Source organism: Poecile atricapillus, chromosome 6, assembly GCF_030490865.1.
Source record: "Poecile atricapillus isolate bPoeAtr1 chromosome 6, bPoeAtr1.hap1, whole genome shotgun sequence".
NCBI lineage: Eukaryota > Metazoa > Chordata > Aves > Passeriformes > Paridae > Poecile > Poecile atricapillus.
In genome coordinates this window covers 32,226,578-32,370,756 of record NC_081254.1, presented here as the reverse complement: position 1 = coordinate 32,370,756, position 144,179 = coordinate 32,226,578, and the positions used below count along the sequence as shown (strand labels likewise).

Below are 144,179 nucleotides of genomic sequence, written 5' to 3'. Positions count from 1 at the left end.
AACACTAGAAAGTATTTATTCAGTACTTTTGCTGAGGTAAAATTTGTCCAGTGGCCCCCTGGAAAATGCTGCTCTATCACAGAATAGCAGAAGAGCATTTAATGGCAATGTACAGATCACCAGTTCAGGCTAAAACGTAACCAGAGGTTTGCTCCTAAAAAAATGTTGCCTTATTCAGGTAACAGTTATTTACCATGGTCCCTGCACCTGTCTCTGCTTTTGTCCTGCTGTTCCTTCCACTTCTAGAATTTGCACTTGATCCAAAGCCTCATCCAGCCACACAAGAAAGCAGGGGTGGATTCTGAGTGGGAAGCAATGCTTTCAGTCTCCTAGGTTAGTTCTGGAGTCTAGCTGAGAAGTTTTGCTTTGGACCAAGGCAGCATTAATTTAATTTGCCTGGCTCACTTCTCAAGGAACAGAAGTCGATTTCCCTGCTTACCCAGCTGTAACTCAGGGACCTGCTCTTTGCCCAGACATCTCTTATGATGCAGTGAGGACCTTTTCACTCACCATGTAAAATACCTTTTGATTAGAAATGCCCAGAGAAACATTTCCAGGCCCCTGAAGCAATAATTTTTTTAATGGTTTTGCTCATGGAAAATTTCAGCATTTGCAAACACTGTCCTATTTTAGGATTACAGCAAATGAGGGAATATTAACCTTGCCCACCAGCTTGAAATTACTTAAAAAATTTTATCGAAGCTCAAATTTGTTCTGCCCTGAGAAGTGGGAAGAGAGACCTCTTTTGGGCAAACTCTTAGCAACATCTGATTTAAAAGAAGTTCAGATTGTGGGTCCAACTCTTTTCCCAGACATGCACATGCAAGCATTCAGTAATTCCCTCTGTATTAGTGGTTTTTCCTGTCTGTGGAACCAGTACAGACTAGTGGAGAACCAAGGACACAAAGTAGTGACAATACAACTAAACAGACTTGTCAATCAGAATCGATGGAACAAATGAAACTCTCTATGCACTTGTTTAATTTATTCATTTTGGAGTTGATCCTTCTTCTGTAGGAAGTACATGTAAGGAGCTCCTGCTTTTCCTTGCAGAAGGGCTGACCTGCTGCTCATTGCAAAAGGATTTCATCCTTTCCATGTCTGCATCTCCCCTTCCATAAATTATTAACTTTTGTTCTCTCAGGTTTTTTCACCCTTCCCCACAGAAATGCCTGGTTTCATTTGCTAGAAAGTTAACCAGTTCTCATCGAAGTTACAAAGACTGGGATAAAAAAGTCTGTCCCTCTCTAAACTCTTGCTCTGAAGGTTTGCTTTAACACCTACTCACCCAGTCACAGCAGCTTGTCACAGCACAACTCAAAGCCAAGAGTTTTCTTCCAGAGGGAGCTTCAGCTGGGAGTGGTGTGACTTTGTGGCCAAGCAGCCACTCCAGCATGGATCTGACTCCATAATTTCTGTAGGAGCTGGGGCTCTTTTTGACACAAAAGGGAACTTCTCCTAATCAGGGCTGCACCCTATTTGCACTTACACCAAGTTAACCACTGCTGAAAGTGGTGTAAATGTTTTAATGTTGATTGTAAACCTAAAGCCACCTTGGCAGAAGTGAGAGTGGGATTTGTAAATATACCAGCAGAGCAGCTTGTCTGTGGCTCCCCTGCAGCCAGGTATGAGAGATGCTCAGGGAAAAGCATGAGACACTTAAACTCTGACAATGCATTAGCACAAGAAAATCCCAATATCAAAATCCAAACACACACTGCTTTACCAGCACTGCAACCCAGTGAATCCAATTTGGTTGGTTTTCAGCGGTCTTTGGTAGAGTTTTTATCTTGCTGATATAAGTCACAGTGTTACTTAAAACCCCTTAGCAGTCAACTAAATGTCAAAAGATGAAAAAAAAAAAATTCCATCACCCTCTGCTTTATATAAAAATATATCAATTTAATAACTTGGTTTAAAGAAAAACAGAATGATCATGTTAAAATACTGCCAAATTTATAAACTTTGACAGTCCCACATACTGAGATGAACAGGAAAATTTATTTAATGAGAAATAAAATACATTTTCTCCCTGCATTCACTGAAATAATAAGACAGACACATCTGTCCCAAATTTCTTTCAAGGAACAGAATGGCTGCTACTAACTAGAAAATAGTGTCTTTCTGCTGGCTTACCTCAAAATAAATTTACAGCTTCACTGTAACAGTATCAGAATTCAAAATGTAATAAGTTCAAGTAGAATGAGATCAAACATTTCTGTCCACATTAACTCTTTGATGTCACAATTCAATATCTCACAATGAAAGATGGGGATGTAAAATGCAGGAAAGTTTATGCAGCTTCTTGCTGTTCTCAAAGTCGAAATATCTGCAGGGTCTGTTCCATGGGGTTTGTACATTCCCGTAGGAATGTGAGCATGGTAGAAGGCTCCACTACCACAGGAGTCACAGATTTATGTGATTTTTGGGACATGCAGATCTTATTGTTGGCACAGACCTCAGAGCCTCATAGTCCAGTGGCTGTTTAGAGACACAAACCAACATCTCAGAGATAAAAAATGTCCCAGGCACACTTCAGTGTGCACACTTCTGTGTGCAGTCAGAGGGCTAACACATTTCCAAAGGATTTCAGAGAAAAGGATGGCTCTTTTGCCATCTTACCTCAGAGGAGGGATGGACCACTGTCACTCCCAAACAGTGCAGAAAATGGAAAACAATAATTGCAGCTGCACAGGAAAAAATGGTACATTTGTCAAGACAGAGAAGAGTCATCTTTGTCTATGACAACAGGCAGAGTTATTACACCATGTGTCCCTAAATCTCCACAACAAGGGATTTATGTAATATCCCATATCAAATGGAAAACTCTCCTTTACTAATTTCTGCTGTTCTCCCAGACCAGATATTTCTTCTAGATCTAAAGCCCTGGGTCCTCTCTGTTTCCTTTATGCTTCTCATATGGCACCAAGAGGATACCAAGAAAAAACCAGCACAGAACTTCTTTATCTATGAACTTAGAATCAGATCACACAAGCCAAACAGGCACTTTAGCAATTGTTTAGTTTCATGTGGCATTCCCATACACCAGTCCAATATTCTGGGAAACTGAACTTTGAGAAAAGTGTTCCCGGCAGAACGCAGGCAAGGTGTGCCAAAAACCAGCTACGATGGTCAGGCTTCCTAATGAGAACCAAGAAAGGCTTTAGTGGGGGTAAATGAGAGTCAGCTAAAGAGGCTGTAGCTCCCCACCAATGCTGCCTGATGAAGTCCTTGTTTGTGGGTTGATATGACACCGCTGCAGCTGTGCCCTGGCACACATTCAGCTTGTGCTGGCCAGAGGGTGCTTTTCTGGTCTAGCCTGGAACAGTTCTGCAAACAAGGCAAGCTGTATGAGCAAAAATCACTTGATGCCAGTATAAGCTGGGTTTCCCTGAAAGCTTTTGCCAGTGTGAAGTGTTCTTAAAAACTGTAAAAATAAAAAACAAAAAATGTCACACCCTTGGCTGGCATTGGCTTGTGTGCAGACGTTTTAAAGATATATTTGGCTCAGGTTTGCTTTTGCTGGATAAGACTGCACCAATGTAATTGAAGAATGTTATGATAATAATAAATGTCACATTTATTAACATATTTAACTGCATTAATAAATGGGAAGCTGTCAAGCTGGTGTTACCCTGAGCAAAGACCATAACAACACTAAGTGGTAACTCTTGGGGACTCTGTGAAAACGAGAATCTTCTGATGGAGTTGTAAAGTCTGTAACTGAAAACTAAAGCAATATCTCTCTTACCTTTGTGAAGAGCAACTTTTAGATAGAGAAGATTACTTAGCAGGGTCCAGAACACACAATGAAAACAGGAAAGGAAAAAGAAATAAGCTTGTACTATGACAGGTCGAGATCTCTGGATTCCCAAAGGCTATTCCTTCGCCAACAAAAGTGTTTTGCTGTCTGAGAAACAGACTGTGAACATCCTTGTCTATAAGTATCTAAGTAGAAAGTGATTTAGCCTGCCACAGTGAAATGAAACCTTCCATGAGAGAGTCCCAGAGGAAAAATTAGTTGCTCTGAATATACCTGCCTGGGACAAAGCATGTGTCCTCCAAGGGACAGACAAGTCAGACCCTGCATCTGCCCAAGAAGTGTGAAAAAAAATCCTCGAAAACTAAAATTAAAAAGCAATTACCTGAATAAGGGTCACAGAATTCATTACTTTGTAGATAGGGCTTGTTAGAACTAGAGAATATCAGGCAGACATGACTAGTATGACCTGCCACAAACCAACTAAACCACAACTGTGTGTAAGAATTCATTTCATCTGCCTGGTTTTCATTGTTAGTGCTGGAGAATAGCTCTGCTCAATGGCAGACAAGTGATGGCCTCACCTTCAGCATAGCTGCACATAATGGGGACTGTAAACTGGGGAGACTAAACAGCTGAGAGCCACAATGGACCATTTGCCCCATTGCACTTGCCAGCTGAGGTTTGGACAGGGGAGGTTTTAAATATATTTTTGCACATTTTTTCCCATTCAATCAGAACTTTTTCCATAAATGCTCTCAGGTTAGAAGGACTTTTGGACCCTGACCAGACAAAGCTCTTGACTATTTGCAAGTAAAGAGTTTGGAAGTCAGTAGGATTACTCACCTATTTGAGAGCCCAAAGGAGCAAGGGAGGCAAGGTTTGTAGGGAGAAGTAATGTATTTTATGAGGAAAACTAATATCACTGGAAAAAATGGACAAGCTGACATGGACACAATTTTCAAGTGCAAGCCCTGTCAAAGGTTTTAGTTTCTGGTGGAGATGAATTATTTGGTTTACCCCTTCTGTTGCTTTTGAAACACCTCAGGGCCAGTTTCCTCCCATTTCCAGTCACTTGGCTTTGGTGCCTTTTCCCACAGCCTTGTCCATGAGATCTGAGCTGCTTTCTAGGTGTACCTTTCTTTTTTCACAGGGCACCTGAGGCACCTCCTGAATTATGTGCCTATAATTCAAGGGGATTTAGGACACCTGACGTGTCATGTAATGCTCCACAATTACATCCAAGATCCTGGCTTTCAACATCTAAAATCCAGCAAACCTAGATGAGGTGATTTCAGGCTGAGCTTCTTTGTGGTTCCATTATGGATTTATTTTTTTTTTTTTTTCTTTTTGGACAAAGATTAACTGTAGCATAAAGCAAATCTAAAAAAAAAAAAAAAACCAAGAAAAAAAAGGAAAAAAAAAGTGGCTCTGGATTCTTTATATACTCAATCCTCTAATCCACCCTCACATAATCTGTTCTATCTCACAGCCCTTGGTGTAGGTGTGTAGATGGGATCTGATGACTGAACTCCATTGTGTGAACACCCACACAGCACAAGCAGACGGAGCTGTTGCTGCAGCTCTTCCTCCAGCACAGCAGTCGAGCTCGAGCATCCTTCCTCCCCACCCACCCTCTCACCCCCTCTGTGCTCTCTCCTTTACCACACTCCAGTGCCAGGGAACTGCTTTCTGCAGGCCAGACCACGGGCAGAGCTTCACTCCCTGTTCTGAATCTGCTTCAGAGATGGAAAAAGGTCCTCACTGGTCCCTGGTGTCACCAGAGCAGCAGGATCCCAGCTCTGCAGGTGAGAGTGGAAAATGGGATGTGATGTGCTTTGTATTGCACAAACCCATGAGCTGACAGTTCTGAAGAGGAGCAAAAGAAGAGGGTGGGGATAAAGATTTCAACCTCATGTTCCCCAAATATTCAACTGCATTTGACCCACAAGGACTTCATTTAGTTCAGCTCATGCTGGGATATTGAAACCCTACTGGAATATGTATTATTTCTACCAGTGCTGCAACTTTGGAATCAATTAACCTCCTATACTCATTTATTATTTCTCAGCCTTCACAATATGTACCAAATGCAGAACCTCTGAAAAACAGAGGACTGGTGAACAAGTGCTGCTGCCTGTAAATAAAATAAATTGTGCTACAGAAACATAACAGAAACAACAAAACAATTTCCACTCACCCAAATACTAATTGAATAAATTGGCCAAAAGCCTCATATTCTTACAAAAACCTACTTTGTCATTAAGAAAAAATGTAGAAAGAAAGATTCAGTCCCTGGCAGGATGCAGCTTAAGAAATGGAGAGGTAGCAAAAGGGAGATTAGAAAAAGCAACGAGGCACAGGTCAATGGCAATATATCCCTCATATTTGTCTAAAGGAAACCTAATTGGAAATCTAACTAAAAATTGCTGCCAAATATCCCATTAGCTGATTCCAAAACCTGTGTCAACAGCTCAACCCTTTTTCATATCACTGGGACTGCACAGGTGCCTACAAAGGTATAATTTGAATTTGTTCCTTATAAAACAGCTCATAAGGAGAAAATACCCTGGTTTAGCCATTATCAGGCATATTTTTCTAGGTGCCCATAATGGCAAAACCAGAATAAGCCATTCACATCGTTAAAGCTTTGGGAGCTGACCAGGCTTAGCACACGGGCTCTGGGAGACCATAAAGAAAATGTCTGCAAGCAAATTCCTATCAAGAATGAATCAGAACTCTGTGCAAAAGGTAATTCCAGCATCTCTGGCCTAGAAAAGTAATGCCAATTTAGGTATATAAGATAGACATATGTACCTATATAAGACATAAGGCCAATGTCTTTCTACTTAGACAGCATTTCCAAGCAGAAAAAAAAAAAAAAAAAATTTGTAGGAAACCTAGGTGGGTATTAGCCCTTTCTGTGCTTGTTTTTTTAACAAAAACTAATAACACCACCTCATTCTAAAATTCACAGTCGCATCATTTAATGGTTGCAACTTGTGCCAGCTCTCTGGATTAGTAAATCAAAATAATGAAATTGTGAAATATCTTCCTACCATCATAAAAGAAAAAAAAAAATAGTTTTAGGGTTTTCCCAAGCATTTGCAGTGATGATCTTGCCAATCAATTCTTGTTGTGTAGTGAGCAGAAAAGAACTAATTATATGACTTATTTTTTCTTTTTTTTTTAAATTTCAGAACAAAGAACATATAATAATTATTGGTCCTGGAAACTTAAATATAGAATATGCTGTAATCCTGAGTTCATTATGACTTGAGGGACTGGTAATAATAATAAGGCATTACACAGCCCTAAGGAGCTTCATATCTAGAAGGTAAATACTTAAAAGCCCTGGTACATCAGCAAATTCAGAGGCAGAAGTAGAGATTATTATGGTTTTAGGTGAGGGTACATTAAAATTCTTGTTTTTAAATCAGCTTTAAATCTGATTGCAGAAGAGCTGGATTTCGAAAAAGAGCTTTGGTGTGCAAGAACATGGGAAGGGCCTGTATTTTCCTTTCTGTTCCTTGTTTGTTGGTACTCTGGGATAGAAAAAGTGCCTGAAAATTATTGAGAATTGAACAAACTGAAGTTAAAAGCTTTGATCATGGAGTGGAAACAGGAAGCAGATAAGTGCATTGTGTTTTCCTTCATTGTTTTGCCCTTAGACCACAACATTTGATATTTAAAGTCATTGTTTGCAGATTTTTTTTGTTTGTTTACACTTTCTGTGTATAATGTTTTGATCAGCTCCGTTCACTTTGTCATACAGAAGGACTCTCACTGCAAAATAGCAACTACAAAGCTGCCTTTGTTTTTGACAAGCTAAAATACCTGTGTGATTAAAGCTATCAAATGACTTCCCTATCCTTAAAGCACTGATTAGTACCTAAGCCATAACACATGATCTGTACAATACACCTGCAGTTATTGTCTGTTATATTATTATCTCCCTCTAGTTTCTCTGTAACCCCAGTAAATAGAATATTGGTCATTAATGAAGGGTTGCACTGGGGTGTTCTGTCTCCTGAAGGGCCAGGCTGCCTGTGCTTTGCTTTGCCCATGAGTAACACAAACCTCGTGGAGGGAAAGGAGAGGAGAAATCAACTTTGGGGCACTCCTTGAAAGTGGCAGTGGTTTCACAGCCCTGCTCCGAATAAAAGACAGAATTTTGGTCATGGGCTGGTTACATGTGCCAGTCACTGGACTGCAGGACAGGGGGACTGGGGGAAGAGTTGCTGTCTGAAGCAGAAACTTTGGTTGGAAATGGGTCTGAGAGAACTGATGCTCCTTTGAGCTGTGTTTCCTTTAGCGAGCTCGGCTGCTGTGACTCCTCTCACTAGGATGCCACCCCTCCACAAATACCTGGAGTAGCACAGGTCACAGAACCCACCAGTCTGCATAAATATTCTGTTTCCATAATTCCTGGCAATGTGATTTTGGATTTAGCACTGAGAAGTGACCAGGGCTGATGTGACATCTTATGGAAATGAGCCAGCTCCTGCAGCAAGGGGCTCTCAGAGAAACACTCTGTAAAGTGAAGGGTGGAAAAGTCAAGAGGATGAGAAAAGCATCCCAAAGAAGGCCATGAATTGAGGGAAAGGTAACAGCTGGATTAATGTTCAACTGCTTCATTTTGGGGTTTGCCATGAATAATTAAGTGTAATTAATAAATAGTGCCCTGAAGATAGGATCAAACAGACTTTGGGTGTGGTGCTTAATCCTTCCTGAGTTGGAGAGCAAGGCCAGCAGCCTATAATGGATTTAACTAATTCTCTTAATTGCAGCTTCATTTGCCTGATCTTTCTAAATGGTATTAATCTAGTGATTTGCAGAATAAGCACTTGGAAAAGATTTACCAAAATCACGGTAGGATCTCAAAGATACATTTCTCTTCTTAGATTTTCTTCAGTGGGAGAAGAGATTTCATTGTCAATGCAAATTCTATTAATTTGGCTAAGCGTTCACAGTCTTTGTTGGCATAAAATAAGAATTTAAAATGTCATTAACAAATTCAACCCTTAGAATCAACATTGGAAATGACAAATTCTGCAAGACTGCTAATTAGTTATTTACAGATTAAATACTTCTAAAAGGCAAAACTGCAGCATTTGACTCTCATTTCTGCGCTGGGTGCTGAATCACTGCACAGATTTCTGTGTCTCACAGAAGGAAATGCATCCCACGTGTTGACAACCACACTGGGAGACAAGATAATCACATTTCTTCATCACCCTTTGCCTGGACAACAACAAATCTGCACGGGAGGCCTTTAGCTCTTAGTGAATTCCAGCTAAAAGAAGTTATAGATCATATCCTCAGATCTTCCAGATCTGATCTGCCCTCTACTCCCACCACTCAGGTGTTTAGTTCCATTCTCTACAGAGCTCACTAAGTTGAGCCCATCAGAGCTAAAGCAATTAACAAAACCTAGAGATGCAGAGGTTAAATCCACTGCCAACAGTTTCTCTCCTTGGGCACAACAGCAAATTTCTTCTCTGACAGCATTTTGTTGGAGAAAAAGGAATAAACTGCTGCCTGTGTGGAAAAAAACAAAGCTGAGTGAATGGCTTTGACTTGCCAGAGGTGACCAGCTGTGCCAGTTTTGATTCTTGGCCCATTTTGAGTTTGATTTCCTACCTAAATCCTGCTGTCTTGCTTGCTCAAAACTCAACAGCATCATAGGTGTTATCACCCATGGAAATAAATGGCAAAATTCCCACTGCCTCAGTGGTGCAGCATCTGCCAGCCGAGTCCAGTTCTGCTCATGGCAAGGATTCTTCTATCTTTTAATTACAGACTGTAAATAAGGTGTATATAAAACTAAATCAGACAAGAGCAGCATGGGCTGTCCCACCACACACAACACTGCGCTGGTTTGATGTAGGTTCACACCACTCATATTTTTCCTCCCTATGGTTTGCTGCCTCTATTGTTGTGTTTTGCTGTAGATTATTAGGAAAAACGTGTTTGTTTTTTTTCCCCTCTGTTTGTGCAACACTGAACACTGAGAATCCAAGTTACCCCACTGTACTATTAATTATTAAGACTGGTAATTACTTTATTCTCATTATCAAACCAAAGAAATAACACTGCTTCAAAGCTACACATGTTGCAAGTAGCAAAGTGCATGTGATACCCATGGCCCTTTTGCTGCTCTTAGCTAGCCACTAACTCACTTAATTTTGTGTAGTTTAGCACATTACAAGATTGTTCAGGAGTGCCATAAATGATGTCAGGCACCATCAGAAACCACTTCAGAAAATCATTGCCTGTAGCCAGATCAAAAGGTGAACACCTGGAAACTTGCAGTTCTGGGAAAGCAGAATAAATCTTTTTTTCTTTCCCCCCTCTTTTTCTCTTTTTTTTTTTTTTTTTTTCCTTTCTCTTCCTCTTGGAGATTTGTTTCTTTTTGCCTTAAAGAATTTGAAAGGTTTATTTACAACTTTTCAAATGACCCCTAATCTATTTAGAAAAACATAGCATGGCAAATTCATCTCGGGTGTAACTCCATTTGTTGACTTAAGCTTGTGCCAGAAGGCCCATGAGTTTCTCCACAGAGAAAAACAAAGCATTTGAATACAACACTTAATTGGCTCCTTGAGTCCCATCACAGGCTATGCTGGAATATATTTATTAAAGGTAATTCTTTTATTGTGGTAAGATTGTATCAGTAACTGAAACTCATGGTATTAGTTTTAAACCTTGTCTTGCTCCCTAGGCTTCGCTGCTTGAGGCTGATAATTTTCACAGCACCTGACAACGTTTAAAGGGACATTGTATTATGTAGTTGAGTGAAATTGAAGACCATAAATAACTGGGAAAGTTGCTTATTTTGTCAGATATCAGCAATATAATTAATTACAATCCATCAGGGTCAGCTTTCAGGAAGTAATATAAAAAGTTGTTTACTGTGGAAGTGCGGAATTTAGAGATGTGCTGGGAGCCTGTTGCAAAGACATACAAAGTCCATAAGTAATATTAAAATGATGCCTGCTCTATAATCAAAAGCTAATTGATTTGTTTGAGCCTACAAATTCCTAGCATACTTCTCTTGAGCAGGTTTTTATATTGATTCACTATTTTTACATGAATTTGCTATTTTTCTCAGCAAGTCCCAATAAATGAATACATTTATGAGCACATAAACCCCAGAAAAAGAATCTAGGGCATAAAAAGTCTATCAAAAACAGTAGCTGCTGATTTTCTTGCACTGAGGATAGAGCAGGAATCTCCCTAACAGCTCTCTCCATATGTTGTATATGGAGCAGGGGCACAGGGGAGAGTGGAAGGACACTAAAGGGAAAGGATTGGCAAAAAGGATAAGGAAAAGAGACTAAGGAGAGAGAAGGGAGAAAATTTGGGAGGGGGAAATATAGAAATATTCTGAAAGCAGAAATCAGGAAGTGTGATTGGGAGGTTGAGACAGGGCCAAAACAGCAACAGGCAATGGATCCTCTTCCCTACTTGGTGTATGGGATGTATATATTATATGTATATATATGTATATATGTATATATTATACTACATATAATGGTCATGCATCATTAATCCTTCCTGTCCTGTCCTAAGAAACAATCCTTAAAAGATTCAGAGATGAAGCCAGCAGAAAACTGGTGAACAACTAGTGTACATTTTGGATGAATCAGTTGCTTTGCTTTCATTTGGGTTCTAATGATGTTGTGATTGCTTCAGAATAAGCTGGGTTTGGGTTTTCTCAAGTACACAAAAAATCTGCACAGTTTTAATTAGTTTGCTATGAACAAGCTCACTTTAAAGAGTAGCATTTAGTAGATTGCAGAAGATTTCCATCCCGTTTTTCTGACTTTAATATACCAATTAGGAGTTGTGCTTGCACTATTTTGGCCTTACACTGTGATTTTGGTCTTATAGTTTAACAATTTATAAGAAAATCCTGAGGCCACAGAGCATTTGCAAACACACACCAAGCTGAACTGATGGGGAGAGCCCTAAGAGGGGAATTTGTTTCAAAAATAAAAATGACCTTCCATGTGCAAACAAACTCATTTGCAGGAAAAGGACTAAGAAAACAGAGCCTTTTAATGAGCCACCCAAACAATATTTTTACAAACCAACTCCTTGCTAAAGAATCTGCCTGGGTGAATGCACGTGCATTGCTGCTAAAACCAATTACTTTACTACATATGCTAATAATACATATGTATGATTAGCAAATACATATGCTAATAATTCAGCCAGGGCAAAAATGTTAAAGAAAAAAAACCAAAAAAGAGTAGTATTTTTTAGAATGCTGGTTTCCTTTTCCAAGCAACTTGAATTTATACACCACGAGGAAGAAAATGTTTTCTTTTTTCACATATGAAACAGCAGCAGCTAATTTAAAAGCAACAAATATAAACAGTTCAAATCCCAAGCAATTATTTGAGATAAGAATAAATTAAATGCCCAAATTATTTCTATATATATTTATATAGATATGATTAATATGATCCAGCATCACTGGCATGTTAAAAATGGCTTCATGAGAGCAAGGTCAAGTTCTGTAGCAACAAAGATAATATAAACATTATTTAGATATAGAATTACCAAATCAGATAACTTTTGGTTTTGCTCTCCTCTCTGAAACACACTTACAATCCTTTCTGCAGTTCCAGGTTACAAATGGCAAACTTAATCTGAAGAGAAACTTTTATATATTTGATGTTAACTGCAATAACACCTCAATTCAGTTAGAGGTCATAAACCTTTTAGTAAAACAGATACTTGACACAAAGTTTTTATTTTATTTTTATAATAGATATATCCCCCAAAAGCTTGAAGTAATAAATCTGACTGTAGAGTAATATTTCTCAGTATTTGCCACATAGTTTGTACCTATTAGTGTTGCATAACAAATAGATGTTTAAAATATTTGTTCATAGAGGTCTTTCCTTGAACTTAAGTGTAAGTTATCTAAACAGTTGAAAAAAGATTTATAGTTATGAAGAGGCCTATATGTCAAGCAAAGTTTTATGATATGTTCCATAATAAATTAGCAATAAATGGATACAGGTGACTGTGGAATTTATGGCCTTTAATGTTTTAATGCTTCTCTAAAGAAAAACCTATTATTAAGGTCCTAAAGGGTAATACAGGAATACCATCTACAAATTGTCAAATTAAATAGTTGTTGCCAGGTATTTGAACAGTGGAACATTTCTGCTTGGCCAGCAGCAGGGGTGGATTGCAAAGAAAGCAGGAGAAGACCAGATAATTTCTGAAGTGCAGCTGAAGATTCCACCCTGCATACCTTACTCACTGGAAATGATGGGTCTGATCCTAAACCATCTCACATTGGAAAAACCTGTAATTATCCAGGTAATGTAAGTCTGCTTGAAGGGCTCCAAATCACACTTACAGGTAAAGGTAAAGATTTACTTACAGGTAAATCCCAGTTTAATGGAAGGCTAAAAGCCAGTGAGTGAAGCTTTGCTTGGCAGAGAACTTTTCAAACGTTCCTGTCCACGTGAAAACCATTGCTTGAATTCAAGAAATAATACACTGTGGAAAAGAAATGGATTTCACTGTCCTAACACTGACCTCAGATAATACTGGAAAGTTCCCTAAAATAGGAACACCAATTTGTTGCTGCAGAATCTTGTGAACTTCTCTTAAGTGATTAGACCCCCATCAAAAGATAAAAATATGGATAAAACTGATGAGAACCCAACTGGAAAATAAACCAAACCTTTGAGTCAAAACAGGGGTGGTACTTGGTGAGGCAAAGGGAGAGAGATTTATCTTTGGAGGGAAATCAGACCTGGCAGTAAGGAGTTAAGACCCCAGAACGCCTTGGCAGTGCTGCCCACTCTCGGGAAAGAGCCCCCCCCCAGAGATGTAGCAGAGAAGCAACCCCGTCCTCAAAATTGCTTTTTAAGATTAAGCATATCCAAGCCATTAGCAGGATGTCTGCACGTTAACACATCAGCACAAAGATAGGGCCAGGGGGAGGGGGAAAGAGTTATGCAAAAGTGCTCTGAGACTGTTATTGGGGCAGTTCATCCCTAAAAGGAAACACATGTTATACAATCCTCTGCCTAATAGGGTTGGACAGTAATTAAAAAATATCTTTTATTTGGAGAGCTGGGTCTTGAAACTACCAACTGGCACCATTAATCTTTTTGATGTACTGCAAAGAGCTGCAGCAAAGGTCAGCGAGCAGGAGCTCTGCCATTTGTAGGGGGACAGTGAAGGGCAGAGCAGACAAAGCCATTATAGCCAGCTATCAGTTAACTGTGCTTCACAGAGGGACCGTGGGGTGACCATGACCCCATCACATCCCCATCTGCACTCATAGCACTGCACCATTGGAAAATCACCTTGAAAACTACCAGCAGCCCCTCGAAAATGACATTCAAGTGAGGCAACTGCACAAGGAAACTATTTAAATTGAATAGAAAGCAGGGAGAGGGCTCATTGCTCTCAGGATGCCTTGATCTGCCCCTCAGAGATGGCAGAGCCAAACTTTCTGTAAAATGAGGTGTCTAAGACTCAGGTTATACCACACTGACTGTGCCATAATAATTAAAGCAGCAAACCCAAAGCTGCACTCTATCCTCTCAGCATTACCACTGCTCTGCCCCACCAAATATTTTCAGCAGTCCCATTTGCTCCAGCTGGGGAATCTTCGGCTCTAAAGCACCTTGATGTCCTCTACCAGTAAAATTAAATCCCCAGAGTGGCTTCTGCCAGTATAAGCAAGCAGAGTTTGTGATCAGGGGGAAATCTATCCAGAAGAGGCACCAAATCACTGTTCCATGGCAGAGCCTGGAGGGCAGAGTTTTAGCCAGCCTCTGTCACTGTCCTGGAGGATCTGCCAGAATAAGCCCCGTTGTCATTCAAATAATCTCCAGTGTGGCTCAGTAAAGAGAGAAGCTTTCCACTGCAGATAGGGCTAATCGTTAATTAACCCATTAGTCCTGCTCACTTCACAGCTCCTTCCCCTTGTGCTCTACTGCCCTGACACCACGAGGTGTTTTTCCTTATTCTGACAGGGTTAAGAACCTTGCTTTGGGGCTTTCTTTAGATTTTGGGGTGTTTTAAAAAAGAATGAGATGAACACATGTGATTTCATCTGGAAGTTGTTTTTATCCCCATGCTGTGAAGAGCTAACTTCCAGATCACCCTCCCGTCCATATGCCTGTCAGATGTGTTCATCTTCTGCTGGGCTGGGCAGGGTGGCTGGGCTGTTTTCCACTATGAGCTACGAGTTTATCTGACCCTTAGCAATGACTGCTGCAGGTGAGTTGTAAAGCTATCTGCTGTTCAGATAAAACTAGATACTATCTACAGGTATGGCCTCTGTTTCCAGAACCTTCTGCTGTGCTCTGTCCAGAGGGCCGACAGCCAGGGAAGGCTCCTTCATCCTCAGGGTGAAGCATCTGCAGAGTCCAGTATTATGTAAACTCTCAATTGTTGCAGTTTCCTTGTGGTTTTTTTGCCATTCATCACTTGCCCTAAAAATTCTGTATTAATGTCAAAGGCAGATTATCGAATAAAGATCCTGTGATTATTTTTTTGAATGCTGTCTCCATCAGGACAGAACAAACTGAGATGATTGTGTGAGCAAAGGATTAATTTAGATTGATAAGTGTCCCCAGATCTGGCTTTAGGGTGTAATATCACACCCTAAATATCTCTATTGTCTCTGTATCCATTTCTGCTTAGGAAATATGGGAGAAGGCCATCCTCTGATACTTTTTTTTTTCCTCCTTGGACAGCAGAAGTTAGCACACTTAAATCATTCAATTCCTTTTAGGTTAACAATGTATTTTATGCCTGATTTCAGCAGCTGTGATGAGCCCACATACAGAAATATCCTGGACAGATCAGTTCACAAGAACACTCAGCTTCTGGGGACAAGACAAGAAAACAACTCTTGTGCAAAGACAGTTGTATCTTCTAAATAAGAAGGTAACAAAAAAAAAAAATAGGACAGATTTCTGATGCAAAACAATATTTATTTAATTTACATATTTGGCTGGCATATTTGTGCAAATGAGAGAAAAAACGGCATGACTTCACCACAGATAAGGTTCTTCATTATAACTACATGCTTCTAAATAATGATTTTCAGGTTTTTCTGCCTCTCTCCACTACTGCAACATGACAAATCTTTAAATGTATTACACAGATATGTTTTTTGAGGTTTCCAATGTATGGGTATTTTAATGGTATCTACAGTAGTGCTCAAATGAGGATAAAGAAATAAAATTTATGGATTTCAGATGCTTCTTCATTTAAAGCAGACGGAAAAAACAAGGAAGTGGGGAAGTAATAGGTGTAATGCACTGCAATTGCTTTGCATCTGGGATTTTCAAACATGTTTAAACCATTGGAGTCTCTTCATGCATTCAGACACATTTCAGAGAGCTTTGAATATTCCTCCTTCATACAAATGTTGTGCACTGGGAATGGGTGTGAACCAAAGCCCTAGTCTGGATATTCCTCTGTCAGTCTGTGGCTCTGCATCCCCACCTGAATTTTGCAGCTGAGATCACTCCCTGTTATGTCCAGGATTGAATATTCTTGTAACCCTCCTAAGGCACCATTTCAAGTAGTAAAATTATATCAGTGACCTCTGAGAGCTGCAGGGGGGGAAGAAGGGGTGCCAACCTTCAGCTGCAGCTTTCAGGCTGTTCTTGGAGACTGGGCTGCAGGGGCAGATGATGCTTCCAGCAACTCCCAGTGGAAACTGCAGCACTGCTTGTCATGTACCACAAAATGGGATTGCTCTTGGCTTGAGAAGTCTGTACTGAGCCAAAACCCAGAAAAAAACCGGAGTAAAAATGCAGGAGGTGTGTGGCTTTCATGCCCAGGTTGCTGCAGCAACTGGGACCAGAGGGAAAGGGTAGCACTGTCTGTTGTAAACACAAAGGTAAAAAGAGCTGGATGTGAAAGCAGCAGGTCTTCTGTTGGAAGGAACAGAGAAAGTGGTGGAAGGAGCACCAGACAGAGCAATGTCCAAGCAGAGGTGATGAAATTCAGATGGGGATTTTTCTTCTTGGGAGAAGACAGGACTATGCAAAATCAGGAATAGTGAGAAGAGGTTAAGCCTACCAGAGGTACAGAGCTGCTGTTGACAGTATGAGATCAGTGTTTGAAAGAGTTGTTACAAAAGATGGCACAGATACCATACTGTTGAAAAAATAAAACAAAATAAAAAAGGGTGTGTCAGTTAATATGAGTTTAGACACCTCAGGTGGAACAAAACAAATAAAAGAAGGAGACAATTTTTAAACAAAGGAAACAGAAACCAAGACAGAAAAGTGAATGAATCAACCTCAATCTGTGAAGTTGCTGATCCTTTCCACACACTCAGAAGGGGCTTCCTTCCTTTCACTCAGCAGAGTGTTTTCTGATGTTGAAAGAGAAATACAAAAGAAAAGCACCAGTAGCTATGATTGGATATACCTGTGTGATTTCATGGGCTAATTTATTTATAGTCTATTGTTTCACATTAAATATTTCCATAATAATAATAATAATGGAGTGTGACATTTGGGGTTTTTTCTTCCCAAAGGTACGCAGAAAACTGAGTTTTTATCCATATAGATATGTCTCATTTGATATTGGCTTAATGGCTTCTTTCCCAAACATTACAATGCCTGGCTCAACAGTATTTCTACTGTGATTTATGTAATAGCCAAGTTCAGGAACATTTCTTTCTTTTTCTTTTTTTTCCTTTCTCTGACAGTATCTTCTTTTTTTTCTTCCTAATTTCAACTCAAGAGGGTCTCAGAGAAAAAAAAAAGGAAAGAAAGTTATGCTAATGAAAGTCTATTTCCCTTTTAAAGATACAAGCATAATCTTTAGCTAACATGCTTATTGCAAATTCAGGCGTGCAGGATAAAAATTCAAAATTATTCTTACTTTAAAAAATAAAATCAATATGTAAAAATCTCTAAACCACATCAGAGAGCACCACACCTTGAAATCAATAGCCTATAAATATAAATAAGTACATAAAGCTGAAATTCCACTGCTAAAGGTTCTGTATGGTGAATCTAGCCCTAGCTTTGTCTGTAAATTCATTTTACCAAACATCCTCACCTGGGGAGTGGGAGATTGAAGCGATAGCAGAAAGTCACCTCTCCAGGAACCAACCTGACTGCAACTTGTCTGGTGTTGAGTGTCTGGTTCTGGTTTCACTCCTGTAAGACTGAAGTTAAACTATATATTCTTGCCCTCTGTCATCTGACAGAGGAATGTACTCAGCCCCCTAACATTTGCACTGCTTGTCTTGCTGCCATCATTAAGAGAACCTCCTGCCTTGTAAAAATGTAACTACACGTGTTTCATAAAAATCGATATAAAAATAACAACACCGGGGTGCTTACATCTTTCTGGAACAATTGAATTCTGAAACAAGCATCTCTGGTTCTTCCTCCTGCAAACGGATCAAATTACATTTCACTAGGTAATAAAGTGTGGTACAATAGCCTGCCCAATCTGTTTTCATCTTGTCTGGTACAGAGTTTCAGATATACTCACTCATTATTCAACCTAATGGGCTGGCTTTGGCATATATTGAATGTTAGCGCTCTCCTGGAAGCTGCAGAGGTTAACTGCTCCTAACAGTCTCTTTCCTTCCTTTCTGGGCATGTTTTCCCCATGAATATTTGAAACAACAGAACTAAATGTCATAATATCCCAGAATGAAGGCGCTGGTACAGACCACAGTGATGAAATAATGGTAGCAATTTTTTTGTTCTAATCCTTGGTTACCCCAGTGGAACCTGGTCCATACCTGGAAATATTTTGAAATGTATCAGAGAAGCAATCTGCTCTTGCCAAAATGCTTGCAGAATTGAAGGTCCACATTATTAAGCATAATTATCATTCTTTATTCACTTTATTGGTAGTGTTCACATGATTGTGGCTCTCCATAAAAAAACAGAGGCTGAACTGGAGATGTTACACCCTTCATTCAATTATCATTTCAGAGGAGGAAAAAAAAATCTTTCTAAATACAAATTACTTAATTTAACGTTAACTATGAGCTAAATAATAGTCATTGGAATCCTGTAAGCGGTCTTGCTGCAGGAAGTTAAAAACAGTTACTTTTAAAAGCAGAAGCTTGAAAAAGCTATGTATATAGTTTCTAGGCTCCACAGCAAGGAATTACACAAATTGCTAATCAGGCACCAAAATGAATATACTGTTGATACAGTTGAAATGTTTTCTTTGCTCTCCTTTCGTGCTATAATATTTTTTCTAGTCCCTGCACTCAAAGTAGATACATCACATTTTGATGTAGTTAGGCTCTTTTCAAGGTGTGAAATTGGTAAATACCAACACCAAAGGAAAAAAATTCTTTTAATACTGCGCTGTGCCACTCGAAGCTGTATTACCCTTTGGCTTTGAGCCAGCAAACTCCAGTGAGAAGTATTTTATAGCACATGACTATAATAAAAGATATTTAAACATGGCCTAACAATGGATTAAACTAGTAAGACATAGTTTGTGTTAGATCCCAAGGATGAATATCAAAAATAGAGGCAATAGTTTTGAAACAACAGCCAGCAGTGAAAAGTTGACTTCTAATATAAACCAGACAGTCCCCAAAATAATTTGTGGTTTATTTAATTCTTACCGTTCATCTTGTGTTCTTTTGAGTAAGCTAAAGTAAGACACCCGCGTAAAAGCACCAGCTGGTTTAGATTCTGATTCTGGATCTCTAGTGAGCTGAAAAACTCTAATCTGCATCTGCAAGGGTGGGGAGTAGTTTTTGTAAACAAGGGAAAAAAAAAAAAAGAAAGATTTGCTGTGGGGTGGGGGGGAAGGGCAGCTTAGAAGAAGGTGTATTTTGGGAGAAGAGAGAAAAAACAACCTCGTTAATATATTATAATAAATTACTGTTTTGTCATTATCTGGTTTTATTTGCACAAACATCAATTGCATGTGAGCCCTGAAAAAAGAATGTTTCATTGCCTTTAATACGCACTGCAGTGTACACCCATACAAAATCATTACTGTAACAAAACCAGCTGCATGTAATAGAAAGCAAATGATTTACAATGTTACTATAAGAAACTACTTTATTTCATATTATCATAAAAAGAACAGCACTGAAAATTTGCATGACAAACACAAGAATCCAGGAAATTCCAAATCTAATTCATTTTTAGGTTTTAATAGGTATTAACTTAGGGAGGTGAATTGTTAAGAACATTTCTTGCAGAATATTTCCAGAGAGTTTAGCTGCAATATTGGAACTTATATTTAGTGAAATGTGAACTAGCCCAATAGATGAAGAAAATGTATAAGCTTTATATTCACTGCTGGACCTAAAAAAAGCACATTTATTTTTATCACCCTGCTGTGGCTGAAGGTTTGGGTCTATCAAGGATCTCTCAAGTCAATGGGTCTTCAGTCCTCTGAACAAAGACTGCTGGATTAGATGCTGTTCTAAAATTTCAGTTCTGTTACCAACCTGCATAGTGACTGTTTTAAACTGTTGTGAAATTTTAACAAATAAACATGAGCAGTTTCAAACCCACATTCTGCCTGGTTGTATGGAGGGGTTGGGATACTCTGCTGATTTAGCAGATTATGAAGGATCAAATCCCAACTCTGTCTCACATAGGTCATGAAACAAGTTCCTGTTGTGTCCTGGAAGGGAAGCCTATTGTATTCAGCTAGGGAAGGAGATAACAGCTGTTACCAAAAAGGTGGCAGGCATGTAAAACAAAAACTGAAGTCTTGAACAAATGAAGCTTTATAAGACCCAGGCAGAACTCAAACAAATGTTCAATGAAAGTCACTTTTATGGCTGTACTTTGGTTTATCGCAAGGCAGTAATAAATGTGTCTCATTAAAAGCCAGTAAAAGAACACCACCTACACCACCAATTGCTGTAACTGCAGATATAGCAGATCTGGAATAGTTACCTAAAGACCCTCATTTCCTAGCATTTAATGCTTCCCTGTCCATATAAACTAGCTTTCTATGGATTTAAAGACTGTTGGATGCTAAAAGCAGCAGCTGTTGCTGGGAAAACGACACATTCAAAGCCCTGTTTCTTTCTCAAGGTGAAGTTAGAGGAAGGTTGAATGAGCATGGAACGCTCCTTGGTGAAAAAAAAAATTGCCAGAGGAGAACATGCCAACAGAAAAACAAGCAATTCCCCCATCCTGGCTGGAGTGTAAGTGTTTTGCCTCAGCTTTATTGCTCAGCGGGTCAAATTCATTCCTGGTGAAATGGCAGTTCCCATGGTGAAGCCACAGGAAAATTCTGAAACATTCTGGCACCTGTCAAGAAATGGGGATGTGAAAGTGGGGGGAGGAACTGGCATGTAGAAGCTGGGATTAAGGGTGGGAGCCACCACATAAAAGGTTATTCTTGTTCTAGTTGTTAGAACTTTTTTATTGCGAAGAATTTACATACATGCTTATTAAGTGGTTTAAAAAAGAAGCCTGACAGATATTAAACAGCATGCCACACTCTTTATGCTGCTGCCATACAGATGTGTCCAAAGCATAAACAGACTTACAGTCAGCACTTGATTGCTCTATGGGAGAGTATCTCTGCAGTAAACTTCTCCAAACTTTTCAGGACAATTAACTTGAGAATTGGATTTTTTTTTTCTCCCCCCACAGATTTGATCCATTGCTTGATCTCTCACTGCTTTCCAATTATGCAGGGAAAATATATAGCAAGTGTTTTAATACCCTAGATTGAATTTCCTAAACCTAAGCTAGAAGCAGAATTACTGGGCCAGGGATTCTGGCACAAGAAGTACAGCTGTGTCTGAGCTGGTGGGAAAACTACTGGAATATCATGACTAGTCTTGGTGTTCACACTTCAAAGAAGCCATGGAAAATTGAAAATAGATCAGAAAAGAATGATTTCAAGATCTGGAATATCTGCCTTGTAGGGACAGATATTTGCAGCCTGATCTGTTTACTTTATCAGAAGAAAGGTTAAAAGACTTGATCAATATATTAATACGTATATGTGGAGAAAATCTGTAATGGCTCCATAACTTAAAATATAAAAATGAGTCAAGACCAAGAAGCTGGAAATGGTCAAATTCTGATTATAGATAAAACATATAGGATTATTAACACTGAGGTTAGCTAGTTATCAGGTAAACTTTTACTTTACAAAGGATTGTGGGTTTTTCACCCCAGAAGTTTTCAGTCAAGACTGGATGGCTCTTTGACTAAGGAGAGCTGGGATGTGGGCTGGGTGCAGGTTTCCCAGGTGAGGATTCTGGCCAGGGCAAATGGGTTAACCTGGCTGGTCCCCATGACCAAGGATGTGCTGGGGCAGGTCAGTCTTCAGCTGAACTGCCTGGCAAAGCCAACATCAGAGTATGAACCAAGGTAAAACCTCCCTGCAGAGTTCCCTCTTCACAGCAACGCCGATGCTCTGGGAAGCCGTGTCACCTGTGCTTGGCTTGGTGAACTGCCCCCTCTTTCTGTCCTGATTTCCTCCCTGTCTGTGCTTTCCTCTAGAAAACATAACAATGGACCCAGGTAATCTGCTTTGTGCAATTCCCCTGGTGCCATGCACAAACAAACTGCTCTAATCTTTCTTTTACCTCTTTGCCTCTTCTTTTTCTCACACTTAAAATTTCAGGCTTGCCACTGGATATAAATGTCTTCTTTGGGAACATATGCTGGATACTTAAACACTGAAGTGAATCTCTGTTTCTGCAATCTAAGTAATTCCAGGGATGACCCTGAGAAGTCGTTATCTTGGCTGGGATGATATTTAAGTTAGTATTTACAACTGCCTGGGAGTTTTGCTGAGTAAAGGTTATTTGCACAGTAATATTAGTCTTGTGCCTCTTTACTCAGCACTGTCCAGCCATTACCATGCTGCTCAAACCCAGCAGTGGTGCAATTATCAGCTCCTATGACCTCTTGATACTGTCACTAGCAATGGAAGGACCAAGGCAGTGGCAGGACATTGCACAAAAGAGCCTTCAAAAAATAAACACCAAGAATATCTGATTGCCATAGCAAAGCATTTAATCACATTGGCTTTTCTATCACTGGAAATGAAGGCAGACATGCTGTTATAGTAATATGGGGAGAGAAAAAATGAGATTGAGCAGCAGCAGCAAAGAAACAAAGGAGAAGCTGAAGGAAAACAAAATATGGAGATGATTTAAAATCACTTATGAGACCTGTGCCTGCTAATGCATTTTTTCAAATGATTATGACTTACAGAAAATACATTCAGACATCTTCTTCTCATTAGAAACACTGAGTTGAAAAAGATATAACCAGTATCCCAGTGTGTTCCCCTAACATGAGCTTTTGAACCACAGCTACGAAGTTGCATCCAACATTGGTATGCCTTAATATCATATGTTGCTGGATGATGAGACATCTGTGTTCTTATATGGACAATCCCATTACCCCAGATTCAGCAGGAGTGTTTCTGGGGAACAATTGTGGATGTGTTAGCATTGTTTCTATCTTTCTATTGAGACTAGTATGCTCCATCTTTGACTTCATCATTTTCAAGATAATGGGAATTTCAAAAGAGCTGCTGTAGAGAGCTTTTACTGTCACTCATTGCTTTTTCACATTTAGATAGGTAATGCTCTCAAACATCAACAGAAAATAAGGATGCATCATTGGTTTAAACTGTGAAAGTACAGTGAAAACTCTGAGGTAATGACAAATCACTTTTGCTGAAGCACCTTTTAAAGTGGAGGTGAAGAGGCTCAGAGGGTGATGTCTATATCCTAAAATAGTTAGTGGTGACTTTTTTAGTGAGGTTTAACCAGAAAGAGCTCTGGTTGCAAACTTTCGGAAGCAAAGACAAAGACAAAACATGAAGATCAAAACAGCAAGATATTTTAACACCAGGAAACCCTTCTCATTTTTATTTACTCAGACTCCAAAAACAACTAACTCTGCCTGTGTCACTGTGTTTTCAAGTGCAGGTACACTTTCTGAGCATAATTCTAAAGTGAGAGTGGACAAAGTGACAGAAGAGCCTCAGTAGATTCCTAGTGTAGCAGAAAGCCTTCAGAGCTGCAAATAATAACCAGACACTAAATTCTGCTCTCTGTCACACTGGAGAAAATTCAAAGTAATTACCCCATTGACTTCAGTGTAGTGATCCTAGATTTATATTACTGTAAATGACAGCAAAAATTGGACCCAATATAGAAATAATTTATCTAAGGCCCTAAGTATAGTTAGTTGCACAACTCAATCTGTAAATAATGCCTCTAATGCACATATGGCTAATTTACATCCAGACTATGAGAACATATCCAGTGCTGATTTCCAGGATGCTTAAAGCATTAGGCAGTGCCAAAATAAATCTGCAGTATTCCCAGAGCCCTTACAATCCTTCCAACTTCTGGGGTTGGGAAGAAGATGCACTACACACATTTTAGAAAAGTGAAATTCTATCTGCTATATACTGGTTATTGGATAATTCTTACCAAAAGGGCATAGAAAGCTGTTAAGCAGCACTCCATGTCTACTTGCAAGAGCTCTGCAAGCTCCCTCTTCTCAAGAAGTTGTTTTTATCTAATTTGTCTCTTACTGGGAGCAGAATTCTAGGAGCAGCTTGAGTTTTCTAAGAATAAACCACACTTGAAAGATATGAGGGTTTTAAGTAACATTGGAGAAGAGTGCTTGGAGTACATACATTTAACACACATAAAACTTAACTATAGCAATTTAAGCTAGATTCCTTCTCTAATCACATCTTAAGGCATCACTGAAGCCAAATTGAAATTGATATTGCTAGGACGAAAGATGGTATAAAAATCTGAATTATTCACCAGAGCAGCAAGAGAAAACAATTCTGCCAGCATACCAAGTATTGTTCTGGGCTTTGTATGAGCACTACAATGTGGTGTGTGAGAGTTAGAAAATCCATGTCCTGCTGTACCTTGGACTTCAGAGGAGACTTGTTAAGTCTAAACATAACTAACTAAATAACTAACTTCCCTCCCTCCCTATTTTATGTTATTTAACTTGTTGGTTGGTTGGTTGCTGGTTGGGGTGTGGGTGTTTTTGTATCATCAGGGAAGAAGAATTCTCCTGTTATGAGCACGCAGGAAGTGTTGAGACCCTGTGGTTAAATGCAGATTAATCACGGCTGCCTCAGTGCTGCAGGTGGATTCCATTAGACCCTTCAACAACAGAAGAGACATGGGATAGTCCTCTGGTGGAACAAAATCCCTGGCAAGAGATTTTGGGGGCAGCTAAGCCTGGAAAAAACCTTGGGAATGAGAAGGAAATTTAAGTGTGTTTCAGTCAAGATCAGACTTCAATGAGGACTCATTTAAAGGAGTACCCCATGCTTGAAGGTGGGTAGGTGTTTTACCCACTTGATGAGACTGCTAACTTGGTGCACAAACAAATGGTGTAAATATAAAAATTTAATCTTCATACAAATAATTCCATTTAGTCTGCCCTCATATGAAAGAGTTAAATGATGTTGAATGTGTGGGTCCTATAAAGCCCTTTGCGATACCAAAGAGGGAAAACAATTAGAGAAGTTCAGAATTTATCTCACAAAGAACTCTTTTTAGAACATAATTTTCTGGTATTTGCCAAGATTCTCCTTAAGGGAGTTGATAACTTTGGAGAATTTGTAAGGTAATGGTCTCTGAGATCCTTGGAGACCCATAAAGAATAAATGACCTAAAGAACAAATGCAGGAGTTATTTAAACACAGGAAAAATACCTCTGAAGAAGCTTCATCCTCAAACAAGATAATTTTTTTTTTTTTTTTTTTTTCTTCTCCTGGTTCATTAAGAAACAAAAAAGGTAACCATTTTGGAGTTGTTTTTTTCTACTGTTAATGTTTTTTAGGTTCTGTCAAGCATAAAAAAAATATTATTCTCTGCAAAGATGACAAAATTATCCTTGATTTTGCCTATATTATTATTTCCATTTCCAACGCACAAAGTTCTTTAAGATGTTGAATCATTGAATATGTAGTGAAAACAGGTTTAAGTCTAAAAATAGATGCCATACAGCCTATTTCCATTTTTAATTTAACTCTTCAATTTGAGCCTCAGTTTGTGTTTCTATGATTTTTGAATAGGTATTTCTCCAACGATCAGCTTGAACTTTCAGGTGAGCCAAGGGCAAATCTGAATTTAGCCCTTAGAGGTTAGTTTTAAAAGAGTTTTGTGTCACTGGTGCTGTCCCCTGTGGAGGTATTGCTGATGACAATCTGAATTCTACCAGGTGGGGGGCAGGGTGTACCCCATGGCTATGTCAGGTTGGAAGTGCTGAAGGAGTTTGCATGAGAGGAAGGCTTTGACAGAAGAGCACAATAGTTTGTGCAGAAGCTGCTGAGAATGAGGTGTTTTCATGTTTTTAAAAGGCTGAACTAAAATCTAACCCAGACAGCTGACTAACATCTTGAGACACAGGCAGTTTGGGTCAAATCTGGGTGACTGGCAAGTTTAATTATAGTATTTGATGACTGTTTTACAGCATTTAAGCCTCTTTGAACTTCACAATGGATGAGAGTGTTGAAAGGCTGTGAAACACGTTCAGCTAAAAATGAACAAAAAAGATGATGCTTCCAACACTCTTAGTGGTACCTGGCATTTATTTGAAGTCTGATATTGCACACAGGACTTCCATATCTGTGACTCCAGGTTTCCGGTTGAAAGTACTGGATTTCTATCAGAACAATGGACATTTCTATGGCATTTGCCTGATTTCGAGCCCCCACCCCCCTTTTCAGAGACACATTTCTTTTGCTGTTTCTTGTATGACCCCATTCCTTGCAGTAATGCAAGAAAGACAGGTGAAGAGCAAGGCAAGGCTGACACAAATTGTATTCCAAGCAGATAAACCCAAAGCTGGACAGAGAGAACAGCACAACACAGAAGAAATGTGTCTGTAGGGCTTTCGAAACCTACCAGAGAAAATTCAGCTCTAGTGTTGAGGCCAAAGGTCTCCTCCTTCTGAGCAGATGTTCCATAAGAGTGAAAGTGAAAGGTAAAAGAAAGCATGCAGAGCAGGACAGTGGCCAACTGACCCAGCCTCGGCAAACCTTGAACATTTTGGGTTGCAAAATTTGGGGTCAGAACAGAAATTTCATTGATATTCCTCTAGCTTTTCATAAGTACATCAAAATACTTCCAGCATAATGAGCTCTTCTCAAACCAAGAGAGCAGACAAAACCAGTAGCTTGTGAAAAACCTTCCAATTGACAGTAGTATAAGCCCAGCTATTTGATTTCTGAAGTCAATTAATTCTAGTGAATTCCTGAAGAAGTCATTAATTGAAAAAATAATGACAGCTAAGATAAAGCTAACAGGCAGCAATGTTCAGCCTCAAAAATTGCACAGTCTTTCCAGAAAACAGTCTGGACAGTTGCAACAGCTACTGAAAGTTATTCAGCAAGGCAGAAAGCAGAAGCTTGTCACATGTCGAGACAAAACCAGCCTGTTCCTCACAGCAATGTAACGTTCAAAGCGAACACATCGCCCGCAATCTGCCAACTAAGAATTATTCAGCAAATAATTTCAAAGAGGAGATAGCATTTTCATAAAAATATAACAAAATGTTTCCTTCTTCATAAACAGAAATCAGGGAGAAATTAAATCATCAAATTACCTGCTACAGTTTACCAGTGTAAACACCACTGCTCTGATCCTCTTTAGCAAGTACACAACTGGAAATGAGAAACAGAATGAGGAACTGTCTCAGTGACACAGGCAAAAAGATTTTCCTGCATTTTCTTTTGAAAGGGCAGCCAGAATATCAAGGCTTATGTTTAATCAGATATACTGTAGGCTAAGGAGGGAGAAATGAGAGGGAATTACAAATTACTGAAATTGTAAAAAATCCACCATAGTTCTTGGAATTCTCTCTTTAAAAAAACCCAGTGTTGATCTCCTGGGTCAGAAACAACTGGAAGAACGTGTAATGGAGATAGATGGCACACATGAGCTTTAGGTTTCTGTATTAAATGTACCATAGATATCCACTGTTGTTTGTGATTAACAATTGTTTTTTAAACTTGCTCTCATCTGCAATTAGAAATGCAGAAACAATATTCTAGCTTTGATGGCTTTTTCTTCATCAACAAAAATTCTGGGCTTGCTTTTCTCAGCTTCCTCCAACTCTACACAGGTAGTGGCAGAACAGGGAAAAGGGGCACGGCACAGAACACTGCAGGAGCTACCTACAGGAAGAAATCCTTTTTACCACAGTGTAGTATACCAAGGAGCTACATTTCACTGCAAGCTTCAAATATAATGTTTTGAGCTCAAAATCCTCTAAAAGAAACTAAGGGCTAGAAAATTCTTGATGAGACATCCTCAGAGTGAGTGGACTTGGACAGAATACATGATACAGCAGTAACAGTGAATTCAAAAGATTATTACTACAGAATAACAGTGGATATCTATGGTGCACTAAAGGAATGGTACAGTCCTGTAACCAAAATGGTGCACAGGAAACAAAACGGATTTTCTAATGTAATATTCACTAAATCATGGACAGTGATGAACAAAACCTACAGTGCACACAGGCACTGAGCAGTTGTGGTGGCTTAGTGAATGAAAATCTGAGTCATTTCTGGATTAATGCTCTAACACAGTGCCAGGGGACACTCTGTTGCTGGAGATATCATTATTTCTCTGAGATATTTTGTCATTTATATCCCACGTTACATTCCAGAAGATGACAATTACCCTATTCCAAAGAGGACAAAATCAAAAGGCCAGCTTTCAGCTTGACCCTAGAGGGGTGTAAGAGGGAATAAAATATATCTGGTGCACCTTTGAGCAGAATTCTCTTCAAGCACAGGAGTGGAGGAGTTGAGGGGGCATCTCCCCAGTGCCTGCTCCACCAGCTGAGCAGAGAGGGGAAACATGAGAAAGGGGAAAGGTTCCACACTCCTCACATGCCAGATTGCACATAAGGAGTAGAGGATTAATAATCTGTTTATTTTTGAAAGCAGGAAAGGCAGATTGGCTATTGCATTGATATATGGTCTGCAACAGTACAAAAGTTCTTCCACCTTCCCCTGTTCAGCTGTGTGTGTATGTATTCCAGTCAGCTTCTGTTTAGAAAGAGACAATAATAAGAAATTAGAGAATGCCAATAAAAGGCAAGGAAAAAGCACAAAACCTGCCTATTGTAAAAACTCATAAAATTTTCCCAAGACACAGCATGCAAGACATGATGTTTGACTTAAATTTCTATTAAATAAATACATTCTGCCTACCTAAAATTCATTTCTTGTTTTGATTTGATGAGTTCATCATGCTTGGTTTCTATTTAGTGCAATGAAGATTATTCTACTAAAACAGAATTTGTATGTGGTAAAATTAATTTCAGAAATATTCTGATGTACATAAGTCACTCTGATTTCCAAGAAGAACCCCGTGGCTTTCCCCCATGGCCTAAGTCTCCCGCAGAACACTGGCACCATAATTCCTTCTGGCTCTTCCAGCCCTAAATACTGTGACTCTTTCCCCAAGCACAGCAGCCTCTCCTGGGAGCTTCATTGTGAAATATCTGGGAAAGATATCGAGGATGTGGAAGAATGACAGCTGCAGAGAAGGGGAAGGGGATTCCAGGTGAGGGGGATGGTGACCTGCAGCCTTAATTTACCATTAGTATCAGCACCACAAACCGAGGCAGACAACCATAGCATTTGTAACGCTTTCAGAAAGTACTATCCTAGATAACCCATTTACACACTTTTGCCTAAATGTGATCCCAGGACATGTATTGAAGTTACTATTTCCAATTGGACCATCTATTTTCCTGTCAAGAAAAACCCAGATACAATGTGGAAGAGGAAAGAAGTGCCAGCTCTGTGTTAACTATCACAGCATGCAGCCAGCTATCACTGCCAGCCAAAAATTGAACATCAATGAAATATTTATTAAAATTTTGTAAAATTGTCATGAGATGACATGAGCTGGACTCAGGCTAATGACTGTGTAGACTGATGATCCCCCCTTTTCAGATCCTGGATGATAACTTGCTCAACATCAGGTATTGTGGGAAGCATCATACTTTACTCTCCCTAATGGCCTTCAGCTTTAAGTTTTTAATTTCCTGTAGGTCTCAGCTGTATGAGAAGGTCTCCCAAGGTTTCTTTGCTCACTAACTTGTGAGCCATGGACCGGGGACTCAGGAGTGAGGGGTGGTGGCTGAAGTATTATCTGACCTGGCTTCTGGTATCCCTGCTTTTTATGGTTTTCAGGGATGGGATACACAGCCTTACAACCCTAATTTTATTTATTTGTTTGTTTGTTTGTAGAAACGACGTTAATACCTGTAACTCAGCTTACAGATGTGCATGTAAATACCTGAAGTTTCTTGGCGTACCACCAGCAAAATTACGTGTCCTCAAAACACCTCGTATAATGCTATTTTTATTAATATTTTTATATTTTGTAATTTTCACTCTCTCATTCAAATCCAACAGATTTGCCAGGGCGGGTGGATGGGGCTGAAAAATAAAGAAATTCCCGAAGCGGTTGGCAGCAGGATGGGATCCAGAGCAGCACCAGTCCCGGCTGGCTCCGTGGCCACCCCCGAGTCTCTAATATTCAATAATAATAACAACAATAGACGCCTTTAGCCAGGTTCCCTCCTCTCCACAGCTCCTGCAGATCTCTCTTCCCGCTCCAGAAACAAAAATAGCGATGAATTAATTAACGGGACGGGGATCTCAGCCGGGAGGGGGCCCCGGGAGCCCAGCGCTCCGTCACGCCCGGGGAGCCGCGGCCTGTCCGGCCCTGCCCGCGGCCAGCGGGGCTGCTCGGTGCTCTGGGCAGCGCTGCCCGGGGAACGGGGAACGGGAAGGGAAGAGAGGGAGGGGGCGAACCCTGCCCTCTGCCCTCTGCCCGCCGCCGCCCGCAGCATGGGGAAGGCGGAAGCGGCGGAGCCGGCCCGTCAGGCCGGGCGGCGGCGGGGGGGCAGCGCGGCGAGAGGCTGAGGCGGCCGCGGCAGGGACGGGCGGACTGACGGCGGCAGGGAGGGCACCGAGCCCCCCGCCGGCACCGAACCGCCGCCGGCAGCGAGCCGGGACGAGCAAGGGGAGGCCGCCGGCGGCCTGCGGGGCCCCGCGGCGGAGCGGCCCTGCCCGGGGGATGCCCTGGGGGCGGCGCGGGGCCGGGCCGGCGGCAGCGGCGGGCAGGGCCAGGCCGGGCGCGGGAGGGCGGCGGGGCCGGGGCTGCGGCGGGACCTGCGGCCCCCGGCCATGGAGCCGCAGGTGGGGCAGCCGGGGAAGGGGGGGACCCGCGGGCTGGTGAGGGCCTCCCGCGGCCAGGAGCGCTAGAGGAAGGACCGGCCGAGCCCCTGACAGGTGTCTCCGCCGTAAGTGCCCTTACGCAGTCACTCGAGGACTGACAGACTTTGCGTTTGTTATTGCTGCTGCTGCGATCTTCAAAGATGATGTTGGCAGAGCAAGCCCAGAAGTGGTTCCCAACTCACGTGCAAGTTACGGTCCTTCAAGCCAAAGGTCTGAAGCCAAAAGGTAAAAATGGCAGCAACGATGCCTACACCATCATCCAGCTGGGCAAGGAGAAGTACTCCACCTCGGTGGCCGAGAAGACACTGGATCCCATCTGGAAAGAAGAGGCCTCATTCGAGCTCCCTGGACTACTCATGCAGGAGAATCCAGAAAAATACATCCTGTACCTGATTGTCATGCACAGGTCGCTGGTGGGGCTGGACAGGTTTTTGGGACAGGTGGCCATAAGTCTGAACGATATATTTGAAGACAAGCAAAGGCGGAAAACAGAGTAAGTGATGGTTGGTTTTTTTCATTATAATTTGTATTCCTTGGATAGTTGCACTTGGGGAGGGTGGGAAATAGTAGCCTTACTATGAGCGTACATACTTTGAAATGAAATTAGTACATTTCTGTCGTTGATTCTGTGTTCAAATCTCTTAAGCTATGCAGTTATGTCATTGTGGCCTGACCTCTTCTAGAGAAGTTTACTGTAATCAAAGTGGTTACTGTGCACAGGGAAGGACTGTCAATAACATTAACTTTTCTGACAAACTCTTGTGTGTAACATGAACTCATTATAGTCTGTTTTTCTAAGCATTTCTTTGTTCTGCACAGGGCCATACCCCATTCATCTCCTACCTCAGTTTGAACCATGCGTGGTTCAGATGCCCTGAAACCTGGTGTGGTTCTCTTTAAAATTGTTTTCCTTCACTTGCTTCAACCACGTGTCTTTAAATATTTTATATTTATGTTTTAGTGGTCAATGAACTGTGACTTAATGAAGGCTTACCACAACAGCACAGTGCTTTGCTGATCCTGATTAATCTTAGGCCATGTTCCCGCAGCCTGCACTGTACAGCAGGCCTCAGCTGAGAAGACTGAAGAGAAATTTCAGCTCTTGTGGTAGCTTCCATCACTACCTACATAAGCATTTATCAAATAAAATTGTGTTTGCCAGGAAGTTCAGGTACTGGAATGAAAAAAAGGAATTAAAACCAAAAACAGAAGGCATCATAGCAGTTTATTAAGTTGAACTGTACTTATCTAATTCTCTGAGTTTTTTAATGAAATGAGTAAAGTTATTATAACTCCTAGACAGGACAGGTTGCATAAAAGTGCTTGGTACCAGTGTTATTTATGCTCCATGTGTAACTCAGACTGTAGGTGTGAAAGTACTGCAGGCATGCCTATGACTCCAGGCTTTGGGTTTGGCTTAGATGTGCTTGCCCCACAGAAGTTGAATCAGAACAGCGTGGAGACCTCCAAGTGAGCTCTGTGTTGGCAGTGACATATGAACGCTGACAGATCTTTCTGCAGTGGTTAAAAAGTTCCTGCTCCAGGTGCCTTTCCTCCTCTAGTGTCTCTTCAGTAGAGTACAAAGGCTCCTGTGCCTAAATCTCAGCTGTTTAAATTAAAGTCTGGTATCCATAGTGATGGTGGGTCTGTGGTGAGGCGCTGGACTTTGCGTCCAAGCCACTAAAAGACTGGCATTGCTCTGTCTCTGACTGTGCTGGGGTTGAACCTCCAGCAGTGTTGCAGTTGGAGGTGGAAATCCGTTTGGTTAACACCAGGGAGGGCTTCTTGGTCAGACAACTGTTTCTGCTGAAACCACCTCAAAATCTGGGCCTGCTTAAATGCATGGTTGAGGTTGAAGAGAACCAAAGACAAGTCAAAGCTCTTTTTGCCCTGGTGTTTGTTTGTATTTTTAAACTGAATTTTTTGCAAAACATTATGTTCACAAATCATATGATAGGAAAGAAGAAGTCTGTGCAGAATCTTTTGTGGGTTCACTGTCTGGAGTATTACGCTTTTTATTTGCTTACCTTTTTAGGGACAGACCAGTTATCTTGACAGGTTAAAGCCTGTAGCCTTAGGGTCTTAATTTCTTTTAACATTTGATTCAGAAGAATTCATTCACTTCTCTTTAGACATGTATCCTCAAAATTCTTGAATCATTAGTAGTAATTATCTTGCAAGTCAGTAGTCAGCTGCCTTAGTTGCACCACCTAGCAACAAGGTGAAAAACAAGGTGAATGAATGACAGAGGAATGCTACTAAATGTAAAGACTGTAAATCTAGATAGAAATATGTGTTCAGAAATTGGAGTAAAATATGTAAATTTTTCCATTATTACTGTGAGTAACAAAACTTCTTTTCCCTAGAAGAAGAAACATAGGTTCCTGCACCAGTTTTAGCAAAAGTAGTACTGGAGTCTTGCAAAATTATTCCAGAAATTTTTAAGTGGGGTAAGTAACACAGTCCTTGTGATAGTTAAACAAACATTCAGATCTGCAGTGTTTTTATATGAAGTTATGCTTAGCAGGGCTCCATAGGTGTTCTTTATTTTCTCATTTCTTTCTCTGAAGTGTGAGAGAGGAACTCCTGCTATGTAGCCGTGAAGCAGTTCCTCCCAGAGCACCGCTGAAATCACCGCAGCTCCCCGGGAACACCGCGCGCTGCTTGCGAGCTCTGCTGCACAAGATGGGGGCCTATGGGGAAAGTTTTACAAACAGCCTAAGTCCTTTCTTCAGAAGTTACTTGAGCATTTAAGATTGCAAATCTTATTAAAAGTTGATGGGTGTTAGGCTTCTAGGGCCGAACAGCCGTACTTGTAAAAGTCTTATGTAAGTGTAAAAGTGCGGCTGGGCGGCAAGTGGGATTTTTGGCAGCGCGTTCTTGCTTAATGCTGTTTTAAACCCTTATGAGGAGGGAGCCACTGAAAGTCCAGTTTTCCCTTGGTGTCTTTAGGTGCTTAGAAACCTCAGAAATGTCCTTTCTAAAACTCACTTATGAAAAAAAGTAATGCTGAGTTCCTAAGTTGAGATGTTTTTGAGTTTTTGTGCTTGTGTGCTTGTGTGCCCCCTTGCCACGCGGGTGTATCATGGCTGTCTCCTTTAAGCGGTCATTGGAGATGTGGATGCAAGATTTGTACGTGTGTGTGGGATGAGGGCAAACTTTCAAGAATAGATTTACGAATGCAATCTCAAACAAATGCTCTTTTTTTTCCCCCCCTCTTTATTAAATCCTTTTTAATAGAAAATATTCCTAGTCCTGTGTTGGCAGTAAACTAAGGGTAATATATTTGGACCCGAAGACCTTCTAACTGTGACTATGGTGTGGGAACTGAGACACCCAGCACCTTTCAAAACCACGTCCAATGTCTTTGTTACCAAAGCTTTCTGATGGTTGAAAGCTATATTCATTGTTTCAGAAACACTAATCTGTTTTATTAAGCAATGTTTTTACTTTCAAATATGTTCAACAGGCTTGTGCTGTTATTAAATCCAGAGTTATTTTCTTATGTTGATGTAACCTTAACATTTCTTGCTTTGTTTGGGGATGAATGAGATCCAGTTATTTGATGAAGTGTCTATTGGTAATATTTCTACTTTTTAATATATTTAATAGCTTCCTCTTTCCAACACAGCTCTACATATGGTGCTGTAAGAGACAGACTCAAGAGTCACCAGGGTATTGCAAAAAAGATATTTAATATTCTGCACAATGCTGAACCCTGTCAGCAATTCCCTAGTGCTTTTTTAGTAAGGAGGTATGAGAAGTGAAGGCTACCAGCTGATTCAGAATTCCTAGGAAGACCGTGGGGTGTGTGACATTTGGCTTTTTGCATATTTTTTTAATTTAATATTTTATAATTTGAAAGAAATAAATTTCAAAAATCATTGCAAACTCAGGAACATTATGTTAGGGAAAAATAATCTTTTTTTTTTTTCTGTGGAGCTTTTTTTGTTACTTGTCACATCTTAAGACAAATACTCCCTGCAGTAAAGTTTTCAGGCAGAGGCCTCATGACAGGATTTGTCTTGTGTTCTCAGAAACTTGCTCTGGCTCAAGGCTTAATGAAACAATGTAGTCTATTTACGATAACTTTATAGGGAAGATTTTGTACACAGCATTATACAATGTCCTTTTTCTTTCTGAAACTGATGATTTTTCAAATTCTTAAAAGTAAAAATTCCTGGAACAGTTAGATCCAGATGCAGCTCAGATGGTCCCTCACTAGATCTCTTCCAGAGACTTCATCCAAAGCATCTGCAGGGTCCCAGTTCATTTTCTTTCTGTCTCTGCAGAAATGCCCATTGTACTGTGAAAGTTCGTAAATTTGTGTCTCTGACATCTCTGCTGTAGTTGGAAATGGACAGGGACTTTTTACTTCTGCTCTTTTTTCCAGAGCTGAAAACTAGACTCCAGATGCTGAAAGATTTTTCTGAGATTTTTTAACAATTCTAAAAACTTTGGAAAAACTGCTTTAATAGAATTCTATTTAGCTTAAGTTTTCAAATGTTGCATTTCTGACATGGCTTTTATTTTTGCAATGACGTCGCATGGGTTTTTTAATTCATCCTAAGAAATACATGACAATTTTTTCTGTCTGCTCCTGTAAAATAAAGATACCTCTTCTACTCTTCCATTTGAAATGCAAATTATAATCAGTGAATGTATTGTTTTTAAGCATTTTTTTTTGTAATAATTTCAATTCAGTCATAACTCACAGTTGCCTTAATGCTGCTGATAATCTGATTACATAGGATCAAAACAAATTTTTGGGTTACCATGGAATAAAAAAAAAACCTCATTTGCTGGCATGTCTTAATTTAATGAAGCACTTTACATTTTTTTTTACGACTGAACTTATATTTTTTTTCCTCCTGTGGGCTAAATGAGCACTAGAAGAACAAATTGCTGTTAACTTTCCCAGTGTTACTTATTTCCTCAGCTTTTGCTTTATCCTTGTTACTCTCTAATTCCACACTGTTTATTGTCCATTCCTTTATGAGCTTTCCTGAACAGCTCATTTTATTGTATGTTCAGCTGATTTAAGATGTAACACTTGTTTGGAATGCTATAAATTTGAGGAGGCAGGTGATGTAGAGTTATTATTTCTTATTGAAATGTTGGAGAAGACATCTTTTATTTGTGATTTAGTTCCTCTTCTCCCTGGAGTTTCTAATATCTCCCCAGCACTCCCCTTCACACACACAAATTGCAGCACTTGCTAAAAACATGCTTGCTTGAGCATAGTACAGTGAAGGAATCTTGGCCTTTTCTAAGGATACTTCTTGACTTACATTGATCATAAAAAAGAGTCAAAATGAGCTTCTCAGCAAGCAAACAAAAACACCTCATGGTTGACCAGGATCAGTACCCTGTGTTGTAGGCACTGACTTTAGTGCTGCTGAGCTTCCTTGAAGTTATGCAAATGGTGTGACTTTTTCCAAATGAATGTGAATTCTTTCTTGGCAACCTCTGTCTTGGATATAAACTCCCTCTTCAACGGCCTCTGCTCTGTCCTCTCTCTCATCTGTAGCAGCATAAGCAAGAGGGAGGCTTCAAATACATCTGGAATTATGAACAAGCAAGTAAGTAGTAAATTGATAATATATGGGCTCAGTGCTTATTAATGAGTGGGAGCCATTTTAATAATATTTCTACAAAACATAACACACTATTATTTATTCATTTTTAGTCTTAAATTTACTTTAAACAAGAAAAATACATTTTAAGGGATGAACTTCAATAATAGTGGAAATGGCAGGGTGTAACAGAAAATATCTTTCTTGTGGTTGAAGCACAAGAAAAACCTTGTTCTGCTCAAGTCAAAAGTGGGAAGAGTAGTAACCAAGAAGGAAAAAGTGAAGAAAAGAGAAAGATAGTTATGGGAGAACACAAAGTTTTGCCCAGCTGTAGCTTTATGGATTGATAGCGATATTTTGAAATTATTTAGTAATATTCCCAGCATTTGAATTTTGACAACAAATCTATGCACATCCTCTCAGTAAGTCATAACTCTGAGTCAGAGTCTAAGTGCCATCTGGATTGAAATGCTTCTCCATTTTCTGTGCACACATACACATGCTTGCACACACACTCAAATAACTGGCCTTAATTCTTATACCTTCCATTAGTTTTTTTCTAACATGGAAGTATTCACACGTGGTCTTTAGCCAAAATAATAAGTAAACTAAGACCACTTTAATGACTTTGACTCCAGCTGATGTTAGCAAACCCCATAGTGAGGGTGTTGTGATAGCTGTCAGTTCCCATATGTTTTGTGGCGTTACAATGTCACTCTGTAATATTTATTTTAAACTGCTTTGAATATCTCATTTCAGTTGGCTTCCAGAAAGTAAAAGTATTCATCTTTGTGAGTGTCATCACTTATTTTAATAAATAATTTATTTTCTTCTTAATTTCCTTTCATACACGATGTAGTCTGCTGTGCTCAGCCCCTTGCCTTAATTTTCCTACTTGCTGACTTTTGGGGCAGCCTCTCAGTATGGTATTGGGATGATTTATCACCAAACATACTTCTGCATTTTTCAAATTGCATACGCTGCTAAATGAAAATGTCAGACAGTTCTGGGCTTTGAATGTTGTTTTTTATCAATTAGCTCTGGACATTTATGTTAGTGGGCTTTTGTGTGAAGCAGGTTTCTTCAGTGTGTCCTTGACAATAGTCATCAACTTCTTTTTTGTGACAGCTGATGGACATGTTCTGTCATTTTGATTCTGGTGGTCTTATATAGGGGTAGGTTTAGAAGTATCTGCCTGTATAGGAAATTCTCATTAAAGTGTAGCAGATCATAATGCTGATTTTTGCCTGTAAAATCAAGGTCAGAGGTCTTTGCAGATGCTGTGATCATTATGTGGCTTTTTGTGAAATTTCTTCAATAATTTGTGAATTGAAATAAAGATTTGGCAAAATTCTTTGGGTTTTTCAGCAAAGCAAAACTAGATCAGCTCAACAGATAATTAGTGGTAGACTGAGGGAAGAGTGGTGTATTTGAGAAGAAGAAAGATGGGAAAATTCCTTCAATACTTTCCATCTTTGGCACTGTCCAGAAGACAGAGTTGGGAGATCGTCTGTCATTCATAGGATGAATGTGCTGGCTGGGACACTTAATTCCTGTTGAAATTGGTAGATAAGTTACCCAGTGATTTTGGAAGCTGTCAAAGTATATAATTAAAGTGTAATTGAAATTAGGTAGTGCTTTTTCTTACCCGTGCAGTCAGCCCATCCTGCTCCCTGTTACATGGTGAGCAGAACAGGCTGAGTGATGTTTCTTCAAAGGAAAGAGAGGCATAAGAATTGCAAGTGTCAGATTCTGTGGCAGATTTGGAGGACAAATAGAAATGGAGAGGAAAAAAACCAGCTGAAAGTCTATAGGTCACTGCTTATTCAAATTAAATAGGCCAGGGTTTTGTAACTTGCTCATTTCTAGTACCTTGTTGTATTTTTCTCCTTTACCCTTGCTGTCTGTCTTCCCTAAGTGGAAGGGTTCATTATTGGTAAGACTGCACAAGTTACCAGAGTTTGCTTTTTCCCAACCCTAATTGTAGGTGTGGCCTAAATAAACTAATTTTTTCATGGGTAGAAAACTAATTTTTTCATGCTTCACATAGGGGTTTAGCTTCTCAGGGCTGCCTGGTCAGCAGGATTTCTCCTATTTAGCCTTGAACATTGAGCTTCTCTTTGCACGTTCAAGAAAATTGTCAGCACGCAGAGCAGCAATTTATGAAATACTTAAACGTAAAAATTAACAGAAACCTGTGCAAGACAGGCAAAGCCCCTTAGCACACTGCAAAACAGATGAGAGAAAGAAGCAAGGGTTGTTCTGATGGAAGCCATAGGGAAAAAGTCAAAATAAGGGGGTGTAGGGAGGACATTGCCCTGCAGAACATTTGAAGGTGAAAGCAAGAAGAATGAATGTGATTCCAAAGGCAATAGGGCTTCCTTTGAAGTTGGGAAAATTTGCCAGACTTTGTACAAGGTCTGTTTAAATAAAGACTGTCTGCAAGACTGGATGTAATATTTGGTTATTAAGTAAAAGGGCATCTGCTCTCATAAAAGCCACCCTGTTTTGTTCATGTATGTTATTGGCTATTTTCCTACTTTGTACAGGCTTTCTATAGAATAAGCTCATGGCAGCTTGACAAATGGAGCATTTATAGTGGCTAAAAGTACTGTAAACAAAACCAAAATAGCAAGTTTTATTGGCTTTTATAATACATTTCAATTCATTAAATTGGCAGTAGTATAGTGGAATTTAGTGTTTTAGGACCCAAATGTTATCTGAAATCGGCGGACTTCATTTCCCGATTCTTTCTTCTCTCCTGTATAGAGTTGTTTTTTCTATTTGCTGCTCACGCCCATGTGTTGTCGAAACAGATTCTAATGAGAAACATTTACAGACTTAGTTGCTCATTCACGTGCAGCTCCACATAAATGCATTTGCCTCCATTTGTTCTCATCTGTTTAAAAAAGTAATTAGTTGCCTTTGAATTCTGAAGAAAATTGTGATTTGAGTCTGCTTCTCATATTGTCTTGTTATGAGCTGAAGCATATGGAGCCTTCATTATAAGTAAAACAAGATAAACTCTCCAAGGTAACAAAGAAACCTCCTTGAAATGCCAATGAAAATTAAATATCTGTCTTTCATACAAAGATTTGATCCAGCAATCGTTATTCAAATAGAAATTCCACTGAAGACCAGAGGAATTTTGATGGAGTAGAAGAGTTTTTGATTGAATTTTGCTGGAGTCAGTAGCAGTGCTGAACCTGGTTCGAGCAGGACTTTCTGTTGTCTTAGGGAAAGAATTTCTTTGTTTTCCCAGTTGAACTTATTTTTAATGTCAACTTGTTCAAGATATACTTTGAAAAGAAATGTAGAAGCTATGAAGGCAAGGTATTAGTCGTGGGCTTCTCTTTAAGAAGAGGTAAATGTCAAAATAGTACATGGAATTTACCCTTAGCAGGTGAGTGCAGGTAATGAAACAGCGTTGGTGATAAGAATGACAATAATTGAGTTAAATGAATTTTTAAAATAAAAGATGTTCTTCCCCATAGCAAAAGCTTAAGAATTTATGTCTTCTTCTTGTTCTAAGACAAGTGACTTGGATCAGTTTAAGGTTTTGACCATTCAGAAGCAGAAACATAGAAAAACGCACCAGTTTTATCAGAGATAGAGTATTAATGTTTGAACCCTGTGAGGAGAAGGAAAAAGGGAATGTTTTGTTACAGTATAGGCCGAGCCATTAAATTTGAATGTCAAAAACTGAAGTCCTTTCTGCCTCCTATGTTTCTTAAAACCCTCATGAGCATTATTTGTGCTGGTGTGTGTTCAGTGTGTGCCTGAGGAGCCATGGGAGGACTTTCTCAGGTCCAGGATGGTTTTTGGTCAGGGTTTTGTGTCTGCACAGGAGCTGTCTGAGCAAGGCTTGCTCATTATGGATGGGTACTGTTTGTATTTTTTTTAAGGGAATATGTGAACATACTTTCTTTTAAATAAGTTTTAATGAAAGTAGGCTATCTTGCCTTCCAGTTTTTGCAATATTATGTAGCACAAAGGCAACTGACTTTTAGTTCTGTTTTTGTTTTCTCTAACAACTCTATAGATGACTTAAAGTGTTTCTGGAATCAGTTACCAAAGAAGTGAAACATTATTAACTAAAAGGAAAAAACATCCATCTTCTTCAGACACATATTCCAGGTTTTGTATTTAATTTAAGGTATATAAATGAAGTTACTTCACAACAGAAGGAAAACTTTTTTCCCAAAGATTTAATTATCCTTCTGCTTCTGGGTCTACTGGTCTGGATCCATGTTGTTCATTGCGAATACAGGGGAGGTCTGATATTTCTTAATTGTTTTACTTTAGTATGAAATATAAAATCCTGTGAACATCACAAAGCAACAACAAAAAAGGCATAATAGTCTTTATTATTTTGTTATGTCTTTGGTGTGTCACTTTTGGGAATATTTTCTCAACTCAAAACGTGTAATGCCTGAAAATTTGATTACAGCTGTCACCTTTAAAATATATTTATGAAATCTGAAAATAAATGGAGGGCTATTTTTCTCCTTTCCTGACATTCTTTTTTCTGTATTTTGCAGGATTGAATAATGTATGTATAACTGTATAGTCCATTTTTTATCTGTATTAATAGACAATTTAATTTCTTAGCCTCTCCAGTTCAAAAGTTACTGGTGGTAAGGCACTGTTGTGTGTCTGTCTGCATGGATTTCTCCTGACAATGGGTTTAGAGCACTTCTTTGGAGCTGGTGGATCTGAAATATGCCCTTGTGACCTTTTGAAATAGGGAAAGGCTCTTGGTGATGGTTGTGGAGAAGGGATTGTGTGTTGGTCATTCATTTAGGTGAAGCTGTGGAGGGAAGATTGAGCCATAATTCTGCAGATGCTTCCATGGGACAATGGAGCACAATAGGGAATGAATAAGACACTTGGATAATCATAAAGCTTTTGCTGGACCTGGCAAAGAAGCACACTTGGCTTTTTAAACAGATGATCACACCTTTGATCTCTTTTCAAGGAGTGGGGATTTATGTCATGGTTCCAAAGGAAATATTTCTGAAGTTAATCCTGCTGGTGACCTGCAGAGGAGAGGATGCTGTTGGATACACCTACGTGCTCACAGTTGTACTTGTGGAGTTACTGTCAGCATCCAGAGGGGAAGCACTTGCAGAATTGAAATGGTAGCTGGCTGTTCATGGCTCTCAGATATTTCTTAGCCAGAGTTGCTGCAGTTGTCATAAATCTTAACCAGTTCTTAGAAGGAAGAAAAGAGGGGAAAATGTTCACTAGTGTGTAAACTTGAGCAGAGTCCAAAGAGAAAAGTTTACTAGATCAAGTAGTTGCCACATAGAATACATTAATATGCATCACTACTAAATAAAGAACACTTGAAAACTATAAAAAAATGAAAATAAAATGTATCTGTATTTATAATTAAGTACAAATTCTCCTTTATAAGCAGATGGAAGACCTTAATTTTGATGATGTTTGGTCAGCTTCCAGAGTTGATTTTGATTTTGAAACAGGTGAACACTAAAGAGCTTCCTCTTGCTTAGTTATTAAGTTTTCTCTTTGAAAACAAATATAAACAGAGAAGTTTTTCAGTACAGGAATGGTTGAATCTTTGATATAGGATTTGGGTTTTCATACTTTAAATTGTTCTAAGCAGATGCATTACCCAGCTAACCAGAGGGTAATGATAGCCTTCAGAAAACACAACCTAATTTGCTCTCTTTCTCCTTTAAGGTGGTTTCCCCTAGAATCAAGACAAGGGAAGAGAACTAAAGACAGGGGAGAAATAAATGTCAATATTCAGTTTATGAGGAATAACATGACAGCAAGTATGTTTGATTTGTCAATGAAGGACAAAACCAAATCCCCATTTGCTAAACTAAAAGACAAAATGAAGGGTCGGAAAAACGATGGGACGTTTTCAGATACATCCTCTGCAATCATCCCGAGCACTCACATACCTGATACAAATCTAGAGGTGTGTAGTGGTGAAGTGCAAATGAAATCCAAACCAAAAAAACCTTTCCTCCTGGGACCTCAGCGGCTGTCCTCAGCTCACTCCATGTCAGATCTAACAGGAGCACACGTCTCCTCGGAGAAAATGAAATCCAGCACTGTTGGCTACACCCATCTCTTCAGGCGGCAGCTGGAGTCCTTTGGTTCAGTTGATGAAGGGGGTAAGTAAAACTCCTGACCATTACAATTACAGCTCACTGCTATTAGAGCATTCAGAATTTGTTACTCTAGGTTATGAAGCACTTACAATGCCAAAATGTGAAGAGAGATTGCTGGTCTATATTTTACACTTTCTTTAATTTCTGGTAACTCATAATTGCTGTTTCTGAACATAAGAAATAATTTACATTGCTCATGATGTATGATAATGTAGCATTTCCTCTTATTATGTCCTCATCTGAGAGTACATTGCTTTCCAGAAGGAACTCTAGGCAATGTAGTATCTCGTGAGAAATAAGTCTAATTAAAAAGTCAAAAACTATCACCAAATTTTAAACCTGATTTATACAAAGAGCTGGAAATACTTTGCATTGCTCAGAGTTATTATGCAGCAACATACTATTATCTCTTTCTGGAATGGCACACCACTCATAGCTGTCTTCTCTGTAGAACTTCATTTTCATGCAGGAAACAAAGATTTCTGATGGTGCCTATCCATTAACATTTCTGAAACATGAAATCGAGGCCACAGCTGTTAATTTTTATTTCTTTTTAATAGCTTAGTTACTCACCAGTGTTCTGAACTGAGGCTCAATTGCAAAGCTTCTAGATCTAAGCTAAAATGGTTTTTCTGCATGTCATAAACTGTGATATAGTGTCTCATTGATAATATACTAATGACAGATTGTTTGCAGGGAGTCTAAAATCTCCACACAGAAGGACATTAAGTGTTGATACTTCTAAAATGAGCCAACTTGACAGCACAGTTGATGAAACTGCACTTGAAGCACAAAATGACCCATTTAATGTGAGTGCTTCGTTACCCCAAAAATTTGCTACACTGCCAAGACAGAAGAATCCATTTGAAGAAAGCCCAGCAACGTGGGATCAAAACATAAGTCTGTTTTCCAAACCTGTCGAGATCAGAAAAGAAATTAAAAAAGAGAAAAAAGAGAAAATTAGTCTTTTTGAAAGAGTGACTGGAAAAAAAGATAGCAAGAGGTCAGATAAACTTAGCAATGGGGGATCAGAGAGTTCTACTGACTTGAAATCACCGAGTGCATTTGGGGAAGCTCATCAGGAGAGTTTTGATTATGATTCGACTAATCCGTTTATGGCAAACTTCAAGCCTACAAGCATGTTGCCATCTTCAAGGTAGGTTTTTGCAGTATTTCAATCTGATATCTTGAACATGTTATATAAATGAAAATGTGAAGTGTCAAGGAACACAATCTTTGTGCTTTATACACATTTATATCAATGCTTGTCTGTTTCTAAGTATGTTACAAACTTTTTATGTAATTTGATTGTTTCTTACTTTGTTTTGAAGTGACTTTTATTACTGATATGTACTGTGAAGGTTTTTGGGTGCTTGTGTTTGTGGAAGACCTTATTTGTGCTTCAGAATGGGCTCTCCCTGAAGTCTTCTCCTTTAACTAAACATTTGTTGCTAATTTATAGCATTGCCCTAGATCAGGTTTTGAGAGGGAAAGGTTTCAAGTGTAAGGGGGAGAGGAAATTGAATAACTAAAAGAGTGATGCAAATGGGGGTAGTGAAAAGAAATCTTATGGATGTCACTATTTGGGGGAAAAAAAAAAGAATATTTAAGTTCTATATGTGAGAGTAGAAGAATTGAAGAACATTCTGTTTCTAAATGGGAATACCAACATGAACTCTTATCTCACCTGAATTCATTTGGCTCTCTGCAGCTTTGCTGAGAGTTCTGTGTACTGAAATTGTTGCACGAGGCAGCAGTTTATGTCTTGAGCAGAATGAATTAAATTACAGGGCTGATAAGCAACTTTGATTTAAATAATCCATTTTAATCTTTGTTTGTCTATCAATGCTTTACTTGTTTTCCTTAAGAAAAAGTGTAACCCACAGTTAGTTTCCTTCCTGGGTTTTGTTTGCTACTGAGAAAGATAGGCTGTCTCTCTTTATACATCTCTCAGATATATATATATATATATATATATATATATATATATATATATATATATATATATATATATATATTTATATGCTGCCACCCACATACACTGCTTACAATAGATAAATGTATAAGAAGTTAATTAACTTTCATTACTTTGCATTCTTTTTTGTTTGTTTGTTTTTGTATATAAATGCCAGAAAATAGCAGTCCTTGCTTTTTCAAGGTAATGATTCATTTCTGTGTAATGACTTAAATTTGGTAGAAAATGCATATGAAATTAAATGCTTCAAACTGGAATCTAAAGGCTGTAAAATCAATCACTGTTTTAAATGGAAAACATGGTTGTAAAAAATTCACTATTTCCTGTGTATTAATTCCTTAATTAATGACACAAGAGTTGTTTCTTTTAAAAAAAATGTTTTTTATTATCTTGTTCTCTTAGAACAGAGGGATCCTATTGTGTGCCAGCTCAGTTTTTCTCATGGGTTAGAATGCTGATTTAAATCCTGATTTAAACTTAGAATCATTTTCTTAACAAAACTAATCATGGATGTGAATTAGAGAAATGAACTGAAATGGAGCTGCTGTAGAAAAGAATGTGTTGCTAGAAGCTCATCTGACCTCAACGAATTGTCTTCTTTGTGCCTTCTATGAGTCCAGTCAGTTCCTAGTGTCTTAAATAACATGTTTATGGACAATCTTAGAATATTTTTTATTAAATGAAGCATTTATCTGGATTAGTGTAAGGTTAGATTGTAGCTTGGTTTGTCAGAAGTTAAACTTCCATTTAAATAAGTCCCTTTAAAGAGAAATAATTCAAATAACAATTAAAATTGCATAGCATTTAATTTTTTTTAAATTAAACACTCTATTCAGGCAGATGCTAGATATAAGTAGTGAAATCTTTTGAAGTTCTTGAATGCAGAAGATCTTGATAAATATAAAACTTAATGGTAATCATGATGGACTTTTTTTCTTTGTTTTGTAATTAAAAAGCTCATCACAGTGCCCATTCAGAAGGACTCTAGTCATTTGTTTCTGTCTTTGTATGAGAGTCCCTTTTGCTGGTTCTTGACTTTTATGTAAACATAAACTTTTGATAAGAAAAATAGATATTATTTTATTTTCAAAAAGCCACAAATAGTAAACATTCTGACCTTTTTTGTGAGACAGCTATTATGGCATAATATCTAGCATGCAATAAGTTAAGTTGGAAGCTCTTGATTTTTCTATGTTTCATTATGATGTTCTGTGTGAACCTTTTAGACTTAGTTTACTTTCTTTCAGATGTATCTTATACAATTATTTTCTTTTGAAGTAGAAACTAATACAAAATGTGCATATTTAATAAGTTTACTGTTTAAGTTTACCTTTTATCTGTGGAGGATTTCATCAGTAAAATCCATTTTTAATTTTTTGAACTAGTCATACTGAAGGAAGAATTTGTATGAATATGTGGCCACAAAATAAATGAGGCTGGGTAACAAATTCAGTATGCAGAAAATGTAGACAGGGAATTTAGTCTTTGGGTTGTTTCTTATTTACTCAATGTGCTATTAAGCTCTTTTGGATGAATCCCATTTCTGCAAGTAAACCAGGCAGTGTATTTTTTATTAAGGTGTGTCCAAATTTAGTGTTCTGTTGTGGATCAGGTGTTTGCTTTGCAGGTGGATCTTTCCAGTTAACCCCACTTAGCTAAGCCTTGGTTTGGGTGATGGGACATCCTGAGCTGGATTCCTGTCTGATGAAATCCTGCTGGAGAATTATTCCAGGAGCTCACTGTAGCCATAAGACATCCAGTCTGTGGGAACAGGCTGGACATAGAGCAAAGTGGAAGGAAAAAAACCCAGTCCATAGCAATCCTCTTTCCTGCCCCTAAAAAATCAACCAGACCCAGATCCTTGGTGTTTGTAATGTGAATGTCAGGTTCTCAGTGCTGATGAAGCCACATCTCTAACCTTAGTGGGAGGCTTTTCAGTGACTTTGGTGAACTTTAGGTCAGGCTTGAGCCCATCCTAATTAATTGTGGTTGGTGATGTTGACTGAGCAGTAACAATGTGGAGAATAACAGCTCATAACATCAGCTGGGAGAGCTGCTCAATAGCCCTTCACCAGCCCATCCTTGAGTGCTTAGCTGCATGCTCTGTCACTAATTACTCATACTTACTAATTAAACAAATGAAGATAAGTACATTTTCCACATGTTCTTCAGCTGCTGGTCCAAAAATTACAGGAGCTGTTCAGCAACACTTGTAGGATTTTTTTTTTTCTTTTTCCAAAAAGCAAGTATGCCAGGATTATTTGAAAATTATTATTTATTTTTATTGCTATTACTTATTATTGTTGTTTCAAGAAGATTTTAGAAGTTGTTTCAAGAAGGTTTTAGAAGTATTTTGGAAAAGAAAAACAAAACCTATTTGGTTTGCATCTAATACTTACTGACAGGAAATCACAAAATATGGACCCCTAATTTCTATTAACCTCTGATTTGGCAAAGGCTTGTTCCCTGGCTTTGGCTAAATCTGTAAAATAGGGATGATACTGTACCTTCTGCAAATGCTGAGTGGATAAATGAGTATTTCTAAAATGTTTTTGTAGCTATAATATTGCAGTGTTATGTGTTAAGTCTGGGGGTTCCATTGTCTGTTGTAGGATAGCAGAGATATTTATGAGCTGATTCTTTGACAATTTAAAAATGCAGGAGTCTCATAGTGAAACAAAAAATGCTGGTTTTGCAAATACTACAAAATCTGTAGGTTCCAGAGGTTTTGTATCATACAGCCAGTGAAGAGTTTTTAAGCAAACAATGTCTAGTGCTCTTAGCCAGCATTTGTCAATAAAAATTTTGATTTTGTACTTCTTAATGCACTGTATTGAAACTTTTACCTAATACTGCCTTAAATTGCACTCATTCTTACAATTCCTGCTGTTGTTGTGGCTCTCAGAAGGTTAATTTGCAGTCAGAAGCCACGTGGCTTTTGTGTTGAACACAGTTAAAGAAACTGAGGGTGCTCCTGGAAAACAAAGATTGTTTTGTGCCATAACCAAAGCTTGTGCATCGTTTTTCTGAAATTGTTTTTGTTTAGGAAAATACATGACACTACACTACAGGCTAATAAACTGATGTGAAAATTTCTCAATTTACACCACTTGACAAGTGCTAAAAGAAAAGCATCTTTAATTTTAATGTGTTATTAGGACCTTTTTAGAGAGATTGTACAAGTTATTAACAAGGTCCTCTGAGACAGGAGACGGGTAATTAACAAGACCTACAGAAAGGGAGTTTAGGTAATTAACAAGATCTTAGGCACTGGACACAGGGAGACAAATAGTCCAATATTTAAAGCTGACAGGTTGTTACTAGTCAGATCGAATTCCAGATCTAGGAAACTGGATTGGTTTGGAAGCTTTCTAATAAACATTATATATATATATATATACATAAATAATTCTGTGTATGTATATACACATATATATGAGAGAGGCATTAAGAAAACCCTTCTAAAGTAGCATTTCCTTGACCTAACTATTGTTATACTTCAGAGAAAAGAAGATAAAGCTTGTGTCTACATACGGATTATACTTTATCTCAAGTTGTGACAGTAAGTATGTTACATTCTAAGCAACCTGGAAGATGGAGGAGGAGAAAGAAACTTGTGTCTCACTAGGATTCACTGTAATAATTGCAAATAATGCTCATATTTATAATATTAATCACTGGTGAATTGGAGCATAAATTATGAAAATATTTATTATTTTTCCTGTATTCTCTTACTACTTCAACAGTTTTTCAAGTTAGCAACTGAAAAAGAAAAAAACACAAACCACCAACCCAATCCTTCAACTCTTTTACATCTTTCTGCTTGTAATTTCTGAATGTGGTGATTTTCTTCAGCCTCTCTCCCACCTTCATCCCATGTGGCTGTTAGAGCTGCCTGTTTCCTCAATGCCACACATTCCAAACAAATCAGGGACTGCAGCTTTGTTTTTCCCAACGGAGGCAATGTTTGAAATAAGCAATGTCTCTGCATTTTGGTATGGTCATTATTAAATTTGTTCAAAAACAAGTGAGATGCTGTGAAAACAGGAGGCTTTTGATAACAGCGATGTGTTTGGATCATATTAAATTGTTAAGGCTGAAGAACAGCTGATGTCTGCTACATTTCAGCTAACATTAACTTTTGAATATTTGATGGTCAGGTCATTAAAGAGGCTTTTGCAGCAACATCATAGTGTTCGTCTGGGTTCCTGCTTGTCACTTGAGCTCTGACAGTAGATCAGGTGTGTGTCTCGAGTCAGCTGAAATTCTAAAGTAAAACCTGTTATCCCAAACCACACTGAGGGTGAGTTATTAGTGCAATAACTTCAACATAATCAAAGTCACTGTTAAATGGTTTCAATCTTGCAGAGTTACTGGCAACAGCTCCATTGGAATGAGCCCCAAAAGTTGCCTGATGAGAGCGAAGGATTGTAGTGGTTTTGTATTTCTCTGCCAAATAGGAAATCCAGTGTACAATGCAATTCACTCTTTCTACTTTTCACATGCCTTTTTCAGAAATGTTGGTCTCTAGATATTGCTGTGCTTGCTAAAGCAATAAGGTCTGTTAAGACATTTTAGCACATTTATTTCTCAGTTAGTAAAAAATGACATCAGGTGAATTCATGGTATTTTCAGAATTTTGTTTCCTCTGTTAGTGTTAGGATGTCTTATTTTAAGACCAGTATTCTTCTGCATTGCTTTTCTTGAAATGAATATTTTTTTTTCAGTTCTCCACTGAAATTTGGCTAGACTTTAGTCAACTGTGATCTACAGTCTAGATAGAATATTGATGGACTATGACAGTGCTTTAATTGTACTCTAGACTGTTAATATTTGTTAATGATATTATATTAATACCAGTGTGGCAAAGCTGTCAGTGGAACATTTCAACAAGAGAAATACATTGATAATACATGAGAGGTAAAGAGAAATTACAAAACAAGCAGAAGTCGTGCAGAGATTCTTAGTCTGTCCTGCCAGGACTGTTATCATCTGATTTAAAAGCTCGCTGCATGTGATAAGAGAATAATGAAATCTTTAACAAAGCTCCTACAAAGCAGTGGTCCCAGCATTTGGGACATGACTAAGGTGGGCTGGAGCAATCGATTCTTTGAGGGATATTGTAGAAATACATTGTATTAATCTTGACTTTTGCAGACTCCTCACCAGCAATCAGTCACTCCTAATTAGTTGACTGTTCTAGGAATACTGTTAGGAAAGTTCATCCTGCTGGCTGCATGACAAGATTTTTTCAAGCTTTCGCTGTCTCTTGGTGCACATTAGGGCATGTGAGATCTTTTTTGAGAGGATGCATGAGGCATATTATCTTTCCCAAGGGAAAATGCACTGCCTGTTCTATTTCATTTTAAAAAAGAATAATTTGTTCTATTGTTTCTTTATTAACAAATGCAGAAACTATGTAATAGCAATGCACTTCTCTTTTTTTTCTGTTTCATTATAAGAACTGAGGATTAGTTCTACTCTTTTAATAATTCAAAAATGGATCTGTAAGTTTTAGTGTAAAATGCAGTTTCAGGATTGTTTGATTTGTTTGATACTTCGTTGTTGACTTAGAGATGTCTAATAATAGGGTCTTCCAGTGGAGATGCTGGCACAACTTTTAGTCCAACAGTTCTTTAGTGGTCTCTGGAGAAAAAAACTTTTCTTTTTTCTATAGCACAACTCCTAGTAAAAGGAGAAATATTTATATACTTAAAATTCTAGCTAATCAAGAAAAGACAGTGATAGCCACAAAACCTGATCCTCTATTTGTGTCCTCCTGGGGTTACTCAAGCTCCAAAAGGCCACAGAACATGGCTTGACAGCAGAGCAATTTATACAGTGAAGTGTCTTAAGTGATGTTCCCCAGAATCTAATTGCAAAATAAATGGTAATATGCTTATTCTGTACTTGTTTAGCTGCCAGACAAGACAGTCATTCCTTCTCAGAATATTAAGTGAGCTCTGCATTGCCAGGCACAGCAGGCTGACAGTATTCTATGGAAGGCTAAGTTTCTGAATTTCATTAACTGGATCTGATTTTATTCATTTATTTTGGGTTCTTTTCCCTAGAGCAATAGTAATAACCTAAATGGTATCCTAATATTTCAAGATTTTGATATATGTGAGAATCCCAAAAAAAGTACTGTAGTTACTGTAGTAAGAATCAGTCCAAAGACCAAGAAGTAGGATAGGAATAGGAATTTCAACTCTAATGAAAAATGAGTATGGCAGAGCTTTGCTAATTACCTGTATGCAGACATTCCATATTAAAGGAAAGAAATGGAAAGCTCACACTTAGCTCATTGGTATAATGGATATTTTACAGAATGTTAAGTTAACATAAATTTTAATACTTTGAATAGTAATGATTAATGTAAATATCCTAATTTAAATTTCTAATTGTATACACTACTATCATGTAACTAGTATGAGTAGCAAAAGATAAGTAAAAAGCTTTTGCTCCTTAAGAAAATATTCTTTCCATGGAAGATAATTTAGGAGTCTGATTCGCATTCATTATGTTGTCAGACTAAATGGCACTAAAATGTTTAAATCAGTTACAGGAAAGATTTGATAAAGTTTGTTTTAATCTCTAGGCATTCAGAAGCTAAATATTTAAGCAGCCACAAGACCTGATACTTGAATTTTTAACTACCATTAAACTTCAATAGACAAAATTATAAGATGCCATCATAAACTTGAGCTTGTGACACATCCTGAACTCAACTCCACTGTATTCTTCCTATACAAACTGTAAATTATCAACATGGAATGGAAGTATTTAGTTACTGTTTAAAAAAAAGTGTTATATGAAAAAAAAGGCTTCATGGAGTTGTAATGAATTTTTTTTTTAATAGAGAAAATAACAGTAAAGTACAAAATAATATTCTTGCTATGATTATGAAATAGTAACCCAAACCACTACAGAATCAGCACTGCAGTATATCTGTCTCCATTATTAGTTTATACTATTTTTATTTCTCCCCTCAGGAGCAGGATGATAAAAAAGGGTTCTTGTCTCAGATGAGCTAAAATTGAAATCTAAGCTAATAAAACCCCAGAAATTCACCATTTAAGAAAAACGTAAAAAGAAAGTTCATAAAATAATATGGAACAATGAAATAATGGATATGATTTAATCTGTTAAAAATGTCTGTTATATAAGGTAACTGTCAAGGAAACTGATTGAATTCCCAGATGGGTGGAATGGGGGACAGGACTAATTGTTGTTCTGGATTAGAGAAGTCTGTTGTACGTGGAGAAGGGTGGGGTTGATGTGTGAGTTGGGTGGCTCAGAGTCACTTCCATGATCCAACTGCAGCTGATTTTTCATCTCTGCTGGTAGCATTTACCTCTCTTGTAGTAGCTCCTTTCTTGAAGGTGATCTGAGAGAATGAAAGTTTATTACTTGTAAGAGACAAACTGTTAAAAATCAGTATGACACATCACCTGGAGGCACATAAGGCACATGAAAAGTCCATTTATTAGAAAAGAAATATCTTTTTCACTTGTAAACTGAGCAAGTTTAGTTTCTGCATAATTGACAAACCATAATTATAGAATTCCACAGTGCCAGTTTTTCACAGTCACTGTTCACAGTAAGCCTCACTCCAAAAACCAGTACAAAAATCCAAAAAGATACTTTTTTTCCCAATCTGTGAACATATGAACTTCGTCTGTAGCAGGAGTTCCCTGCCAGTTTATCGAATCCTTGGGAAAAAAACTGAGATTGGATTATAACTAATACTATCACTATGAACTGTAACTCTGGAGAAAACAATGGTATTTTTTATAATTGTTTAGATCAATAGTTTCAGAATGCTTTTAGGAAGTCAAGAGAATGGCTGCTCAAAGGAAGCCTGTGGTGCTTGTACAGTGTGGGCTGCAGTCCTAGAGGCCTGTATTATCAATTATTATAATTATTAATTATTGCCAGTAATCAAATGAGGTGGTAACTTTTTGGGGTCTATTATTGTGATGAAATTTAAATTAAAAAATAAATGCTCTGGTGAATTGCAATACACCAAACAGACAACTCCACCAATTGCTTACATTTATAATTTTACAGGATTTGGTTGTGAAAGTGTTACCTGCTCCTCAGGCAGTGAAATAGGGGTGCAGTGGTGGGAGTCTGCATCTGCTCACACTCACCTTGGGCTGGGAGCACTGGCAGGAAACCTTGCAGGGCTCAGCAAGGCTGACGAGCTCCCACCTTCCTTAGCAGACACTTTGCTTTAGAAAAATGTTATTATATGCAATCTCAGCACCTGTTTCTTCCTTGAGAAGCAGTATATTTTCTACAAATCTCCTTAAAGTATGAGTCTTCATGGCATTTGGATTTTTATTGGGGGGATATTTTAATTGCTTTTCTTTTTTTATTTTGCAAGTGTATTCAAATTTCTTCTTGCAAAATACGCAGATGGTCTCTTTTGTAATTGCAGTTATGATGTCCACAATTTTACAGAAATGACTGCAGGTTTTTTACTGCTTAAAAAAAAACCCAAAAACTCAAACAACTAGTCCGTACTTCCAGTGATTTATACTTCTAATTTTGAAACGCAGCTTCTCATAGTCAGAACTGCTGCTTTCGTTTTAAGCTACTACTACAAAAAAAAGAGTCCCAGAACTTATTTCACAGAAACTATAAAGTCATTCAAGGCAGTGAAAGATCCTGCTTTTTTAACCTTTCAGAAAGTCACCCAGTTGAGCAGTCAGGCTGTATTATTGTATATCTTGTCTAACATGAGGAAACAGTCCCAAAAGAAAGATATCCCAAATTAACGCCACACTTCGTTAAATAGAGACATTCTTGGTTTTCACCAAGCTAATTCGATCCAGTTCAGTTAACTCATTTTTTTTGTCCTGGGATCACGGAAGGCAGCCATGAATGGAGCGAGTTCATCATGTGTTTGACACATCAGTGTGAGGCTGAAAGGAGGCTGGGAGGGAGGGACCCTGCCTGGACAATACCCCATGGAAAAGGCCCCTCATTCAAAAGTGGTCTCCAGCAAACGGGGCAGGGGATCACTGTTACAAACAGGTAGAATGGGAATTAGCCAGACTTGATTCCTCAGACACCTCCGAGTTTCTGGTTGTGACTGTTCCTCTAACCCAGTCGCTGTCAAATACCCTCAGCCCACAGATGGTTTATGGGACTTCTGTGTGAGCAAGAGTTTTCCTGCTTTGGAAATTAAAAATCAGACTAAGAAAAAAAAAAAACAAACCCAAAATAAATTTAAAATTATAAAAAAAAAATTATTTGCAGAAAAATATTATCATTTATATTTTACGTATTTTTAGTTCATAAATTTTTGCCCTCCTTTTACACCATGAAATACGTGGCTTATAAATTCAGATAAGAGAGTGGTGAACAATCACAAAGTACATGTTCCCTAATATAAAAAAAAAAACTTGAAAATTAAAAAAAATAATAACATATGTTTTTGTAACTCTCAGTCACACATCACCCTCAAAGCCAGTCCACGCAGTCTAACAAAACAGATTCTGTGATGTGAAAGAATGTGTCTGCTGTGGTGCTACTAAGTAAATAATATTTGTGTGCTATATCCAGATTCTGAACACATTTTTGGAGAATGTTTTCTCTCCAAACTTGCTGTAGCAAGTACATAAGAACACAGCAGCACTGATTTTTTGAAGATATTTGCTAATAATTACACCAGTCTGAGTGGACAGTTCCTTAAGCCTGACATTTAGACAGTGGCTGTTTTTATCAGTATCAACATTATGAAAGAGCTTTGCTTTCTAGATATGCACAATAATCACTAGGTTTATAAAACAATAGATTATTTACTCAATTTTAAGTACAAAATAAATGTAGCTGACAGAAGATGGCTTTTTAGCCCTAAGCTGGTGATCTCAGTGGAATTTCTGCAGGAACTTTGTCCTCCAGGAGCTGCCATGAAAGCTGGAAACACGTGTGAGCCTGTAGGGTTTGGTTGTTGGTTTTTATCAATCTCATCCCAGGGACCTGTTTCTAGGATATTTCATTTAAAGTAGCACTCTGTGCTTAGAAGCTCGAGCTAAGCCTAGAGATAGATAAGGAAGCCAAATCCATAATAGCCTTTCTTGAATTTCTTAATTAGTTATTCAAATTTTATGACAAAAAGAATATGAAAAATACAAAGAATTGTGAACAGCAAATATATTAAAATTTCCTTTAATTTCTAATATTTTCTTTTCCTAAGTTTAACAAATCAAGAAGATAAACCACATTCAATACTTTGTAGCTGTGTGTCTAATTCTAGCAGATATTTTGGTCAAAGATGTGTGCACTGCTAATATTTGTTTGGTATGGTTTTTTCCCTGCAGTTTTAATGTGAATCCTTCTGGCATTGAGGATCTCAGGAAAAAAACGGTGAGTTATGAAATTTTATGGAAAGTCATCAGTAAATGCCAACTAATTGGTACTTGTATAAGCTTGTAAGCTTTTATTATTTTTAACCACTTAGAGGGAAATGCTGGGGTTTTTCTTTTTTTTTTTTTTTTTCTTGTCATCTTAATAGAAAAGCACAGACTTAATGTAAATTTGGAAATAAAGAAGAATTTTGCACTCAGTATGGAGTTAGCTATGATATGATGAAGAAGGAAGTATTTAGTTCTTTGCACAAAAAGTAAAAATCCCCATAAACCTGAATTTTTGGGAGTTGTTTAGATGATTCTAGAGAAGTAATGGTCAGGTGAGGAATTCTGCATTAGGCAGTGATTTATTAATTGACCAGACAGGAGTTTACCATCACTATAATCAGAGACTTGAGGGCAGTCTTTAGAAGGCAGATCAAAATTGAAATTATGACCTGATATGTGGTAGGATTAATAATACTCATAAGAAATGAACAGATGAAAACACTAAAAAGTAGAAATACTAGAAGGTATTATTCAAAATGCTTTTGTTTCTGAAAGTACTGAGAATAAATTGTGTACTAAGAAAAGACAAAAAATAATCCACAGATTGCCTGGGCAGTGTCTTTGTTTGAAGGAAAATGTGGTCTTACTAGAATTTTTTCTGTGAATAGATGACATCTTTAAAAGTGGGTTTGTTTTCAATCTCTAAAATATATAGAAAACAAGTTTCACAAGCAAATATTACTTTGTACTGTTTGTTTTCTGCTGGTTTATGTAAATGATTTGTAATAACATTTGATGTTATTGTAAATGCCCAAGTTTTTATAATGTAAGTAGCTGGTGGGAGATGTCAGAGTATTTGAAGGCTGCCTTTGATCAGATAGTAAACTGAATTCTACCAGGCAGTTACTTAATCTCTGACAAAAAGAGACATCAAAAAATTGATTTAACTTAGCAGCCATTGTCTGTAAAGTAACCATAATTACAGTTTCTATGTGCTTGTAAATGTACTACTGCAAATCGTGTAATTTATTGCTGGTAAAAGCATCGGTTTAATTCTTTTAAGAAATAAGATGTGAATTGTTTTATATAAAGGATTTAAAGGTGATAAAAGAAATCCTTGATGATTTTACTTTTGGAATACCAGCCATCCTAAATGTCAGTTGTAGGATTATGAGGTGGCGCTCATTTAATGCAAAATACAAATTAGGTGGGGAAGAAACTCTATCTCAACCATAGTTTTGAATGAAACCATTTGAATTTCTTTTTAAATATTCAGGATTGCTTTCTAAGGTGTTTGAAGTAATTTATTATTAGATTCTGTAATAATAGCCCTCACCAAGTTATTATATTTCTTCCTTGTGCATGTTATTTAGTAATTATGTTTGTATGTCTTCTCCTCTGATGCCAACACCTGTCTCTGAAAGCAGTGTTTAAATGGGAGCAGTAGCCAGTTGAAAGGGCAGCGTGAGCTCTTTAAAGCCTAATTAAGAACTGAAAGGAAGATGAAGTAAGTAGGACAAAAGATGTGAAAGTAGCTTAGATGATATTCCCAGAGCAGAATTCCTCATTAGAACAATGAAGAGATGATCAGGGATTGCCAGGCCTTCACTTTATCTAAGGTCTCCTCTGGCTGGCAGTGTGTACCCCAACAGGGTTTTGTAGCTGAGACAATCATTCTTTGCATGGCTTGTTTAGAATCTTTTTTTTTTCCCTTAAAAATTCATTTTGAGAGTATTCTTATGCATTAAAACTGTGGTACCTATTTTTGTAAAGAAATAGGTGTTCCTTATACATTTAAATATCATCTATTGGCTCAATCTGAACATACCCAATCTTCTTAATTTTAACAATACTGATTTCTAAATACTAACATATTTCAGTTAGAATTTTTTGCATAATTAATGTGATAGCTTATCCCCACCCAAGATGTGTACAGAGCATGTGTATGATAAAGCATCTTTAAAGCATATATATTACACATAATTTTCCAGTAAACTTGATTGCATAATTAAAAACATTATTGCACCTTAATTCCTGTTCCTTTGCCAAATCAGAAAATAAAACAAACACTAGCTTTCAGGCATATAAGTGCTAATGATATTTTCTACAGTGTGTACAAAAATTTAGTAAAAAGAATAAACTTTAATAAAGAAAAGTTTTACTTCCTTCTCATAGAATAAAATGTGCTAAAAATATGACCATCAAGTGAAGTTATTTTCTCTTCTCTACTGATTGAAAATCGATTGCTAACCAATTTAAAGATTCCATCAGGTTAGCCATTTTAATGAAGTGGGAGTTACTGATTACTTACCATCCCTTTACTTGGTACGTTTAAAATACTGAATATCTGTCCATAAATGTGACATCAGATGTCTCAAGTGCAGAGAGAAACCCTTAAAAGCAGATATTTTTGAGAGCTACTGTTAGAGTATAATTGATGGAGAGAGGCTGATGTGTCACACTTCAGCCTATTTGCAGGGCACCATCATTTTTAATTAGGTTCCTCTGAAAACTTAGGCCAGCTGCATATTTTAATGGGTCGACATGTGCCAATGTGCAAATATGGAGCTGGATGGAAAGAAAAGAATGGGACATGGAAAAAGACAGAGTTTGGCTACTATGTGGTGTGTCTCTTAGCTGTGCAAGCTTTATAATTTTTAATTACAAACTTCTACTGTAAACAAAAGCTATCTCTTGTGCCCTGTTAGAGATGCAGGATCTTTTGGGTTCCATATTTTCTAAATATTTTCATTTCTGAATGAGATGAAGTGTGCTGCTTAACATGTCTGGCAGTGCTGATACTTTTATAAAACAACATGAAAGAAGACATTCAAGTTTACAGTCTTTTGGATCACACACTGTCCTTTTCAAGATGACTAATTTGTCCATCTCTGCTCATACCTGCACTTCCTGAGTCATCAGAAATCATGACAGTAACAATCCTGTTTTCCCTACTGCTTAATTCTGGGCCACTCCTGCTTTAAAGAAAGCAAGGTCTTTTATAAGTACACATTTATTTCTGCCTTAAGTGCTCTGGTGCGAGTAAGATGCAACCTTTTACCTGCTGTTTAAAATTGAAAGTTTTATTATGTGATTCAGAAGCCAAGGCTTGGAGAACCACTGGTGACTAGAAATATGAATATGAAAGACAGATGAGGGCTGATGTCATTCAGAGCTGAGTAAATGCTTTGCTGTGATGCTCTCCAGAGGCAAAGACTCAGACAAGTTACAGTAGGAGTTGAATTCTCAGGGCTCTTCTCTTTTTATTATATAATTAAGGTGGTTGGTTTCCCAAAATGGACCTGCCAGCTGTTGTTGTGGTCCCTGCTCATATGGTCACTCACTCTGACACACTGACTGTGTGTCCACCTCATGGAGAAGATTTTTTTCTGAGATGACACAGTGGGAAATGTTCATCCAGCTGGGCAGCCCGTCTCCAGTCGTCTGCTTCAGTGGGGGTGTTGGAGGGAAAAGCACTGTAGCAGACAGAGATGTTGCTGAAAAAAATTGTTTTTCACGTCAAGAGATGCACATAAAAAGCAATAACAAATCAATTTTCTGGGAACACTAAACTGCTTAATAAAATCTGGTGTTTTTCTACACTTACCTGCAGGAAGGAAATCCTTTTGATGCCACTGCAGGATACCGAAACCTGACTTATGAGGAGGTTCTGCAGGAGTTGGTGAAACACAAAGAGCAGCTCAAGAAGAAGGACACCCACATTCGAGAGCTCGAGGATTACATTGACAATCTTCTGGTCCGAGTGATGGAGGAAACCCCCAGTATTCTCAGAGTGCCATATGAGCCTTCTCGGAAAGCTGGCAAATTTTCCAAAAGCTGAGACAGCGGTACTCGAGGGTACTTTCACTTTCTGCTGAATACATTAGTGGAAGGAGATCACACTTTAATATTTTGACTTCTCTTCATTCCTTTTCTCCTAAGAAATTCCATGAAAATGGGGAGGAGAGACAATGGCTTGGTTTCTTTCCTTTTCTTTTTTTTTTTTAATCCAAACACTAGCAGGGGCTGCCAAATGTTGTTTTCTGTTAGATTACCTAGGTAACTTTTTTTTTTTCTTTTTGAAAACACATTTAGGTACAGAATACTTAAAATGGAGTCAATAATACATAATAAATATGTCCATGCAGTTTATATAATAGCTTAGTGTTCACCATGTGGCAGTTTCATCTGGGAAGCCTGTGCTGTTATGAATGTTTTCTTGAATGATTATTGCTATTAGTCAAATATATTGATTCTTTTTTTTACAGCATGCCATCCAGACCACTGTTTTCAATCCAGCATAGTACTCTACTAAACCTAAGTGTGGTTTGTTGCAATGGAATGTAGTTCTGCACATATTAGAGGAAAACAGTGATGCACAATCCTTGCAGAGTAAATGCTGTATTCTACACAATGTGCTTTTTGTATAACAATGTAAAAAAAAAGTGCCATTTCTGTCATGGCACATGCTGGAACCAGTTATTTTACACTTAAATGCTGAATTTTGTGTATAATGAGTGAACTTTGGTAGTGAGCTCATGACAGGTTGTTTTAAGGATCTTTTTATATGAAGTTACTGCATGCCTCTTTATGTGTTAAAAGTTCACAGAGTCAGAGGTACAACCAGAGGACTCAAGTATGGAATAAAGAAATTAATACTTTTATTCAGTCAAATTCTCCTGCAATGAATATGTAGCAGAAGTGAAGAGGCTGACTTGAATAGACACGATAAATCAGTTTAAGGTTGAATTGTACATGATATATGTGTCTTAACTTTTTAAATCTTAAGACAACAAAGTATATGCCTTTAGGAACAGGCCATGTTGCTTAACACATGTAGAATACTTAGGCTTTTCATTATAAATGTCTGTATTCCATGTATATAGTTCTAAAAGTCAGTTTTCATTGAGGCAAATGAAAGAAGAATGTAGTAAATATCTCCCTGAACATTTAATAATTGTTTCTAAAATGATGTATGAAAAAGGTATCTTTTATTCAATGAATTGGGAAAAAATATAATTAAGGTATAATGAGAAAATACTGTAGGAGAACCCTCTAAATATTAAGATGAATAGATTTTAATTTTAATTTCCTTAATAAGAGTCTTAATTGGATTTTCTGTTGCTGTGAAACAGTAAAATGCTATTTAAAACATATACAGAGAATATTTTAGATTTGTATTTAAGATAACTGTCTTCTCCTCTGTTTCTGCACCTGATCTGTTGGGTTTTTTTACAGCACCATGACATGGCTGCTGCTGAGGTGACCAGAAAAGCTTGAAATTAAATTCCAATTTTTTTCTTGTTGTAAAAGATTTTAATATATTTTCATCTTTAAAACTGCAGAAATTGGTAATATCTTGAATACTTATATGTGGAAGGGTTGAGAAAGTTCTCTCTGACTGCTTCTGACATTAGTATTATAGGACAGCACAGAATTACTCTAGTTACAAAAAATCTTCTTTGAACAAATATTCTCAGATTTCATTTACTTATTTTTAGCTTTTTCTCCTTTATTTTCTTCTTTTATTTAGCAACTACCTCCCATCCCCATTTAGCACTGTCCCTAAAATGTGTGCAGCCAGACTTCCCAACCCATCAGTGGGATCTCTTAAGTGTGGATCCCTGTGCCTGGATGGATCCTGAGAGATCCCAGCCCTGCCCAGCTGTAGAGCTCTGCATCTGTATTTTGTAATGCAGAAATCCAGCCCATACCAGGCAGTCTCTCTTTTGTCAGCCTAAGGATGTATCAAGTTTGGTACCTCAGAAACCACGTGAATGTTCTTTTGACCCACTTAAGATCTCGATGACTGTAAATTTGTTGTAATATATTCAAAGTGCCAAAGTTTATGTACCAGGTTTATGGTACATTTGCTGTTGGAAGTTGGGGTTTACACTCAATTGGATTTTCATTTTCTAATTACACCAAGATGTATTTCAGTTACTCAGTATTTCCATAAAAGTTCTTAAACATTTTGAAATGCTTGGCTGAAGCCAGCAGTTTTCTCATGTCGTTGATGAGGAAATGTTCTGCAATTGTTTTGAATTCCACACTTATTTTCAGCTAACTGGTATGAGACCATCTCGAGTATCCACAGTGCTTAAATCATCCACACCACTGAGGATTAACAACTGCACTAACCAGAGAATGTGCTCCAATGACTTCTCACATGCAAGCCAACTTATAATTATTAAAATGAAACTCTACTATATTTAGCACCTCTGAAATCACTTCTTTTAGAATGTAAATGTAGAATATCAAACTGCATAATTGACTAAAAGCAGATCATTTGACATATTTGCATACCGAGAACGATAAGCAGATTAAAGGTAGCGAAAAGATCAATTTTTGTGCATTAGTGAAGAAATTTAGTGAGGCTTTGAATGTGCTATCTAGTCTTTATCTGATCTCTAAGTGAATAAAAGCACCTTTTGTTTCCAACAGTTTGTCAAGAAAGTGGGGAGAACAACAAATGCAATTTAGGAAAATGTAAAGTTACTGAGAGGCAGAATGGGATGTTAACAGCTATAAAGATATTTTTATAGTTCACAGGTAAAGATACAGGCTGCTTTTGGAGCAATTCTTGAAAGATAACATACACATCATTTTCTGCTTAGGAAAAAAAAAAATGTAGCTTTTTCCTGTATTCTGAGATTATTTTTAAAAAGCATCTTCACCCCCACATGTATTTGTTGAAACGTACAGCTTTCAAATGGAAACTTTTCCTACAGAGTAGTTCATGTTGAAAACAAAGAAAGTTTTGTTTTTCCCATAGGATAAAATTGTGGACTTTCTTTCAGATCATTTGAAACATGAAAACTTGTGGTCACTCTTTCTTGCCCTTTAAAATACAGGGAAGAAAATTTTGAACATCTCCATATTATTTCAGTATTTTCTCTCATAGATTAGCATAAGAGTTCATCTATGCATGCACTATACTTTGAAATTATCCTTTGAAACAGCTCTTCTCATAGCCATGTATTTTGCTTACTTAAAAGGACAAATATGAAGGCCATACTTTAATGTTGTAAGTCAGAAATGTAAGCTTTCTGCCATTCAAGAAGGATGTTTAATATTTATATATGTTACCTCTTGCTGCTGTATTTTATGTTTAGCTTGGTTTTCCACCTCCTAATGAATGTAGCATTCTCCTTAGATTATAACTGCATTTATTGCTGTTGGCTTTGTGTCAAGAACTATTTGTAATTTTCCAGCTGTGGAAATGTTGCCTTGTATTTAGAAAGGTTTCATGATTTGGGGACCTGATGAAAATCATGCTCATTAGATCCTAGCCTGCATTTCTTTCTGTACAGGATACCCTTTCTTAGATGCATCTTAAAACAAACAGAACTGCTGTCTTAATGTGTTTACTGCTGCACTGGGGGTTTATTTACACTTCCAGCTTTAAAGAAAGATTATTGTCCTACATCAAGTATGTAAAGTGAGCTCATGCTTTTCTGCTCTTTATGTACCACTGCTGTTGTAGATATGATAGAGGCATTAGCTGGGCTTTTACAATGGTGACTTCAGAGCATGTTGACTCTCTTCCCCTTCTTTGAAGTACTTGCTGAAGGATTATAGCACTGCTGTGTTCATGATGCTAGATTTAAGGGTCTGTCAGCACTTCCGGTAGGAAACCCTATTTTCAGGGATTTATAACTTCAAAATTTCGATACAGTCACTGGAAGTATTTAATATGCAATAGGTAGCACTTTAATCTGTTTATGAAGGGGTTTGAGATTTGTTTCTGTTGAAAAGGTCACAGTCTCCTAAAGCACGGTGGGCATTTGCTTTATCTTTTATAATTTCTATGCTGAAGAAGCCACTGTATGTTACAAGTGGTTGAGCCATTCCTATTCATCTTAGAAGCTTCCAGATGTCTTGTATTACAATGTATTATAAAAAGCTGAAGATCCAGGTTATATACAAAGTCTGTAAAAGATAGGAACATTACTTATAACTTAAGGATTTTATTTTGTCTTGTGCAATCAGTGGTAGTTTGCCCACATTTAATTATGGTACAGAATCATAACTATATGCACTTGTGAGAACTATAAACCTAGAATGCATGAAAAACTTTATTTTTGTTCCATTATTGCAACTTCAGATCATTTAATTTTATTAAAATGTTATCTTAATATTTTAATTTCTGTTCATTAAATAAGTATTGCATGTCTAACACTAATAAAGCACCACAATGCACTACCGCAGTATTTATTGAATTGTGCCATTTAATCTGTGTTATGTAAAGCATGTGACTCCTAAACTCCAGTGTTAAGGCTCTCAGAGCACAGAGAGGGGTATTTCCTTAGGGACAGCTCTAAATGAATATCCCAGATGTTTGCAGGGTACCCATTAAAGGAAATCTCCTCAGTACTGTCCAAAACTTGGAATTAGTGAAAAACACTGTGTATTCTTAAATGTCCTGATTTGTATGTCTTTTTTAGTATGGTATCTGCAAGCCCTTTAAATGCACTATTCTTCTGATGCCATGGCTGTATAAATATTACCAGGAGATCTTTGGCACTGCAGGCCAGAACAGCATTTAGCATGAGAACAAACACTCTGCAAATTCTGATATGGGAAACATGACACATATTTCTCCTAATACTTGGCTGAATAAAAACCCAGCCAGAATGACAGAAAACTGGAGCATCCTCCCCCATCATCCAGAAGTATTTTTTATAATGCTCCCACAGGTTTTTCTCCTCTTCTGTGAAGCAGCAAAACAGCAAAGTCTGTCCCCTGACAAGAGCAGGTTTTCTGGATGGTGAGGAGGTGTGGAGAACAGTCCTGGTTTGGGGGAAGAACTTTGTGAATCTTCCACCCAGTTTCTTGGAGCTTTGAATTCCACAGGGATGTGATTCCTTCTCTCATAGTTAATTTGCTTTGTGAGCAGGTCCTTTGTCAATACATCTGTGGACTCAGAAAGCTGAGAAAGGGTTCCTCTCTTCGAGGTGTCCATGAAATGTGGTGGTTATGGGAAATCACAGCCGGTTTGTAGCTGTCTGTGGACTTCCACACGTGGTGTTACAGATTCCATCAGCTGCGTCTCCCCACGGCAAAATCACAGATTCTGCAGCTCTTCTGGTGTGTGAGAGCTCAGGAATGAGGACAGGAGGAGAAGGCATTTTTCAGAAAGCACCACACTGCCTGTTAAATACCAGTTTCCATCTGTAATTCACATCTGGTAACTAATCTCAGCTTCTATGCCCATTTGAAAAGGGAGCCACACCATTTCTTCCCTCAGAGCATAATCTTGGTTAGCTGATACCAGCCACAGTCCTATTCATGATATGAGAGCCCAACTCGATTAAACAGCTTCCAGTTTCCCCAGCACAAAGTTGACTTTGGAGTTTGCATTATTAACCATCTCAACCCCATAATAAAGGTTTTCAAGGATATTTTAAATATAGTTTAGCAGTTAAAGAACTATTGAAATTAGATGTAAAGTAGAAGTATCATTAAGGACAATTCTCTCTCCAATTGCATTTATTGAAGTTATTTTTTTATGGAACCATAGAGAGTAAAATTCAGGATTTCATTTCCCTATTTTAATTTGTTTTTATGGAAGTGTTGTGCAAGTTCTGGCTGCAGCTCACTTGGGATATGTTGCCCTTTTGTGTAACAACAGCATGTTTGTAAAGTTATAAATAATGATAAAAAATCCATCTCTTTTTCTGGATTAATGAATTAAAAGTTGGATTATTTTGTTGGATTGTTTTGTAATAGTGCCATTTTATAAGAGATAGGAATAAGACTATCTGCTAAAGGAAGCTGTTTGCTCTTTTCTGTACTGCTTATTGAGTAATTATAAGAGAAGGCTACCACACTGAGTGCAGCCCAACCTGGAAACTGTGTGGCATTCATTGTGTAATGTTTATATAAATATCAGTATATTCAGAGCTGGAAGCCAGTGGCTATTACATGGGGATTATTGCAATGTATTTATAATGTGTTTTTACAGCATTTAGCAATGTAGATCAGTCTTTGATAAGTGGATGATGATTTAGGACAGAAAAGTACCCTCCATGGCTAAACACTGACGTGTTTATACTTTAAAAGTAAGCAGCTTAAAAAGGTTTTAGGGCCATGCAACGTTTAAATGAAGCTGAATACTAAAAAGGGGAGAAACTTGGTGGGATGTATTTTGTTTGTTTCAGCCCAAACTGGGTGACATGCAGGGAATGAGTAGAAGCAACACTGGGGAGATTCCATTGCTGGATTCAAAAAACCCAACAATATAAAATCAGTAGGGCTGGGAGTCTGATCTTAAGGGATCTGTTTGTCCAGCATGTGCCAGGTTCTGTTGGTAACAGGAAGAGGTTACACAGCATCCCTTACTAACAAGATTATTGGCAGGGTGAAAACCCCCAAAAAATGGGAGTTTAACAGAAGGATGAACTCTCAAAGTTTTAGGTGTGGAACAGGTGTTGGGCAGAATCAGCGCTCTCACTTCTGCTTTTTCAGCCCTGCTGACACTTGGTGTTGAATTCAGGGATTGAACAAACCACATTCCTAGGAAAGTTAGGAAGTGTCTGAGGAAATTTGGGGTATGCAGCATGTGGCTGGCCAGGTTTCCTCTGCTGTTACTTGAAGTGGGTGTCTGGCTCAGGATCTTGTGGAGTGGCCAAAATGTGTCATATCACCTCCTCTAAATCATTCATCTGGGGCCTTCCGAGGTGCTGAATGTCTCCTTCTCCGATAACTTGCTGCTCACATTATGAATTCCTTGAAAATTGACTCCCTGGGACATCTTTACAGAAGACATCAAGGGTTTCCATTTAAATTTAATGAATATTGTGTAATTTGCCAAGGACTTCCACAATGCATTAGGAAAATCTGCCTCTTTGAGACCAGAGCTTTGCCAAAATAATGGCAGCTTAATTGCATCCTTTAAAAGCAACTGCTGACTCTCCAGCTATGAGTATTTTCCATTTCCTAATAAAATGTTTTCCCATTAAAGCAGCTTATTTCATTAACTTATAATTCATAGCTTAAATATGCTTATATTTTGCTAATTGTAGATTACTTAGTTCTTATTTTTAAGGAACATTGAAGCACAAAATACAAAATGTCAGGGTTTTTTTTTTTTAAAGAAAAGTCTTGCCTTGTGCATAGCAATTGCATTTGGATAAGCATTTTAAATATGCTATTTTTAAGGAGTTTTTACATGCTATTTTAAACTAAATAATTAAACTTCTATAACAAGAAACAATTTGAAGTGTTCATGCAATTTATAGTTTAATTCCTTTATAGATATGTGCTCCAATATTTTATAGTTATGATTCAAGAACTACCACAGTTACATATTTTAAATTGTAAGGATATATTGTGAGACTTCAAATTATTCTTTTTCAAAGTACACAAAGCCAAAGTATCTGATAGACTCTTTTGTGTTCTGTAGAAGTTAAAAGTGAGCTCTGGGAGAAAGTAAGGCTTTCCTAAAAATTTGTACAAGCCTTTGTGTTGAACTGCAGTGCAGCTCAGTTTGAGAATGTAGCTTCAGGCACTCCTTCAACCAACAGGGTAACATCAAACTTGCTTTTTTTCTGAATAACTCCAGGAAAGAGAGTAGGAATCTGTTTGCAGCAGGTGCTGGGTACTACTTGTAAGGACCAAGTTACAAAATGTGGATGCTTTACGAGATGTGGTCTTGGCTTTTTGGTGTTTGTGAAGTAGATGGCACGTGAATACCAGGCTTGTGTATATTTCCAGGATCAGATAGAAAACTTCCTATTTTCTGATATTTTTCAGATTTAGAAACTTTTTAGGAATTTTTTTTCGTAGTGGCCAGGTTATATTTGGCTACAAAGAATGCAACATTTCACTTGATTAATGTGACTGCTGTTTGAGACCCTCTTGTAATTGGCCTCATAATCCACACACAGAGTACTGTGAAATAGTGTGAATTTGAATTTGAGAGACTGATGAAAGGAACATCCATCAATAGTGGGGAGAAATGAAATAATCCTAATTAAAAGCAAAAGAAATTTGTGATCTGAATTAAGATTCAGTTGGTGGATACCGAATAGTTTTTCTGGTAAGTATTTTTATTGTAACTGTCCGGTATAATTGCTTTGGAAAAAAACCTCATCTGTTGTGTTTAATGGTACAAATTTTATTAGCTCTTTATAAACCTAATACTCAATAAGGGTCTTTTGCTTAACCTTTGTTTCACTGGATATGATTTCAGAGGGTTTAAGCAGAATTTTATTGCTGGAGTTGATCATCACAGTTATATTTGCTGACAGGCTCATGGTTATTCTTTTATCTGTTTCAGGATTTTCTGTTTAGTTTTAAGTGCTGAACATTTCACCGCAGTCTATTTAGAGCATTATTTAAAACTTGTTCCAGTTCTCTTCATTCTTATGCACGCCCATGTGTTAAACTACTCCAGAGACTGGCTTAGCTCTGACCATATTTGGAGGCTGTTCCTCTGCTTTGCTCTTGGGCTGGTTTGGACGGGAACTTACGTCTAAAGTAACAAATGAAATATGTGACGAGAGCTGACTGCCAAAACCGGGATCAAAGCAAGTTTCTGAGGAGCTCATTGGAAAACTATCCTGAACTTTGGAAGGATGACTCAAAGCCACATTCTAAACAGAGCAAACCACAGTGAAATAAATGGCAAGGTGAGAACAGATTTCTTGAATAAGGTACGTGTCCCCCTAAGACCAGAAAGTCACTTTAGTCCTAGGGGAAAGGAAGCAAATTAACAGATTAATTTCAAATATCAGTTCAGGATGTTCTTTGTCTTCAAGCCTTTGCAATTCCTGTCTGACTTTACTACACAGAAGTGTGTTAGCCAGAGAGCATTCAAAATGAAAGGTAGTTATTTTCTGATGGTGTCATGTGGGACATCACTGACTTGTTTGAAAAGTTGCCAAGTCTGAGGGCATGTTCTGTTAAATACACGCAGTGTCTTCCTCCTCTCACTTAGAACTGTGAGAACACTCAGCTCTGATTCATTAGTTTTAGGCAGTTCATGTGAATAAAGAAGGGACCTGAATAAGGAGGATTTCCCTGAATCCTTCACAGAAACATGTAGACTTGCAGAAAACAGCTGCTGTAACTGAGTAGAAGGCTGTGCTTTGTGGTTGAGTGCGTGTTTTAAAAAGCTGGCATTGGAAAAAAGAGTGAGTTCTGTGAGAAACCTAAGCCTCTCTCACAATCGTGGCATCTCTCAAAGTCACAAGATGTTTAGAAGTAGCTGGAGAAAACCATTCAGCAATGTGGTCTGTAGCAATTGGGAGCTGGAAAGAGAAAAGTTAATGTTAGAGGGAGAGGAGGGGTTTGGGTAGTCGCTGTGTCGAGGACTGATCAAATGCTAATATATAAGGTAGCTGTAGAAGGGAACAGCAGCTCTCTCCGAATAGAAAAGGTGGAGAATGAGCTTGGTGAGTTTTCCAGGGGCAGGGGATGAGAAGCAATAACTGCTTCCTTCCGGGAGGCAATAACTGGCTGGCTGCAGTAAAGCATCACTCTTCAGGAGAGCGATGGATGCTGTGAACACAACATCCAGAAACAGTAACAGGTTTCTCAGATTTTCCTAGTGCCTGGGAAAAAATCACACAAATTGTCTTCCAAAGTAAATTATTTCCAGTACAAGCCCTTGGACAATAGCAGATACGAAAAAAATATTAAATCTTTTCTTCTTTATTTGATTCTACTTTTAACTTGGAAAGAAAAATTGTGGATTTTAGTCTGATTAAAGGCTAATGGAGTTGTTCAAAGACTGACTTATAAGCAAAGAGTAATGCAGGTTATAAAGGGGAGAGGTTAGCAGAGTTGTTATTATTACAATTCAAATCTTCCAGTGCAATGGTGGTCTTCTGCCAGGAGTGCTTTTTGTGATATCCTGGGACTGTCCTTCCCTCAATAAATCCCCATACAAAGCAGCTGACATTTTAGCTTGGGCAGAGTTACTGGCATGATGCTGGCCAGCTGGAATAACCCCTCACTGCAGTCCCAGGTACAAAGTGGTGCTTTCTATGAAGTATTTTAGCAGTCAATGCTTTCTCATTAGAGCACATTGAGAATTACTGAGGGATAAGATCATCATGTTCTAAAAGATGCAGGATTTCATCTTTTTCTCATAGCTAGCCTTGCACTGGTACTTGGACATCACTGTCAGTGTCTGAAAGCCTTTAAGCAATTTGTAGCCCTTGTAGTTTGCACAGGGGAGGATCTCAGCACCACACTTGGATTGTTATCTGTGCATTTTATCAGCTTGTATTATAGAAACACAGAATGGTTTGGGTTGGAAGGGACCTCAAAAATCATCTACTTCCAGCCCTGCACTAGACCAGCCTGGCCCTGAACACCTCCAGGGATGGAGCAGCCACAGCTCTGGGCAGCCAATGCCTCACCACCCTCACAGGGAACAATTTCTTCCTAATACCCAATCTGTCAACTCCCTCAGCTACTGGATATGAATTATTTAGGCTACTGGAACAGTGAACCTCCCTGCTTCCCACAGGTATAAAATGTGTTTATTTTGATGTGGCCCTGGAGGTTACAATGCCTCTTGGTTCCTGTGAGAAAAGCTGGCAGCATATCTGCTAAAAAACATGAATCTCTTTTTATCAGACCACTAGACATGAGCAGCAAAACTCAGGAGGCTCAGTTCTGTGCAGAACTTTTTTTAATTTTTTTATTTTGTCTTCAAACCCTTGATAAATACAAAGTTGTGGAATCCTTAATAAATGTAATTATTTTTTGTCAAACTTTGGCATTAGTACACAAATTTGGCATTATACCAGGTCAAAAAGAGCTAAAAAACCTACTAAATCCCAATATTAAGAGTTATTCCCACTTTTCCCCTGTTTTAATGGCTATATTAGATCCAGGGAAGGGTACCCTTATCCCACCTGTTTTCAAAGCTGCAATTAGCTTTGCTGACAAAGAGGAAAATTTAGGACTAAACATAAATCCCGGTCCTTGGGAATGAAATATTTTGGCTTGTCTGATATTAAAGTTGCACAAAATACAATGTGTTTGTAGCCCAGGGTTTTTGTGAGTTGGCGGTGGCATCAGTCTGTTGCTTTCTGAGTCTTTTTCCTCTTCTGGCAGCTAAGGAGGCAAAGATGTTGATTTGCCACAGCTTCAGTTGTGACTATAAGCTTTTCCTTCAGCTATTTGATAACACTTTCACATGTTGGTGCACCTGTACCTGTATTTGGCTTCAAAACAGTACAGAGCATGAACTTTGGCAAGTTGTAAAAATTAGTTGAGGAATAATAATAATAAATAAAATGGCATTCAGCCCAAGCGTGTTGTGTTTGCATTACTCATATAATAGCTCATTGGAATTATTTTCCAGAGACAGTTCTGTATATATTTAAGTATGTATCAGAATAACTGCAGTTTTAAATCAAGAGTCAAGTAGCTACTTTGTATGCTGTGCTTATCTTAAACAGAGTTTGATTTAAAACATTTATCTTCCCCAGTATCATCTCCCATGTCAAAGCACATTTAAATCCTGCTCTCTTCCTAATATCACTGGTCTCTAAAATGGTATCTGAGTACAAAAAAGTTTGATGATTGCTCTGTTGTTTGACCACTTTGTAAGTATTAGCTGCTCTGTCATTATTTTGAGTATCACTGAAGCTGAGAAGGAGAAGCCTCAGCAAAGTAAACTTTTAAAAATTAAAGACAAGGTCAGACTCCAGGGTTAGCAACACGAGGAGACAGCAATTTAAGATGGGTCCAATTATGCAAAATCATGTGTTGAGTTACAGCCTCGAGTCTCCACTGGGACCTGGGAGGTTGCCTGGGTAAAAATATCAGAGGAATTTCAGGGGGATTTCTCCTTTGTTTCTCCCTTTATCTTGAGAGAGAACAATGCAATCTGGAATAACAGCTTTCCTTCTGAGGTTAGGAACTGCAAAGGAAAACTCTTCTCCCAGGAATGTTCAGTGAGTGCATTTCAGTGAGGGCAGCAAACCCAGCACGAGGCTTGGCAGACATTTGGCACCTTGTTGCATTTTACTGGTTTGCACAGGCAGAACATTGAGACAGCACCTCTGAATCCAGAAATAAATCAGTTGAGGCACATCAAGTGACCTACTAAAGCAGAGCAGATTTTACTGTTTGTGTTATTAATATTTAACCCAAGCACCATCACAGCTAGGTGTTTCTTTAGAAGATCTTAAAAGAGGATCTTAACTTTCCCCTTATTTTTAATTTATTTTTTCCTTCCAATAATTGGAAAGCACAAGCACGCAGTGATGCCAAGTGGTGACTCCCAGAAAGGCTGGGAATGAAATGATCAGACTTGGTTTATTTGGATGGTTTATGTGGAAGTTTGGATGGTTATTATTTTGCCAAAAAACGTCTTTTTTCTGGGTGAAAGAACATTGTGTGCTATGCTTTTAAAGAACTTATCCCCAAGCAAAACACTGTAGAGAGATGTTGGAGTCTTCCTGCTTCAGAAAACATCAAAACTTAGCACCATTGCATTTTCTCCAGTGCTCTGTGAATCTGAGGTGTATGGTTTCATAATTTTGATCATTTGTATGAAAGCATCCTTAATAAGAGAAACAGAGAGATTATGTTAAATAAAAGCAGAAACACAGTTCTGAATATGTTTAAACAAGTTTTTGCATTGATAAACAAAACTACTGGGTATTTTTTTCAATCACTCAGACACAAGTACTTACTGAAGAATTTATACAGTGCTCAGGGCAAGTTACAGCTGGATCCTCTTAAAAACCTCAGTCTTTTCTAACAAATGACTCATAAAACTAGTGTAGCTCTGAAGTTTTTCAGAAAATATATGTAATTAAAAGGGATTTTTGCCATTTGAACAAATAGTAAATTATTGTAAATATCTTAAGGATGAGATTAAAAAGATGTGTTGCTTTTGCAGAGCATTTCTCTTTCAAAAAAGCCAGAAACTGGGTTTCAAAACTGGCAGATTTGCTACAGGGATTGTTTTTGACAGCGATGCTTCCTACCAAGCAGGGTTGAGGCACCTGGGAGGAAAGTCTTGTCCATCTGTGTAATCAATCAGCTGAGTGCCTGGCAATTTGCTGTCCAGTTAATTCTGCAAGAGTTCTGCTGCACCAAACCCTTACCTTTCCTTATGCAAGGAAAATGTGTTTGTAAATATTGCTTTGAATTTGTGAAAATTCCTTTGAATCTTTGACAAAGGAAGTAAATTCAAACCCTGACTCCTTGTGTCTCCCTCTGGGATCTTCTCTCACCTTTGGATGTTGTTTAGCCTCCGTCTTCTCTGCCTTCCACAGCTTGCAGGTGGATTCTGGTTTAAGCTGTTCCTACATCAGCAGCTTTTCCTTCCCCTTCAGGATCTGCCACATCAAAAGCCCTTCCCCCTGCTCCCTGTGCCTGTGTGGACTCAGTCTGGTGAGGAATTGGGGAAAGCTGCCACTGGGAAGACAAGAATACAGCTCTAGACAGCAGAAAAGGTTGAATTTTAGGATCTCTCTTCTTCATGTCTACTGTAGGAGAGACAGTTTGTGCAATAAGACCCTTAGAAAGTCTAACCAAGAGAGCTGGATAATTTCTTCATGACCAAAGCACTCAGGGGAAAGAAATTCCCAGTCAGATTTAAAAATATCTGGTGACTCACTGGGATGGGATGTCTACCATTGAATAATTTAGGCTGGAAGGGACCTCAGACTGGATCACCTAGTCCAGCTTCCCATACCCTCAGGCAACATCACCTTTCCAGGAAATCTATGCTAATTAAATAGTTTCTTCACAGGAACATAACCACCTCTCATGGTTTTTTAATCTCAAAATGCAGAATTGTACTGTGTAACATCTTTTAAGATATAAAAACAAACAAACTGAAAACACAAAATCCATTATACTTTTACAATGACCTATTTATGTTAACAGGACTATGTTTGTCAAGAATGGGAATGGAATTAGGTCATCTTCTAGTCAGATAACAATAATAACAATAACAATAATAATAATAATAATAATAACAACTTTGCAGAACTTCCCAGAGATATGTAGAAGCAGGTATTGTCTCTATGCTGAGGTTAGAAGTGGCTACTACTTCCAGAAATCTAAGAGCAAATTTTAATAGAAGCTAATATGGACTCTTAAAAGAGGTAATATTGAGCTTTATGCTTTTATTCTGATGAAAAATAATCAAGCAATATTAGCAGCAAAATTATTACTGTAGCAATAAAGACAGCAACGAGTTCATAAAAAATAATACAATCCTGTATGATTCTGTGCTCTTCAAGGTTCAGGTTAGAGAGGGAAACTTGTAAAAAGGACAAAACTTTATCTAAGTATACTGTCAAGTAAAGTTCTCAGTAACAATAAGGGAGAAAAAAAATTAAAGATTTAAAGTCACCTAGGGGCTATAAATAGATTTAGTTGTAGAATCCAACATGGAATATTCAATTTTTTGATTGACCTACTGATAATAGAGAGATAGAAAATATAATCTGGAATTTGGGAAATAATTTCAATGTTGTGAAGTTAGCTTTTAATTGGTTTTTACCCAAGAGTGGGAGGCTGGGCTGGAAGAACTAAAAGCTGTTTGAACACAAGTGAATGAGCAGATTTAGGAGGCAAGCTATATATATATATATTCTAATATATATATATAATATATATATATATATATATATATATATAAAAGGGAATACCATATTCTGGTATTCCCTAAAGCTCTGGATGTAGTGTAAGATAAGCAATGCATTCCTTGGACTGGCAAAAATCATAGACATATAAAATTGATATGGAAATATTCTTATTGAACTCTTATGAACCAATCCCCAAATTTGATGGACAAATGCCTGTTCACGAAGTGTGAATGGCATAGTTAAAGTAGGGAATGTAGATAGATAATGGGGCTAAGGAGGAAAAAATGGGAAATTCTGCAGCAGCAACAGCAGCAAAATGGTGAGTTCAGCACAATCTTCTGGTAAGAATGGGGATGTGCTGCTAGAGACTTGCAATGCAGCCTGGAAAGACCAAGCCATTCTGAGTTGATTTAAACCAAAATAATAAAAAAGTAATTTAAATAATATTGTTAAACAAAGCAGAACATGTTTCAGGCTGCAATAACTCGCTTATGTATAGGCCACACTTTATCTCGTATTTATTATTTAGGTTCTTGTATAGATTTGTTTCTATTTGCATTTATTATGGGCTGGATTATGTTTATATCCTCATTTATGTATAAATTATAATTCCAGTGGATATAAAATCTAGGAATTAATCTTAATGCTACTGAAATAAATTATCCTGGGTAGGCTAGATATATAAGAAAACAATATAAATTCATCTAAATTCAATTATTAAACAAAGGGAATATTGTATTTAATTAGAAAATTGAATCAATTTATTTACATTCATCCTTATCTGTCATAATTTTAGAGATGATAAATCTCTCCCTCTTACACTGTATTGTTATACAAGGACAGAAAGAAGAAAATAATATCTCTTCCATTTTGCAATTTCTGTTTGATTTTTTTCCCATCTGTGGATGAACTAATTACTAATCAGAGCTAGTGGAATAAACTGAGGTAAAAGGAAGGCATTTTTATACAATAGGAAAAGATGGAGTTGTCAAAATGTGGATTTGACTCTGTCTAACTGATACAGATATTTAGCCAGGACTTCAAATAACTTAGTAGCTAAACTTTTTTCAAAGTTAAGAAAAGGAAAAAAAAGATAACTTGTGTGACTATTTCCTAATTTTAAATTTTAAAAAAATACTGCCAATTTAGTAAATGTAACTATTTTTGAAAGAATTTTAAAAAGTCTAACATTTTAAAATTACTTCTGTTACTCATCCCAGTTTATAGCGAGTAAGTAGAAAACAAAACAATGAAAATGACATTTAAAATACCTAATCCAGTATTTAAGGCATTCCTTGAGCATTAGACTCTGGCAAAAATTGGCTCCTTCTGAAATGGACTCTGTCTAACTTGGTTGTGATGGACTAATTCGTTTTTTTCCCTAAGGAAGACTAAGGGCACTTAGGGTTACAGTCATTAAAAAATTGAGGATTTATTTTGATGCTGAAAAATATACACAAAATCTTATTTTCCTGTTCCTTGGAGCTGCTTATGTCAGGAAGAGCTCCTAAGTTTTACACTCTTGGTTTTTGTGAAGCTTATTACCCCAAATGGGTCAGCCTGCAGGTCACTGTAGTAAAAGCCTGTTATATTTGGCTGGGATCTGTAATTGTCAGGAGTCAGTCCAAAATTTGGGGAAGTCATGGATTTTCATCAAGTCTGTATAAATTAACACGGACTAGGTCTGCCACACTTCAGCCAACAATGACCTTTCTTTACATGTATGACCATTCCCTTTCTGAATTTGATTACCAAGATATCTATTTCTTAAGCCCTGCAAAGTACTTTTCTTGGAAAAATACTTTGCCTGTCAATTTTTCAACCAGTTATTATAAGAAGTCATGGTAAATCCTGCAAACCACACTGAGACTAATCCTGGGAGAAAAAGACCTGTGCCCGTGTCAAGAGCACAGGTACCCAGTTTTTCCAAAGAAATGAAATTATAGTTAAGTATTTAAATAATAGATACATATTGGAAAAGGTGCAATAAGTTTAGGGAGTTTCTTTGCATTACATTTCCTGAGAAACTATTGGGCTAATTTCCACACGAATTTATCATTGCATATAAAATTACCCCAGTTAGGAAAATTACTGTTTGATGTATAAAGGAGTGAATTGTTCTTCTGGAAGCAAGATATTATAGGGCTTGGCAGTTGTTATATTAGGCTTTATGGACTGTGAATGTTCTACAGTGTTCTTCTGTACCTCGTGGATTGTTGGTACATCTCCGAATTGATCTTGTAAATGCTGCTCCTGTGGGTGCACTCCGGTTTTGGAACCTTTGTTACAGCAAATGGAATAAAGGGTTTGATAATCAAGTAACATAAATTCACCCTGTAGCATCAAAATCACACCACTTCTATTTCTCTAGATTCAATTTAAAAATATTTAATTGGCACCAAGCTCTTTGTTTGTGGTTATTTAGTTTTCTTACATTCATTGGCATATGTGGAAAAGTGCTTTTGCAATACACTGCAGACTTTTCATTGATGCAAATGAATCTAAGGATGGCATGAGTTGTTGAAGCTGGTATTTTGATTGATTTTGCCAAAATAATGTCTGTGTGCATTACTATTTTATGTATAATTATACAAACACACAAAATAATAATGCAGCTAGACTGTCTTCTCTAAGATGATTCTGTAGTTCCTTTAAAAAATGAGTTATACTGGCCCTTTTAAAATTTAATTTTAATGAAGGGAAAGGGGAATGTGAGGAGGATAAAAACCACAGTAGTGATTAGAAGCCTTGGCCAAGCTGTAAGAAATTCAGGTTCTCTGTCCTGTTCTGCATGACTGTATTGGTGTCCAAACCATCTGCTCTCCCAGGAAGAAGCTTTTGCCACTGGCTGTTGTAGTCCTGGCCACAAGGATGCTCCATTTGGTAGCTAAAGCTTTTCCAGTTCTGCAGAAAACATGAAGTGCAGAGCTGGTAAAGGCAGGAGACAGAGTCTCAGCTCTCTAGTGGAGGGATGATCACATTTGATGGCTTCGAGCTGCAAGAGCTGCTGCTGAATGTTCTGTGTTAAAGGCAATGCCACTCATGTTTTGGCACAGTATTAGAGCTGGGCACTGAACCCTCAGCAGAGGTGATGATGGTGCTGGGCTAAAAGCATTGGGGATTTCTCACTGTTGAAAACACAGGTGCATGTGTGACCTGAGGAGTCACACGTGTGTCACACTTCTGTGCCCCACTGCCTGCATTTTATTCTTCTCTTGCTTTTTCCACTTGCATCCTATGGCAGGTGATGGCTTTGGGGATTTGCCACAAGTCATGCAGAAAACTGTAATGAAGAGGGAAAACTGAGTCAAAGCCACCATCTTTCAGGCTGGGGACATAATTAGCAAATCATCCTCTGTTCTGGATGGTCCCCATGAAGAGGATCAGGTTTGTTTTTAAGTTATCCTCTCCATGACAGATCTCAGGGACTCTGCAATGGAGATCTTTAAAAAGCTTAATCAGGACCCACTGGTGTGCCCAAGCAGGTGTTTAGAAATAGGTGTGGTAAGAACCTGCAAGTCCAAAGGGCAGAGAAGCCTGCAGGGACACTGCCAGCTGCCTTGGAGAGGTTACAGCCATGGGGACTTGGAGAAGTGAAGTAAAATTCAAAGGTGCTCTGCAGTCTGACTCACCTGGCTCAAGAGCCATGCTCTCCCAGTGTGATAGTCTTCAAGGATGTGTCACACCTTTTTCCTTTCCCTGCAAAATCTGTCTGTTCATCCATCCATCCAAACAGACTGCGGGGTTTGAGCTTCCACATCTGCTGCTGAGGCAAAGGCACCAATTCCACTCATGTGGATGTTGTAACATAGTTAGTTAAGAAGTATGAAATGCTGAGACAGCTAAGAGCCTGTAAATGTCTCCAAGAAATGGTCTTTAAAGCTCATCTCCTCCTGCCAGCTGAGAGGGATGTGGCAAGAAGTGTAACTTCAGCTCTTAATGTCACAGTACATCCTGTGGGAATAATCAGATGTGAAGAATAAGGCAACACTTATTCTGTTATTTCTCAGCTTTATCGCATTTGACTTAAAAAACTTATGTTCTTAACATTTATTAATCAAAAATTTGATATAATTTAATAATATATGCTATTTCCTTCTGGCACTGGGAGAAGTTATGGACTCTCTCCAATGCAGGGGGGGTTAAGCTCACACCTTTTCAGAGTCACCCAAGAGTGAGTGACCTTATTCATGAATTTCAGAGTAATGATGCTGTTCATTGGTGTTCCAACAAGCATCGAGGTGTCAGCAAGGCTGGGAATCTCATGATATATGTCTGGAACAGCCTGTTCTTACAGTTTTAAGAGGCATGAGCTGGCAAGCATGTATTTGCCTCTGGTGCTTTGTGCTGGAGCAGTCGGGCTCTCCTCAAACCTCTGGGTGCTGCTCCTGGGAAACTCTTCCCTGCAAGGAGCAAAGGTGCAGCACCCAATCGTGCTCTGCTGCATTCCAGGAGTGCTGCCCCAGCCCGAAATAGAAAGCCCTGACAACCAAGGGTGAGAACTTTGTTTTGTAAACCAAAGAAAAGTGTTAGTTACAAAGCAGAAAAGGAGTTATTTAGCAGTAGGTCTATCCTGGAGCATAAAGCAGTTGTACACACAGCTCGTAGAGAGCAGATTATAAATGTGTGTGCTTTAGATCAGCCTCTGTTCTCCACATCAAGAAGTTCAGTGCAAGCCCAAGCAGCACTGACAAAAGCAATATTGCTCTGAAGTTTCTCTGAGTGAAGGGGCCAGAATTTGCCCTCAGTTACCTTTAGCTAAGCATGGCTCCAAATGAAATTCCTGGAGCTGCCTGACCCTCCTTGTATTTGGAAAAGTTCAGTGGGCTCTGGTTTTGATGTGTCCCACAGCTCCCATCTCAGCCTCTGCCTGCAGTGGCTGCACCTTTTGGGTTTTCCTGTGAGTTTGCACTTGGAGAACTTCAGAAGACAAAAAGTTAACGTGATACTAATTTAGGACCACATGCTCGCGCTGCGAAGGCAGGTGAATCAGCCTCTGAACATCCTGTATTTCCTCTGGCAAGTAATGACATTATGCTTCAATCACATCAACCCTTTTTTAACACTGCCCTCAAGGAAGATTTGGAAAAGATAAACATTTCCCGTAACATTTTTTTTCCCCCCCGACTTGCATCAGCTATATATGATTTATCTTTTAATGTGTTAAGGCCAGCTCAGTGCTCCCTGCCCAAGATAATCTCTCATTGACTCCGCTGGGAGATTTTCTCAGGGCAAGAACATTAAACAGAACACTGATTTGATTTTATTTTTAATGTGTTTCTGACAAATTTTTTAATTTTGCCTCTCTTTTTTCATTTTAATTTCTGCCTTGGTGATGCAGTAGAGATAATTTATTGGAATGTATTTTCAACACTATTGTTTCAGCCACACTTTAACACCTGCCATGGATGATAAATATGCCATGCACTGGTATCACATGAAATGTGATTCTTTTTCCTATGCTTTGCTTCTAACTTTATTTTTAGATGGAGGTCTTTGTGCATAGAGGCTGAGTTGAGTAATTTTTTGTTGGCAGCATTGCTGTTATCAATGATTTCTTCTTCATGCACATTGGCACTTAAGATATTTTCTTCAAATCCATCCCTTTTTGCTACAAAGGCACTTTGATAGTGACTTGGTTTAAGAAATTGAAAGCCTACATAAAGCTTGCCTTAATATTGTAGGCTGTGGAAGGTAAAAGTTATTACACTCTTCTCTTTGTACTGTGGAGACAGCCCTAAATTTTATCATGTATTTGCTAACTTTAAATTCTACTCTTGAAAAAACCTTGTATTTAGGATTACCCTTAATAACAAAAAAGAAAACATGTAATTGGCATTACTATTTCAGTATAAAAAAGGTTTAAAAAATGAGGCCCTATATTAAGATACTGTAGAGAAATTAGATTTTAATTGACAATGTTATTTTACTCACCATGGTAGCTGTCATAATTAGAGGCCTTGTTAGAAAATAGTTTTTGTTTACATTTTGTGATTAATTTTTGATTTTTTTTATGCTACATGGTCCATTTAAAGCAGTTCCCCTAGTGATTTTATGGGGCTTTTGAAGCCTTTTTTCCTCATTATGTGTAGCTACTGACATGTAACCAGTTTCAGGATCAAGAGACAGTTTTGCCTGGGGCACAAGTTAAGGAGCACAGCGATCTTGTCCTCTTCAAGTTTTCTCCAGGATGATTAAAACTTGCATCTCCCAGCTTAGGGCAGCTCAGGTGTGAGCTTCACCATCCAGTGATATTTAAGATGAGGAACGGTGTCATTGGTTTTGTTTTACTCTGGGTTAAACACAGAATCAGAGAAGTAAATGCAAAGTGTGGCAAAGTGTTGATGAAACCACGTCACTGGTGCTTCCCTCAGTTTCCTCTGATATTCCTGAAAGAGTTTGGGCAGCAGGAGACACATGGAGAGGTCAGGACGTTTCTGTTTGCCCTGGGGGGGCAGTCACGCTGATTAGAATAATTTTTCAGCATTCAGTGTCAAGCAGCTGAGGTAAGGCGATGTCTCATTGTCCCTGTCTGGTTTTGGTGTCTGAGATCCATCAGGGAGCTGCACACAGGGCTGGGAGATGTCAGCACTGTAGTGCAGTCACTGTTCTGGGTTGGTGTTTGGCACGTGGTGTGGTGGCAGTGAGGTCACTTGGCAGGCCTGTTCCTTCATTCCTTTCAAACCTCAGAGAAGGTTTCAGGGCAGACATTCTCTCCTGCTTTCATAAATGCAGAAGCCTCAGACAAATAAATGCTGAATTCTGGCACCAGAGCTGAGTGTGAATCTCCATCCAGGCTGGCCAGGTTGCAAAGCCCTGCTGTGGGACCAACCCTGCAAGGCTCCAGCATCCAGACTCTCACTTGGGTCCATCTGCTTCCTTTGTGGTTTATTTCTATTTTGATTATCCATCCCCACATCCCATTTGCTTACTAGCAGAAATGATTGCCCTGCCTTGGGAATTCTGGGGCCAGGTGCAGCTTGTGAAGAAAATCCAGGAATAGCAAGGTGGGCCAATCCTTGGGATCCTCACCCATCTTGCAGGTGGCATTGTCTGACACAGGATGAGACCTTACTAGTAGAAATAAGTTAACACAGCAGAAATAGATTAATATCTACTGGCTTCAAGCTCCAAACAAGAATTTTGTCCCTGAGTTGATGGGTTTCCAGGCCCCTCAGGCAAGAGTGTGTTTTTCCACAATTTGGTACCTTCTTGTGTGTGACTTATCTACAAAGTGGTCTATTTCTGACCTGCTTAGTAGAATTTATTCTCCCTTCTTTGTGTCAGCTCTAAGTATACCCAATACATATAAACACAGCCAATGCAAAGTGGCAGAAGGTATTAAAATCATGCTTAAAATTGCTGCCACCATGTTTACTTCATTCACAGCTGCTCCCAGGAAGGAGGTGGTTTCTAGAAACATTTCTGTGCTTGTACTCATTGCAATGCAGACTGAATGCTTCTCTGCATAAACAATTAATCTGACTTCTTTGCATCAGGCACCCTTTTGATAAATACTGCTGTTGCCACTTGTTTGCACAAGGTGAAGACCTATCGCTTAAAAACATTTACTTGATATATTTACATATAATTCTGCATTCTCTCAAGACCTGTTGGCAACATTAAGTTATTCTACAATGTCAGCTGTTACAAGGTTGTGAGTCTCTTGTCTCCTCAGTGTTGCATAGAAACAAAGCACTTGCAGACACTTTGCCATTTGGCTGTAATGTTGCTTTCCATTTAACAAAAAAAGCAATTCTTGGACGTCATGTGAGCATCAGTATCAGATTTCTGAGCGATTAGACCCGTGGTACAGATAGATCTAAAACTGTAGCTGGTGCTGGTGTGTATTAAAACTTTAGTAAGGTCTTTGATGTTCTACCTGAGTGCTTGCAAACTGTTGTCACCTTAGTCTGTCAGCATTTTTGATGTTCCAAAATGTGAAAATGATAACCACGTGTCGTTGGCAGCCTGTTGCTGCTCAGTGCTAAAAGCCAGTGGTGGCAGGAGCGATGTGACCAGCCACACTGCTGTCCTGCAGACACATTACCTGAGCTGTGCACGAGGATTTCTCCTGCCAGCCATTAAAATAATTAATCAGCAAAATGCCACGTTAATGAGGACTTCAGAGATGCCTAGATGGGTCCATGAAAATGATCCTTTATCCACGAGGCCAGATTCTGTTCTCCAAAGAAATTCTGTTGGCTTCAGTCGTGTTACTCTTAACAACAGTGTGTGAATTCAATCACAAGCAGATCTGTAAAACTGAGGGAAAGTATAATGTGAATGAATGATTCTTAGAATTGTTAGATTAATCTGAGGGAGGGGAAAAAATGTGGAAATTGCAGTTAGTAAGAAGTAACTTATATAGGGAGGTGTTTGCAACTAAATCATCTGTCACTGAAATGTAAGCAGGCCTGGACGATAGCTGAGGAAAGCAAAACCCTCTAAATGTTGATAGGAAAGTACTTGGAAGCAAAGTGCTTAGTAACAATCAGAAGAGATGACAGATTGTATTATTGCACAACAATAAGTCTTCAAGGTATTAGAGGTATCAATTTACAGAGCTTTCTATGCCATCATTACCTGCCACAGTCTGCCTCTAATCACAGCAATAGAAACCAGGGGAGCTCCATGGGTGTTTGTGACTTTCTCTGAATATTTATGAAGGTTATAAATGAAATCAGAATCTTGCTCTCTGTTCTTAGCCCATCTGTATAACCATGAAGGCCAAATGAAGCTTTTAGTCATTATACTTAATTGGATGAATGGCCTTCAAAGCTGTCAATAAGTGGTGTGTTCACAGTAAGGTAATTAATAACACTATTTCCTTTTGGAAGACATATCATTAGCCATTATTTCTCGAGATACAACACTGATGTCTTTATTCAAGGAGGTAATTGGAGGTTACCCACCAATTCCCCACCAGTGACATCATCTTTGCAAACCGAATCTCACAATCTGTCACTTCTGAATTCATAATTAGGATATTTTCCTAATGGCAAGTGAATGTTATTGAAAGAAATACCTACTTTGTCGTTACAGGAATAAGCACAGCCGTCCTGAAGAGTGAGGGACTTGTAACACAAATAAGGCCTGTGAGTTGTTAGACTGAACATCTGGGGCCTTCAGAATGGCTGTGTTGGAGGAACCAGCAAAAGCCAGAAAGGCAAACCATCAGCTCTGCCACAACCAGTGTGTCACCAACAACTGAGGTGGTAAACTTGAATAGACATGCTGCAAATATTCTCTGCTGCAGAATTTATTTGGTAATTCCGAGTATTTTTATAATAACAGATAAAGAAGTTCTGTTAGATTGTCCCTGCTCAGAAAAGATATAATATACCACACAGAATGAATGTCCCTTTCAACCTCTTAATTAGCTAATATCCTATGCAGCGTAGCTGATTCCTGACCCTATCCTGAGAGGTCAGAAACATGGATAGCAATGCATTTTGGTGCCATTTATTTGTTCATCCTATTTTAAAGTGCACATGTACAAACAGCAAGAATCCTCCACCCTGAGGTGAACAGTCCTTGCTGGTGTTGTGGAGCTGTACAGGTAAGTTACATCTATTTCTGTCAGTGTGAAATCCTGAAGTACAGACATAGTTTTCAGCTGTTTCAGAGAATTATTTTTCTTCTTGCACCAGCCACGTGGGTTCTTCAGTAGCTTGGGAATTTTGTGAAGGTATAAGCGACAGCGTGGTTTAAGCACTGACTTTGATCTGCAGACTTCAAACAAATACACTCTGCAAGTGTTTGTCACAGACCCAAAATTCTAACAGGAGCTGGAGCCCATTCTGCATGCAGACCCAGGGAGGCTGATTCTGGTTTTACACCCACATCTTACCAAGAGCAGGAACACATTTAATGTGATTTCTGCTTCCTGATCCCTGCTCCTTGTTTAACCTCGTGTCACCTGTCACATGCACTGTGTCCCCTGTCCTTGGCTCGTGTTTTGGAAGTGAGCTGGCCTTCAGCTGACCCTGGGTCTCCTCGTGTGCTCCAAAGAATTCACAAAGCAGGTGAAGGATCTCAAAAGACTTCACAAAGAGGGCTAGCAGTAACATGGGAAATCACCAAACAGCTCTGGAACACATCATCTGGGCAGGTCCAGAGCAAAAACAGTGTTGATTGACTTGGTATTCTGGACCCAGGATGGGAAGATTACTCCTTATTTTACCTGCATTGCTTTGCAACACTAACAAGAGTTGTCAGGAGACTGTGGTGTAGTGGAAACGCTCTGGAATTTCTTTCTTGGTGGTTTAAAGATACGGTGCTAAGCAGTTTCTTCTGGTAAAATATTTTAAGTGGTGACATAATTTCCTTCAAATAACTATCATTTTCAAACCTAATAAAAGTGAGAGCTTTATGGCCTGTGTTAACTCAAACAGCCCTTTGGAGAATGTCTGACATTTTATGAATATTTATTGTCTTGCTTTCCTACCTGCTTTTAAATAATGAAAAACCTAACACCTGGAAACATGGAACTGTGTTGAGAAGGAAGAGCTAACACTTTGCATTGCCTGGAATATCAGGCACCAGAATTTGTCATTTGTAAACAATATTATTCTTACAGGGCTCGCAGATATTGGGAAATCTTTATCTCAAAGCTGCTGCAGGAAATGTTCAGGATTCAGTGGGTGGGTGCCCTCTGACTAATGACATACTGGAAAAATTTACCTCCTATGCTGGAAATTTTGGTCTTGAAAAGCCATAGGAGCATGGTTGCAAATGGCTCTTGCAGAAGTACAGTGTGAAAGATTGCATAAAACTCTCTCATGGGAATGAAGTGGTATTTCAAATATAATACAATAAAAATTGAGTTCAGTGTCTGATCTCCTTTACGTAGCTGACTATATTTGCTATCTGACTTGTTATGTGGAAAAGATGACACTTTTCTTTCCCCCAACAATCTCATCTCTCTTTAATATTTTTTTTTTTTTTTCCTTGCAAACAGCCCAGTGGAGTATTTACCTATTCAAAAACCTAGGGAGAATTTAAAGAGCAGCATTTAAAATATAACTTCTCAATTTATTAAGCAGAAGGAAGGTGTATTTTTAATGCTAATTCATCAAATGTATGATAAATTGTAATGCAAACTTGCAGAACAATTAAGACATAATTATTGAGAAGTGAAAGTCTGGCAATAAAACTTCTTTGAATTTTGCATTTTAAATACACAGTGTTGAATCTCAGAAATCTTTCTTTGGTAGAAATACTTGTGTGATGAAAGACAGTTCAATAAATGTCCCTTTATCCAAATGCATTTCCCAGATGATAGGGAAGATAAAATGATCAAGCCAGCCCAGAAGTGTTTTATTTGCAGGAATAAAGTGTCTATTGAATGAGGGTGGGTTTGCAGAGCTGTACTGAGAGGGGCTGCAGTCAGAGCTGACTGGGGGAGGTGGAACCTGGGGCCAAAGCACCCACAGCTCCTCTGGGTTCAGGTGGGAGTGGAAAATGTTCCTTTTGGTTGTGTTCCTGGAGGCACAGCCCATCACTGTAGGATTTGCTCTCCTATTTCTGCTCATGGATCACAGACAGAAGGAAGGACCGAGGCCCTCATGAGCCTTTACCTCCTGAAGCAGCAGGATCACAGTGGAAGCTCTTCAGGATTCCTGAAGCTTGTCCTGGGGCAGTAGATCACTGCCATGATGCACTGTTGGGTTTTTCTGGCATGAAGCAATTCCTGATAAAGAACCTCAAAAACTGTCTCTAAAATCAAGGTACAGTAGAGCACAACAAAACCTTTTACTTGTCAGAGAGTCTGTACAAGACTAAAACTTGGGGACCACGCCCTTCCCTCCAAACCACAAACATCTTCATGGCCAAAGATGCCAAGGTGTGTTTCAGCCCTGCTTCATTCAATTGGTCAGAAAACCTTCCCTGGGCTCTCAGGAGAGGATCTGGGCATTATTGCTCAACAGCACAACTGAAAACGCTGGCCCCAGGCACTGAAGTGAAGCAACTGGATGTTGTTTTGCACAAGCCCAGCCTGTGCTTGCAGATGGCTTTGTGCAACAGTAGCTGTCCCAGGACGATAGGCATGATTTGTGTCTTATATGCCTATAAACCTATCAGTAGAAGGAGTTATTAATGATCACAGCCCATCATTATCAGCAATCTGCTGGATGCTCAATCCATTGATTGCATTCAAGAGCCCCTTGGAAAGGTGTAAAGCAGGAGCACAGTCACTGTTGCGTAATGAAACCATTATGTAATGAACGTGCAATTATGTAATGCATAAATAGCGTTAAATGTTGCCAAATGTGAACTGTAGGAATCACTAGAGGGCAGGTTATAATCCCTGCTGGGTCCTGTGGCACTGGGAGGCAACAGCTCCCAGCAGCAGGTGGGGACAAACCCGAGGGACAAACGCTCATCCCTTGCCAATACAACCAGCAGAGAGCAGGGGCATGGACACACAGCCCCAGGACAGACAGACAGACAGGTGGAGGCTGCATCCTTCTCTTGAAACAAAGGGGACCACTCTGGCTTTTAGCAGAAATCTTTTTTATTGCTGTTTCTGGAAGTGTAAGAATGTGGGTTTTTATCTGGTTTCCAATTTATGGCAGAATCAAAGCTCCAATCCATTAATAGGAGCATTTGTGATACTGTTGCTGATTGTATGCCACAATGTTTACAGGATCAAGGCATTTATGATTATTTTATAACCTTACTGGCATTTAAATATGTACCATATCTCCTCCTTTTTGGTTTGTTTTTTCTTTATTCCTTCAGAGTTTATGTAAACATATATATTAGTGTAATTTTTTCCCAGTAGCAGTTTAAAAGAATTTATGTTTTAAGCTCACTTGAAGCCACTTTTAGACTTGGTTTTGGTGTTGTCATAATGCCATAAAGCCAGTCCACAGCCAGAACAACCATGGGGGGACTTGCTGTGTGCTATTTAACTGAAACAAACCAAAAAAGAGTTGAATGAAGTTTGAGATCAAGACAGTTCTGGTCTTTTCCTCCAAGCTGTGGCATAATGATAAAATCAGTAATGTTTCAATTCTTTGGATTTTTAAAGTAGAGAGAGACTAAATATAGACATGGAGGCCTCTCCCTCAACCTGCTGACCCTGAACCAAGTGACTGCAGGTTACACCGACAAGAGCCCCATTGTCCTTTTCATTAATCAAACCCACTGAGCCAGGTAAATCTTTAAACAAGATGAATGGGCAGCATTTTTAGAAAGTAAAATAATTCACTAGGCTTTGGATGTGTTTCTCTTTAATTAATTTGATGAGCACAAAGTCTGAAGCCTTGTCAAACACCCAGTATTAACTTCTGGTGCTGACCTAGAAAAGGAGCGTTGCAGAGGTAAGAAAATGGGCAGGTGAAACTAAGTGAATAAGAGATCTTTTTTTTTTTTTTGTGAAGGCCTTTTGCCAGATGAAAAGAATCATTACCACAATGATACTTCTAATTATACTGTCATTAGGGTACTAGTGCAGGTTCCTATGGTGCATGAAGCTTTCCCTCTTTCAACAGCTTGATCCAAAAAGGGTAAAATACAGGTATTAACCCTTTCACTGGGAATATCCACAGCTGGATATTTAGGCAAGCTAAAAGAACATATTTTATTTCATAGTCAAGTCATAATATCATTGATGTTTCTGGAAAATTCACAAGGTTCTTTTTTGGGTTTTTTTGGTGTTTTAAATTCAAGTAGCAAACCATACTGAAGAATAAATTACCTGGCCACTGTGAATTCTTGCCAGAGGCCAAAGATGAAGAAATGACGACGCGTGTTTCTCAAGGTAGCCAAAAGGGAACAAAATTGTGCTTTATGGTTGATCTAATTGTTGCCTGACTGGAAAATGTGAGGTGAAGTTTCTGGCACTGACTTGTCCAAATCATTGAAAGGAGCCAAGAGCAGATAATGCACTGGGCTGCAGACAGCAGAGCTGTTCAAGGTCACTTTCAGCTCATGAAGCAGCTGTTTAATCTATGAGGTGAAAAATACTTGCTTTTTATATAACTCTCAATCTGCAGACAATGCTATAACATAACCTCAAGGCTTTCTCTTTACTTTGGAGGACTGGATGTTCAACTCCTGTATCCAAAATGGATACAAAATCACAAGCAGCTACAGCCCAAGGTGTTAAAAATTAGATTCTCATAGATGTTTTCACCTTGTGCATAAATGCTCCAAAGTCTTGGATCCCAGGTCCAAGCTGACTCAGCATCCTTGTCTAAAACTTGCTCCATCCAGGGCAAGCAGTGGATTCCTCACTGCTCTGGATGGATTTTAGCTCATGTTTTGTTCTTCAGGATGGCAGGACCATAGGCAGTTCTGGCACTATGGGACAAAATCACGTCACCTCCAAGGTAAGCAGAGCAGGGGACTGGAACCCTTTGGGCTGCCCATGTACAGAGTTACTCAGTGTTGGGTAGGTTGGAGCTCTGCCATCAGATGTCCCCAGTCAGGGGCTGCCCCAGGACATCCAAAATCAGAAGCCTTTCATGAAAACGAAGGGAGAGATGCCTGGAGGAAGGAATCTTGGAGCTCTGAATTATCCCTGAGGCAGACATGCTAAATGTTGGGAGAAATGAGAGCTCTCAGTAGAAGGAATTGAGCAAGGCCAGCAGATCAGAAACCACAACAGCAAAACACATAAAGGCAAAAGGAGCGTGGGCAGCCAGGAAAGGAGATAAATTTCCACAAAATGGGGGGAAAATAACACTGCTCATGTATCCCTGACTCTTTCTGATGCTCAGCCAGCGATGCTGCAGTGCCATGACACAGCTCATGGCAGTTTAAAGTGAGGATGTGGCTACAGAGGTTTCATGAATCCCAGAAGCTTCTCTTTGATGAATAAGTAATTATTAGCTCTTTTGAGACTGGGTGCCATTTGGATAATTGGTGAGTGGACTGTGACCTGAAGTACTGATAAACTGGAGGGAAATAATTCAGAATTCTTTTCAGTTTTACTCCATACTGCTTTTGTTTCATGTTCACGCAACTCAATCTAAAACATGAATCATTATTTTCATAAGAGAAATCATAATAGGCATAATTTGAAGGAAAAAAAGTAGTAATACTTGTTAATATGGGCAGAATTCAATTAATAAAACACCAAACCACATACTGTGGCTGATTTGTTTCTAAAATATCCTCTTTTCTATTTTAATAGGCAAATATGTTGTTTTTTGTGGTCAGTCTTTTAAAGACAGCAGGGTTTATGCCTTCTGCCCCATTTTTTAATCTTTGCCATTAACCACAACTTGAAAACAAAGGACCTGGTCCTTTATGCCTAGAACTGGTGGGAGTTGTGTTTAAAATCACGTGTGACTTCATTTATGAGAGTAAAGCAGTGGTGATTTAAGTGATGCTGCAACATTGCCTGGCATGTACAGAAAAGAAATCTTTTCAAGAAACGTTAAAAGAACAAAAAATCTGGGAAACTTTAGTAAACAGATTTCCAAGTGGAGGAATTGCAATATTGCATTCAGCATGAAGTGCAAAATGACCTCAGTTATCTCCTGTCCAGTCATTTGTTCCTGTTTAGTTAATAAGTACAAAATGTTTTCAATTTTCATAGATGGTGTTTGTCTTTTTCAACATTCATGGGGCCTCTACTTGAATAATCTCTCCACAAAAATAGAGTTTAATAAAGAACACTCAGATTTTAAACTTTTATATGACACCTGTTTTGCTGATGCTTATGGGTTTTTAGGTGACTTTAAGTTTTTAAGTGAAAAGGAGATATGAAACTTATTTTTGACATAATTAGAAACCTAAAATGGAAGTTTGCTAGCTGAAAACTATATCTTGGAGTTCTTTTGCAATACAAGTTAATTAACTGGATTTAGATATTTGCAAGATGATATATTTAATGGGATTACTGCTCATATAATGTTCTCAGTGACTGATTTGGAATCCAAGCTCGGGGAACAGAATACTGAATTTCCAGCTCTTTGAGAGTTAATGTTGTGTTAAGAGAAAGTACAATTTGAACCTCATTGTTGATGAATGGCGAGGTTATTCTGGTGAAATGGAGCCGCTGCCTACAAGGGCTGCACGAGGCAGATGCAGGAGCATTCCTGGGGGCACGGGGACACCCACACCTGAACTCCTGGCAAGTTCAAGGCAATTGCAGATCTCATCCCAGAATAATGGCCCTTTATTCTGCCCCGTCTCCCAGGTAGGATCAATTGGATGCTCTGGTCTGCGGGCTTAAAAATAAACACTCGCGCTTTCGTTTTTTTCTTCGGGATGGAAATGAAGATGCGTTTCTTTGCTGCCTGCTCCCGCCGTGGTTTGGAAGTGCTGTTATTTCACTCTTTCAAAATATTGTCTTTTCAATTAAAAAAAAAAAAAGGAAAAAAAAAAAAAGGGGGAAAAGTTAAATGATAACTTGCTCTGGGGGAAAAAAAATAGAGTAGCCCTGACAAAGAATGTTTCCATGTGCCAATATATCCCACATTAGTGTCTATCTTCTTTTTAAGGCAAATATATTTCTGTGTGTCAATTTGGATCACTGCAGTGTTAGAGTTTTGCTCACAGCACAGGATTTCTCTAATGAATATGATAATTTAAATCTCATGATCAGAGTACTACTTTTTAAAGAAATCTGAACATTTTTTGTTTAAGTGCTATTAAGTGTTTCAATATTAGCTCAGTCAAATAACTATTAGATTGGGAAATCTCATTTTAGTGGATGACTGTGTAGCTCTACAGTTCTTCTATATTGTAATATTTTAAAAAAGTAATTCATAAGTAAAATGATAATTCGTGTTTAACCAGCATTGATTTTAAAATTTAACCAGTATTCAAAAGCTCCAGTGAATTCGAATATCCCAACATTTTTATTTGTGAGACTAATTTTCATTTTAAATTTTGTTAAAATGAAGTCTAAAAGAATTAACTGGATAAGATTGTTCAGTTCACAGTGGCTCACCAGTGCCCATGCTGGAATGCAGACAAAAATCCCACAGAGAGAGGGAGATACATACCTGCATTTTCCCCAAGCCAGAGGTAAAATACCATTGGAAATGATGTGGTTTCAGTTTGTTTATGGGGTTTTTTTCCACCAGTTTTAGCTAATTTTGTATTTCATATTTTGACTTTAACATAAAAGCCTTGGTTTAGATGTGGTTATGTGCTCTGGTCAGAGGATTTCAGTGGCACAGATGAGAAACACAGTGAATTTAACTCTGCAAAGTCAAAAGTGAGTGGTCAACCAGAGTTGTGCCAAGGCAACCTTGACCTCTACATTTTTACATGATTATTAGGTTATAAGTGTTCCATTCTAAGCATTTTAGTACTTGAATAAACAGCCCTTATTAAGCTAAATTTAGATCTGTTCTATTTATGAATGCATGAAAACAGGCCTGTTTGTTTTTCCTGATTTGTCTGTAGTCAAGACAACTGTGAAATGTGCCCTGTAATACAGGGCAATCACTAAATAGACCACAATAAATTAATAGCTTATAGAAACATCTTAAAATATTCTAAATACATATATTTGTGAAGAGTTTGGGATCCTAAAATATGATGTTCTGTGATTTACCAGCAAAGGAATTTGAAATATGCCATTGTATTCCTGTCCTGCAGCATGATTTTCTTACTGCTAGAGAGAGCTTTCACTGATGCAAGAGCAGAAACTTCATTTCCTTGACTGAACACCAGTTCCACTCTATGAGGGAGAATTCATGAACTGAAAAGGAGTTTTTTTCTCAGTTCTTCAAATTATCTTCAATTTATCCCATGCATATCGTGGCTGGAGGCATCGTAGGGGAAAAATAAAAGACGACTCAATGGCTTTTTTCCATGTGTCAAAGTGACCTTGTGAATTAAAAAAGCCAGGATTTCCAAAAGCCAGCTGGTTGTGGAAACAGCACAGCAACCTTGCACATCCAGGAGGGGCATTTGCAGTGAAAATATGGAGAATAAAGAACATTTTGGGGGTACAGGGATCAGTGAAACTGCTGCCATTTGTCGAGGGCTCTGAAAAAGCACGTGTGGGGCTTTACTTTGGCTCCCAGTATGGGGAGTTGGTGCTCCCCAGGATGGAGTTACAGCCACAGGCACAGAGAGCAGGGAGATAATGAGTTAATGCTCGGGAAAAGAAGGTGGTTTGACCAAGGAATGTGGATGCACAAGGCCAGGGACAGCAGGTCTGCTCTGACAGTGCTGATACCGGATGTTTCTATCAGCTAAAACCAATGCAGTTACTTGTGCAGGGTTGTAATAGCAGGGAAAAACACATTCCAATTAAGTCCCATTAATTTGAATAGTCTATTGTTAAAGAGAATTGTAAAATGACATCAGACTGAAGGAGCTTTTAAGAGACCATGTACAAGTTATGCTCTCAGAACACATCATTTATCAGACTGAAATGCTTTGCAAAGTCAGGTGTTCCCAGAATGTCAGAAAATGCTATGACAGTAAGAAAATATATATTTTGCAATGAACTGATGATGCTGTCTTGTCTTTTCAATTCCACTTTTAATTTTTTTTCAGTATCCTTTTCCATTGCAAGTTGAACTGAAGCTAAATCTAGCAAAGCATGTGTCTGAATTAGTGTAATAATTCTCCATTTACAGAAAGAACAGTAATTTCAAGCACATCTTGACAGATGTATTTTACAACTTTCTTCTATCTTACATCTATCCACAGATAAGTGAGGAAAACACAGATTTGTACTATTGTAAATGGCAAAATCTGAAAGCACAGAAAAAAAAAAAAAGATGCTTTATTAATCAAAGAACAATGTAATTCTGTGCTAATAGCAGTTTGCAAAACACAAAATGAAGCTAGAGCATTTGTGAAATTATCATCCATTACACATATTAATTGACAGTGCACTCCAGGAATTAATTGATCTGAGCGTGGGATCTGGCAGTTATGGCAGATAGGAATGCTCTTCCCTAGGAGAGGGAACAGGCAGTGCCAGTGTGAGCTGACAGCACTCTGGGGCTCCTCAGTGAGCAGCAGCAATTGTTTCTCACTCAGCATTTACCTTCCCAGGAGCCACTGGAGATCCCTGGGTCAGGCCTGGCAGCAGTTTGGTGTTTGCTGTCTCAATTTCAGCCCAAACAGAACATGGAGGAGCTCATTGGGAATGCATCTGGCAGCCCAGGGCAACCAGCTTCTCCCAAAATGAGAGCCTGTGGAAAGCAGTTTTCATCTTCCAAAGCCACTGGCCTTATGGACTTCAGCGCAAATAAGTTTCCAAATAATGAACCCGCAGTTCAGTTTCTGGCCAAGGAGAACGAGCACACGTTAAGTCATTCAGAAAGGAGATGAAAAGCTCACATTCAGGATGCATTAATCTGAAAACAAGTGTACTTTTGTGTCTGGGGAGTATTATTTTCATTGCCATCAATTTAGAACATAGATAGACTGTGATTCTAGCTTCACTATCAGGTTGCCCTGCAGGCTAAGACCCCTCCCCAGGCCACTCTATTTAATTTAGACTAATCTAAAGCTAAGTGAAACTTTGTACCCTCTCTGATTTCTTCTTATGATGAGGAACACTCTGATTTCCCCTTCCCCAGCGATCTGCCCAGAGTGGCTGGAGGAACAGGGGAAGGAGAGCAGGAGAATGCCCCCAGGTAAGGGGAATTACTTGTGCCAGCTGACAGCCTGTGAGCAGGTGGATGGCAAAAGTGTTCAGCCACCTCTTCCACAGCAGTTCTTGTTAGTTTGACTTTTCCTTCACTTTTACACCCTCCTTTTGAAGGTGGTTTTTGGTACACTAATTTTCCAGTGCATTTCAAGTACCAACAGATAAATCTCCCATGGAGCAGAATGAAATCCAGTACTTTTGCTGCTCTTACATGTTTCTTGTGCCCCTGCATTTGCAGTGAAATTTGATGTGGCAGGAATCAGGGCCTGTATTTTTCATGTTGGTTTCTTCATGGGTTTCTCTTTTTTTCCCCCTGAAATTAAATTCTCAGCAGACTGAAGCAGGGAGTAGGTAGAAGGTGCCCCGAGGCAGATGCAATGAGGACAGTGAGCATCCCTCATCCTCCACCTCTCCTTAGAAGGTTTTGATGTTGGGAAGGGAGGAGGGCTTGATGTGCATGTGTGGGACTCTGCACAGACAGGCATAAATCCAGAGCTGAGCCTTCCTGCTCACTGAAACACGCAGTGAGCAGGGTATGGGGAGCTCTCACAGCTGTTGAGACAGTCTGATATCATTAATTTGACATATTTTGCAATCTTTCTTCTAGAAATTTTTCATTTACTACAGCTGTGCAAGTTCTTGTGAGATTTAGTGACATCAATGTCTGTGTGAGAACCAGTTTTGGGTAGCATCTGATGTCTGGACAACTTTGGTGACTTTGCTGCATTTTTTTTTCTTGTCCTTTGAATTTTACAGACTCATCCAGAGACACTTTCTATAATTTATATAATTCCCCATAACTGTTTTGGTTTAATATTATTTTAGTTATGATTATTATTATTATTAATGTGTTGGTTTTCCCTTTCCTTTGTTTTTCCTTTTGTTTTGTAACCCACCAAAATTACTTTCTATGGATCAGCCAAGAGAAGAAAAAAATTCTGCCCAGTAACAATCCTCAAACAAGGATCCCTCAGCAAGAAATACAAAAAGAATCAGATTGTCATTCAGTTTGGGCTTCAACTTATTAAAAGAATCAAGGAGAGGCAACTGCCTGTGAATCTTAATGTTTTTATAAAGCAAAATTTTGGGAATCTGTTCATAGGCCCAAAAAAAATGATCTGCAACAGTACTTATTTTAAATGTATCAGTTAGTAAATTTGGATTATTCTGTCAATAACCAAATAAAATATGGTGAGCAAGAAATTAGGGTTAGTCTGAGTAGCACTTGTAAAATGTGTTTAAACTGAAATGTTTAATTTTTAAGATGGAACAGTGTAGAAATATTTAACAGGTCTAAAAAGGTAGTGCTATTGTAAATAATCCTGAAGTCTTTGGCTTCGGTGTTTCCATAAAAAATCCTGTTAGATGTGATGAAATTATTAAACTGATTTGTTCTAATTGATCTTAGAAATTAGAGGGGAAGAAATGTTAGGGAAAGAGAGGTTCTAAATTTACCTCCTGGGTGCTGCTGGGCCTGATTATGTTTTTCATACACAATTGTGGTTTTCTGATTTAGACTTGCAGTGCAAAAAAAAAAAAAAAAAAAAGTCAGCCAAAAAAAACAAATTGTATTTTTGTCTGGTGGCTCACAAAGGCTCACAAAACTTGCATGAACAAGACTTTTATGTGTGTGAAACTGCCAAACTGGAGCCAGGGTCGGAACTCTCAAGGGACTGAATATTGAGCAAAAGAGAGAAATGAAACAGCTGAGTTACTACACAGAGAAACATATGTGGTACATTTACACATTTACCAACATTCAAAAGATTTTCTGATATGTAGCTGCTCTCTTGAAAATTGTGCTCGTGGTTGTCTGGAGTTGCACCAGAGCTGCAGGACCTATTTTGGCTTCTCTGTCAAATTATACAGAGTTGCAATGAAGTTTATAAATGAGTATTTATCCCTTAGAGAGAAACGTTTTTGGAGGAGCCCTGAAAGCCTAGTGGGGGAATAACAAGTCCTTTGAAAATTGTTTGCATGAATTTGCCCAGGACTGCAAAGCAGTCTCTCTGAAGTAGAGTATTTTTATTATGCTTCATGTTAAGAAACCCCAAGAAATTAACTTGAAGCAGCAATAATGTTGTTGCACCTAGTAAAGCAAAAAATATCCATGGTTATGGCTGACACTGATGCTAATTGATGGAGCTGGCAGCTCTTACTCTAGTCAATCACTTCACCACTTCCACCTCAATCATCCAAAATATTTTATTTCAGTGAATAATGTGTTATTCATTCATCAGGCATTCTACCCTCACATCTCCTCCTCCATGTCCTCTCCCCTCCTGGAGAGGTAAATAGACAGCAAACAGTCCTTCCTGATGGAAGTTTGTCTTTTCCATGGCAGAAAACATAAATATTTCCTCCAAATTCAGGAGAATGAGGTGGGTTTAATAGTAGTACATTTGCAGAGATTTTGAGCCTTTATCCTGGAGAGCTCTGCATGGTGGTAGGAAGTAACTAGGCCTACATAACTCTTCTCCCATTTAATTTTCCCAGGTGTATTTATTTGATCAGTGTTTCATACTTAAATATGCAGCATGTGTTTTATGTTGAGAGAAAACTGTGTTATTAAATGATGGCAGAAGAAAACTGGAGTCAGAAACAAAGGAAACAAATATACTTGAATTATGCTGCAGCCAGCATGAAAGGAAACGTCTATAAATGCACACAGAAATGAGTCTGTCTCAAAAGTGCATTGAGGGTTGATGAGAACATCTCTGACACCAAAGGAGATCGTTCCACTGGCTGTGGGTGAGCGCTGAAATTCAGGTACCACCAGCACCAGCTCCAGCTGCTCATTTCCATCCCATCCCTCTGCTGCAGCTGGACTCTCCAGCCTGCTTTGGAAACCCACTGAAATCTCTTTTCTGGCAGACAGAGCAGGCTCTGGAGCACCTTCTGCAGAGTCCAATGCTCTGACTGCTGGAAATGTCCCCCCTGGATTGTACCAGGGCCATTTGGCCAAAACCAGGGTTCACCCTCCTGCTAAATGCTCCCAAGGGGGGTAAATGAGGCTTCCACCTTTCTGTGCTCCCATCCTGTCTCCCTGTCCCCTCCTCCTCCACTGACTTTTCTCTGAGGGTCAAGATGACACATGAACCTTCTCTAATCGTGGCCCATCTCGTTCCAAATACTCAGTGGTGTGTTGTTTTTGTATTCTTCCTATCTATCCATTCTCCTTTCTTTTCAGGTTGCTCTATTTGTTGCTATCACGTGGGGTTTTTTCCCATAAATATTCCCTTTCAGCTCTTGATACCTCTTTTTGTTACCAGAGTCATACATTCTGCCCCTTCTCACAGTAATCTCATGACCTTCAGGTAATATACAGTACTAAAATAGGTGAAGTCCTTTCTCTTTCCCCAGCCAGCAGCCAGTTTCCAGCCCTGCTAATGCTGTGTGCCCAGGGCCAAGCTAAGATGAGTTCCAGAGAAAAGATGTTCCTTTCTCTTTGGTAATTTAAGATGGAGACTCAGAGCCAAGGGTGCAATACTTCAAGAGTAACTCTTCATGTAACAAATCCAGTTTGACTGTGAGGAGCACAGGGCATTATGTCACTCAAAAGTGTCCTGAAAGGGTGGAAATTATGCTTCTATAATCTTAAAATACAAGCAATGACTTTTTAAATTTTTTTTCTTTACTTTGTCCATGTGCTATTCAAAGGTGCAAATGAATAAAAACTGATTCAATGACTGAGTGGTATGACCCTGCTTCTTGCTTTTAATACAATTAAAATTAAACCTCAGAAACATGTTAAAAGAGAAAGGTCTGAGAGGCACCATCTCGTGGCTACAAACATCAAAGCTCCCCTCAGGATGGAATTTTCACCATGTGAGAAATCCTGGAATTTCAAAACTCAAGCACATCAGTGAAATACCAGTCCTGTCACTACTAACTTCCACCCAGCTGTGTGGTCATACCTGCTTTTGGCCAAACTTTGTGTCCAAAGTAATTTTCTTTCACCAGGAAACAAAAATTTTTGCACTCTACTACTAAAGGATCAAGTCCCCATATATTTACATCTGTTTTACCATTTTTAAAAATCCAGAAGTCTAGATCTATCCAAGGGAAAACTTTATTTAAGCCTGAAAAAAGCTTTAAATGTTTTGGGTTCTTTTTTTTGTTTTACCTGACTAGAAGTGCATGGATTTTTTTAAAGTCCAAAAATATATTTTACTATTTCAGACAAAATTCCAGCTGTTGGAATGAAACAGGACAGTGAAGATCCTTTATTTTTAGCTGTCTTGCCCATCAAGCTCTTACACAATGATAGGAATCATGACAGCTCCAAGTGGAAGATGTATCCATGTGTCACAACTGGTGATGTGTCAGTAAATTCATGTTCTATTTAATTACCAAAGAAGGTCCAAGAGGAAATGATGGAAATTATGTTTAGTCCTGAACTTAGCTTCACATTGTGGAAGATCAAAAAATTAAAGCTCACCTAAACATAGAGGAAATGCAGCCAATCACAGCTGAGGGATTAGTAAAAAGTGTTAAAAATATTATATGAAAGTTTTAATTACACAGAAAAATTATAAAATGCCCAGTAATTACAGTATATTGATTCCATTTTTTTTTTCTTGAAATGCTAAAACTATTTCAACACACACAGAATCAATAAACATAATTAAAATATGAGCTCATCAAAACAGTAATTAAATGTACTTAACAGCTTTTGTGGCTTTTCTCCATATGGTTACTGTGGGAGTGTGAATCTGGCTTGCTAGATAAATGTAACAAAATAAAGTGAAAGCCTGGGAAAAGATTACTGTGGTATCATAAGCAAATACAATAAAGTCTAGCTCTATAATAAGTCCCAATAAATCAAAAAGTTGACAAAGGAAGCAGTGTTTACAATTATTAGAGAGAAATTCTGGAGGTTTTATATTTTTATGGGATTAACACTATCATGGACTTAATGTAGAAGCCAAAATCAAATCTTTTTTTCCATCATTAAAGCTATCCTACCACAAGACTTTCTGCTCCGTGGAAGGTGTTTGGAAACTCTTTGGGCTCGCAGGTGTTGGTGACAAATCTCTTGACAGCTGTCATTCAGGGGGCAATTCAGCTCCAGGACCTGATACAGCTGCTGGGAGCTGCCCTTGGGAGCAGCAAATCTCTCTCCAGCGATTAGATAAAGCAGCTTGAGAGCCAAGCAGAAAGGAAATCAGGTGCTAAAAGCAGAGTGTGTGGACACTTCTCCACCCTTCTCCCTTCCTCCTCCCTGGGCACATGCGCAGGGTCATAAATCATACAGAAAAATCAAGGGGCAGTGCTTTGGGAAGGAAATGTTGCACAGCTTTGGGATGGATTCCTTCAGAAAACACCAGAGGCACCTGTGGGCAGTGCAGCTCCTCCTCCTGCCTTTCCTGGAGCCCTCACCTCTCTCCCTGCCTGTCCTTGGAGAGTTTGGGGAGTTTGGCATTTCAGTGCCATTTCTGCATCACTGCCATGATACGCACATGGAGATCAGGCACAGTGTGTGCATCTTCTGTGCTGCCTGGATTACAAAAACCTTTGCAGAGATATGAAGGGAACCCTTTTCATCCAGCTGGATATTGAGTGGCAAAAAAATAAACAAAAAAACCAAAAAAACCAAATTGCAAGTGTGCTGATGTGGTGACACACCATTACTGCAAACTTTAAAAAGTGGAATAGATGTACGTTTCTAGAGCCCAGTGCACAGGCAGTGCTGGTGGCATTGGATGTATAAATAAACTTATTGTTGCCTCCTGTTTTCCCCAGCCACCTCTTGACCTGACAAAACAAGTACATTTCACACTGATGCATTGCAGAGATAGTCACAATTTCCTCAGCAGCTTGTGGCCACCAGCAGACCTCACAGCTTAGTGCTTTAAAAATGAGAGCATTCTTTTTAAAACCTTTGTTTAAATCCACTCCCAAATCCCTAAAGCCAGATAAACTCAGAGAAAGGAATAAGACATGCATTACCATTCCTTACACACTTTTCCAGAAGCAATCCCTGGTGCTTTTTCTCAGGCCTCACCATACAAAGTGTGTCCTTCTGTGCCACTCCACAGGCTGAGGAAAAACAAAATGCTTCAGGTTGGTGAAGCAGAGCAAAAAGGTTAATAAATCCTTTAAGTCAGGAACTCCTGTAAGAACCAGGAAGATTTGGTAGCTAAATAGGAAGGAAGGAATGCTAAGGAAGGAATTAAGGAAGGAATCCTGTTCCAGTTGTACATTCCCTGTCTGTTCCTTCCTGCTGGAGCGAGGCACAGGGAGCAGGGACAGGTGACACCGCAGATCTCGGTCCCCACCCCAGCACAAAGTGCCAGCACTTCAGGGAGGCAGCAGGATGTGACTGCTCAGATGTTTGCTGCCATCAGCCCCCTCTCACTGACAAGATTTCTACCTTTGTCACTCTTTACAGATGTTAAAAAATACATATTTTCCTTGAAATTATTCACTTTTTCTTTCCTTTGCTCTAGAGAGCAAGTAATCTGTCTATAAATAAGACATGCACCTTAAATCCTGAAATTCCAGTGTCACTTTTTAAAGCTTTGCATAGGACTCAGATTGTGGGAATAGAATTAGTGGTATTCTCTAATGAGGGAATTGCATTGTATTTAATTTATTTATTTTTTAATCACATAAACGAATGAAAAGGTCACCTTTTTTCCCAACTAAAACTAGTTGCTCTAAAGATGAGGAGAGAAATGTAGAGCTCTCACAACACAAGTATTTGCAAAAAAGGTAGATCCTTCAAAATTCTATTTTCAAAATAAAGCACTAGGTTTCTTGACTACTGTTTTAAAATTAGTCAACACACATCTGCCTTTAGCCAACTTCAGAAAATTTGAGTTTCTGCTTTTACACTTGAAAAATGAGGTACAATAATGTGTTACTGGGCCTTCATATAAATTGTTTCCTGATTTTAACTGGATGGAGCATCCTATTGCCTCTTCTGGATGGTGCTACGAATTTATTAGGCTCTGCATCCAGTTTCCACATCTTGTATTATGTTGCCAAGTAGGAGACAAAATGTCTAGTAATTAAGGCTGCTTTTAAAGTTTAAGATGGCCTTTTAAAAGGCCAAGATTGAAATGGAAGATTGAAGACAAAAAATATCTTTTAAGAAAATGATTAAGAGACAAAAAAAATAAAAGGTTTATTTTAGACTTGGCCTGAATATTGAATTACAATGGATTTAAAATATTCAGCAGGCAATAATAGCTAGGAAACAAATATCTGGCAAATTAGGCACTGCAATCCCTAGCAGGGAGCTTCATCACCCGTACAAATAAGTGTTGTAGGCACATTGATTTTATTTTGGTCACGACTCGGCCAGCTGGATATGACTACCTCACTTCAGAAATAGATATTGTCATAGGAAAATCTGTTTAGTGGCCTTGGCTGTCTGTTTATGAACAAGCAGAGAGTTTCAATGAAGGAACAAAAAAGTTAATTAAAAAGAAAAAGCACACCAAAAAACTGCATTATGAGAGGGGCACAGGAAGATATGGTCAATCTGCTGCCTTTAACCACTCATAATTCAGTTTAATTTTGCATAGCCCATGCTGAGCTGGGCTGTGGATGGTGCTTTATATGCAAAGGTTGTGCCTACAGTGTGTTAGACTGAATTAGGCCAGGTTCTAGGAATTTTAATTTAGGTATCTCATGATGCCATTTTCCTTTGCAAGGTAATTTCTTTGGTATGGCTACACCTCTTCCATCACTGTGTGGTTTTATCCCTGCTGCACCCTCTTGGTAGTTGAGAATGACATATAAAGGGGCTGCCAAACCCCTGCTTTTATAAAGGATAGAGGCACATCTCTTATCAGTAATTTTTAGCAAGAAACTGAAGTTAAATATTTAGATTCTGTAATACTGCAATGATTTGTTTGGTTAAACTTGTTAAAATTAACTTTTTGATGCTCCTTAATTAGGAGGTTATATACGTTTTCATTAAATGATTTAAAAAAAATATTACAAGTTGTTATTAATTATTTGAAAAAAGATAAAGGTCAAGCTTGGTGTCTTTCATATAGGACAATAGGACCTGACTTCTGTCCTTCAGTGCTAATGGTGACCAGCATAAAGCTTGAAGCAAAAGGTTTAAATATAGATTAATCTTGTGCTCAGCTTTTACTGAAGATGGAAGTGATGGAGAACAGTAACACTGGGACAGGAAAGATGGAGAGGTTAAAAAATCCAGTGACCTTTTCTGGAAGTGAATGAAAGTTTTTGTGTTACACTACTGGCTTTTTATTTTCTGACAGTCTGAAGAGAACCTGTTTAGGCATTGCCAAGCACAATGCCTTATAGGAAAATATGTATTCTGTGGTTTTTGAAACAATGAATTGTTTTATTTTCTTGGAAAGACTGAAACCTGACTCCTTTCCTTTCTGGTAAAAAGCCCCCTATTTTAGAGGGGGAAAATAGCGACATATCAGTAGACCTCTAACATTTGGGGAAAGAATAGTGAATATATGTACAATATTAATGTCTTATGAACCTGAGCACTAAACCTGTAGGAACCTGTAGCTCTAAACAGGCCCAAGTTTTGAACCTGAACTCTTGCAGCAGAACCTGCTCTCCCCAAATTCTACACAAACATGTGCTCCTCCATGCATGGCTGGTCCCATTGGCGTCAAAGACACTACTCATGGGAGTAAAGTTACTCATGCATTTAAGTGCTCACTGGATTCCAGCCAAAATCTTAATCTTTTCCATTTAATACCCTTTTCCTAAACTGATAACAGTCTTCAAGTTTTCAGTATCATGTGCAGCAGTTTAAATAATGTAGAACCGAAGGAAAAAAAGTGAAATAACAGTATTGTAACTTAAGGAGTATCATGAGATAAACAGCATAACACAGGCACAGTTTTAATAGGAGTGAGCAGTTATCTCCAAGGCAGCCGTATGTCCCTGGTCTGGAGGCAATTCATGTCTCTCAAGGTCTGAAAAAAGGGAGGCTGGGAGGAGGGGCAGCTTTGAAAAGACAGGTACAAAATGTCAGTGAGAAACAAAAAGTGTAAAAGAGCATATTTTATCTGAATGGCAGAGCTTGAACTAAACTTGTACTGCTCTTGAAGCTCAGTACAGCAGGCAGAAAATTTTCACAGAAAGTGCACAGAACTTTGGCAACAAAACCATAAATTTGATTTTGACTGCTGGGGATTTTAAAATTATTTTGATTTTCCATCAGTGTTGGGGGTTTCTAACCTATTCCAGTTCTTGCACTATTCTTTCATGATCTTACCTTTCTTTTTATTGTCAATGAGCTCTGAATGACCCTGCTAACCTCCATTAGAGGCATTTCATTCTATCTCCCATTAAGTACTAAAAACATTATTACTTGTGCAAGAGGATATTCCATTTTCCTCAAGGTTTTAGGCTGGGTATCAGTATTTGTGTGAGCACTGTTCACATGCATGTAAGAGTAGACAAAGAGTAGAGTAGGTTTGTATGGCTTTTATTTTGACTTCATGGGAAGAGATGTGGAAGAGCTGTTCTGTGTGGAATGGGTAAAATCTGGCTGGGAGTTGAAAAACTTCCCTGGCCTTAAAGATTGGAATGTTTTTAACCTCACCCTGCAGCTTCCAAGGGTCTTTGAGTCACACAAAGCCTCTTCCACCTCCATCCCTACAGACAAAGACTTCAAATTTTGCTAGATATTTTTCTTTGAGAGGAGTCTAGAGAAGGAGGGATTTGATGGGCTCAGAGAAATCTACCCACAGTAACAGTCAGAGATGGAGTTTCATAAGGACTGATGGCTTTTTGCCCAGAAATGCTTCACTGATGTAGCCCAGACTGGGACTTTTCCCAAAGGAAAAAGAGCAGGAGCAAACAGAGGGGGAGGAGACAGAGAAGAAAAGGGAGCAGGGGGAAATCTAGTCCTCTTTGCATGTTTTCTTGAGAGTCAAATTGTTTTTTTCCTGGGTTTTACTCAAGGAGGAAAGGGGAAAAGTAAGAAATGAGAGTAAGATACTGGCTGAAACCATTACAATAAAAGTTTTGCAATTTTATCATTCATTATTTGCATTAACAATAATGATACATCTTTGGGTGGAAAGAATTTGAGTATATGTTTTGAACATGTGAGCTGCATGAAAATATTTAGGTTGATAAAGAATAAAACTGATATATCACCTTTTAAAAACATATCTGTGTTATTGTGCTGCAGAATTTTCAAGTGGATTACTTTTGTGTAGTCACATCTTAAAGTATAATTTTTAAGAATATGTGTCTGAGGAACTTCTCTCTGAAACTATTGAAGTCTGAGAACTGAGGCAGTGCAAGAACCTCTGTGAGGGAAAATATGGTTACAAGAGACCCTGCAGATGAGAATTTTCCTTATCACAGTGCAAAAAATGGATGAAAATCCCAGCAAAATAGGTGTGGTGAAAATAATCTCTGGGAATAAATTCTGCCATATAAATGTGCCATGAACTGCACAAGCCAAAGTGAATTTTAGTCAACAATATCTCTGCTAGGTTTGGTATCAGAGTGTAAAGGAGAAGAGTGCTGAGATCCTGTGATATCCCAAAGGTGTTAGAAAAGGGGAACAATTGGTATAAATACAGGAATTCAACACCAGAAATAAGATACTGACCTAATCAGTGAAATGAGCATCAAAATCAGTCCTCATGCTAAAGATTTAAATCTGGCATATCAAACAGAGCACGAATATCTTCAGGAATATGCCAGGAGCTAATTGATTTAAGAAATCTGGCTGTCTATAGAGACCATTACTCATAGATATCACGTTTTTCTGCCGCACAAATTATCTTCAGCGCTCATGGTGTCTGCTCAAGGAAAAGTTTATTTTCATTCAGTCTTTTCTTTGCCCCTGACCTCAAAGGACTAATTAACCAAGTATTAGCATGTTTCTAAAATATGACTGAATTCATCTTCTTAAGAAAGTGTGCTGAAGAATGTACCCTATTATTAGAAATGACAGGATGTATACAGGGCCATATGTTTTCAAAGGGCTTTCTGTCAGTGTTAATCAAAATGTTGGAGAACTTATGAACATACTGAGCAGCACGTCAACCATATGGATAATATCTCCCCTTTAATAGTGAGAATTTGAATTAATAATAAACACTGGAGAATAACCTAAAATGAGACAGAAACAATAATATTAAGACCAGCGAAGGCGTAATATGGCATCAGCCTGAAGACTCCTGGGTATTTTTATAAAAGTCTATTGTGTGTTAAATCCTGGTCATGGAACTACATTCATTAATTTTGCTTGGTTTAGCTTGGAAAGATAATTCCAAAGATGCAGTTTGTTTTTGCTGGGGTTTGTAGAGGACTTTGTCTCTTAGAGCATTCTTTAACATGCACCAGATCAGCTTGTCTGACTGTAGATGTAAATTCCTTACTGCAGAATATCTGTTTCTGAAAAGGCACCAGAACATTTGTTTGGTGACACACACGTGCACAAATCATTTCATGGGCTGTACAAACAGCTGCAGGGATAAAAATAATAGAGTCTGTTTCTAAGTTGGAATCCATTGGAAAATGGATTGATATTATATAATTTTGAATAAACTTCCAAGGGTTCAACTTGACAAGGTTACCTGCTTTTAAACATGATGAACTCTCTGAACTAAATGTTGAGAAATCTGCTTGAGAGAAAATGAATGTTTCAAGTGCTGTTATCTGCTTGTACATCACAGGCAGGAGAATATGAGAGATAAACCTATCAAAAATGAAAAAAAAATAAAAATAAGCAGTTATTAGGTAAACTAAGAAGTCCCATCTTGCAGTTACCTGAGAAGCCACAATCACATGGATTACAACTGACTGAAAATCCAGACTTTTCAACTGAAGGGAGATCTGCAGCCTGAGCTGAGTCAGGACCAGGACAGGGCTCCATTCCCTGCTCTGATTATTGGGAATCCTCCCTCTACTCTCTGGGAATTGTACCTGCTCCTTGGCATTCCTCAGAGCTGCTGGGAGCCACTGAACACCAGTGTGACAAACACAGGAATTCAGGAGACAACCAGGAGGGTCCTGAGCCTGTTACCCCACCACCCCCAGACCCCCAGCCTCAGCCCCTGGCCCCCCAGTCTGCCCCAGAGGCTGCACCTCTGCCTCAGCTGGTGACAGGATCCCTCTCAACTGGTAAAGTTTTATTTTCACAGGCACCAGTCCTGGTTTATTTCCCCCTTGGTTAAATGGGAAGACACATTTAGGTCTTTGACTACTTAGCCCTGTGACATAAAGCCTTGAGCTGCCAGTAAGCACAATCCAGCCTCAGGGTGAGAACCTGAATCTTCTGACAGAGAGAGAGAGAGTGGAGGAAATGCAGCTTTAAGTTTAGAAGCTTTATATTGAGGTATCCCTATTATACAGTGATGGGTTTTATTGATAACTACCCATCTACTCCACTGGTGTGAGGCCCCTCCTGGAGTGCTGTGCCCTGCTCTGGGACAGCAGCATCTGGAGCATGTGGATCTCCAAGAGAAGAAGAGAAGGCTCCAGGGAGACCTTATTAGCACCTTCCAGTGCCTAAATGGGCTCCAAGAGAGGTGGAGAGGGACTTTTGTCAAGGGCATGGAGGGATAGGACAAGGAGGAGTGGCTTCAAACTGACAGAGGGCAGGGTTAGCTTAGGTATTGGAACAAAACTCTTTGCTCTGAGGGTGGAAAAACACCAGCACAGTTTGTTCTGAGAAGTTGTGGAAGTGTTCAAGGCCAGGTTTGAGAAACCTGGTCTAATGGGAGATGTCCCTGCCCATGACTGGAAGATTTGCACTAGATGGTTTTTGAGGTCTCTTCCAGCCCAAAACATTCTGTGATTCTATGGTCTGCATCACTTTCCAGCTTAGGAGTATTTTACTCAAACATTTCTTTCCATTTCCACTTAGAGTCCATTCCTGCTTTCCACATTCCTTTTTCTGAAGCTGGTTGAAAATCACATTTATGGATAGCACCTTCTGACTGGTGGATATTCTGGCACCTGCTCTTAGCTTTGTTTTTGGGGTAACCACAGAGGATCCTGTGACAAGGAGCAGAGTTCAGCCCTCCTTTCCTCTCTGCTATTCCATCAGCTCCTGCAATGTTGTGCCAGTATTTTGCTACTCAATAGCCTGTGACTCTCCTGCAGATCTCAGAGCAGTTTCTCCTGCACCTGGGAAGGAGTATCCACCTGCCATTTATTGTTAGAAAATATGGATCAGCTTTTCTTTCCCCCTGTTTCAGATGAAGTACCAGGACCCCTGCACATAATGGGTCACAAGCCTGTGTTTCACTATAAAACCTCCACTGCCAAGCAGCCAGGTGTGGAGGAAATGCAGCCTCTGCCTGACCTCTGAGGACACCATACCTGCAGGGTGTAACTGCTGCAGGGGCTTTGATTTGAAATGTCATTCACAGGGCAATCTCTCACCACACTCTAATCCACCCCCTGCCCAGCTCTTGGGAGCCTCCTCCAGCAACACTCTTCTTGTGGCCTATGGTTTTAACTCCACAGGCCATTTTTGTTCCCAATTTCTCCTTTTTTCTTATAAACTGATATTCAACAAAACACCACAAACTGCAGCCTCTCTTTCTGGAGGAGCAACATTTTTCTCCTTCATGTGTTTCATTTTTTTCAATCATACAATCATACAATTTTTAAGGTTAGAAGGGTCCCTTAAAGGCCATCTGGCCCAACCACCATAGACAGGGAGATCTTCCTCTTGATCAGGTTACTGAGAGCTCCATCCAACCTGACCTTCAACACTTCCAGGGATGGGCATCCACCTCCTCTCAAGACAAACTCTGACAGTGTTTTAATACCCACATTGCTTCTGTGCTGGGGTTTTAATTGCCAGGCACAAAACTCAGAGGACTTTCTTACATTTTAGAAGACACTTGTCTGGTTCTTTTGCTCCTGTTGGGCAGCAGGCACAGTCAGCAGCAGCATCTGAACACCCTTGAGGCCAGGCCAACATCCCTGCTTGGTTCAACCTTCAGCTGCTCTCACCAGGCTCCATCAGTTGTGGTGGAAATTCTGCACAGCTTATGAATCCTCACAGATGCCTTCTCTCTGGTGAGTCCCACGAGCTTTTAAATACTTGAAATACTTTACTTCTGCCACACAAACTACAAGGAAGAGTCCCAAAACTGGCATGTAGCTCCCAGCAGCCTTCTGTCAAGCAGATGTTCAGCTCTAGGAGTGTTGTGTGAGGCATTGTACTGATACTGAAACTGATTCCTCTTGCCTGCAAATCACAAGAGGAGGTGTTAAAACCTAAATAAATAAATAAAATATAAGCACTGGCTGAAAGGGAGAAGGGGTGGGGGAAGGAAAGATACTTGCTAAAACTTCCAGGCACCCTGGCAATTAGTCTCACAATGGCATAATCCTGATGAGCTTTCACATCTGCTATTACATTTGGTACATAGTGTTTGTTAGCATTTTACTCCATCTGCTTCTATACAACCTCCATCAGCTGAAGGAGGATATGGTTACTCCAGTCATTAAATGTTGATGATCTCTGTTGTTTGTGGTAGGTATCTGTTACATTAACTGTTAATTTTCCTCCTCACACTTAGAAATAAAGCCTCTTCCCTCACCAGCATCCAGGCATTTGCCAATAATAATAAAATGACAGCTCTTTATGAAGATGTCGACACCAGCATGACTTGCAAGTTCTGTGAAATATGTTGGTTAGTCTGAGTGGAATAAACAAATTCTTTCCTAGTATGGTATCCAAATCTTTAAATGCATTAACTTCTAGGGTTTACTGATCAACTAACCCCCTTTAGAAGGGATATCTCTTGTTTTCAGACAAAATCTATGCTTCTTCTAAAAGGAAGTTGTATGCTTTCATTTTCCTTAGAGCCGTTTAGTTACAGATTTAAGTGGATAAATGTATTTGTCATTTTTGCCTTTCCCTTTTGCCAGCAATGCCAAACAGACTATGAAAAAGAGAATTAATTCATTATCCCAGGATATTCATGACGTTCTCTAATTCTGATTCTTGGACTGCAGGTCATTAGCAATCATTAATTTTTAAAGCTACGGATGATGTCCTCCGAAGCAGAGACCACATGAAATAAACAGATTATTCCTATGGTGCTGGGATGAAGTTTGGGAAGAGGTGAGTGTGTGGTAAAGCAGAATTTTGGCTGTGCAGAGATCTTTGACACAGAGAGAGGCAGTGCCTCCCTTTGGGCAGCTGCAGCCTTGCTGCATGGCAGAACAGAACGTGTGAGGCACCTCTTCTCCTTAAGGGCAGATAATGTGTTCTCCTGCACCCTTCTACTCCTGCATCCAAGTGATTGTTACCTTCTACTCAGCCTTTTCCCCCTCACATCATGGTCAGAGAGAGCCTAAATCTGCCTGCAAGAGGTCCTGCCCAAAACACCTTTTGCTGTGTTTGAGTGCAGAACATTTTGTGGTTTTCCTTTTTCCTTCCTAAAAAATACACATAGCCCTCCACCTTTAAGAGATAAACACGCCTGCTCTGCCCCAATAGTGACTTTCCTTTTGATGTTTCCACATAAGGATTAGTCCACATTAATATGTAGTGCTCCTAACCTGCAGAAAGATAGGAAAGCTCACAGATATCTGTGTTAGCAGTCAAACCATATGTCCTCCTAAAATTGTGATGTTGACTGTGACCTCAGAAGAAATCAAGCCTGCTTATGGCAAATATATGGAATTGATTAAATGAATAAATAACCCTATTATTTAGTTTTGCATAAAAATATGTGGAACCCAGGTCAAAGATAATCCCTAATTTTTCTATGCATAATAGATTCCAAAGTGTAAACATTTCCAGTAGTATGAACCAGACTGGATGCTTTAAGTCAACAGTCAAAGGTGCGAGTGTAAACTCAGAAATATTGATAATGTTTGTGAATAACTTCAGACTAAATTATGCTGGAGTTCCCCAGCTGATATGAGTTCCTCTGTTGTTTTAATACTCCAGTGTCTCTTATTTGCAAGAGTTCAAAGACTGACCACTGTTTCTCTAATATTTGGCACCTCTGCTTCATTTTAGCACCTGTTTCTGTATCAAAACAGCCTAATTTGTTGAGGAATTGCAGCAACATTTCCTTCAGCCCCTAACGAGATATTCTGCATTCTGTGAGCATGATCCTTTCTGTCCTTGATTTTCTTCAGTTTTTGGATTTGGTGCAGAGATCCTGGACCCCAATCATTAGATTGTGCAGATCTGATTTTCCTGTTCTGTACAGCTCTGTGCTGGGCAGTGTGTGCTGAGAAAGGTCCTGCTCCCAAGTGAGGGACCAAGGGGAAACAGGAGCACAGGAGGTGAAAGCACCTTCCTAAAAATAGCAGTACAAATGACTGTCTTGTCTGAAAACAAAGGCCAGGCACAGTGACATGCTGCCTGTTGTGGGTTGCATTGCATTTTGCTCATATTTTCCTCCACATACCACAGGCTGAATTATGAATAAACCATGAAACTTTGATTTTTCTATTAAGCCACTAAGAGATCTCCAGTCAAATTCTCCACTTCTTGTATTAATTATGAGCATAATAGGTGCAAGACTAGCAGAGCACCTACAAATTACCCTGCTTGGAAGAATTTTGTTTGTGTTCCTTGCCAGACCCCATTGTGCTGTGCTGCACATGAGACACAAACTGAGGAGTCCCATCTGCTTCCTGTTTGTGCACTCATCTCCAGCCCCACCCTCGCACTGTGATGCTGTGTTTGATGAAGTTCAGGTTTGAATCTGAGTGAACAAAGCAACTCCTCACAGTTGGATCTTTAATCTGCTGCATGCACAGAGCAGCTCTGCCCACGATCCTGCTCGCAGCCTCTGGGGTGGGAGGCATCCAAAATCCACTGGAGCCACTGGGAGCCTTTCCATTGGCTGGGGCTGGTTTTTAGATCAGTCAAATTCTCCATTTCTTCCGTGATGTTCGGGACTATCTCTGACCATCAAGCCAGAATACAGATGGCAGAGGTCAAGAGCATCACCCATGTACTGAAAATGGAAGTGATTCCAAATAATAAACAGAAAATTATGACAGCAATGCCTGAGTGAGAACTGTTTAGGAGCAGTTTCACCCCCATTAAATTTACATTTAGGAAATGGCAAGAGATTAATGAATCCTAAACATCTGTCATAGCAAGTGATAAAATTGATGTTCAAGAATTTAGATTGACTAATGCATAGCTATTATGGATATTTAACAGTTTCTTTAAATTCAGTTTTTAAATATGATTTCATTTTTGTTTCAATCCAGTGCAATTTCAGGCAAAACTTTTTTAACTCTAATTAATACATGCAAATATAATAATTATTTTCTGTAGACATTTGGACCATTTTAATTTACACAATTCTTCGATTAACATAGTTCTTCTGTATTTTGTAAGTATCCAAGGTTTAGCTTTTTGCATCATCTCCTAGCAAATTTTGCTATGGTGTTTGGTCTGAAAAATAATGTGATTGGAATTATGTATTTATAGTTCCCCAAAAATGTGCACTGTGGGCTTCACTGAAAAAAAACCAAAAAAAACAAAAAAGAAAGAAAAAAGGAAGCCAGGGTAAAGCTGAGAAACTGTTTTTGCTATCAGCAAAAATAAGCACTGCTTTGATATATAAACTCAGCCACTCCTCCACCAAAGATAGGATATTTACAAGGTATCTACATAAATACAATTTGTGTGGATGAAATACAACTCGATGTGTTTGTGAGGTGGATCAGATCCAAAACCCACTGAAGGTAATGAGAGAATACACTACACTGTATTTTATGCACATGGCTTCATAAATAAGCACAGTGTAGGTGTGCAGGTGTGGAATGTATGCAGGAGCATCTGTCCTGCCTGTGCCCACATCCACAGCTACACCACATTTTACATTTTTGTATGCAGACAGTTTGTACACAGGGCTGGCATGATGTCACTGCAGGATATTTAAGCTTTGTTTGAATTTTACCTGCTGCCTGATGCATTTGGATCCTGTTTTCCATTATGCATGGTGCAGAGAGGGAAATGTGGAAGTTATGGGTTTGGTGTCAGGTGACTTCTGCTCTGCTGGGGAGAGGGGATAGGTGATTCCAAGATACTTTAAGGGGACAGGGCAGGAAGTCACTGCTTTGTTTGTTTTCCTCTTTTGGAAGTCAACAGGTCTGAAGGAATCCCAGCACTTTGACGCCACTGCCCGGGCATGAGAAGCAGCTGAAAACAGCTCAGGCTCCTCAGAGAGCACCTGGCTGTGGAACCAGCTGCAGTCTCTCCATCACCCTGAGGAGCCTTCAAAAAGCCCAGTAAGTGACCTCTTCAGAAAAGATCTGCATTGGCTTCTCCTTTCCCCCATATCACTGACACTCTATCCACACTGCTGTTCCCTCGCCTGTGTCATCACACCCACCTTCCAAGCTCGGTGTTTTAGCCCTGGAAAGGCTTTTCTGGGGAAGGCAGCACACAGAGATGGGGGAGCTTGCAGCACCTTGGCTGCTTTGTGATAATTCCCCACGTGGACACGTCCTGTGCGTGTTAAAGGACCTCCTGCAGGCAGCACTTGTGGAGCTGAACGTGATGCCTTGCACGTCATTGAGCATTCCTTCCTGGACACAAGCTCTCTAACATCACCTCACTTAGTAATACACAGTTTTTGATGCTGTCTTTCTTGGGTTTTGGGGATTTTGAAGCAGAAAGCCCAGAAACAGGGATACAGTAGAATGTTTATTTCCTACCCAGTTTCCTGGCATACCTGGGAATTACCTGTGAGCTGGACACACACAACTCATCTATTACTCTGTGCTTCAATAAATGTATTTAAAATGCAACTGAGTAAATGGGTCAGAAGGACTCCTTAAATCACTCGAATCTGGAAACTTCTGTTGCTTTCAGTTATTTACTTTTTTGGTAGCAATTGTTGAGAGATAAATTAATATCAGATATAATAGCTTATGGTGCAAAGTTCCTCCAAATGAATTTTCTGAGGCAGTGAAAAAACAGTGATATTAATAGGTTTTTCTAGGTGGGATGATGCAATATCCATTATGAGATCCTAAAACACCACTGATTGCTCTTTGTTGTGTTTTCCTGCATATAAATCACCACTGCTCCAAACACAACACATTAGAAGTTAAGAATAGTCCTAATCAATAATTTACCATGTTATTGATGATAGTTTTTGTAATGCAAACTTAATCCTTTGAAGTAATGTGTATAAGCCATTTGAACAGCACATACAAAACCCTGTCTAACAATCAGTCTGCACAGAAGATAAAACCCCACTGCTGTAACCTTCAGGTCCTTTTGTCAGGTGCCAAATATCTCTTCTTAGAGAGCATTGGAATTTCTGGAGAGGATGAATGTGAGCAAATATCCCCCCATAACCCCTGATGAGCACCTTGAGCCCCACTGCATACCTTGTTTTTTGTGGCATTTTACCCCTTGCCACAGAGAGGGATGAATATCCAGACTAGGGATGGCAAAGGTGTGTGTTTGCTGCAAGGTGAACGAGATCTCAGTGTAGCATTTGGGGGTCTCTCTGTGCAGGAGAGGAGGGAGAATGCTTGGCACTGCTAGCAAGGGAGCTGGAGTTTATTTGACTGAGCTCCCCTTTAGCAGGGGGTAGGAGATGGAGGCACCAGACATCGCTGCCTCAGAGCTGCACTCTCTTCAGTATGCAATTATACCATCCCTAAAGGTAAATAGAAGGTTTGTCTGTGAGAAATATTCCTGTACAATATTTTGCTGCTGAAAAGATAACACTATTCCCTGCCTCTTACTTGGCTGTACAATTTTAATTATGTCAGGGAATCTCTCCTATTTTATATTCCATATATATTTATGGAATAAGCTGTTGGCAAATAGAACATTATTTCAAATAATTTAATGTATTTATTAAAAGAGATTACAAATCTATCCTGGCTATAGTCATTGCACTTAGGGCAACCATTATGGCTATATTATTGTTCCATTTATTTCAAAATATCTTTGGCAAGGACTGCTCCTCCATGAACAGTGTAAGAAAGAGACTTTCTGCCTCATGATCTGCCCTCTTCTGTCGCAGAGGACTTTGCTGTCTCCTTTTCCTCCCTAAATTCAGAGTAGAGTCACAGCAGAAGAGGAGGAGCCTGATACACCCTGGCTTAGTGATTTTATTTATGGAACTCTGAGTTAGCCCACAACAGAACAGAGACAGAAGAACAGCCCCAGAGAAGTCACTGAGAAGCTGCAGAGCTGCTGAGGGACATGGGGGTCCCTGTGCATCCCTCGAGGTCTGATGGAGGAATCCAAGAATGCCAAAAAGGCAGAGCAGTGTTCAGTGACCTGTGAGTGAACCCTGTGTCTTCAAAGTCTGAAATATTCATGTGAGAAGTTCCTGGCATGTGTCTAGAGCATCTCCCAAAGTGTCCCATGCAATTACTGCCAATAACTGAGGTATCATTTGCTGTTTAACCAATATCTAGATCTTTCTAGTGGATTTTTTTCAGCTTTCACATGGAATGATCAAATAAATAACCATATATACTGAATTTATTCACGTGCAGTAGATTCTGGCTGCTGAGCTCCTCAATGGATACATGTCTGAAGAAAAGCATGGGTTAAGGAAGCTCCAGTGTGTGAGACCAGCAACACACAACCCTGCTGTACACACCTGTGACTCCAGAGTCACTCCTGAGCCACCAGGGCCTTTCCAGGACCCTTTTTCTCTGGTAGGAAACAGCCCCAGCCCCATGAGCCACCAGAGTCCCACTCAGGGCACCACACCTCTGCACCTCCAGTGGCTTCAGTGAACTCATCAAGGTCATAAAATCAATCTGCTTTATGACTCTTAGCAGCATTATAGCTGTAATAATATTTTGGGTGCTTCCTGCCTTCCAGAATTGCTGCCACTGCTGCTTGTTTGACATCACGTAACCCGTAACACATTTTCTAGGTTTCCAACCTTTGAGCACAATGGATTAGAAAGGAGGTTAATTATGCATAAGATAGAAAGATTTATGTAAATATAAAACCAATATAATGTATTATTTACATACAGCCTGTACTTATCCTAAGTAACTTCTAGAGAAATCTTTGGCTATCACGAATAGCTCACACCTCATTTCTGAATCTTAGTCCAGAAAAGGTTGGAGGGTTCTGGCTTCCTTAAATTGCTCCTAATAATTTCTAGACTAGAGTGTGGATGTATAAGAACATAACTCAAAACAGATGGACAACAAACAGGATAAATCTCTATCATTTATTACATTTGCCAAGCGATCAAAGGTGGCTAACTAGACATTTTCCTCATTGGTTGTTTGCATTAGATATGCATATCTTCTTTCTTGCAGAGCCATTTCCGAATATATTTGCAAGGCTATTGATGTCCATTACTTCACTTAAATATAGATCAGAAATACTGACAAATATTTTCATTCAAAGAGTTTGATCATTTTCAGATTACTCTCCATGCTAGTAATTAACCTCAGTCAACACCCTTCCATAGCACTTTCAAACACAGTTCCTAGCAAACATAAAGTTTCATAAATATGTACTAAATAACCTTAAAGCCCTTTATGAATAATTATGAGTTTTTAAGTTTTTGTGAATCTGCATATTAATTCCTTTCCATAAATAATACATGAAGCAAAAATCCAGCTTGTTTGGTGTCTGGGGACAGAGGAAGAAAAGGAGGGGATAATTATCAGTTTAATGTGGGAAAATACTTAACCTGAAAGATTATCTTCAAAAACTGATGACTCCATAGGTTTGTATATATGTGTGTATAAACACACATGTATAAAATATATATGTAGAGATGTGTATAGCTGCAGACACAGCAGAGATGTGCCTCCTCTCTGAAAGAATGCTCTCGTTTGAAGCGTGTTACGCTTCTGTCTCTGCTGTGCCATGCTGAGCTCTTTAAGTGAAAAGCAATGTGCTGAGCTTAGCCCCTCTTTTTATAAATGCGCCTTCCCCCAAAGGTAGAAAATTAATGAGAGGCTGCTGACTAAAATTACTACATTTCGCCTTCCGTGGGACATTATGGATTTAAAAGATAAGAGAGAGTGCAGCAAGTCCAAAAACAATTTCATTTCATTAATCCTTTAAGTGCCTCGGGATGAGCAGCCCCTGTCCAGCAAAGGTGGTGTTACAGCAGCTTTTGCTTTGCCTCCTGCACGTCACCTGAGCACGCCTTGTGAGCTCTGCTTCTCGCCTTGGGATGGAAGGCATCCAATAAAAAGATGGAGTGGGAATGATATATGGCTGAATGCTCTTAGAGTGACACTTCCTGGATGCACACTGGCAATAATGGGAAACGTAAGGGGTTTGCAGAGCCAGCCTGCTGATCAAGCAGGCTTTGGAGCTAGATATTATTTTTTTTTTTCTCTCAATTTGTGCTTATGGTAAAGAAAATGTATTTTCTGGTCCAGTGTTCTTTTGTTTCTACATTAAAAAAAAAAAAAGAACAGATTTATTTATTTATTATTTATTATTTTAAAGAACAGAGCTCAAGAAGGTATTAAATATTTGACTTTCTCATAGGACTGTAACCATACATTTGGTAGAAGTGATTTTGTAAGAATATAAATACACTAAGATTTTTCAGATAAAGTACAGTAGATGTGGCTGGAAAATCAGTACAGAATTTGGGTACTCAAACCAGAATTTGTTTGTGTGAAACTCTGTCTGTACCCCACTGCCATTCAGAGTTTGTAGAATCTTTTGAAAGGAAAGGATCACATTCAAATTTTACATGTTTAAATAAAGAACTCCATTTGGTTGTTTCCATATTAATCCACCTACAAAATGGAAATAGATTTTGCTTCTCACTTCAAGTCCTTCAGATCTATTTCATTTCATGGTCCCGTTCAGTGGCTGGCTTGAAGCATGAAAGGCAGTATTTAAACATATTAATTAAAACGAGCCACTAAATAGCAAACCTGTTCTCTTGGATTTAGTACAAACAAAAAGGAAAAAAGAAGGAAAACTGAAGTGATACAAGAATTTTGAGAGCTGTAGGTGCTTTGCTGTCGCTGTTTTCTCATGCTGCAGCACCAGAAAGGGTTACACCACAAGGGTACCACCTCGTTCTGCAGAGTGGGTGGCACAGAAGCTGCCTAGGAAGAGTGTTAGACACTAAGTGATGGGAGCTGGTAGCACAAGAGTTTGGCCTAGAGCCTCAAGAGACAGCTTCCAGCCTATCCCAGCCCATGGATGAGTCCTCCTGTGAATCTCTGCACCTCTTCCCCCAAGCAGGAGCATCCTCCAGGCTGCAGCAGCGCCCTTGGCAGCTGGGTGACCCCACTCACTGGAAAAGAGCAGTGCCAGGGCTCTCTGCCCTCACTCAAAGTCATCTGTGGCAGCAAAGCTCTGCTGTTTAACCTGTTTAAAACTACTCCATCAGCTTGGCTATGCAGCCAGTAATTAAAGTGATTAGGTGAGTGGCTGGACCACCATATCAGGAAGGTTGAATGCTGAAAAACAGGGGAGTTGAGGCCACCCTGCAGCCACAGCAGAACATGTACACACACAAATCACCCTACTCCATGGAGATCACCATGGAAATCAACATACTCCACTCTTACACCAGCCTTTGCTTTTTTGTGTTAACAGAAGTAGAGGAAAAAGGACACCCTACAGAAGTGGTTGAATCAAAAGCTCAACCTGAAGCTGCTCCAAAACCTTCTGTGAGTGAGAGAGGGACCTGTAGAAGTCTTAATGGTAGTGTGTCTCTTCACTGAAAGCCTGTTAATTAATCATAGACTCAGCTGGAAATAGTTTCTGTAAAAAAAAATATGGAGCGGCCCAAATTTGTTTTTGATTAGACATGGGACAGAGATTTGAATGAAGTCTTTTAAAGGCCGCTATTACAGTTGTTTGGGAAGCTGTCTCCCTGGTAAACTGAGAGGTCATTAGGAATTTATAAATTAACTATTTTTATTGTCCAGGGTGAAAAAAACCCAAAAAACAGCCCATGAAATATCTAATTGTTGTTGCTGTGTCTCATGGGAAGGAAGACATGACATCTTGTCTGTGAAGTGCTTTGTGTGGACCCAAACCTGTTGATGAGTAGTTTAAGCTAGTTCTTCTGAGTGCTGGACCCATAAATTCATAGATTTTAGTATGAACTCAGCAGCAGCCTATGTTATTGGTTAAACTATTTTCATCTCAAACCCACCCTAAATCCCCAACAAAAATAGTAGGCCAGATGCCCAGACTGCAGCTAGAGACCCTCATTAGGCATCATTTGCATCCTATTAACCACTGAGCTGTGGGTCATTCGCTGCCTGTCAACCATTCAAGTCATTTCTTTTGTGTTAATTAGTAGAGAAATAAGGAGTTAATGAAGATCTTATGATCTGTGATGATTTATCTTTGTTGTTTCAAATGAATCCCTGCTCTCTGAGCACTCCAATGAGCTCCTACACACCAAATAATACAGAACTAGTCAGAGGGAGCTTACAGCGGCCTTTGGAGTGTTGTTCTCCAGGGACCTTTTGCATGGTGGGCTTTGTTAGCTAAAGATTAGAAGGAGTTAATTGCTTCAAGATTGCTGGCAGATTAGGTTACAGGGTGTGTTGTATCTATGTAAGCATATGTCAGGTCTAGTTAAAAGATAGAAGATGCTTATTTTAATAAAAGTATGAAAGCAAGAATTAATTTGTCATTATAGCAAAAATCTTACTTCTACTCATAGTCTAAGCACTTGCAGATAAATGAAGTCTTCTCAAAAGTGGAGAGAGCACAGCTCTCTGCCTGACTGCATGGCTTCCCAGGCTTTTGGCAGGCTTTTTCCAGGTTTTTTCCAGGCTTTTTCCATCCCTGTTCGAGGAGGGCAGAACAAGGACACCCTGGACTGCCCACATCTCCCATGGCTCCTCTTCCTCTCCCTGAGGGGATGAGGGCTCAAGAGCCAGACAAGTGGTTTGTTAACCCACCCCACCCCCTGAAAACATTTTCCTGAAATGTAGGAAAATCTCACAGCCCAAAATCCCAAACACTTGGGATCTGCAGCCTCACATTGCTCACACTGACGTGGAAATATCACTTCCACAGGGCCTGATTTGCTGCTGCTCCAACAAAGAGAGGAAACTCCAACAACCTGAGGTGAGAATATTCAGGTTTGCTTTCTCTTTGGTGGCCACTGATCCCTGTCACTCCAGGGAGTTGCTGGTGCAAGACCTTCCCCAGGCAGATACCATTGGTCCTAGAGACGGCTGGAAACTCCTTTTTTCCAGACTTTTAATTTTTAAATAAAACAAAACCAAAAAACAAAAACCTTCCCCAAAGGAATTTCCACAAGACTTAAAGAAGAAACTGTTCCACAAGCACATCAGCTCTGATGCTCAGGGGTATTTATTTTTCCAATGGGCAAATAAATTTGAAAGTTTTGTTTCTTTGTCTCCTATTTGCTTCCTGTGGATGGAGCAGAGACAATGGATCAAGAACCAGGTTGGAATGGCTGGAAATGTTAAAGCACTTTCTCTCTCCAGGGCTTTGCTGCAGGCTGCTACTTCCAACAGCAGGAGCACTGGACCGTGCACAGACCTTGATCATTTGTGACCTGGATGTACACTAAAGTAAACCCAAAATATAATATTCTGGGCTTTAGACCAAAGTAGGTCAATAAAAATCAAAATTCTGATGTGGAGGAGAGCTGCTGCTTGTCTTGCCCTGCTGGCAAGAGCAATAACTTCTGGACAGAGGCTGAGGCGCTCCATATCTTGATTTTGTGCAGAGCCTCTGCTGAAGTTCTCAGCAACATCCTGAAGGCATCAGGAGCTGCTTCAGGACAAGAGATAATTGCTCCTCATCTTCCTACTTGCTCGATCTATGATTGGTACTTCTGCTCTTCCAGGAAATTTAATTCTATTTAAATTTTAAAAATAATAATAAAAAAACAAAACAACCCTGGAATTAATTATTTAGGTTCACCAAATATTTTGAAAGTTTTTATTTAGACCTTTTTTTTTCCCCCTGTACATCTATTGGGTAGAAAATAAAATTAATTATTTGTTCAGCACTATATTAAAGTGCCTATGAATGATGAGGTTTGTTTTAGCAATGAAGAATATCCTGAAAGAGCTCAGGATCTGTCTGAAAAAAAAACACCACTCTTCTCTGATTTAGCTGTCATAGTGCATCAGTTAGAAATGACCATTTTCTTGCCCGTGAAGAAATACTGTGCAAATTGCAAAGATATATCTGGCGAGCACTTTTTTTACAAACTGTTCTGAAAATTGTACGTAATTGATGTCTTCCTGGCTGAAAGAAGGAAAAAAAAAAGAGTCAGATATTTGGCTTATCTAAGTCTTTTCCTCATTTCATAGGTAAAGGGCTGGGGAGGGGAGGCAGGAGAGCAGCAGAGCTCATCCCATCCCCCAGCAGCTGGAGCTGGACACAGGACCAGGCATCCCTGTGCACTGCATCTTCCATTGCTCGGGATGAAGAGAGGTTTTTCACCCTTTAGTTGTTAAAGGGAAAAAAATCCTACCTTGCCCCCACACTCAAGAGGAAAAAAGGACAGCCAGGGTGATAAGGGAAAGGTGGCTGTGCCTCTTGTGCAGCTTCAGAGAGCAGGAGAGGATGGGGATGTAATTGCAGATGGGTTGATGGGAGGAATCGGGGAGAGAGCAGGGGATGGGCTGGGGAAGAGGATGCAGCTGTAACACAGAGCCCAGCTCCTCTCCAAACACCCACAGCTAAAGCCAAGCAAGCACAGGGCCACTGTATGAGCATCCCTTAAGCCTAGCCCAGGTTTCACTGCCTGCAGCAGCAGAGTGACAGCTCCAGTGATTTTTTTCTTCTCCCGCGACATCAGTCGGAAAGAGCCGGCTTTTGTGTGGGGGCAGGAGTGGGGGAAGAGGCACAGAGAGAGAAGAGGGAAAAAAAAATAAGCAGAAGTAATTTATTCGGGATCTTTGAGAGGATAATAGCCAATTATTTGTTTATAACACTGGTTAAATTTTCATTAGGCAGATTAATGGAATATCATGTACTGTCAACATTGGACTGAGGGGTGGTCTGTAAGAGATAAACGGGCAAACAGTCGATGTGTCTCCCTGAGTAAATTAGTTTTTGCTTTCCTGTTTTTCATATGAAAATGGAAAGGTGGACAAGGTGGTGCATTTTAAAACAGGTCTCAAGATGGGCCAAATCAGTTAAATATGAAAGCAATTCTGGTAATAAATACATTATAATAACTTAGCATCGTGCCTATCATTTTGATTTCATGAAAGTCTGGGATAATGTAGATTTTTAACCTGCTCTCTTAATACACATTTCCTCTTCCTGAACTTCAGCTTTTCTTGCTGTGAGGTGAAAGCATATTACTTTTTTTTGCCTGATTTTTCTGTGTAATCTGTTCAGTATTACAGCTGGTAAGTGCTAGAGGCTCACAGCTCTTTCTTGTGAATTCTGGTATTATCATACTGGATAGCATGAGCAGTCCCCTCTAAGTACTGTATTATCAGCATCAGAACCCCTGAGTGGTTATGGTTGCATATCCTCCTCTTTTGAAGTCAGAATATTTCTTAACATATTAGCCTGGGATTTTCAGACAAGCCTGGGAGAGGCAGACACCCAAAATTCAGTGGGAGTCCATTTAGCCTCTTGGAAAATCCCAAGACATTTCCTGGAGAAGCGTCATCACCTTAATTTGACTTCAGAGCCCTGCCCTACTCCTCTCTGTGCTGTGTGGGCAGGTGGAGAGGACAGGTCCTCTCCAGCGAGCACAGCAGCTTTAAAAGATTCCCAAAACATTTCATGCAGACTTGACCATTAATAATCACAGAGCACAAGACCAGCCCTTTGCTATAAGGAATGGCAAAATCTTTATTTCTGATGATGCATTATAATGGCACTGCCACATAAGTTTCATTCATAGACAGCACTTGGTGACATTTAGGTCACAAGTCAGCAACCTTCTGAGGCCATGCAATGATGCCAAGAATAATATTCATTCTTATACTTCTTAAAATGGCAATTTAATATCCATCTCTAGAAAAAATTATCTGATACTTTGCTTACAAAATCCCCAATTCCCTTTGACCAGTGTAAATCTTGGCTTCTTCCAGGAGGAAGCCTTTAATGACATCCCCAAGTAATGGGAGATCAGAAGAGATCCCTGACAGCAATGCCCTATGAACTGTGCCAAGTGCTCTCAGGATGTATATTTTCTAGTTTCTGTTCCCCTTTTGACTGAAAGTTGTGGCTGTGATCTACACTGGAATCTTTTTGGAGTTAAAATGTTGCAAGCAAAGTTATGGACGTCTATAATGAATGGAATTATCTGTACCACTCATCAGTGCAGAAAGAATAGCACTAATAATGCAAGTAAATTCTCATCTTGCAGATGTTTCTCTGTTTCATCTTGGAAGTGAATCTGTGCACTCATAAATCTTGCTTTGGTTTAAAACCAAAGAAAGAATTAGCATTCTAGCAAGTGCTCTCCACGGAGTGACATTCATCATTTTCAGTGTAAACTAAATGTTGCAAGAACTGATAGGCTTCATTTTTCTTTTATGAGTTTAAAAGATATGTGAGTTTTGGAGGGGAAAAAAAAAAGAAAAAGAAAAAGATAATTAGTGTGTACATGTTTTAAAGTATTGCAAAGTATGAAGCCCATCCTGCAAAGAATTCCTCAGAGGCATGGTAGCAACAAGCAAAGGTTTTACTCCAAAACTGCCAGCAGAAGTTTTGTTACAGTTCCATTGAAGAAAAATATTTGCTAAGAAAGGAATCAATTCTCCCCCTGTATCCAGAGGTTCTCCATGTATGTGAATGGGAGTTATGCACATGTGTATATGGAGGTATCTCTTTTCCTAACAAACAGTCCAGATGATAAGCTCATAAAGGTTTTGTGGAATATTTATCTTTTCCTTGCTTGCTGTGAGCCAGACTTCTCTCACAAGGGGTATAATTAGCAAAAGCATCAAAACAGACATTTTCAACAAGAGCCCTTCATTTCCACAGCATTCTTACCAAACCTTCCATTTTGGGGGGGGGGAAAATTAAAAATCCCATCCTTAAGGGTGAGAGTGAGAGAGTCAATTTGTCCACACAGATATCTGCCATTTCAGAGGATGGCAAATTTCCACCTCCTCCAATGAACAGGTCTGCTTTCACTGAAGGACTAATGAAGTCTGACCCCCTATTAACTATAAAAGGAGCCTCAGTTTAGTTGGGGTTTTTAATCATGTTAATGCAATTTATCTACCGCATAGGGAGACTAATCTCCACATTTCAATACATTAGTTAAAATGAGGTGGTCTCTATACCCTTCTGGGATTAGCAAATGTACCAGGACATGCCTCTTTCCTCGGATGCAATTTTCTCCTTTCAGGCCAACATCATTAGTGCTCCTTACCTGCAGTACTCAAAATAACCAGCAACAAACTCTTTGGTAGCTGAGTCTTTTAAAGGAAACTAAATCAGTTAGGCTCCCAAATCCCATCAAAGGACAGTTGTGCCTCATCAATCTTATATCCCTTTGGAAATCCCAACATTAATTCATTCAAAAGGATCAAATATGTCCTGTAAAACAAGAGCCTCAGTGGTTGTTCTGATAGCAGAACAGAGAGAATAAAGTTATTTTCCAGTGAGTCCCAGAATATTTTCCTTTGGAAACAGCCTCATGAGATCTCCTAGTGTGCTATCATATGTTAAGTTCATTTAAAACAACTGATAATATCCTGAGACTCACAGATAGCATCTCTCCTTCCAGTTATATTCGAGCCTCTGATGGCCAAATTTGGCCAACTCTGTTTTAAATACAACACCTAGAATGTTAACAAAATATGTTTCACGAGGCTGGTAAAGTGGCTGCTTTTTATTTCAAAGCTGTTGACTTCAAAGGCTGCTTGGATTGTGTGTGTGTGTGTGTTTTCTTTTAAAAATCTTCATACTGTTTCTATCTTTTTTTCTCACTATCAAATAGATCATTACATTTTCAACACTTAAGGACAAAAACTCTTCTCTCAGATCTGTGCGGCAGATCTTGACAGTAATATTCAGCTCTTCCCCACATGCAGGGAACTCCTGTTGACATCAAGGAGAGAAACAGAGACATGTGCAGGTAGGACTGAGGAGACTGTGCTGAGACCCTCTGGCCGAGCTCTGCTGGGGAAATCTGACCCTCATTTTCCAAAATATCCTGGAGCCTTGGGATTTTGGATCCCAGTGGCAGCAGCTGCTCCTGAGGAGCCTTTGAGCACCCATTTGCTGACTCCATCCGCACTCAGAACTGCTCTGACACCCCCTGACATTCATCTGTGTATTATCCCCATGTCACCAGGGGATAATACCATGTCTGATCAACTGCAGATTTCATTACTCACATCACCCTGTTAGCTAGCCACGCATTTAGGAACAACCTTCTGGGTTTTTCCCTTTGTTTTGCTTAGCACTGAACGCTGTGATGCCATGAACCTTGGCATTGAGAAGATCATCTTCAGGGTTGTGTTTCTTTCTATCCCACAACCTCATTAATGACATAAACTTCATATCCAGTGTCAATTGATGGCCAAGGCAAGGGATATTTACTTGTTCATTGGCTGTGTTTGGACTTTTGGGGAGGGCTTCACTTCATCTTTATTAATACTAACAAATTATTTGTAAAACAGAGGAAACTGACAGACTTATTACAGTTCAAAATGCCAGGAGGTTGATGCTACCCTCCACTAACACATGGCCTTGTTTCATTTCTCTTTCGAGTTTTACCATGAATGTATTCCAGGACTTTTCTAAGCATCTTTTTTTCCCTACCTCTTCAAGCAATGAAAACAAATCCAATGCCAAAAAGGTCAAGTATGAAAAGGAATAGCACAGCCATGTTAAAATGTCTTCTCCCCAAGCCCCAGATACCAGGGAGAAGGATTAGCCATTTAAATGGGCAAGCATTCTTGTCTTTAAAAAATAAAATAAAAAGATGTTAGGATAGATTTTTTCTTTCACTTCTCGTTTCAGTCTTCCATTTTGTATGTTTAATGAATAGCACAATTAGGGTGAATAAGTTAAATAAGGAAAATGAGGCCATGGTTAACTTAACTAGTTATATGATTAATTCTTTGCTCTAGCTGTTTAGCTCACATGGGAGTGTCTGTGTGCATCTTATGAAACACATATCCAAAATGAGTGGTTCAGCTATTCAAAGTTGTAAGGTTTTTATTTATATAAATTTATATCTGTCATCAAACAGAGCAGCTGAAAGGGAATCTTGCTGAGAACAAAATCCATACCAAGATCCAAGATGATGGAGAATCAGTCCTTAAATAACCAGAGGTTTTTAAGTGCTGGTGCAAACATTTCTCAGACATACCCTAATGACTTCTGTATACAACTTTTGTGAAGAACAAACATCCAGAACTTTGGTATCGTGATTTCCCTGCTGCAGCCATGCCCTCATGGTGGGTTTGTCTGGGGTCCCTCTGTGCATTAAATGGAGAGCAGAGAAGAGCCTTGCTGGATTTCACCTTTGGGAATTTTCATCCAAAGCTGTCCTCCAGTGATCACAAACCCTCTCTGAAGCTTGGAAAGAACCACTCCTGAGCAACAGCTCTGCACTGGAGTGCTGTTCCCCAGCAGAAGTGTAAACCACACAGTTTGGGCTCCTCTCCCAGAGGACACGTAGAAGCAAACATTTCCCAGTATTTTCTGGACACGTGTGTGCAGGCCCCCAAACCCACAGCACAGCAGAGATCAAGGAGGTCTTGGAGACACAGCACAGGATTTACCCTCCCTGTGCTCAGGCTCAGTTTAAGTTCCCCTGCAAGATGTTTGACTGCACTGATTTCTCCCAGCACTCAGCTACAAACACACACGGGAGGTGACTGTGATCTCCAGCCCACCAGAGACTGATTCAGCTCTCTATGCCTCCAGGGACTGTGAAAGATCCTGGGATGATTCTGTTGCTCATTAAGGACACCAGTTTCTAAAGGGAGAAGAATCCAAGCAACGCTGCCGAGGTGCAGCCCTTGTTAATCGAGAGGAAACGGAGGTGGGAGTGAAGGTGTGGGGTAAACAATCCTTCAGGAGTTTCCTCATCCCTGCTGCTGCTCAATGGGTTCATATACAGGAGCTTGCTTCAAAAATTCAATATCTGAAGAACACTTTTGGTAGGGCGAAAGGTCTTGTGCTGCTCCCTCCTGAAATGAGCAATGTTTTTAAACCCAAAACCAAGCCAGGTTTTAGTACCTGTATCAGGGGTTCCAGTGCACAAAACTCACAGGTCTACCATGAAAAGAAAATAGCAGAGAGTGAATACAGATGTTGTGTGAGTAGATGTGCCTGCAGTTTCAAATGATGACTCTGTTGGCTGTTTATTTCACCTGCTCTCATGCAGCAGAACCAGTGCTTGGACTGTCCTGTAACTCTGCCTCTGTCCTTGCTGTTCCAAACCCCTGCTTAGGCATCTCCACACAGGATGAAATACAGAAGCTGAACAGACACTGCCTATAACAATTTCACATGGGCCTTTTCCATCTTTGCCACAGCAGACAGCAAAGTGATAGGAATATGAGGATATTTAGTCTGTTAAACTGCTTTTGGCCCTGCTCAGGAGAATTTACCACATTGTGACAAATCCTTATGCTAATATTTGTGTAAACAGAGGAGGAAACTCAGGATGTGTAATTCTACCATGTAAGAAGATCTTTTTCTGTCTTTTTGCTGGATAATGGGATGATTCACAATAATCTGGGACTATCCAAAGGTGTCTGAAGAGCACATCTGGCCCATTTTCACAGACTTGCAAAATTAGACATACAAAAAAAATATATTCCTGTACTGCAAATCAATGCCTTTCAAAAAAAGCTAGTTTGAATTCCAAGTTTTTTAGTGATGCACGATGATCTATTTACACACAAACTTTCAAAACTTTAATAGCAAAACCCCCTGACCTGATGGGTTTTCTTCCAAATTAATTATTGGAAAGATTTTTTTTTGTCTTCACCCATATCCTTTGTTTTCTCTGCATGCTCATGACAAGTCAAAAAGGAAGGTTGATATTTCCTTGTATTTCAGAGCTGACAAAAAGACTTATCCAAACTTTGTGCCCTTAACTTTCAGAATACCAACAGGAGCAAATAATTATATCTGATATCACTAATTCTGTTGGACAAGCACTGCTGAGCTGTGCTGACACTCACTGGCATTCATGAGTGGCTCACATCAGCTACAGGGGTACCACTGATGTTTGGGGGATATTTTGGAGGCTGAACTGCCTGTGAATTTAAGGATTTCCTGCACAGTGGGGAAAAGCAGGGAAGGGGTTCTCCCAGAGGCAGGGCTGGCGTGGGCCATGCTGTCTGGAGCTGCAGCCAGCAGGGGAGATGGGGTTTGGGGCTGGCAGCAGCTCCCACTGTCACACTCCTGCATCCAACCTGTCCTTTCCCAAGGTGGGCTCTGCATGGAAGAAGAACCTACACCTCCAACAGGCTGAGGATGTCTCTTCCCAGGGAGAGCAGACAGGACTCTCTATCTCTGAGGTTACTGTTTGCATTTTAATTTTGGAGCTTGGGTTTACTTTCTATTGTTACTGTTGCCCGTCAGAACTTTTGAGAAATGCACACACCCCCCAGAGATTTAGGATCAAATGGAAAACTGAATAAATCAAAGTATTATTGATGATGGATTAAGGCCATTTCCGGCAGAGTAATCTCCTCTCATGGTGCATCTGTTGAGGAGGACTCTGCTATTCTTTCGGGCATCTTTTAGGTGTATTAATCAGTACCAGCTGTAACTGGTACCAGCTGTTACTGCTTCTCCTCTCCCCTGGCATTTGCCCAGCCCTTGGGGTGAACCTGCTCTCCCTGATGGGCATTAGGGATGCAGGAGGAGGAGGACACGTGCTGGAGTGATCCCTGTGTTCCTGCAGAATGGGCGTGTGAGGTGGGATGTGGCCATAACCCCTTTCCTGACACACATGCTATCATAACATATTAAAGCATACATTACCTCTAAACATGAGTAATAGCATTTTTCACGTTAGTGTTCCATGCAATTCACTTATAATTTAAGACTGTTATGAACGAGACTGATAATCAGTCAGAGTTCTGGAATCATTCCTGAGCTCTTGCAGAAGTAAAATATTACAGGGCTATGTCAGCCTGGTCAGATACTGTCTTCCTTCATACAGCTGGTACTGCCTTTTCATTCTGCAGCAAAGTGTCTGAGGTCAGGGAGTGCCTTCCTCTTTGTCTGGTCTCTATTAGCTCTCTCTGGAAGAAGTTGTCCCTCTAACAGATTTTTTTCCCCCCCAGCCTGCCTTTTTGGGACTGATCCTTTGAATTTCACAGAAACAAGCTGCTACAGCTTTTGAATGAACTTGCTGCTATTTGCTCTCACTCTCTCCCTCTTCCAGCTGGTAAGTGTTAACTCGTGTTGCCTTTCCTTGCAGGTTTTCATTTCTTATTCCTGGGAAGTACATTTTCACATGGGGGAAAAAAAGAAAGATCCCATAAGTCCCAGCAAATCCATTTAAACGCAGATGTAGCCATTTTACGGTTGTTGCTATGACAGTTTGGCAAAGGTTATGCATACTGTGAAACCCATCTTCTGAGGAGAGAGAGAGATCCACGGGTGAGCAAAGGCAGGAGGAAGGTGGGACCCAGCCTCATCCACGCTTCTTGTTTGGTAGGAAAGGAGAACGTGGGAGGAAACTCTGCCCATCCTGTTATCTCTCCCACTACGCCCACCAGCACATAAATGGGGCTCGGGGTCACTGAAATCATAGAAGAGGATTGTTTGTGGGAATGGGAAGATGAAAAGGAAATGGGGTTTTGGGTTTTCCTCGTTATTTAAGCAGAATTTAGCCCAGACTGGTAGAGAAGCAGTGCAAGTCTACCAGAGAACATCTCCTGTCTGAAAGTAGTGTCTCAATCCACGTAGAGCTGCACATGGTCCAACCCTTCATGTAGACATGGACATGACATGTTTAAAAATAATTCTGATATCTCACAGCACTCTTAAAAACCCTTGCTCATTAGGAGTAAAGCCATATTGAGTCAACTGTGAGGTAACCCTTGCTTATTAATTCCTTTTTCTCAGTATTTCTCATTTCAAATAAAGCCCAAGAGGAGCCAAAGAATTCCTAGGGAAGCACCATTAATATCGTAAGAAATTGTCACTGTCAAAAGAAAAATGCACCAATAAAAAATATCCAACCCAAAAGATGTATTAAAGAATCCTAAAGGTAGGATGGATGTGCTTCAAGCTCATTGCAATAAATGCAATTTATCATGGTTACTTTGCTTTCTGTGGAACGGGTCTGTTAATTTTTTACTCTTATAATGGGTTTATGTGAACTCTCATCTTGATAAAATATCTAAATTTTAGTTAAAACCTGAAAAATGCAAGTCAAATACTAAATGCAAGCCAAATATTAAAATATAAGTTGGGACCAAATTAAATGTTGGGTTATTTTTTATGATACTTCAGGAAATAGTCTCAGGATATAAAATTATTATAGTATTATTTACAGGACAGAAAATATTTAAATACACAGAATAAATGTATTCTCCCTGGTAAAATAAATTTATTCTAGGGGTGAATTTGGCCCAGCAGGGTTTAAATTTTTCCTAACACAATCAGAATATCAGAAGTTGCTTTTTCGAAGCATTCATCTCATAAATGGACAATTTTGTTACTGTAGGATTTATAATCACTCTGCACATTTCATATATATGGCACAAAAAAATGCAGCATTTCCTTTGATAGCCTATTATGCCTGACATGGATTCCTTATTACATCTTGTTAGGGAAATTTATCTTATGTGGTAGATTTTCGAATTACATTTACAAAACAAACAAACACTAAATGTGTCTGTAGCTTAAAAATAAACTAAGAAAAATACACTTAAAGACAATAACAATAATTTTGAACCATATTTGAGAGTATTTCAGGGTATTTAGCCTGGAATTAGTCCTTTCCCTGAGAGGGCAGCATTGCTTTGCCCTGTGCAAGTGAGGAACACAGTGTGGCCCCAAGGCAATGCAATGGATGCAGTGTTTGTGTTTTAAGGTGCATTTAAAGTGATGTGGGAAATTGTGGGCAGAGGGAGGGACATCACACTGCCAGCTGCCATCCTCTGGCCACCAAATTCTCACTGTCCTTCTGGTCCCTGCACCCACCTGTGTCCCCCTGCACCCTCCAGAACCGCAGGGCCTGGCTGGAGAGTCCAGGGGAGATAGGACATCTTTCTCCTCCTGCCTGGGAGGAACATTTCCAGCATCTCAAACTCCCCACCAGCCCCTGACATCCTTTCCCACCCAGATGTTTTGAGGAATGGGAAGTTACTGAAAAATCTCCTGACTGCTGATAGGTGAAGAGAGGGAGATACCCAACCTTTATTTGTGCCACAAACAAATGCTGTCACTCCTCCAAAAGCTCTTTAGGGACTGTCAGGTCTAAAGAGGACCAGGTTTACCTTAACCTGAGCCCCCTGAATCTCACCCTGGTAAGAGCAGGGGCCACGGAGGGTGGTGTGGGAAGCAGAGGTGGTACCTGCCACACAGGTGTAGCCTGCATCCCTCCCCGTGCTGCCAGCAGGATCGCTCCTTTCAAAGGCAGCATAGCTCCAGGCAAATCTGCTCTGCAGATTGTTTCCAGCCTGTGTTCCCCATGGTTCTGGCTCTGTCTGTGCCTTGTAGATATAGAAACTTTGCAGCTTGTAAAGATTTGTTTGCTCTCCCACCCCCTCCCTCTACTCCCTCCTTAAATCAGTGATTTTGTGTTACAGGTACCAGGCAGAGCAGTGGAACAATGAAGGTGTCTCTGCCAGATCCTCCTGCAGGACTGACAACCAGACCCCATCCTCCTGATGGTGAGCTCTCACAAAGGACCTGGCCATGCAAAGTCAAAGGGAAATCCAGACATCCAAAGGGTGCAGGTTCCTGGTGTTCAATCACAGAGGGGCCCCGCTGAGATAAAGAGTGAGACGCAGATACGGCCAGTACCTGGCTGGCACCTCCCCACATTACCACTGCAGGAATGTTTACTAACAATAAATAGTAATAATGAGATTTTATTACTTCCTGACTCCTAGTCTTACCTACAGTCCCCCAAGGAAAGAGCCATGCCTCTTGGAAGAGCTCCAGTGGGAAACACGGCGCAGCTGCTGCGCAGAGGGTCCCTCAGAGCCCATTACCTGCCCTACCAACCTCCGCAGTGGCTTGAGCTAAGCACAGGCTCTACTTTAATGCATCCATTTTCCAACTTCTCACGCTCCAGATGTCTGCAAAGGAGCTGAAAAAAATCCCTTCTCGCTCTCTCCCACCACACACTTGTGCAGCAGCTGTAGTTCCCTGTGGTCCCCGTGCTTGGAGAGAGCACTGCGGCAGCACTGGACTTACGGTCTGAAACTGTTTTGTGAGAAGCCAGGCTGCTCCCCCACTCTCTGAAAAACTAATTTCTTTTTTCAGTTTTTCCTGCTTGACTTCTCCCCTCAAACAACAAACTTTTTTCCCCCCCTCAGACACGCAATCCTGCATAATGTGAGTTTTTGTGCTACGGCAAGCGATTTCTCGCCCAGCCTGTGAAGGAATGGACACCAAACGGTGGGGTTGGGGTTGTTTTTTAGAAAATCTCCTCACACATACATCTCCTGGTAACCAGTGATGTGCAGTTCCCCTAGTTCCTCTACAGCAGGACTTCTGCTGGCAGACACTTGGAACTCAGCTTTGGACCGCTATACCTTGGACTGAGAGGTCCAAACAAGAATGTTTGAGTTTCAGAAGGAATTCCAGCAACAATCAGCAAACATCTACAAGTAAGGAAACAAATCCTTTCTTCCTGCAGCAGACAGGGAATGTAAAGACTCAAGGACTGCAGCTCTCCAGCTGATACCTTGTTATGCCAAGTTGGAGCACAGAGTAAATTTCTTACAGCCGAGTTATAAACCCCCTGAAAATAGGTTTTATTATGGAAATGCAAACACAACCATGGCTATAGCAACATGAAAGGCTCTGCTATAATAATGCTTAGATCCAACTCTTTGTGCACAGTTGGCGTAGAAAAGTATTTGATTTTTGTCGGTTTTTTTGCTGGTACATGTCAGTGTCACTTCACAGTTGGTCTCAGTTTATAACAAAATGCATAAAAATTGTTAGTAATCCTCATTTATAGCTGGGGTCTGAGAAGCACCATCTCAGACATTACTCTACCTATCAAACATGGCTAAAACAGCTATTGACATTTGGAACCACTATTCCTGGAAGGGAAGATGTGATGTTCACAGTTAACTAAGCAGAATGTCTACTGAGTTTAGTCTCTCACGCTGTAAAGCATTAGGCTGACTGAGAAAGCCTTGATAATCAGTTTGTTTCAGACAAGAAGGGGAAAAAAGAGAGGAGAAGGGGAGAAAATCATGAAGGGAATCAGTCTGAGACATTCTGCTTTGCTGTATATTCAAATGCTCTGCATATTTTCAGAATCCTGAGATTTCCCTAAAAAAATACCCTCGTGTTTATGTTTCTGTTTTTCAGTTAAAAATAAGAAGGAAAATAAGTAGAGGGGTTTTATTGTGCTCCTACAGTTTCCACCATTTAAAGAAAGTTAGGCTCTTATGGAAAGCTGTGGCCTATTCTGATCTTTGGTGGTGGGTGTGGGGGGGGAAATAATTCAAATTCTAATAAGGAAATACACTGCAAATCAGAAGAAATTAAAATCTCCCCTCAAATTTTTTAGCACATTTTGTAGAGTCACCCTGCCCTAAAACATCCAAATGTAGCAAATCTCATTTCTGAGGATGGAAAGTGCTTTCAAGGGGCCATGTTTTGCTTAAATGACTCGAATGACTGAGTTCTGCTCAGTTCAGTGCATTGAGCCCCTCTGTGGGAGCAAGGTTATCACTGTTCAGCCCCATCTTCACCTTGAAAGCAATCCCTCTCCTGTGCCTGTTTTCCTAAAGCAGTTTCAATGATCAGCAGCATGAATCTCTATTTCACAGGGTCAGCCATATCCTTGGTACTCAGACATCCTTCCCCCATTGCTCAGTATAAACTTTAGCAAATTTATTTTGATTTCCACAATCCTGGCACTAATCAATTCACTAAGCATCAGCATTCCAAACATAGATAGGATAATAGAATACTTGGAGATAACTTTTGTTTGTCCTTAATCTGAATATCACTTCCACTCAATGGGTTGATAAATAAATAAGATAAATAAATTTATATGGCCATTTTACAGATGAGGTACCTTGGGAAGTCAAGGGAAAAAAGGGAACACTTTCTAAAAAGAAAATAAAAATTGTAAAAATGTACCCTTTTAAGATTTCAAATACATTTCTCTTTTTTTTTCCCCCCCATCCACCTCAGGATGTGTCTCCAGCTGGAGAAAGCCAAGCAAGTGCCATGTGTTTGTAATACACATATAACTGTATTGGCTCTTCTGCTGCTATTGTGGAGCTCTTGGAGATTCTCAGCATAAAATATAAACCTCTATAAAGGAGCATAAAGTTTAAATGTAAACTTTGTGGTGAGATCATGTTGCCCAGGCCAATTTGGATTGCCTTTTCATTTTGATGCTCTGCTTCCATAAGAGCTATCAAAGAACAACTACTAAATTTTATCCAGTTTTTAAAACTTCACATCATATTTATGGCATTATTACTTTGCACATACTCTGGCTGGAACAAGAGGCAACATTGTCTTTGTTTCCTGATTGGAGAGAGAAAAACTAAGGCCCCACATTTTCAGAAAGGAAAAGTCTTTATGGGTAGGAGGTGTACAACCATTATGAAGTTCAAAATTGGGATTTGCCTCTGGTGGGCATCTGGCCCTCAACCAGTCTCACTCAAAGCTGTTTACAGAGGCTTAGAGGAATTTCCAGCAGTCTTTTCACACATAGATAGTTTGTAATAGTTTGTTGTTGGGGATCCTGGATTGTATATTCATCAGTTTGCAGTGATTTGTTGTGACAGTACTTAAAGGACTCATGAGTGATACTCTGCAGGCAACAGAATGAATAGCATATTGCCATGAGCAAAGGTATTTTTACTGTTCTTCTGCTGACTTTTATGTTTACTTTACAGCTGTGTTATTTAATATGCAGATACTTTCTTAGTATTTTTTTTTTAATTGGAATAACTGGTTCTGTCAATTTTTGAACCCTCCCAAAGGGAAGTGGTAATGTGGAGCCTAAGTGGGAACAACATTTAATGTGGTGTTGGAAGTTTTGTCTGCTCATGATCAGGTCTGGATTTGTCTGTTGCAGACTTGTTTGGATTTTTTAGCTTTCTGTTATTTGACTCATATCGGTGGTGAAGCAATTAATATTTGTCTGAAAAGTTTCCATCAAAATTGTCCTTTTATTTAATTCCTAACGTTCTCTAGACACTCAGCGAGCCTGTTTCCTGATTTTTATAGTCTAGTTTATTGCTACTTGCCTAGGAATCTGTCATTTTTTTCTGATGCTTATTGGTGGCTGATAATTTTTAATTTATTGCCACTTCCTTGTTTTTCCATCATATTTGTTGACGTAGTTATGGCTGGAGTTACATGCACACAACCAGTAATGCAATTAGGGAATACTTTGTCTTTTGGCTAACCAAAAAAACGTCCCTACAAATGATTAATAGATGAAATATAGAAAGTGTAGCATTTCAAAGTTGCCAAAACGTGGAAAATTTTACAATTCAGTGGAGTCATCTGTTTAACAGCCCCTGTTTTGTTTTGTGTATTACTCTCCCATACATATGCTTTTGGTTTGGAATCTTTATTGGTTTTGTCCTTTATTTCCACTCTTTCCTTAGTACAGACACATAGGAAATCATAACTGAAATAATATTCATAGTTTGGTGTATGGTGTGAATAGAAGCAAATACTTTCTGCTTCCATCTGAGAAGCAGACCAGGAGAAAAAAAAAAATTAATAAATTTGTATCAGACCTGGTGCAGTGACGTTTAAAATGGAGGCAGGATCAAGTCTTTATAATTTTTTAATAAAAGAAATGGGTTAGGCCTGGGAAGAAAAAAAACAAATAAAGCTAACTGAAATATTCTTGTAGTGAATTATTATCAAATCCTTGGAGCTGTTTAGCCCTTTTCATTGTCAAGTAAACCTCCTCATGGGATTTGAAGGTGTATTTATTGATTTTGTTATTAAAAAATACACTCGAAATTTTGAAAAGTATGCATCAAAATCTGGTTTATGCAGAGTATTAAATTTATACCGTTGAAGGTGGAATTAAAATCTGGGCCATCATTTATAAACCCTAAAACATTTCTGGCAATTTTGGTGAAAGCACAGAATGACTGTTCAAAATCAATTTCTTTTTAACCTCATCTCTGTATGTCATCAGTTAAAAAATATCTACCAGCACTATTAATAGCTAAGGGAAATCGGTATTTCAAGATTTATTTCGGTGGGCTGGGGGAAGCTTGTGAGTGAAAATTCATAAAATTCATAAAAACTGTGCTTTCAGACCTGGTAAAAACTGTAATTAGTGTGTTTGGGGTTTTTCAATCCTATTTGAATGGAAAAACTATATCCATGGGAAAAAATATACCAATATGCATAAGAATTAATTGTATCAGTAACAACAAAAAATTACCTGTCAAGGCACTGCAATGGGCAATATCCTGAACTGAACTATGAAACTATTTAATTAGCTCCAAAACTAGCAAATAAAATTTGCACTTCATGAGGTAACAAATGCTCATTGTGTCGATGAATGCAAAAGAGAAGGGAGGTAGTTTGTGAAAACTCTTGCTTGGCTCTTGATAAATTTAATCACATGTGATTTCCTGAATCCACAGCCTGTGGAGTCATGTGATTATGGGAGACTTCTTAGTCTGATTCAAATTTAACTTCCCCTGCATCCAGCAAAGCTAGAATTTTGAACATTAAAAGCCTCAAGCACGTAAAAATAAAAAAAATTCCTGAAATTTTTACTGAAAAAAAATTAACAAATGAAGGGCCTGACTCATAATGTTCATAGTCCAAAGGAGAGTGCTCTTTAAACTCATGGTATGTTCTTGCTCAACTGACCCAGAAAGCACCCAAAAACCCAAATCCAAACCACTTTACAAAAATTTTAACACAGGTTCTTACGTCAGCCAATTTCACCCAGAACTCTGGATATGGAATGGGGCAGGACAGACCCTGAGCTTTTCAGTATTTGAAAGCAGGTGTGCATAATTCTGGTTGGCATTTTGTATTTGTTTCTCTCTTGGAAAAAAAAAAAAGTCCTATTAAATCCTTTGAAACATTTCAGTGCAGCTGAGCAGATTTGACCATCTTTCTCCAACTCCCTGCTTACATTTAAAAAAAAATAAAACAAAAAAAAAACCCTCCCCAACCTGAACCTTTCCAAACTCCCTAAGGAAATTAACTACAAGAAAAAAAAAAAACTATGCTAATGGAACATTAAAGTTGTAATGTAAAACCATAAAAGTCAGGAAATTCAAAGTTAGGTCTCCCCTGGTACCTCTAAGCCTGTCACCTCATGCACATGCACCACGACAGGACGCTTAGAAATGAACAATTGGGCTAAATACGAGTGCCTTGCTAACTGCTCAGGTATTTTATTTATTCCTAAGCTTGCTTTGTCGCTGGTCACCTTCTGGGAGTGATGCAAGCTGTGCTCAGCACGGGGCACTGAGAGCTCAGAGATCACCGTCCTGCGCAGGCAGGGGCAGCCAGGGCTCGTCTAAACCCAAACACAGCCGAGATGCACCAGCTTGGATTTCTTTTATGTGCAACTTAAGCATGAGGTTAGTTAATCTTAAGCAGCAGCCATACAAAAGCTGCAGTTTTTCAAGGAGATCAAGTTCTTCATAGAAATATTTTAGAAGGGAAAAAAAAAAAAAAAGGAAAAGAGAGGAGGAGGAACTGGGGCAGCTGTGCTCGAGCGATGGCAGATACCTTATTCTGTGATTCTGTAAAAATAATATTCTAGCGATAGCATTTATGAGGGGGATTTATAGGACAATTTTGCAGCCCACATGTGTATAAGAGTCACCAAAGCAATTCATATCAAGGAAAGAGGGCAACACATTTCAGCAAAGCAATTTTAACAAATATCCTTCCCGATATGCAATATATATATTTATATAATCGAAGGTCTGCACACAATAAACCCAGCAGATTGGTATCTCTCCCCAGTTCTACCTTTTGACACCCTCCTCAGCCCCAAGCATGAACAATGAGCTGCCACTCACTAAGCACAACTGACCGGAAGAATCAAAACAATTCTTGGAAAAAAAATTAGGTTATCATTCATTAGCTCTCTATCATTTGGCCACCAGTAGGCTGCAGGATATGAGGGCCATTTAATTAGGCCCTGCACTACTCTCTGGTGTGAAAAAGGCTCTCAAAAGCTTTGATTCCCCACAGCTTCACAGCAGGAAGTTGTTGGCGATAATTGACACAGGATTTCCTTGTTAACCAGCAGCAGACATGCTGGATTAAAGCGACAGAGATCTAGAGAAGAAAGTGAAAAGAGATAAGAAGCTCGGAAAGACTTCTGCTTATTTTGCACTTGAGGATGATGAGCAAATAGCAATAACAAACTGGAGTGCTGCTCCCTGTGAGTAAGGCCTCCACTTATCAGACCCATTTCAGCTTGACTGATCAAAGATTGACTTCCCTTAAAATAACATAGGCCTGGGGTTTGTTAGTTTATTAAGCTGCAGGTTTTATGAATTATCGCAGTTTTAAAGATGGATTGCAGTTTATGTGAAGGAGTAGAGGATTATCAGGTTTTCATCTAAACAATTATAAAATATCACAGCTGAAAGCTTACTTGCAAATGACATCATTTTCTTCTGCAAACTAAACAGGTCATTGTATGCCTCCATGTAAGCATTTCCAGCAAGTGCACACATACAGTAAAATTAACTCTGCAGCAGAGGTGATAGCCCAGTAAAACCTGTATTTTAACTTCCAAAGTGCATGAAAGCCCCACATTCCCTTACACTGGTCCAAAGGTAATTGTATTTAATTTTTGACCAGGACCTTTTAGGTCTAGTTACATTAAAGAAAGGAAAGAGAGAAATGGCCTATTGAAATCTTTCCTTAAATGTGGTCATGATAAATGGTACTGAAACAGATCCACATGAGTATAGTTAAATGAAATGTCCACTTTAGAGCAGAAACAATTATTGGATATCACTTAATAACTTAACCTTACAACAGCACATGTGGCATTAATAAAGAACTGAGAGTAATAAAAGCTACTAGTACTCCTATGCTCAGTGCACGCAGGCAGGAGTGTGTGTGTATGGGAAAACCAGGATACTGTGGGGCAGGAGCAGGGGAAGCACAGAGGACCAAGGCAGGAGGGAATGGACCAGCAGTGGCTCTGGGAGAGGTGGAAAGGGAGAGGCAGGTGCAGCAGGGGATGGGACACGGGCAGGCAATCTGTATATTGTGTATCAGGAAGGATGTTTTTTATCCTGAGCTGTAACTACAACCCTTTGCTAGCTACTGAGCACCTGTGAGCTCCCTCCCCACAGCTGAGCCCCATCCTTTGAGGCAGCCCTGAAGGAAACTGCGCAGCCCTGGATCACCACATTGGGGTTAATAACCATTTGGGGTTACCACAAAACCCAAATAAATTCCCAGGGTGTGTTCCCTCTGCTGGGAAGGGGAGGGGTTGTTTTAGTGCTGCTACATCCAGGATCCTGCAGCTAAACCTTGCAATGCCCGGAAATCTCTGCAGGATGGAGAGATCCTGGATAAAACTGTCCATGGGGGGTGCATGTTCTCCTCTGTACTACCAATATCCTTTTCAGCAAGGACACCCAGCTGGTAAATTACCATGTGTTTTAACCAAAATGACACAGCACTAATTCCAGGGGCACTGCAAACAGAGAAGTATTTTAAGTTCAGTGGTGGTTTTCCATATGGAGGGCCTGCTGGATGAGGCCCAGAGTGTGGGATCAATCCATTGAGACAGAATTTTTTTTCCATGGTGAGTGGAGATCTCATTTAGCTCCTCTGCATTTATGCTGTGATACCTAACACACCAATTAATTTACTATTGTACAGTCAAAATAAGTGTTTCTTCTCATTTATCATCATTTCTATCTTGCACTGTCAAGCTTCTTTAGAGCCTGACACAAAGCTCACTGACAGGCCTCGTGTTGACTCAAGTGGATCGTGTGCTCTGTTGCTCTGTCCCATCACCAAAAACATGGTTAACAGAAGAAAAATCATTCTCTGTTTCAGAATTTCAGGGTGCTTGACCAACATGTTCATACTCTGCACAAATCAGGGGCAGCTGCTAATAAACACACACCCCCATGGCAGGATGACCCTTGTGAAGGATTAGTACCATAATATGTCAGGTTGTTGGTGTTATTTTTTGTTTTGAAATGTAGAATGTCATCACATTTTGAAAAAGTCAGTTTTGCACATTTTGAAGGGAGAAATGTTGATTTAGCAAGTTTCTTGCTAATTCAAATATTTATTGTTATTGATAGTTATTGCAATTTTTAATGGTGAACAGAATTAAATTACAATTAAACTTCTTCGAGTTCCTTTAGTTTTGTAATTTTTTTTTTCAAAACTAGCACTATTGCCATGGACTTATAAACAGTCTAATAAATATTTTTTTAAAAAAAATATTTTAAACAAAGAATCTATTCTATTTTACTTTTGACAGCACAATTTGAGATTTGTGGTCAACTAGTAACCAGCATCATGGACTAATCCACCTTAAGGCTAGCAAAAGAGTTTGTTAATTTTCCTGAGAAATTAGGTTTCTTTAATTCACATATGGTAGATATGATTCTTTCATTTGCTATGGCATTTGATAAAATCCTACTTTTATAAATGATGCATCTGCTTTTAATGTCTTAAATCCTGTGATTGAATAGACAAATCTTCCCCCTTGTCTTGTTTTTTTTTAATATTTAAAAGGCCTTACTGCCTTAAAACATACATCAAGAAACATTGTAATAGAGAAATACACTTTTAAGACAAAGTGACAGATTTACATATCTGTGTGATGTGACTCTCTTGACAACCAATAAATGTATTATATTGATGAAGTGAATATGTTCTCTATCTGGTCATTTTCAACTGGAAACTAATAACCAGCATCACCGTATCAGGCATGCAATAACCTGGGTTAAAACTAGGTTCATCAAATAAATCACTCAGGAATTTTTCTATTTCTTTCCCAAGACACGTTGCACATCTGCTTAGTGAAAGGAGGAAAGAAGCAATATTTCTTTGATCAAAGTCTTTTTTAATATCCTTGTATCTGTCCTTTGGGAATGCTATCTCTGGACTTTGGCTGGGCAGAGACGCTCAGCATCTCCTGAAAGGTGCTAAGCACCCTTTTACTGCCATCCACTGCAGCAGGGATATTCTGTTCCTCGCAAGATAGGGCTCCTCCAGAACATTTGCTGATGCTACATTACTTCCTAATGATCCAGGAAATGACATCAATTCAGAATCTCTGAAAACAAAACACAAGGTGTTTTTAATGAGTCCCAGTTTATATCAACAGCTTTCAGGGGGAATAAAAAATAATAAAAAATTCTTAGGCTGAAAAGAATACTGTATTAAATTTACCCCAAGCCTCTATCTCATAGACATGAAACACCTATACATATGTAGAGATCTCTAAGAAACACTTTGAAAAGCTACGTTGTGCTTTTAACTTTTTTTATAAAGTCTTATTAATATCATTTAGAGTAGCCATGTGGCTGCCTTCCTGCCTGGCCTCTTTTACTGTAGGCTTGGCAGTTGTTACCCCAAGCACCACACATGTGTGGATGGAGCTGAGCGTGGGCAGCGGCCATTTCACTGAGGCAGCTGGCTTTTGTCATATTTCAAACTGGCAACCCTAATGCCTCTTCTTAAAGGATACAAATCCTGTGTGAAATTCCCAGAGTCGAGCCAAGGCCTGGCCTGGCACAGGCAAATCGGGGTTTTTTTCAGGTGAAGGTGCTTGCAGAAGTGTATAGATCACAGGGGATTTTTAATGTGCTTCCATTTCTGCTGGAGCCACTGGGAGTTGGGGCAGGACTTGGGGATTTGCAGGATCAAAGTGTGGAAGTGCAGCCCCCTCCCACACTTCTGTGGATAGAGTGCTTCTCCTTGACTGGGGGGTAGCCAATATCCACAGCCTGACTTGCCCTGGTTTCAGGTCAGAAAATTGTTGAAAACAGGCAATGAAGCTGGTGAAGGGTCTGGTAAATACGTCCTGTGAGGATCAGATGAGGGAGCTGGGGGTGTTTAGCCTGGAGAAGAGGATGCTCAGGGGGGATCTCTGCAGCTCCCTGACAGAAGGGTGGAGGGAAGTGAGGGTTGATCTATTCTGCCACGTCTCAAGTGAAAGAATGAGAGAAAATGGCCTGAAGTTGCCCCAGGGAAGGTTCAGATTCAATATCTGAAAAAAAAATTCAGTGAAAGAATGTTAAACACTTGGTTGCCCAGGGTGGTGGTGGAATTACTGTCTCTGGAAATGTTCAAGAGCCATCTGGATGTGGTACTGGAGATATGGTTCAGGGGTGATGAAGGTGGTGCTGGGTTTTGACAGATGGACTAAATGATCTTGAACATCTCTTCCAACCTTGACGGTCCTGTGACAACACAGAGAGGGAAAATGGCAGCTACACTGCTTTTCTTTATCCTGGAGCTTGCTAGCTGGTAAATGTGGCAGAGAAGGAGCTGGAAGTGCCTCAAAGAACAGCCTTTTGGCATCCTGATGTATTCCAGACCCACAGTCCCCCCAGGAGACTGGATGCCCTCCACCTTTCCATGCTGCCATGGAAGAGGCAATGCTATGCAGGAAGCACAGGTCAGGTTTGCTGAAGATTCCTGGGTTTCTACAATCTATTGTCCTTTTCATGGTGGGGCAGAATGATACAAACAAGCCAAAATAGAAATTTGATAGGTGTTGGTTACATAGGCTTAAGGCCAAATGTTCAAATAAGTTTTAAATTAGACAGTATGGGCTTGGTATCACTTTTCTTGCTGCTCCCTAGGTGCCACCTGGGAATCAGATCTCATGTAAATTATAGTGAGATGTGTTACAGGCTCAACACTGCTTTTCTAGGTAGGGCCTGGGGCCATAAAGTCAGCCCTACACTTTTCATTACAAAGCACCTTTTCCATCAACTGCACCAGCACACTTTTATCCACGTGGCATGTCTTCCTTGGGCTTGGATTTCTGGGTAAGACTATGGTACAAAACATCCAACAGGGATTTCTTTCTGTAGTAAAGGATGTGTCTCCTGCAGTTTTGTGCAAATCCATGCCCACTCAGGTTTGGCATAACTGGAGGATTTTTGCTTACCAGTCTGGTTGGTGCTTCAAAATTCTCCCCAATTAGCAGCTCACATGCAGCTGGACCCTCTTATGGAATAAGGAGAATATTAGAAGGAGAAGATGCTAGGGGATAGAGGCAGACAGACCTTTAACTATTTTTCTGCTAGATCCTGCCTTTTTATATAAATATATAAATAAATAAAAGTGCAAATCTACTCTGTTGGCAACAAATAGGTGGGAAACCCACATGCTAAGCTGAGTTCTCAGCCCTCTCTTAAGGCTGCGCCATAGATGGGATAACAATCTACCAGTTCTGTTTATTGTACCAGTTAAAGGATTGGAAAAACATATAATCTAAAATCAAAGTAGAATCCACTCAGTCTGTGTATGTAATAGTATATATGGGATACAAACAACACATAAGAAACAATATAATTAAATTCATGATCCATTTAAATTCATTTAATCTATATTTTCACTTAAGCAGCTCTTAAATGATAGTATTTTAAAGATAGTGTAATTTTCCAAATAAACTGTTAGGTAACATATCTAAGGAAAAGCAGACATGAACTTCTGGAAATGTTTTTTTCTTGCATTTGTATGTGTGTTTCATGCCAATTCACCTGAAAATATACCCCTTAAGGCGGCAGTACCCAAGTGTAAGGTTTTTGGGTGAGTAGGTTGGAGCAATTTGTGATACCCTCTTTACTACCACAAACTGAAATCCAGTGTGGTGCTCACGAGGAGATTTCTGCCCCATCTAAGATCTGAAGTTAATTCCCAGTGCTACTGATTCCACAGGGCTTCTATCTTTGCTCAGGAGATAAGTGGGATTGAAAAGCTCCCAGCAACTTGACTAGGGCCCAGCAGATTTGGATTAATTTCACTCAAAGATTTTCCTTAACTGGATGTCATACAACTTTTAAAAAGTTGCTTATGACCAAAAAAGAGACATACAGGATCAAAGAACTAGGAGGACATTTAGGAGAAAAGGAGGAAGACCCACTTATTTTGACCTGGAAGTAAAAAGTGTTTGGTTTGACATCACGGTGAAAATATCTGCTTGCATCTGAATAAACAGGAGAATGCAGTCACCTGAGGAGTAAAAAAGTGGGAATATTTGCCTATCTGTTGAGAGCAACATCTCATGACAGAGGCAGCTTTCATCAGTGCTCCAAGCTGAAGTTTTATTTATTAAAAACTAGTAGCTGTACTAGTAGCTTGCTTTGTTTTTTAACTCCTAAACATGAAAAGCAAATGTGAATCAACCTCTTTAAATTAAATATGAGAAACAATTACGTTTTGACAGTTTAATTGCATTCTTCCTCCAACATGGCATTCTAAACAAGATACCACATGTATTTAGCATGCTGATTATATTTTTAGATTGTTTTGCAATTAAGAAAGTATCCCTAAAAGAGATAAAATAATTGGTTGACTAAATCACTATTTCTTGAGGGAACAATATTAAGAAATGAATGTTGAATGGCTATATCCATAATAATTAGCTTTTAAATCACTGCTTAAAGGTTTTAGGTTTTAGCCTTCAAAATTGTATCTGTCATTCAATTTGCTGCATATTATTCAACTTTTCTTATGTAAAAAAAAAAAGGGGAAGATCCAACTATTGCCAACAAAACAGCCTTCAGTGTAACCGACAGAATCTCATGACTTTCACAGCAAAAAACCCCAGGCACCCAAAATGTCTCTCATTAGCACTGTCCTAGTCTGTCTCTGATGGTCATTGTGCTATTGATGTCCAAAATAGAAGAAAGGATATTCACTTACTACAATTGCCCACTATCTGAGCACATTCCAGCTTCTCTGGAGTGGAGGCTGACCTTCACATTGCTTTTATTATTTTGCATAAGTCACTTTCATAGTTTTTTTTTTGTTTAAAAAAAGAAGATTGAACACCAAGATTTTTCATGAGTTTCTGTTGTGTTTCCTCGACACTGGATTCAAATAGGATGGTGGGATCTGAGTTTGAAAATGTGCACCCCTCACTCCTCAGGTTAAAACTGCCTCTGGTTGACATTCTTCCGAAATTTCATTTTAAAAATAAATTAATCTATGTAAAAGATGCACACTGGAATCAAACTTCTGTATCTTTTGGAACAAAATTGTGTTTATAATTTTCATTTCAATCCACAAAAATCTCCCAAACATCCTCTTTTATTTTACAAAATATTTTTGTCTTTTCTTACTGACAACAAACTAAAAAAATCTCACTTTCTTCCAATGAAGTCAACACAAGCTTTTATTATGAGCATATTCTATGTAAATTTGTGCAAAGCCAAGTCAGTATTCAGAAAAGACACACAGTAGGCTCATGATTCACAGCAAGACCATATGGAATTTCCTGGAATCTGATTTTGAGGTATCAAATAAAATTGTATTTAGGAGGAGGAAAGTGAGAGGCTGAACTGCAGCTGAGTCTGAAGCAACCGTGGTAAGACTTCTCACTAGGAGTATAAAGTTTGACCTGCTTGCACTGCTCTTCAAGGTGCACTGATTTCCTCCTGAGGTGGATACAAAACTATTGGGTAGAGGTGCCAGTAGTTCATGGATGAGTGAATTGTGAGGGGAAAGAGAGGTGAGCCCAAACACACGGGCCAAAGTGAAGAAGACATGCTGGTGAGAAGCAGAATGCAACAATGCTGAAGGGTCTAATCAGCTGAAAACATTCCCTGTGCTAGCACAGGGAGGGTCTGTTCCAGCAGGTTTGAGAGCAGGAACCAGATAGGTGGGGAGAGAGAATTGGGATTGCCCAGTAGACACAGATGGAATGAGCCCACAGACATTTCAACACACAAACTCACAGCATC

General features: G+C 39.2%; 1 protein-coding gene and 2 long non-coding RNA genes across 3 annotated transcripts; all 3 read left to right on the top strand.

Annotated features, from left to right (window-relative positions):
- The first annotated feature begins 30,570 nt into the window (after positions 1–30,570).
- Positions 30,571–61,726, top strand: RAB11FIP2 (RAB11 family interacting protein 2). Its single transcript, XM_058841389.1, has 5 exons — positions 30,571–31,505; positions 42,295–42,737; positions 43,431–43,890; positions 55,041–55,086; positions 58,690–61,726. The coding sequence occupies exons 1-5, from the start codon at positions 31,153–31,155 to the stop codon at positions 58,915–58,917; spliced, it is 1,530 nt and encodes a 509-aa protein (XP_058697372.1). The 5' UTR covers positions 30,571–31,152; the 3' UTR covers positions 58,918–61,726.
- A 25,235-nt stretch (positions 61,727–86,961) lies between these two features.
- On the top strand, positions 86,962–108,288 carry LOC131580426 (uncharacterized). Its single transcript, XR_009277868.1, has 3 exons — positions 86,962–86,982; positions 87,937–87,993; positions 108,195–108,288. It is a non-coding gene; the product is annotated as an uncharacterized LOC131580426 (long non-coding RNA).
- Positions 108,289–111,312: 3,024 nt separating this feature from the next.
- LOC131580425 (uncharacterized) lies at positions 111,313–130,100 on the top strand. The gene is made up of 3 exons (XR_009277867.1): positions 111,313–111,449; positions 127,386–127,489; positions 129,864–130,100. It is a non-coding gene; the product is annotated as an uncharacterized LOC131580425 (long non-coding RNA).
- The last annotated feature ends 14,079 nt before the right edge of the window (positions 130,101–144,179 follow it).

Bases quoted from the DNA above. Each gene is read 5' to 3' on its own strand.
- RAB11FIP2 (XM_058841389.1), top strand. From the start codon at position 31,153: ATGATGTTGGCAGAGCAAGCCCAGAAGTGGTTCCCAACTCACGTGCAA. The intron at 31,506-42,294 runs GTAAGTGATGGT...TTCTCCTTTAAG, and splicing joins AAGCAAAGGCGGAAAACAGA to GTGGTTTCCCCTAGAATCAA. The intron at 42,738-43,430 runs GTAAGTAAAACT...GATTGTTTGCAG, and splicing joins TGGTTCAGTTGATGAAGGGG to GGAGTCTAAAATCTCCACAC.